General features: G+C 43.4%; 3 protein-coding genes across 6 annotated transcripts in view; 2 read left to right on the top strand and 1 right to left on the bottom strand.

Annotated features, from left to right (window-relative positions):
- Window positions 1-26,371: 26,371 nt before the first annotated feature.
- GOLIM4 (golgi integral membrane protein 4) lies at window positions 26,372-54,564 on the top strand (the record flags this gene model as incomplete). 2 transcript variants are annotated; one of them, XM_082288443.1, is made up of 16 exons in its annotated part: window positions 26,372-26,558; window positions 38,591-38,665; window positions 39,853-39,902; window positions 40,640-40,693; window positions 41,196-41,346; window positions 42,542-42,624; window positions 43,184-43,267; window positions 46,373-46,540; window positions 47,381-47,710; window positions 48,930-49,156; window positions 49,583-49,662; window positions 50,250-50,362; window positions 51,919-52,086; window positions 52,499-52,567; window positions 53,986-54,066; window positions 54,391-54,564. In XM_082288443.1, 16 exons carry the CDS (start codon window positions 26,372-26,374, stop codon window positions 54,550-54,552), a joined length of 2,082 nt encoding a protein of 693 aa, XP_082144569.1. In that variant the 3' UTR covers window positions 54,553-54,564. The 2 variants fall into 2 exon arrangements, with proteins under 2 accessions (XP_082144569.1, XP_082144570.1); XM_082288444.1 differs by lacking the exon at window positions 43,184-43,267.
- Window positions 54,565-98,289: 43,725 nt separating this feature from the next.
- Window positions 98,290-142,505, bottom strand: SERPINI1 (serpin family I member 1). 3 transcript variants are annotated; one of them, XM_082287994.1, is made up of 9 exons: window positions 142,381-142,505; window positions 118,478-118,745; window positions 116,936-117,166; window positions 114,242-114,436; window positions 113,233-113,437; window positions 106,117-106,214; window positions 101,145-101,231; window positions 99,842-99,931; window positions 98,290-98,585 (listed from the first exon to the last, which is right to left on the bottom strand). In XM_082287994.1, exons 2-9 carry the CDS (start codon window positions 118,725-118,727, stop codon window positions 98,509-98,511), a joined length of 1,233 nt encoding a protein of 410 aa, XP_082144120.1. In that variant the 5' UTR covers window positions 118,728-118,745; window positions 142,381-142,505; the 3' UTR covers window positions 98,290-98,508. The 3 variants fall into 3 exon arrangements, with proteins under 3 accessions (XP_082144120.1, XP_082144119.1, XP_082144121.1); XM_082287993.1 differs by lacking the exon at window positions 142,381-142,505 and adding an exon at window positions 136,747-136,880; XM_082287995.1 differs by lacking the exon at window positions 142,381-142,505 and adding an exon at window positions 133,069-133,258.
- A 103-nt stretch (window positions 142,506-142,608) lies between these two features.
- Window positions 142,609-144,179, top strand: part of PDCD10 (programmed cell death 10) — a 12,533-nt gene continuing 10,962 nt past the window's right edge. Inside the window, exon 1 of the mRNA XM_082287996.1 lies at window positions 142,609-142,748. The gene's annotated coding sequence lies outside the window, so the exon portion shown is untranslated. The remainder of the gene's footprint in view (window positions 142,749-144,179) is intronic.

The raw sequence follows: 144,179 nt of genomic DNA on the forward strand, positions 1-144,179 counted from the left end.
GTTCCTATGCTTACAACCTTTTCCATGAAGAAATTTTCCCTAATATCAAATCTAAACCTCCCCTGGCAAAACTTAAGACCTTTTCCTCTTGTCCTGTCACTGGGACACACCTGACCCCCACCTCACTAAAACCTCCTTTCAGGTAGTTTTAGAGGGCAATAAGGTGTCCCCTCACTCCACTCAGTGTCTCCAAACAGGAAAAATGCTCAAACAAAGTATTTCATTTTGACAGAATTAGTAGAAGCCCATTGATATTCAAGTCAGGAGGATATTTCTGTAGGGACCTATTACATCTGATTGGGAAAATAAAATGTTACCCACATCCACAATTACTTCTATAAAGACCACTGATCTCATTCCTGAGCTTTTCTCTTTAGCATTAGTTAACCAAAACTCTGGTAAGAACAGGCTCTTGACAATATAATCCTAAAATAAGTTTTCTGTTGGCAGGCAATAGCAACTGGGAGTACTTTCATCTATTTCTGGATTTGGGATAACGACACTCCAATGAGTGGCTAATCTGGTGTGCTTGTGTACATTCAAATTAAAATCACACATTAGGGGGCAAGTCACATCTTCTCTGACCTACACAGGTGAGAGCCAGCTGTGACTCTAAATTTTATGCAGCTATTCCAGGCTCACCTCAACACAAAGGAAAGAATAAGGGTTTAGAAACTTTAGAGCAATCCATTATTTGGCAGAGCAGTGCATGTACTACCAAGTATTTTCTAGGAGGAACTATTTTATTTGGTTTTAACCAATTTCTTGTTCACAGTGATCTTCTTTTGGCCACCCTGATGCCCACCTGAAAAACCTGCAAGCAGCTGAAAAAGCAGCTCATTCTAAAACTTAGCAGGGTATCTTCATGCTTGTGCAGGCAGAGAAGTCAAATTTGGGGTATTCGTGCTAGGAGTGTTTAAAGGCTCATCAAGTCAGGAGATACAGAGAGCCCTTGGAGACGTGGCCAATCAGAGATAGGCAACACAGTCTGACTATCAAATATTCCTGATCTATCCAGAGGATAGGAAATTTCAAATAGTTATCCTCCAAGAAAATTGAAACAAATAAATGAAAAAAAAACCCCAAAGCCATTAAAATATGTGATAAAAGAGGTTTGCTGCCCCTGATGAATTTTTCAGTTGGTTCATAGCACAGTGCAATGAGTGCCAGGGCAACACTAAAGGGATGAAGTCAATCACACAAAGCAGGCAGTAACAACACTCCAGCAACCTCAGCCTGTAAAACTCCAGCCTCAACCAGCACTGATACTTCAATCATTCTAATTTATCCTCTGGGGTAGGCAGCCCCCTCAAAATTTGGGTTTTAGATGTTCAAGCTGGTAACTCTCATCTACATCACTGAAAATGCAGTCGCAAAATAAATCAAAGAAAAGAAGTGCTCAGAAGTCGGATTCTCCTCAGGGTTTCCCCGTCCCTTTGGAATTGCTCATGGATCTCAGAAGTGAGCTGCCATGTGAGCCTGTGCTTCCTCCTTTGTCTAACACAGCGCCGAGCACATCACTGGTACTTAAAATACTAAAATTCAAAGGAATAAATGCTTTGTTTGTTTGCTTCCAATTAGGAGCTAATGAAATCCCAGGAAGACACTTCCAGGTGATTTGTCACAGAACTGAAACTCAATAGCGTGTTCCTGTGTGTAACTTCCCTCTCTGTCTGTTCTGCTGACACAACTGGACCACACTTCATTCTCCCAAAGACATGAGAGCATTACTTTACTGGTTTTTCTTCCAAATTACCTGCCTGGCTACTGTCACCATTGATCTTTTAAATCCTTGACTGAGTAATCAGTCAGAGAGCTAATTAATGTAGTGGCTTGGAGGGAAGGATGAAATGAAAAAGGAGATTTTTTTTCCTTATTCTTGATGTTTTTATTGCCTTTGAAAGGTGCTTTATCCATAGCATAAAGGAGCATTTGTCTGTGCTTTTTCCTCCTGACAGTTCACCTACCGTAAATCTGTTCCTCAACTATGAACAGAAACCTGGAGAATTTCATGAGAATGGAGATACCAAAATCTAAGAATAAAAGAAATCTAAGATTTTGTATTTGTTTTTCCCCTACTGACACTCACGGACTGCACTGTATATTTGGAGTGAGTAGCAACTGCAAGACCTGACCCAGATTTTCAGATTGTTTTAGAACTAAAACAGATGTTTTAAAATTAAGATACCTTTGTTATATTTGATAGAAAAAGAAGGGGTTTTTTTCTCTCCTTCCTTCCTGCTGGGTCCCCTCCCCAGAATTTATCCAGATTCATTTTTAACCAAAATGGGTCAAACCCGGGTGCCTGAACATACGGTTTAAACACCACCACTCAGTTTGACTTCAGTCTGGGACCAAGGACAGGGAAAAGGGAAATCACAGAATAGTTTGGGTTGGAAGGGCCTAAAGGATCATCCATTTCCACACCTTCCACTATCCCAGGTTGCTCCAAGCCCCATCCAACCTGGCCTTGAGCACTTCCAGAGACAGGGCAGTCACAGCTTCTCTGGGATGCCCCATGCTAAAACATATACTCCAAAAGTACTCATCAGTGTCCATGATTTAAAAGAAAAATAAATATTCAAATGTTAATGACTAAATTCTTCTAGAAGAGTAAATGAACTATTTAAAAGTTAGCAGTACACGGATCCTGTTTTCCTCATCCTAGGTATCTAAAAAGCATAGAGGATCCTTGTCACTGTAATAACTCTGGTAAGTGGAAAGGTACTTAATTTCCTTTATTCTCAAGGAATTCTACATGCCCTGGAACAGCTCTTTTAATCCACAGAGTTAACCCCATACTGCCATGCACATAGAGATGGATATTTACATATTCTGCAGCAGGATTTAAACACTGCTGTCCACAGGGAGCTGATGAACTGAAAATGGTTTAATAAGCTTTCTCTTAAAATTCTTCGGGGAGGCAGATATTAGCATCAGCAGTATTTGTTGCTAAATGCAAATAAAACCGTGGTGCGCGTGGGAATTGCGCTGCCCATGCTCCAGGAAACAGCGAGCGCGGGGCTGCAGCGAGCAAGCGGCAATTAAATACTTCACACATGCCCACGTGCCTCTTTATCCACATCCAGCAACAATTAACGGTGTTGGGATGAAATCCCCGTCTCCTAATTCTGTGATTAACTCATGGAGAAACCCGTTTCCTACAAAGATTTACATGGGAAGTGTCTGAGAAACACAGGTTGCTATAAAGAATTACATAAAAGGAACATGCAGCAGTCCAAAAGGCAGCCCGCCCTCCAAGAAAATCAGCATTGCCTGGGCTGAGTACTGCAAACCGAGCATGTTTTATTAATTCAAGTATCAAGACAATGATAAATTAAGCACCTAGATATACGGGGGAAAAGGCAATGTCAGCAGTTACAGGCTTTTTAGACTTGACCTCCTGATTTGTGCAAAAATCAAAAATATTTCTGAAGTTTACTATAATTAAAGATTAATAGAAATGCCGGTAAAGTTCTGAAAAGTTTATGAAGCTAAACCTTGCCAAACGAACTCAACATTTTTCTTCTATTATTGACTTTTTAGATGCAAACTCTGATCTCTACAGACTTCAGCAAAGCATTTCTTAGATGTGGAAAATTACTTGTTTAACCTCAAGCAGTTCTCTGTGGAGGAAAAGCTAACGGGGATATAATGGTGAGTTGTGTCAAAAGGGGAATTGTGCAGTTATGGGGAGCTCATTAATGAATTTTCAGTGATGAGTCTCAGGGAAAAAATAGCATTATCTTTGCCCATGGCACAAGTGATAGGCACAGCTACATGGAGTTTGCTGTGGGGAAGGCTGATGAGAATGAGAATCTCTTGCTGGAAAAACAAGGTTACTTTGAGGCTGAAGTCTGTGGACAACATGGATGGAATCTAAAGCCATGGAAAGCGGATGACACACTTGGGGACTAAGAATAATTGCTCCTACTGGGGGGTCTTCTGAGCTACCTTGTCCAATTTTGACTCTTCAGGAGCTGGAGATGAGAATTCACCATGATGCAGACATGGAACAGGACTATTAGGATGAACCAAACAGCCAGGAAAAGAGAAGGAATTTGATCTGTTTGGACGAGCAAAACTAAGGTTTGTTTAAACCAGCAGGATGGAGGTAAGGGAGGAGAGAGGGATTGCTACGTGAGTGCTCTCTTAAAGCACACCATGGAAAGGGGGGTGGGACAGGACAAATTTCAGGGACACCCAGGAATGCTGGCACAGTAAAAGAGGCTGGCATGAGAACAAGCCAGCCCAAAGCAGCCACGCAGATGTTTGAGCAGCGAGTGTCAGGGATAGCCTAATGCAAGCAATAGCAGCAAAATAAAGAAGTGACATGGAGGAAATTTGTAAATTCATTAAAAGAATTCTAAAATATGTTTTTATGTGATAACAGGGAACTGGATTTGGTCACCAGGCAGTGCCTTTCAATCCCTTGTTCCTTGCTGCGTTTCAGCTGTTTAATTATGAATCCCATCACCATGACCATAGTGTGCTGCAGCCTCAGGTACACGAACAACACTGATCTTCTTCTGGTAACTCCTGTGCTCAGAATGAGGTTATGCCTCAAGTACCTGTAGGAAATAGCTTTGGAGGTGGCCAATTTAACTAACTTTCAGTGACTACCAACAATTCAGCCTTTTGCTCCTTGAAATGGGAATAATCCTTTTGGTTTGCGTTTGGGTGCAAGAGAATCCTGCACCTTGCTTGGGGATCTTCAGCCTTGTGCTAATCTAAATAATAACCAGAAAAGAGACAACTAGCCCTAACATTTGAGCGTGCCGTGATGTTTTCTCTTAGCAGAGAAATGTATTTGTCTTTTAGATCACAGAAAAACAGCCAGAGGCTGAATAAATGCAAAGAGCAGCTGCAATTTGCAAAGGTAAATTTGCATGCACCCGTGTCATGGTAGCATGGGTTGCTACAGCAGCAGTGCCAAGGCAGTCCAAACCTGCTGGCTGAGCTTGTTTGCAGTGTTCCTGACACTGGGAGATGATCAGTTTTTATAATTTAGTTAGAATTAGAAATTAGCATGTGCCAACTTTCTTTTCAGTGTAGCAGCACCTTCTTTTGTAACCATGTATTTACTGCTCAAGGTTATCACTGCAGGGCTGTCAGAGGCTTCTATCACATCTTTATCACATCAGCAAGTTGCCTCTTAAATTTTCTTTATCCCCAGCAATGATGCATGCAGGCAAAAAGGCTGTGGATTGATCAGTAATTACAAAGTTGATTTTGTGGATCTAAACGACTGCAGAACATTTTGTGCAACAGCATTTCCCCCACGTTGGTACTGAACTCGTGAGAGGAAAATTCGACGGAAACATTTAATTTCATGAAGCTGGTATGGTAGACAACATTCACTTAACATCAATTAGTGTTACAGCTGATAATTTGGGCCAGGACAATACAAAATTGACAGGCAGAGCTTGGAGTGGGCATGATATGGATAAAGGGGATGCCCTGTGGGTAAAAGGGGATGCCTCTGCAGCTGAGGTGCTCCTCCCCTGTCACTTAACTCTGTGTGCGTTGAACTAAGCAGCAGCCCCACAGGACACTGCTCCTGTTATTAGGAATTACATCAATGTACTAAAACTCAGTTTGAAAGCAGTTGGTCTTTGTGTACAATATATTCAGTGAAAATGGGATTTGCTTCCCAAACTGCTGGGATGTATTTTGGCTGTTGCAGCCAAAATCTTTAAACTGAAGGTGTTTCTTGTGTTTTGTCTGTTTAAGTGTTGAGCACAGCAGTGATATCATTCAGATGTACATTATTTACTGATAAACCATTCTGTCCATCTTAAGCCGTGTTTTTACTTACTTAAAGGCCAGTAAATGCAGCATGGGAACCAGAATTTGGTAGCTTAGGAATTAAGTTTACGGGAATTGGGTTTGTTTTCTTGCTCCCAAAGCTCATAGGTGACCTGAAAGGAGTCATGAGAAGAGTTGTAAAGTTGTAAAAATAGATAACTCCGGGCTGTTTAGCCCCTAAAGCAGAGCTGCAATATCTAAACTTGCAGCAGAGGAGAAATGGATCCACAGCATCACCACAAGGAAGCCATGTAAATTATCCCATAGAAAAACATTAGGGACAAAGATGTGTCCTAACTCTCACCTTTCTCTAGCCTTAAATACTGGACTGTGAATAAATTCCTGTCTGTTTGGGCTCTGCAGTCTGGGATTACCCTGATCTTTATGTCGAGTGATCACTGATAATTTAGCAATCTTTAGATGAGAGGTCAAGGCCAAGTTACCACTTTTTCAGCTCAATTCCTTCTTCTGCTCCTGCTCTGAGCACCTCCACCCATCTGCATCCCTGCCTTGGCTTCCTCTTCCTCCCAGCATTTTTCCAGAAGTACCCAATTTCTCATCCCAATTTCTCCTTTGTCAGGTGTCTCCAAAGGTGAAGACTCACAGAAGTACAGGAAACACTGAAGGAAGATATTTTCTTTTGAACTGTTGGGCAAGAACAGAGACCTGTGTCCTCTGGCATAATCCCTGTTGAGGATAAATACTGGCTCCATGACTTCTGGAGAGGTTATCTCAGGCAGCACAGAGGGGTGTCAGCAAGGGGCAGGCAAAGCCCTGCTCTGACAGAGGCAGTTCTGAACACAAGCTGAAACAGATTGTTAAAAGCATCAGGGAAACATCACGATCAAAATCATGGCCATTGTGAGCTTTGGGCTGGCAATTCTCACTGCACTGCCAGGATTAAAGCACTTGTATTTCACCTCCATGTCTTAAGGCATGGGGGGGGGTTGTGCTTTAACATCAAATTTACCTTTAAGTTCTCCCTGCCTTGCCAAGGTGGCCTAAGGACAAATCCATTAATCTGTGTGATGTGCAGGTCTGTTTACATTATGGGAGTTATGTAAGCAGGTAGAGCTCATCAATAATTAAAGGCTTTTTGGGTAAAGTAGAGATATGACCACTTTCTTCTACCTTCTCAGGGTTTCTGTGCAAGCCCCACAATCCTTATGCTTTTTTTCTGAATAATTTTAAGGGGCAGTGTTTTGAGGGATGGCAGCTCCAATCCTTCCGCCTGCAGAGGTTGTGTGAGCCTCTCTCCTTTCTCATAGAAACGAGCTGGAGGAATTACCAATGTAAAACAGGGATTAGAAAGGGAAGGATCAAGCTCCCTGGTTCTGTTTTGATGGCAGTCTGTACAAGGTGTAATAAAATCAATAGTTTCTCTCACTGAAAAGGTTCTTTCTATCTCCAGCAATGACAAGAGGGTAGTGGGCAAAGAGCTCTATTAGCTGTTCTTTAAGAATCAATCACACTTAAAAGCAATAGTCAAAATGACAGCAGCTGCACAATAGATGAATAATTTTTCACACAAACAGCCCGAATTTCAGAGAAGTGACACACTTTTAAAGAGATAGTAGATAGAATAGCTGGTTCTCTGAAAACCAAGAAAATACTAAGCATTTATTACTAAAGACACTGAAACAAAAATGCTCAGCTCTTGAAGGGTAAAAGCCAAAATATCAATTCAAACCACCCGAGCAAGAACACGAGATAATGATCAAAATTCACTTGATTCAATTTTAAATGTCATATCAGGAAGTTCAAAATTCCTGAAGCTGTAGTCAGGAAGAAAATCCCCGTAGCATTGTCACTTCTGCTGTCACAAAAAAGGGCTTTCCCTTGCCCTCAGTATAACAGCCCTCTGAGCCTCAGGATCTGGCGTGAGGCTGTGCCAGGGCAGGTTTGGGTATTAGGAAAAGGTTCTTCCCCCAGAGGATGGTGGGCACTGAAGAGGCTCCCCAGGGAATGGGCACAGCCCCTGGGAACTCCAGGAGCTTCTGGACAATGCTCTCAGGGATGCCCAGGGTGGGATTGTTGGGGTGTCTGTGCAGAGCCAGGAGTTGGACCGGATGATCCCTGTGGGTCCTTTCCAACTCAGGATATTCTGTGATTTTATGATCTGGTGGGGATGTGAGCTGATCCAGCACAGAGCCTTTGTCTCACACCAGATGAGAACCAGCTGTGTTAAATCTCTGTATTATATCTACATCCAGCATCAAGATGTAATTGGCAATTACAAAGTCACATTAAACAATTATGTAGCGAGCTATTTAAATGCATCAGAACTGCATAAAACACAAGGAAAAAAAAATTCTATCAGGTAAAAGCCATATTCATGCATAAATACTGAGAGGGAGATATGGCAGTCAGCTTGTTCTGTTGTATCACATTGGAGTTTCCATATGGCCCCAGTGGTGTGGAAGAGCAAATGGAAGCCAGAGCAAAGAAAGGAGCTGTGCCTGGAGAATTATTCCTTGTTGACTCTGGGTGAGATTCTTGTGGCTCAACAGCAAGCATGAAAGCACCATCAAGGCCAAAATAACTCTGGTTAACATCTCCCTCCTCCTGTCTGGGGTGCAGGGTTTGAGATACTGGAGTGGAGGAACACTGTCACTTAGTTTGAGGCAAAACCAGGCAAGAGCTGTGTGTTGGAGCTGCAGGCAGGATGACTTTGTAATGTGGACAGCAGACTGTACTCTGTCTTTTCATGCTGTCGTGTTTCTTTGTTGATGTCTCTGTTTTAAGATCTTTTTTGCTCCATGCATCACCAATTGCCTTTTGTTTTCTCACAGCAGGAAAAGCTCAGTTAATCCATATGTCATGACAAAAAGTCCAGCCTTCTCTTTGATAGGAACCAAGCGTGACAGCAATCTATTGAAAAGGTGTTTTGGACTATCATTTCTTCCAAGCTAATTTATTGACTGGATGGCTTTCAAAAATAATAGGTCTGTTTCCCAAGGTAATGAGCTGAGATGTGACTCACAAAGTCCATGTGAGCACACAGACAGCCTAATTATGAGAAATAAACTAATAATAAACCATCAGTCTCTAGAAATCACTCTCTGTTGTGATGTACAAGTCTAAACATCAGAGAACATGAATGTTTCCACCTGTTCCTTTTGGCAGTGATTTTGTTTTATTATCCCTAGATATGTAAAATAAATTTCTTACCATTAAGCCCTAGACAGATCAGGATGCTGAGAAAGATCTGCTCTTTGGAGCTGTGGGGTGACACTTTTGCTGAGCAAACTCCAGCTCTAGGATGTGGTTATGAGGGGAAAATGCTATTCAAATGGGTATTTTGTGAGAATCCACAGATTTATAAATCAGAGCTGGCAAAGAATCATCCATGCAGATAAAAGCCCTTTAACACACCCCATTGACCACGTTTTTTCCCCCCGTATATTTCACTTTAAGTACAGATCACAGTGTAACTACATAAAGAATGTATCTCTCCTGTAGCATTTGTGGAACAATTTAAACCATTTTTAACAAATAGTTTCTGCCACTCATTTTCCCATTTCTAAGACAGATGATGGACAGGACACAGCCAAGTTTGCCTGTAGAAAAGGCATATTAAAGAAACGTGGCACGCTTAGGAAACATGAATTATTCTCTCTCAGTGAATCTCCTGCTTCTAACAAACAAAATGCCCACAATCTAATCTTCCAGAATAAGGGACCGTGTCCAACTTGTGCTGAAGCTGTAAGAAGACTGTCACTACCTAGTCCAGCCAGTTTTCAACTCGTGGACCCCCGAGGGAAAATCTCATCCTGCGGAGAGCTTTTCTGACATGTTTACAACACACCAAAAAAATGGGTATTCAAAGAAATTTCACCATGTTCTCCTCTCAGCTGTAAATGCAACAGGGTTTTTTTATGATTACTGACTACCTGTGCTCACTGTGGAGCAATCAGCTGTAAAACCTGGGGAACAGTGGAAAATTCTGGCCCTCTGTGTGTTTATCACTCTTCCAAGGCTGGCACTTTTAAGTCTGACCCTGAATCCTCCTGACCTTCACTGGTGAAACATCTCTGCCTCATGTTACCAAGGAAAGAAATTGCTGCCTTAAAATGCTCCTGACCTTGTCCAGCACATTCCTCGTGCCACAAGTGACTCGCTTTTCACTGCCAATAAAGCAGAGCCCACGTGCTCAGAGATGACAAACCAAAGCTGCAGCAGTTGCATTCCAGGAGCATTTCTGATTTCCCCTAAGAACGCAGAGCTCCCCTCTCGCAGGGTGAGCTCCGGGCTGCTGGGGATGCTCTGCCTTTGGCCCACATTTCCCTGGATTATGATGGGATTTCTCCAAGCACACTCCAGAGTGCTGTACTTACATCAACACTTCCTAATGCTCAGCAAGACTTTTTACAAATCTGGTTTGTTCTGGGGATGGACAAACAGTGAAGATAATCTGGAGCCACAGAGTCATCACTATTTTCTAACCCTGTTTGGTCTTTAGCACAACAGATGTCCAATGAAAAGGAAAACGTATTTCCGATGCTTTTAAGATTGCCAGAATTTTCCCTCCACAAACATCTCCTATAAAAGCTGTTCCTGAGAAAAGCGAGTGACCCAAAGGCCCATTTGGAGCTGCCCTGAAGAATCCCATTTACACAGACCTCCACTTTCCTCTCCTTTTAGGGCCCTGACTGAGGCCTCCAGTTTGAGCAGTTCCCAGTGATTGTGGGACTGTGCAGTGGTAAAAAGTCCATTTAGCAGAGACGAACAGATGCATTTTTCATTGTGAAATAAAACCTGAACCTTAAGGGGTGAAATTCTGAGACATAAATAATCCTATGGTGCCACAGCAACCCTCTTACAGTAAGTTTGAAACCAATTTGCCATAAATATTTTCATGCAAGCCCAAGTACACAAACTCAGCACCAGGTAGGTGTTTCTAACAAGTGCAGGTGAGACAGGTACCTGTTGGTTTCAATTAAGCTTTGTAAAACCCCCCTTGTGCCATGGTGTGCTGGGGAGAAAAATAATGAGGCTACATAAGCCAAAGTGCTTCATTTCCAGGACAGACTTTGGGCTGTGTGAGTGAAATTTGCACTGAAAATAAGCAACTCATCAGCACACCAAGAGCAGCAGGTCAAGGAAAAGCAGGACGGGGGAGAAGGGAATTAAAATGTCTTGTAGTCCCCCGGTTTCCATCAGCTGGGTACAAACACTTTATTCATGTTCCCAGTGAAACTCTGTGGGTTGTTTCAAGGTAATAAACATCCACTGTTAATCATCTCACTTGGCACTTTTGAGTGTTAATCCTGCAGATCTCAAAACACTTTACAAACCTCTGGCAAAGGCTGCCTGAAAGTTCTGGAAAAGTTTTCTTGAATGTTATCAGCAATTCAGAGACAGAAAGAAAAACTTCAATAAAAAAAAAATCACAGCAACTATTTTTCCATTATATTAACATCTAGGGATGTCCCCTGAAATAAAATCAGTTGTGAAAAAATATACAGTGGGAGATTCCATTTTTATAGTTTAAATAAACCACACAGTGGAAGAAGGAAATGATCATGCCTCACTCCCATGGGAGAGAAAAGCAGCTTGGAACACATCCAAAGTGAAGCAGAGATAGGATGCTCAGAGCAGTTATCTTGAGGGCCAAGCCAATGCATCAGATCATGGGAAGCTCAGATGAACGTTATCAAACACAGTTTTATGTTTTGTGACTTAATGAACATCTCTGAACTCTGTGAAGAAATCACCATAAACTGAGGAAGGACTTTTTTTTCCTATTTTCTACTTCCCATTTCTGTTTTGGCTCTGAAATAAAGCTGGTAAATAAAAAAACCCCTTTGAAATAAAATGTGGACAAGTGTCCCCAACTAACTTTTATATTCCTTGAACAGATTCTACTCTCAGTGAAGAGAGCAGAAGAGTGGAAGAAGAGTATCAATGTAGTATTTGCTACTTTCTGGAGGAGGAAATGCTGTTTCTCTCAGTAGCCAAGTTCTTTAGGCCCTATAAAATGTCAGATGTTCCTCAAACACCTGGAATGGCGCAGGAGCAGGAGGTGTATGCAGAGAGGAACAGAAAGCCAGCAGCAGCTCAGGGCAGATACAAACACCTGAGGAGCAGAATCCATCCTGCTGCAGATCTGAAGGAATTCTGTGGCACAAAAAACCGAGGAAGCCAGGGATAGGTGGGTGAGAGCAAAAGGCTTTCACAAAGGTGTCCTGGAATATGAAGGGCGGATGGGTTGAAAGAGCCTCTCACAAAGATTCCCTCACAAAGATCCTTCAGACCAGGAGACTTTTTCGGGAGCCAGCACTTCCATGGATCCTGACGAAACAAATCTGCTGGCTTAGGGAACTCCCTCACCACGATTTTGGGGGTTTTTTTTCAGCGTTTGAATATTTGGAGTTTAGTTCAATCTTCGTAGTCACCTTCTCGGGAATTTGCATTTTATTAAGGCTGAAACCTAAACCAAAGTGGTTTTTACCTTGCCAAGGCATCGTTTGGCCAGACAAAAAGGAGACAAAGGCGGAGCCGAAGCTCTCCGTGCTCAGCCCAGAACTCCCTCTCCGGGCCGGACCCAGCTCTCCCAGTCTGCCCTGCCCTGGGTATGTGGGAAATTCGGGGATGTAGGGAGATGCGGGAATGCCACGAAAAGTGGGAATGCCCAGGAGATGCGGGGATGGTCGGGAGGTGAAGGGAATGGTCGGGAGGTGCGGGGATGCCCGGGAGATGCGGGAATTGCCAGGAGATGTGGGAATTCCCGGAAGGTGCGGGAATGCCCGGAAAAAGAGGGAATGCCCAGAAAGTGCGGGAATGTCCGGGATAAGAGGGAATGCCCAGAAGGTGCGGGAATGCTCGGGAAAAGCGGGAATGCCCAGAAGGTGCGGGAATGCCCGGGAAAAGCGGAATTCCCGGGATGTCCCCCAGCATCAGGGATCTGGTGCCACCTGGCGGCCCCATCCTGGAAGGGCCCCGGGCGCGGGGGATCCCAGCGCAGCCTGGTCCCACCTTTCCACCGCCGCTGGCAACTGGAATCTGTGACAGAAGGGCGCCCGAGAGACTCTGGTACCCCGCAGGAACAACATCCAAGGCCCTGGCCCGGCACTAAGTCCGAAATGTCATTGACTGAACAGCCGCGTAAACCGGAGTTCTCGGGGTTACCCAACACGTGGTGGTGCTGCTGAGGAATATTAGAGCGTGACTAGAAGAGAAATTTAAGTAATTCAGGGTTAAAGATCATCGAGCAAGGAGAGAAGGAAGAGAAGGAAGAATAAATCTCACACTGACTCTGCATGAATGGTAGAGAAGAGAATAACTGGGGAAAAAAAAAAAAAAAAACCCTTGTGTCAGAGAGAAGCACCAGAAGGACTGCAGAAGTTTCTTCTGCAGCAATTAGGGATCATAAAGCCGTGGAATCTTTAAGGTTGGAAAAGACCTCTAAAGTCATTAATTCCAGTGCCAAGCCAGCACCACCACGTTCACCATTAAACCCTGTCCTCAAGTGCCACATCCACACAGCCTTTGAACACTTCCAGGGATGGTGACCCCACCACTGCTCTGGGCAACCTGTTCCACTGCTTGACAGCCCTTTCCATGAAGGAATTTTCCCTAATATCCAATTTAAACCTCCCCCTGAGGCTGTTTCCTCTCATCCTGTCACTTGTTGGAAAGGAGATCAACTCCCACTTGGCTCCAGCCTCTGTGTTTGCTGAGCAGCTCAGGTGCCAGTGCCATCCCTAGACTGTAATGGATAAAAATAATGTAAAACAAACATTGGGACCACACCTGAATAGTTTAAGGAGCACCCACCCCATCCTGACAGTGCCCATACTGGCAGAAAGTAGAACCATGCTGTGCAAATTGAGACCCAGAACATCTCAGCATTTTCCCACCAGGCTGCACTTGCAAGAAATATTTCTGTCACTGCATGTTCTCCTTACAAGGTGTTAAATCTGGCTAACAAATGCACTGCTCCTTTTTAATGTAGACCACAGCTGCACTTCAGCCAGCATTTCTCCCCTCATTAAAAAGTAAAACAATACCTCATCAGCACAAGGTGATTTGCATACAGAGGCTTCCCTGCCATGTCTTGAAACATGAAGTCATATTTCCTTGAAAAAACCCCAAAAAAAGATTATGTACTCACTTCAAAGGGCTTATTATTCAGCTTCTGAGAGGTTACTAAGAACCCCAGAAGGATTTGCTGGATTTGTTTCTGCAAATACTGTCACAAATGTACTCCAGTCGTTTACTTTTGTGATGCTTATTGTCAGGAAAAGATGAAGTTACAGGTCACACAGCCCTCAATCCACATGGAGGTTCCTAAACCAGCTTGGATAAGCTTCTTGCTGATGAATATGAATCAGAAAGCTAAAATGTGGCGAAACATAGGTGGCCTTTGTCCAGAAGGCAGCTGCGTTCTAGGAGGAACTTAAAAAATATGACACACCAGGGAGCTTGGAGTGAGGAATTTTTGCTGTGTTTCCCTCCTTTTACAAAGGTTACTGATGAGCTGGGGATCATCAATCAGCCTATTTGCCTCTTCCTTTTGTGTCTCTCTTCTTTTTGTTTCCCTCATTGTCCTGTTCAGCGGTATCAGCATTTTTGGCCACTGCTGGAGGGGCTCTAGGGAGGGAGAGACCCCAGTTAGAAGCTCTTTACTGCACATTTCACACATGTGCTCATACCCTGTATTTTCTAATCCCTTTTCCAAATTCCATTCAACAACAGAGTCCTGATCTCAGGGATAAATATGGTCTAAAAGTAAAGTCCACATAAACTTCAAGGCAAAAGGAATATATAAGATATTGAACAGAGAAGCAGTATGATCAAAGTAAAACATAAAAAAACCCCCATTTTTTCCAGACTCAATCTTTAGGTGCAAAGGAAAATAACTTAAATTGGCAGGAGCACATTGCTGGTTGGTTGTTTCAGTAAAAGCAGCTCATTATTTGAAGGGAGAAACTCTTCCTCCCGCCTAAAAGAAGTGGAGATTTACAGTATAGTCCCCGTCTGGCTTGGGATGACATCAAGACTTTTCAACATGGTATCCAAAACAGTCAGAAGCCCAGGGTTTGGAATATTTTAATCACAGAACCATAGAAAAGAATCCCAGAATGGTTTGAGTTGGAAGGGACCTTGAAGATCTTCTTGTTCCACCCCCTGCCATGGCAGGGACACCTTTCACCTGTTGCTCCAAGCCCCATCCAACCTGGCCTTGGACACTGCCAGGGATGGGGCAGCCACAGCTGCTCTGGGCACCCTGTGTCCAGAAAGTATGGAGAATCCATGGCTGAATTCTTCTTTTCCCTGATTCAGAGAGGGCTGTAACTTCCACGTGTCACCTCTGAGGAAGGTGTTATCCATGCACTTCTTTCCTGTAGGAGATGGTGTGGAAAGCAGCTCAGATCATAAAGGCCTGACTGGCTGGGATTGAGCACAGGGCCTCCTCCACTCGGCTGTTTTTAAAGGCAGGATCCCAGTCAATGTTTCTTGTAGTCAAGGAGAATTTGAGTTGAAAGGAATTTAAATTGTGTCCCATCAAAGCACTATGGCATGGAAACAGGATAGAAAGTTTGGATGCATGTTCTGGATCTGGTTAATAATGAGAGGATTTGGGGCCCAGGCAATACAAAAAAGATTTCCAGGGATTTCAAGACCTCTTGAGCAAAGTTTCCTGTTATATGGGACTGCTCTACCCAGGCTGAACTGCACAGTTTTGTAGGTGAGAAAAACCCCAAGGATGATCATTAGTCTGTGGCTTTGCGCTCTGCAGTTTTTTATGTTTACATGCAGAAGTTGTGACCAGTGGTAACAGCTTTGGCACCTTAAAGAGTGTTTGTTATTGCCAGAAGTCATCCTGCACTAACTGAAAATGTTGGACATCTGCCACTTACAGGTTTATCACAGAATCCCAGAATGGTTTGGGCTGGAAGAGACCTTGAAGCCCATCCAGTGCCACCCATGCCATGGGCAGGGCCACCTTCCACCATCCCAGGCTGCTCCAAGCCCTGTCCAGCCTGGTCTTGGACACTTCCAGTGATGGGAAGTCCTCAACTGAAACAAGGCTGATATAGAGCATCCTGTTTAAACCAACTCTTGCTCTTCTAGAACAACTCTTTTCCCAAGAAGGGACACTCAGGAGTGTCATCCAGCCTCTGAGAACCCTGAAGGTTTCAGCTGTGTGTTGCATTTCACGTGAATATATCGAATATCGTGATGTATCTGCATGGGCTTGGGAGTGAGCTCTAAAAAGCACATTGCTAAAAGTGTGAAGCTTGTTAAAGTCAGGGGTTTAGCTCTTCCCTTCAAATAAGGGAAGGAACCTGTTTTCATGAAAAATATCCTAGATACTGTAATTCCTATGGGAAAAAAATGGAAATTTATTTTCCATTTTAAAAAACTTAACTTTTCTTCAGACGAGGGAATGTGCCTTTGGTATTTATAGGGAAATATTGGCAAATTTGGTTATAAGTGACAAAGAGGATGGGGAATCCTGGCTGATTGTGAGGCTTCATGTCTTGAGAAAATCATATAAAACCTACTTCTTGAACAAGATTCAAAATTTGCACTGAAACACATGAAGAAAGCTCTAAAAAAACAGTGGATACTGAGTTGAGGGGGGAAAAAAGACAGTAAGCCCACTCTTAAACTTAAAATATCACCAAATACCATCGTGATAAATGCTGTAAAAAATTCAGGGGTTTAGGATGGACACATCAAAGTGGAACAAGAAGTTTACAACATCATCTACCCTATGGTTACTATCCTCTATTAACCAAGCTCCATTTATGTGTCCCAAAGCAGAGACAACCTTCTTTTCTTAAAATACCCTGCAAAAGTGGAAGAGGGAGAGTCTGACTTCAAAAGCTCTCAAACACTGTAACAGTAGATCAAGTTTATTTTAATTAGAAAAAGGTTCAGGCTGCAGAATACAGGTCTGGCTCTGGACCTAAACTGCTCTAACATGCAGCCTGGCTGTCATCTTTCATCTGGGGCCTCTTACTTTTACTGTGGAAATAAAAATGAAAAAAAAAAAATCCTCCACTGTAGCATTGGTACGAGTCCAAATTGACAATAAAGTTGCTCAAGTTTCTTGGGATTTACCCGAACAGGAAGTTTTATCGCTGCACATCGGCGTTAGTCATGCCTCAGGTTATGAGTCAAGTCAAAACAAAGCAATTGCCTCTTAAATTGTGAAGGGAAAAGAAAGTAAAAGTGAAATTTGGAGTATGCTGTAGTCAGTAATCTGATGTTGCCTTTAACAGAACGAGGGTGTCACCCAGAAAAGTGTCTGTAGGAATTCCAGTCTTTGTTTTATACACATAATACACATTAAATAGCAATTCTGCGAGGTGCAGGCCTTAGGTACACAGTGCTTACTTGATTTGATTAGGAATTGAGCTTTTAATCGGTCATTCTTAAGGGTAAGAGGTCAGCAATTATTTTACCTTTAGATTTGGAGATTCATGCCATCTGAAACTGGAGAAAAAAATCAGCTCTTCCTAATAGTGGGTTTCTTCTACTTGTGCTACATGAACTCAAAAGCTTTATTGCTTTGCTGAAGCAGCTTTCTCCATTCTTTGAGTCTCTTTACAGATAAAACAAGTTAATTTTAGGCAACCAGGGAGTTTACCTGAGCCACTGCAGAAAGCTCACCATAATAAAATACTATTTTACCAAAATTTGGCAAATTCACTCTGCCCGTTGCTGGCATTTGAATGTTAAAATAACCAATGATGTATTTTGATTTCCAATTGTTTGGGTTATTTCACCCCTTGGAATACCACGGCTCTACACCAGATGTATTTTAATCTTCTTTACTGCCCCTGCCAAATTTCTGTTTCCCATTTGCTGAGTGCTCTCATCATGAGCAATATGTCTATGTCACTTCCTCCCTATATGTTCAGGCTTTTCCTTGACTCATGCAATCTGGAAGAAGCTAAGCTCAGAGGAAAATACAAGCCCTTTAGGGTTGCTATTTTTAAATACAGGAACTTCCGTGGGGCTCTTTGAAAAGGAGATTCCTTTTGAAGATAATAAACAACATGCAAGAAGAAACATTTACAGCTCCTCTCCAAAGTCTCGTGTCCCAGCCCTGGAGCAGGTCAGCAAAAGTGGCTCTCCAAAAAGCATAAAATATCCAAAGAGAAACCACAGAGAATCAGGTTTCCAGGTGTGCCTGATGCTGTGAGGTTTTGGGATATGTGCTGAAACACGTGGACTGTTCCCATTGATCATGGCTGCCCCTGGATCCCTGGAAGGCCAGGTTAGAGGGGGCTTGGAGCAACCTGGGATAGTGGAAGGTGTCCCTGCCCATGGCAGGGGGTGGCACTGGATGAACTTTAAGGTCCTTTCCAAGCCAAACCATTCTGGGATTCTGGAACTCTGGGATTCTGGGATTCTGGGATCTGCATCACCAGGCTGCTGGTATCTCCTCTCTCTCTCCCCCTCCTTCAAACACACCTTTGATCCCTATGGATGCAAGGCCAGCTGCCCACGAAAAAAATCCTCCTCTTTCCACATTAAGTGTGGAGGAAGGGAGAGCCCCTTTGAGCGCAGAGACAAGAGAGGCAGAGGTGTCCCGGAGGCAGCACAGAGATCAGGAGTTCGTTCCATTCCTTTTTGTTTTCCTGGGACTCTGTGAATTGCCACCCCCTTTTAAATCAAAGGACTGTCAGTCCCTCTGCCTTCTGTCACACACTGCAGTTCTGAGCCCCGCCTGGGGACAAGGTGATCTCACACTTGAAGCAGAATGAGTGGCAAACAGCAAGAATATGTTCAGACTGCACCAGGCTTCTCTGTTATGAAACAGCGAGAGCCATCCAGGTGAGGCAAACACTTTGGGCTCCTGCCACGGTCTAAATGTGTTGCAGCTGAGAATCCCTGTGGCATTCAGTGGTGCCACAGTGCCAGGCAGTGTGCTGGGCTGTGAGGGATCCCTCTGCAGAGAGTGGAATTGGGAGTAAAACCCCTGATGCTGCTCAATGCCCCCATCCCACTCACATTCCTCTTTTACTTCCACTTTTCTGTTGCTTTTGCCTGAACAAATACTTCCAGCAGAAGCTTATCTTTGAAAATCTTGTGGTTTATAGTTTACTATGAAAAGTAATGGCTGGGTTATTTTGTGCTGGCAGTGTGTATTAAGTATTTTTCCATGTTATTAGAGGCCAGTTGATGGCACATTTCCCCTGGCTCACTCTCCTCTACCCAGACACCAATTTGCATGAAATTTCAGGAATGTTGTATCTGAGATTGCTGCCCTCTGGTAAATCTGCTCGAGTTAGACAATGAATTGCAAGGTTTGAAAGTGAACAACACACAAACACGACACCTTTGGCTGATTGCAACATCATTTCCTTAGGAAATTAATTTTTTTTTTTTTAAATCAAACAGAAAAAAAAAAAAGGCATGCACTGAGCCACGGACTGTTCATCATCATGGCCAGAGCACAAGAATGTCTGATAATGTAGGTGAGTAGATTTTGCTCTCAAGGCTCATTATTTACAAGGCAGTAACTCCGTGCAGAGGTTCTTACCAGCAGCTGTAGCACTTCTTTATGCACAATGTAAATGTGCTGTGTAAATGCTTGTAAAACTTTATGAGCTCCATTGCCTCCAAGCACTTCCAGCCCAGGTATGGTTAATAAATCCTGCATGTGCACTGTCTCGAGCCCCTCCCCAACCTTCCAGGGCAATATTCCAGATGCAAAGAGCTCCCCTACATCCACTGAGCAATGTTAGGGGTTTTTTGTTAGCTGACTCTAAAAGACACAGTCCCCTTGTAAGGAGCTGTACCAGAGATTTAATTAACTTTACTTTTTCCATCCACCACCTGTGGCCTCCATCTCACACACTCCCAGCCTTACTTACTGATGCTGCTGAGCACCCACACCCTCATCAAGGATTTCTTTATTTCTCTAGATTTTTTTTAGGGTGAAAAGCAGCAACCTGGCTCTCCTCGCTCTTCTGGAGAATCCCCACTAGGTGGCACCGATATCCAACATTCCCTCTCCACCCTGCGTGTGAATTCCCCTTGCTTTCTTGCTTTGCTCCAGGTCTTCTCTCCTATTTTTTTTTTTTTTTTCAGCATTTCCAAACCCTGAGCTCATCGGTTTTAATAACTACAAAAACAAACAGCTCCCGGGATCTTTTTTCCTGTCCTTACGGTGCTGGATGGATCCAAGCCAAAAGCCAAGTTGTGTTTTTTCACAGACAAAAAAGATCAGTTTTCAGCGTGGTTTCTACAGCTGGTTCAGGAGTCTGACTGGTGTAACTATTAATTTTTTCTTTTAGGACCATCATCATTCGAGTCCTTAGTGGTTCTTTACTTTGTCATCCTCACTTACATATTTAATAAACCTGACCTCTGCAGGGACACCCTGATGCCAGACAGACCAAGGAGCTGGGAAACAGGGAAAGCTGTGAGGAAAACTGATGTGGAAGTGACTGAGAGCCGCCGCCAGCCATTCATCTTCCAGTCAATAAGAGAATGTGGAGAGAATCCTACACAAAATCCTTTGTAGGGAACTCAGATAAAACCAGAATCAGGCAAAACGTGACTCAAATGAGGCTTCGGTAGCAAATAAAACACAATAATTCTCTCAACACAGGAAGTAGTCAAGAGTAATTGCTCATTAATAGGACTGAAGTAATTTCGGATATCTTTCAGAAGAGATTGAAGGTTTTTCAGCAGGTCTTTCTCAAATTCAGCCCTTTTCTCCACTCCTCTGGGCTCTTGTATGTTCCCAAACAAATACATAGAATTCCTTTGGACTGGAACTAATTTTAGTTTGTAATGTAACAGCAAAGCCCTTCCAAGACTAACAATTAGGAAACAATTTAGGAAAAAAGCCTGCACACATTTTCCTGGTGAATAGGAAGAAGCTAGAAGTCAATAACTCCAATTAAATTAAAACTGCTATTTAGGGATAACCCTGTAACTGACTGGAAAAACAGCTGCTGTTTCTGAGTCTGCCAGGCCATGATAATATCATTAACAGAGACTGCAGTCCCATGAAGATGAAAATGAATGTGGATATGGCTGTTGAAGTCCTGAGTTCATTTTAAGCTAATTTAAAATTCTTTATTTACATTTCTTCAGATTTTAAACATAAATTCCTGAGTGGTTGTTTTCTCTCCTCAGATTAACTTTACAAAGCAAGAGTTTCCAAACTCCATTTGAAGTCTCAATTTCAGATCCTTTAAAATTCACAAGGATATCCCAGATATAAACATCAATGAATGTTCATTATTTCATCACTCACTATCTTACAGTGCAATGATAACATAAACAATTATGAAGATGGGATTTCTGCAAGGCCAGACAGTTTTACAGCTGTGGGATTTCAGATCCTGGCTTTTATTCAGGTGCTGGAAAAACAAAGACTGTGAAAAAAATGTGGATAAGTGTGACAAGACTGGAAAAAGCAGGGGATTGAACAATTCAAAATTCACTGACCTATTTACTCCTGCATCTGCCACAGCCTCCAGTCTGGACAGCCCAATGGGAAATGCACCAGGAAAATGTAATCACTGGAGATTATCCTATGTATGAGAGAAAAACAATGTCTGCAGTCAGCCTTCCCAAGTTCAACAATTTCCTCTGACTCATAAAATGCAGAATGCAACTGCTGTCCTTTGAAACAGCAGCGTGGGGAAGCCCCCTTCCCTCTCAGGTAGGACAGAGAATTCCCAAGCACTCCAGGCACGGAGAAGCCACCAGGCTCCAGTGTCCTTACCCCTGCATGGTGCTCCCCCAGGAGTCAGGGGTTTTTCCTCCCATTGAGGACTTTTCCCTCCCATTCCCACCGGGCTGCAGGCACAGCCCCAGGGCTTTGACGTGCAGTTGTTCATCCTACAAAACTCCTTCCTCTGCATGGGGCAGCCCGAGTCGCTGTTTGATTTCACCCACTGGTTCAGAGGGATTTGTAGCACCAAAAATCCCACAGAAGCAAAACACAAACAGCTCCCTGTGTCAATGCACAAAATGTGCTGTTAGATCAGTGCCCGAAGGCTCAAATATCCTGCCCCTTACTTGTAGGAGTATCCAGATTATCATTAGCACTCAATCATTATTATTTTTCTTTTTTGTTCCTCAGGAACAGGGGTTTCCAATTGTTTAAAGTCAATTCACCGTTTAAAAGATATGGGATCCTACTCTTTATTTTAAGTGTTTACTATTGTTTTTATGGAAGCTGTCATGTTAAGAACAATGGAGCATGTAATGGCATGAGGAGGGGTTTTTTCTCTGGGGATTGCAGCAAAAGGCTGATCAAATGTCAGTGTTTCTTAGAAGTTGTTCTGCCTTGACAGGCAACAAATGGCTCCAGCACAGGATACACTGAAGTTCAGCTGTGGTGACTGCATGGCAGTGACATAAAGTCACGTATGGGAATTCCAAGTGCATCCTGTGTGTGTCACGTGTACAGGGAATTTGTAACTCTGGGGCAAAAAGAGCTCCATTACTTCTTAGCCCTGCTACAACAGCTGTGCATTTGAATGCATCTACTTACCTGCATGAATTATTCACAAAGGATAATGGTTTTGAGCCACTAGAACGACAAGGCTGGTTAAGTCAGGAAGCATCAGAAACAAGATAAAGTCACAGTGTAGCCTTCTCTGTCATCTCCACCAGGAACCACATTTCTTACCTCAGCGGGGAATTGTTTAAATTACTCTTTGTACCCCCACACAATTTTCTCACCAGTGTTTTATCCCCATTCCTACCATGAATGCCGAGGGATTTACATAAAGGTATCTTTATATGCATCCATGAAGTAGAAGTCAATCATCACCTCCAATTCCACATCCAGAACTGGGGTACAAGAACATAAATGTCAAAGGTCTGACAACTTGGAGTGTTCAGTTTGGGATGCCTTATGTTTGATTATTGTTTTTCCCCAGAATATTAAATAACATAGAACTTTCTATATTAAAACAGCCCTCCTGGTCCTCACCTCCAATGTGGATATCAACAAACAGAGTTCAACTGATTACTCAAGCTGGACACTCAGACATGGGCCAGCTATAAAAATCCTGACTTCTCCCAGTGTCAAAACTATGACCTCAGGCAGGGGTAAATTCAATTTTCCCAGGAGTGTTCACCTCTTCGAGTCCAATCTTTTTATTTATGCAGTTCCTGATCACTAATAGATGACACTGCATGTTAAAATAATCTTTGTATGTCTTAGTAAGCTTTAGCCACTGGACAGAAAGGTCATTCTTGGCTAAACATCTGCAGCTGGAATGTACTTTGTAGCTGGAGATCTAATAACAGATGCTTTGCCAGAACATTCCTTAGCTTCTGGCAACCAAAGGAATGGGCTGTGACTTGTGTGGGACAACCTTCACTGTGCATTTCCATTGCTTGGGATCCCTGATCCATTGATTGGGAAGATTAAAATAAAATAAAAATAAATAAAAGATCTGCTGCCTGATTAGCTGCTGTGCTCATTACAGCATTCTGGAAAAACTCAAAGCTCTTCAATGATCAATTTTATAAGATATTGGTATCCCTAGTTCTGTAATAATTGTGGCATCGAGTTTAGTAAAACTGACAGTGAAAAAAAGGAGAGAAAATACAAGAAAATTATATGATGAGGAGGAAAATAAACAAAGGAAACAAGCAACCCAAAAAGTGTTGTTCTGTGGTGTCCAAATTAAAGAGGGATGCACTTCCCACATCTTGTGGTTCATGATGAGAACCTGTGTCCCTAGGAAATGGAATTTTTCTAACATCTCCCCCCTGATCAGGTTCTCACTTATCCAGCTGAGTTTGAGTGCCCATCGCCTTTCCTCACGTACAGGAACTTACAGGGTTATAATTCATACATTTCTCAAAACTTAGAGGAATTTCATTTTGCTTTTTTGGTTAAATTTGATGGAATTGGCCAACGCTTTGGCCAACGCCTGGTGCTGAGCAGCACAAACTGACAGGCAGCTGGGTTGCACAAGCCTCCTGTGCTCGGGAAATGAAACCAGAGCTGATAAATGGCTGGGTGTAAATTCCTGCCATGAATTCCCTCTGCAGCCTCTGAGCTCCCCATGCCTCGGAAACCACTCATCCCTCATCTCTTTTGATTACACCAGTAACGTATCCAGAGATTAGCCCAAGTAATGTTTCTCTCCTAGCAACTAATTTAATGCTTTTTAATATATTACAGCCTCTTTTAGGTCCAAACCTTTCTATTTTGGGACTTCCAATTCAAATTTGCCTAATAGCTTCGCATAATAGTCCCTTGCTCCCAATAAATTCCTCATTTCAACTTTAATTGGTTTGTTCATGGAGAATCACAATTTACACGACCTGAAGAGATCTATCACTAGCAGCTACTGCATATAAGCAATATTTGATTAAACAAAATGAGATAGTAATTTGCTTTTTTTTTTTTCCTTAGCATTTGTTAATGATATTGCCAATTTCTACAAGCAGTTAGAGTATATTTACACCATAATCAATTAAATGTATTTGGAATAGATATTAAATAACACTGTGGGTTCAATGTCCTTTTAAGTTTACATTTTATCATTTTAAACATTTTTAGATGTCAGCCAATTGTTCTCCACTGCAAAGTAATCAAAACTAAAGACAGACTGGTTTTATGAGAGGTGATGTAAGCAACAAGTGGAAACACGAAAAATTAAATCATTTGAAGAGCTGTATAAATCTATAAACTTATACTGATGTATAAATCACCCCAGTGATTTGAAAGTCTCAGTCCAAAAAAAGAGAATTATCTCACTTTACTCAGCAGAGCTCCGCCTGAAGACCCAGAAATGGAAAAAGCACAGGACGGCTCTGAAGGAGCTTGGGAGAGGGAGGGGAGCTGGAGCTTGGGTGATACTAAGAAACTTTCTGGGAATATTTTTTGTGAAAGAAATGGATACTTGAACCAGCATGAAAATACCTCAACTTGAAACACTCCTGGTTGGAACAAAAGATTTTAAATGTAACTTTGAATACCTCAGGAAGCTCCGTAAAGATGAGGGAAAAGGTCTCGATTTTTTTTTTTTTTTTTTTTTTTTTTTAATCATCACTGTTTCAAAGCAATTACAGCTCCTTCCTGGGTGTCTAACTCATAATTTCAAACACTTTGGTCCTCAAACCCAGAGCAAGGGATTCTATTAAATGAAAATATATCAAACAGCTATTTGAAATACACCTAGAAATCATATTAGCATGTGGTACTGACTGCTATTAATTACTGGAATATGCAGAATATTTGAATAAGAATTTCTTAAGCTTCTTTGATGCTGTTTTTCTATTAAGGCCAGAATAATGCCTATGAAAAACATAGATTTATGAGCTAGATATATTTAGAAAAAAAAAAAAAACACTTTGGCATATGAATTTGATTTTTTGTTTATTCTTCTAGTTTAGCTTGACTCTTGGTTGGGTTTTGTTTGTCCTGTAATAAAATGCACCAGGAGAGGGAACTGTATTCAGGCTAATTCTGAATTTATGCTGATGAAGTATACGTGACCTGTCTCACTTTTTTCAGCACCAGAGGGATTTGGGAGCACAGAATTCGGATGCCACATTTTTGGGTGCCTGAATTGAGATGCACCAGCAGCCTGGGCTGGGCTCTGGGAGAAGAAAAGGCCAAGGATGGTGAAGGCTATGACATTCAACACCCAAAACAAAGTGCAGCCAACAACCTCTGAAAACATTAAGCAATCTGATGAGCAGGGCTGGATGGGATATTGGGAAGGAATTCCCCCCGGGAGGGTGGGCAGGCCCTGGCACAGGGTGCCCAGAGCAGCTGGGGCTGCCCCTGGATCCCTGGCAGTGTCCAAGGCCAGGCTGGACATTGGGGCTGGGAGCAGCCTGGGACAGTGGGAGGTGTCCCTGCCCATGGCAGGGGTGGCACTGGGTCATCTTTAAGGCCCCTTCCAACCCAAACCATCCTGTGATTCCATGAACACCTCAGGTGCTTGGCTACAAGAAGCTCCTTGGAGCTTTGCCTTCCCGGTACCCCTGAGCCCCAGACGGTCCCGGCGGTGCCACACGGGCCCCGCTGTCACAGCCCCGCTGTCACAGCCCGCGTTCATCACCACACCAGCCCCGTTCCCGAGGCGCCCCCGCCCCGGGGCTGAGGGGATGAGGCTGGCGGCGGGAGGGGCGGGCGGGGAAGCGCGGCCCGCCCCGGACGGACGCGGCGGGCACCCAATGCGCTCCAGAGGGAGGGCAGAGCCCCGCGGCCCGACCCAATGAGGCCGCGCCCGGAGCGGGACTTCCTTCGGGGATCCCGCGGCGGGGGAGCCGCGGCCAAGCGGGGACACGTCAGTGCGGGGCCAGGACTTGCCTTTGTTCCCCGCAGCCCCGGCCCGCAGCCCCCCCCGGCCGCAGCGACACGGAGCATCCCCAGCATGAGCCCCGCTGCTGCCCGCACCGGGGAGACCGCCCCGGGCGCCGCGGCCGTGCCCAGGGGCTGAACCGCTGGGCCGGCCCCGCCTCCGCCGCCCCTCCTTCCCTTCCTCTCCTCCTCCTCCTTCTCCTCCTCCTCCTCCTCCTCCCGGGGCCTCCGATGCCGCCGCCTCCCGCCCGCTGCTGAGCCGTGACGGGCGGGGGCCCTCGGGACCCCGCCGGGGACATGGGCAACGGGATGTGCTCCCGGAAACAGAAGCGGATTTTCCAGACGCTGCTGCTGCTGACCGTGGTGTTCGGGTTCCTGTACGGGGCGATGCTCTACTACGAGCTGCAGGGCCAGCTGAGGAAGGCTGAGGCCACGGCGCTCAAGTACCAGCAGCATCAGGAGTCCCTCTCGGCTCAGTTACAAGGTACTCCCTCGGCAGGAGCCTCTGCTGCCCTTCCCCAGGGCTTGCAGAACACCCTCCTCCTCCTCCTCCTCCGGCTCTCTCAAAGTTTTGCTCCTTCTCCCCCTTCTTTTCCTGCAGCCTGTGGGGTTGTAGGGTCTCCCCGCGTTGGGATCCCAGCCCCGCCGAGGTCAGGGTGAGGTTTTGTCGTGGATTCCTAGAGAGCTCTCATTCCCACTCGCTCCCACACAGCCTGCAGTGACTCTTATTCCCAAAGGACTGCACATCACTTGGCAGCTCCTGGCATAAAAGGGAAAGGCAGGCGTGCTGCCTGCTGCCCATCTAACAGTACAGACCGTGTCCAGGCTGGGATTTTTGTGGGCTTCTCTGTTGTCTTTGCAGGGTTTTAAACTGAACATCCATCTGCAGTTCCTGGGCAGCATAAACCTTAAATAGCTCCAGGATGGAGGAGAGGAGTATTCTAATAAAGTGTTTTTAAAGGGTAATTTAAAAGTAAAGTTCAAGCAAGTTACACGGGTAAGGCTATTCTATTACTTTTGGAATAACTTTGAATTTCTTGGCTTAAAGGTGCCACATAAATACAGATCCTTGTGTATCTTGGTTTAAGGATGCAGATGTGGGTGTCCTGTAGTTGAAGATGAAAAGGTGTCTATGTCTGACATGTGCATGCCCAGAAATCAGAAGCAAAGCAGCAGGGATGTACCTGAAACATCAATGGTCTGGGAAGTGAAAGACCTCAGCACCTCTCTAATTGTCAAGTGCAAGGTTATCAGGTCAGCACAGATAAAGCCCAGAGCCAGCTTTCAAGTTTTCTTTCTCAAAATAGCATAGAAGAATCAGAGGGATCTGCTGTAGCAACACTAAACTTCAGGATGATCCTCAGCCATCCTTTTCCCTGTGGAAGCATCCATCAAAGCATGCCTGGCAGCACACAGTTTGTGTGCAGAGAGCACAGACTTGGGCTTATGCTGTAAGATTCTTACCGTGATTTGTTCCTTCAGTGTGTTTAGTCACCAGCTGACACCATCGTTACCTAGTATTTCAGTTTCAGGCCATTTCCAGGTAATACCGTGGAGCTTTTTGCCAGAAACCTTCATTTTAGTCCCGAAAAAGGTGTAAATGTTTGGCTGGGAAGTGGGTGTGTGGCCGATGGCTAAAGGGCTACTCTTGCTAGGCTGTGCATTTGCCAACAGGGGACACAGGAACATCTTGTTCTCAAGTTAAAATTTGACAAGTTGGCTTTTTCTGTCACTCCAGCTCTGCCAAAGAGGAGCATGCAACAACCTTTATCCTTACACAGAGGAGAGATTCTCTGGATCAGATATGTGAGGTCTGGACTTCTGGTTTGAACTTTCCATGCTTGAAACATTATTTTGAGTAGCCATCATCTGTCCAAGCATGTTCATGGGAGCAGCAGGCAATTGTGGGAGCTGCATTTTGTGTAATTCTCTTGCTTGTGTCAGTGTGTCAATGGGAAATGTGAAATATGGACCAGGATCTGATAACATTAATAGATTTGATGATCCATGCAATAAACTCACATGGTTCTGGGATCCATGCCAGCGTATCAAGCCCGTTAAGCAGGAGGATTTATCTATGCCAAGTACAGTAGCAGTAAACCCTGTTTAAAAAAAATAATCACTGCCAATTAAGTCACAGAATAGAAGGAAAAATGTAACAATAAAAATGGTTCTTTAAATTTTGCTGTGTTCTGGAAGTAGCTGTTAGTCCTAAGAGAGGGTGAGAGCCCAGAGAAATACAAAATGCAGCAGCAGCCACTAGCTGCCTAATATCCCACTGAAGGAAAGGGAAGTTATGTTCCTGAGGACTCCAGAGGATTTGGGAAATAAACTTTTCTTCCCTGTCTCTCTGCAGTGGCCCTGTATAATCACCTGGATTTTTGCAGTAGGAGTTTGTTAGTGAGGAGAACACAGGGAATTCAGAGCCTGTGCCCATGCCCAGCTCAGCTGGAGAGACACAAGCACAGTGCTGACTGTGATATCCACCACCAAACCCATTCCTGAACCTTTCCTATTTAACTCTTTGTTATGGAACAACAGGAAGGAATTCTCTTTAAGCAGAGACTTGGACACAACATAAAATGCTGACAGAAAATCCCATTTGCAGGTGCAGTATCTGACTGCACTTTGAACTTTGGATTTTAAATGACCTGGATTTTAAATAAACAATATTCCTGTTGCCCAATGAAAACAAACCTCTAAGAATATCTGAGCTACATCTCTTGGCTGTCCAGAGATTATTCTTTGAGCTTACTGTTTTATGAGAACAATAAAATTAAGGTATTGCATTGGTAAAGTGATGCAACTTATCTTTTCCATGCACCATAACCAGTTTGTCTATAGATCCTGGACTAGAGATAACTTTGGGGCCTGAAATATGATGGAAGCACTCTGAAATCTTTTAAAAAGAAGCCAGTTGAAGGGCAAAGTTAAAGGAAAGGAGGGTGCTGTATCAACAGGGGTTGGTTTCTTGGTGTTCACAGCTCTCCTAGGTGATTAAATAAGACTTTAAAGCTGTGCAGAAAAGGATACCTTGGACTTCTATTTCCTGAACAACCATTTAATCAGGAGGCTTTTTAAATGTAAACTAAAAAAATAAAAGGCAGCTTCTAAAAGTGGTGTCTTTGAGGATCCTGAGGCTGTATTGTGGCTGTGCCCCTGGAAGTCTGACTGGATTGAATCTCTTGGATGACACTGAAATATCACCTGTTGTCTGACTTTTTGTTGCGTTTTGCTGTGACTGCTGGAGCCTACAAAGGCAGTTGCTTTCCTGATTGCACAGAGAGGAGCTTGTGAGTGCCCCTGTCAGGGCTTGTGAGTGAAACTTGAGTCCATTTGTGAAATGCCTGAGGTTCATGGACACTCCTGAGTTTATGGACATGGTTGTAGTGTAGGACCCGAGTGCCTTTGGTCTGCCCAAAATCTGAACCAAGATCCTCAGCTGTAGCTCAGAGTGCAGCTCCCATCACTTCCTACTGTCCCCCCTACTGTTTTTCACATTTTTATGGGTTTTTTTTAATCTATGTAGCTAATAACAACCTTCTTTTTGGTACTTGCCAGTTCTTCATGCCCGAATGAGCTGTTCTTTCTGTTTTTCCTTGAAAAGCCAGCGTTCTTAGATTTTTATCTTTTTCATTGCCTTGTTTTGCTCAAACACAGCAACACATGAAGGAGGCTCAATCTCCTGGGAGTACGTAGGAAAATACCAGGGCAGAATGCACAGATCACTGGGAAATGGTGCAGGAAGAGTCTCAGAATCATTAACAAACACACCTGATATGAAGAGAGCTGCACGTGGTTCCGTTTCGGGGAGTTCTGCTCTCTCTGGTGTTCACAGTTCCAGCCACTTCACTGGGAAGTGTTTGTGCCTCTTGGAACAAGCCCAGGGTACAAAGGGAAGGGTGGCAGACCTGGGGAACACAGTAACTGGGTTAGAAAGGCTGGGATCTTAAACTTGCCCCCTTTAGAGGATCAGATTGCAGAAGATTTTGTAAAGAACATCAAACTTTGGCATTTTTCTCTATCAAAGTTCTGCTGGGCGTGGAGAAAGTAGGGCTGCTTTTGTAATCCACAAAGGGAATACCAGGGGCAAAATTTAGAGATGACACAAAATTGTTTGACTGCTGAGAAAACCTAAAGTCATTGTTATCTATAAGGTCTTTCATAGAGAAGCTGATCTTCCCAGTAAGCTGATTATTTTTAAATCTCATTCTTTGAGCACTATATACATTTGAAATATAGAGATAATCTTACTTAGCATTTCTTAAAATGATAAAACCAAAACTTGGTGCTCTTTGCTCCTTTAAAAATGTGTCAGACTAAGTCTTGAATCGTTGGCCATACAGGAACAGGCTTCAGTTGCTAGAACAGAACCACACTGAGAGCTGCAGGTGAGCCTGATTGTACCTGTGACTGCTGCAGGATTGAAAGTATCTACAGATGTCTTTTTAGCCCTTGCAGCTTCTGTCGTCTCATCCTCTGGGTGTTAAGTAACCCCTCGTGTACTACTTTAATCTGTTTAATCTGTTTTCATCCCTAATCCTAATAACAGCCTACAGTTAGTGCCTTTTACTATCTTCATTTTTCCTGCTCTTCCTCTGAGAGTCTTAAGGTGTCTGATGGCTTTGTGCAATCTCTGTGCAGCCTGAGACTGTCCTGTGATCTTGGGAGCCAGCCCAGCAGGGACTATGGATTTAAAAGAGTTTTCCCTCCTCTGGACAAGGTGTGGATTTCCTCAGAGGTTTCTGATCCAGTGCTAGAAAGCACTGGCTGTAAAGCAAATGTGGATTCCTCTGGACCTGTTGTGCTAATTCTCCTAAATCAAGACTCCCTGTGGGGTGACCTGCTAGGGGTTGGTCAGATCTGAGGTAGCTTTATGTGTGTGGAATTGCACAGTGCACCACAGTACTGGATCACAGTTCTCTGCCACCTTAGTGGTTCATATCTACCCTGAAAACTGCACAGGTGCCAAAGCTGCTCCGACATCATACAGATGTGGGTGTACTTCACTGTCACATCCCTCTTTTATAGTGCCTTAAACTTGTACCTTGAGTTGGCAGAGCTGGGAAGAGCCAACACTAATTTGATGGCTTATTTTTCACATGCATCAGACAAGTAGAGCTGCATCTACTGCCGCTCCTGTGTGGTTGGTTGTTCTTCCTAAAACCAGAATCCTGAATTCCTGTCATTCCTATGACTTTCAGGCTGCACATAACACTGCAGCACTTCTTTTGATGGTGTTTTGTTGCTGCCTGAGAGATCCATGGTAGCACTGTAGGAGGAAAGGTTGGTTCTGTGTGTACTTCCTCTGAAATGGCAAGGACAGCATCCCAAATTCTCCTACCTGGCTTCCTGAAAGGGAAAGCTTTGGTTTGTAACCTCCTCTGAGCACCTGGCTGCTGTACCTCCCTTCACATTTTCAATGGATATTTAATGTTCTGAATACTTGAAACACATGAAATGCTTGAAATTGTGCAGAATTTTAGTATGGAAGAGGTATGTGGTGTAAGGTATATTCATATATGCTTTTGCATGTACATATATGTATGTATATAACTAGATAGATATGTGTTTGTTTTGCAGCTCACCATCAAGATTTGGGGTTATCTGGAATTATCCAGCTTTTACTCATAACCCAAGTACACAGAAAAGGTGCTGGAGCACTGTTCAGATCAGTTAACTCAGGGAAGTTTGTTTCCAGGTCCATAGCAGAATTTCCATGTCCAGCAGCTGAATTCTGACTTGAAAGATAAATTGAGCACGTGCCCATATTTCTATTTTTTCATTCCTGTAATCCATGCCCAAGTGCCCTTTCCTTGTGGACGTAACAGTTCCAGGATAAATTTCTACCAGTGCAGCAGCATTTCCTCTGCACCCCAGCTGGTCCCTGGCTGAGGATCACAGAGCAGTCTGGGGGAATATTGAGCAGAATGAGGCACTACAGTGGGTTTGTTCCCTGGGTTTTGGTGTTCCCCCTCCCTGGTTTAACACAAGACCTGGTGACCAACATGATGCAAAACAGATCCCAATATTTGTTACTGATGTTGATTTAAGTCTCCTAAAGCTTGTCAGTGATGGAGTTGAGTGGACACTTCTGAGCTGGGGCAGGAGGAGGGAGGTAGGATGGGTTGATGGTGGTGAGTTTGCATTCTGGCTTCTTGGACAGTCATCTCCTGTCACATACTCCTGCCTGCCTGAATTCCTAAGCCATTAAAACGACGTTCCAAGCACATTGCCTCACTGGGCTGACTTTTGCTTGTCAGCCTGCAAGTTTGGGTGGGGCAATTTATGAGTAAGGCTTCCACCCTGTGTGAGATTTGAGTGCCCATTATAGCATCTCTGATGTGCTGGTGAGAATATTGCCAGCAATTTGTGGCTAACAGAATTCACTTTCCTCTTTTTGGAATGGGATCCTTGCAGGGAAAAAGTCATTTAATGTGCCCTGCTGAAAGTCAGGTGCTGCTTTGAGGTTTGATGGTAATGAAAGCTAAATAAATCAGATTACTGAAAAAAAAGAGCTATACAGAACAAGTAATTAAAGCTGAATCCTTTGCTGGGTGATTTTTCTTGGGATTCTTTTTCAGGATTCAGGGGCATGAATTTCTAGTCTTGTTGGAGCCTGAGGTGAGCACTTGAGGAATCCAACCTGTTTGGATGCTCTCCTTGTTTAAGGAGGGGTCTTGTGAGCTGGATGCAGTTCTGATCTTTTTCTGGCCATGTAGCAGAACCCAAACTTTTTGAGATTTTCTGCTATGCATCATTAATTAAGAAATAAAAGAAACTGCAATTGCTCCACCTCGTCCTCTATGTTTTCCTCCTCCCCTAAGGTATCTGAAATTAGCCTGCTATCTTATTTTCCTGAGGTGACTCAGATCCCAGAATTTGGCAGTCATTTCCAGGGCTTAATTACAGAGATGATGAGAGAGAAGTATGGTCTGCCTGAGCTCCCAGAGGGCAGAGCAAGGAGCCTGCTCCTATCCACACTGACATGCTCAACCAAGCCATTTTCAGTCAAAAAATCAATCACTAACTCAAACTCTTGATTTCTGGATGTAGTTTGTGCATGTATAGATTGGGGTTTTTTCTTCAAGGTCTATTTTTTACTAATTCCTGAATACAGATATTCATGTAGATCCTGACACCATGTCGATACAATCACTAGACCTGCATAAAATTGAAAAAAAGTCTAAAATCATTTTTGAGAGAAAGAACAGGCCCTTGTTTCCTAGAGCTGAGGGTTGAGGAGACCCAGAGATTCAGAGATGATGTGAGAAGAAAACTGTTGTCTCTGCGGCTTTTATCAAAGCTTGTGTATTTTTCTGCTAATTTACGTCTCAAATCACGACACCATTTTTCTTTGAACTATTTGCATTTATCATCACTCCAAGAAAAAAAAACCTTTATCATCTACTGGTGTATAGAAAACAGCAATGCAAGGTGGGATGCTGATCCCACCCGCAGTACCAAGGGTTGGAAGAAACCTTTTGTTGAGTGCACTGGAAATCTTTTCTGAAAAACATGCTCTCCTTCCTGATAAAAGTCAGGTCTGAAGCCTATCTGTAAGGGATTAAATATTTAATCGCATTTAATACCCATTCTCAACCTTATTTTTAGCAGCAGCTATTACAGTTTACTGTTTGAACATGATAAATCCTTCTTCTGTCCCAACTTATCTTAAATCTGTTGTTTCCTAGAGGTGTTATTGACTTCTAAGAAAGGCTCTATGGGAGGCAGGGTGGAGTAAAAGGATTCTATTAAATATGGATGCTTGCTCCAGTTTAGAAATTAATTTTCCTGTCATCCTTACGATTGAATAGAGGCCACAATGATCTCTTAGAAATACAAGTGTGTGTTTCTGAGGTAGAGTGCATTAATGTGCCAAATTCTCCAGCATTTCCCATTTTTCAGAACTGCAGTGAAGGCAAAACTGGAACCACTTACTGGAGCTTTTTGGTTAGAACTTCTTACTGGAACACTGAGTCAGAGGAACACATGTATTTTAATTGATAGCTCATTTTTGGTGCAGGATCTCTGAAAGCGGATGTTATGCTTTCTCTTAAAAAAAAAAAATCCCCTGAATGTGAAGATCCAGATATTAAATACAAACTTTTCAAATTATTAATACTCTGAGCAAATTAAATGATACGGGAATTCAGTCAAAGCAGAGGTCATTCTTAAGCACAACTGCCTATGCATGGTGTGGTTTTCCAGGGGGAATTTGACATGACTGGCTGTAATTAGACAAAGCCATTATTTGATCATGTGAGTAAATTGCAAAGTGTAGGAGTTTGTTTGGAAGTAAAAGTAATTCTCATAGTGCACACAGTGCCAGCTGTGGTTTGCAGAGAGCAGAATGAGAGCAGTCCATCCCTGCCTGCATGTTCCGTAATGAAGCCTCACACACAAATCAGTTTCACGTTACCGTGGTTTCTATTTCTGTCCTTTTTGTGGAAATTCACACCAGGAAACTTCAGGGACATAAATTATTGAATAGCTGCAATATTTTGTTCAATATATGGTAAATATTGTGGCTTGGAGCACCCTGGGATGGTGGAAGGTGTCCCTGCCCATGGCAGAAAAAGATGAGCTTTAAGGTGCCTTCCAACCCAAACCATTCTATGATAAATAGATGGTTTCTGTAATGTTGTTTCCTTGCTCTGTACTTAAAACACAGATTTCCTAGTCTTTATTGTGGGAATACTTCAATTTTTTCTAAGATATTTGCAGTGTCACTTGAATATCCATTTACTGCTAATCCCTCAGTTGAATCTGAAATAGATGAAGCTCACACTGTGATGCTGTGGCCAGCATGGCTTGTACTGTGGTGGGGAATCCTGCTGCTTGTCCAGCAGCTACCCACAGTTTGATAATCTCTTTCTGATAAGATTATCAGTAGTGAAATCAGCGGATCTCCTTGTTTGAAAGCAGATTCACTGATTTAAATACTGGGCTGGAAGCTTGGGGAGCAGCTCTTGCTATATTATTAACATCTCCTCACAGCATGAAATGTGTCAGAGGAGGCATGAAATGTCACCTGAGATCAAAATTTTAATTATTTTCATTGGATTAGAGAATTTTTCCTACATCCCCTATTGAAGGGATTCCGCTTTGGCTCATGGAAATGCTTTACTCTCAGCAGAAAAGCTTTTTCCGTGGGTTCACAATTGAAATGGTTCTATTTGCAGGGACAAGAATGGGGAATGAACTGTTTTTATAGCAAGTCTGTGTTCTGCAGGCCTTGGCAGTGTCACTAGAGAAGTGCCAGTGTGGTTTACCCCACGCTGCTGGTTCAGCTCAACTCTGCCACAGTGTGAGGGAAAACAACACTGATAGTTGCCAAGACTACTGAAATCTGCTGGTTTTAAGTGAAAGATGTTACTGTAAGCTTGGAGAATGACTTCAGAATTGTGTTACAAACAATCATGTTGAAATTAGTAAAATTTCTTCTATCATGTATTTTTGAATCCCAGTGTAATCTTAATTTTCCAGTACGTAAGGTAATGGGAGCTGGGTCATTTTAGACTCTGAGATCGTCTTTCTGATCAAATGATTAATGTAGCACGGTCACAAAATTGCTGATAATGTAAACTAGGCAGTGCTTTCTTTTAAATGTACAGTAATGGCTTATTTGCTTAATTATGGCTCTATTGCTTAGAGGTACAGAGCAAAGATGAGAGAAGGAACCTTGACTGTTAAACAATCTCAATTTCATCACCTCCCTGACTCCTGTGTTGCAATTAACGTTCAGCACTGGTCTGAGTGGTGTAATCTGGGAACATGCACGGCATCCCACACCTCCCTTCTCCCTCAATTCCTTCTCTTTATGGGGAAAATCTTAAGGACTTGATTTTATTGGGATGAGTTCCAAGACTGTTCAGTGTTTCCTTGTTGAAGGTGAAAGGTCTTTATTGATCTGTGAGGTTACCAGTTCAGTTTCTGGGCTCTGTGAGTTTGTGGTTCTTTGTTCATTTGTGTAGGTTACATTCTGTAGGTAATTTCAAGAATTAAACTGATACCTGCAGTAAATCCAGCTTTGGAATAGGGCCTGTTAGCTATTAGATTAGATGACAGTATTTGTCCCCATTTTTTTTACCATTCTATTAAATATAATGGTGAAGTAAAGTTCAATTATTTGTGCAAAGATCCGTACAAAATTAAAAGCTTACCCTAGGAAGAATTATTTGTGCATCCCAGCCGTGGGATTTTGTCAGATTCCTTATGTAGGTTCCACCCCCTCCTGGGGTGGACTTTTCTCGAAAACCTGTTTTTCAGTGTATTTATTTCATTCAGATTCTTGCTCAGACATCTTATATCCAGGCTGGCAGCGAAGTAGGAGAAATCCCTGCTGTAGTAACAAGCCCTTTGTAGTCTGGGCTCTTCCTAAAGTTCCTAACTGGTGGAAATAATTCAAATTTATGGGAGATTAACTCCTGTATGTACTTATAAAATCTGACCTGCAAGCTACTCCCCAAAGGAGCGAGTGAGAAAACATGGAAGCTGTGCTTTGTTAATAATTATTCTTGATCAACACCTTCAGTACATTGCACCTGATGGATTTTTATCAGAGAGAAATGTGCTGAGCCTACCAGTAACTGAACTCAAAGGGCAGAGGTGGAGGAGGAGGTTTTTCTTGTCCTTTTTAGCCACCTGAGGGGCTGTTTTAGGACTTCTCCAGCTTTGTCCCAGTATTTCAAGGGTTGGCACACAGCAGGTAGAGGAGAGGATGCACTGCCTGAGTTCAGACTCTGCAAGTGCAGGGTGAAACCCCGAGCTCAGCAGGGATTCTCTGAGCTCTGAGAGGTCCCTGAACCCCAAATCCTGCCTTCTCCTGGCCCTTTGCTGCTGCCCCTGCGATGGGTTTGCTGTGCAGGGTTTGCCCCCACACACACGCTTGTTAAAGCACCGGGAGGAGCCGTGGAAGGTGCACTTGCAGACAGAGCAGTGGAATGGAAAACGCTCCCTCCAAATCCATTTGTGGTTTCGCGTGTTTGCCAAAAAGCCTGTTCCACCCCGATTGCATGGGAGGGGAAGCCCATTATGGATTTTCATTGCTCTCCTGAGCTGCTGTGCTACAACCACTGTTCCTTTTGCACAATAATTCAGCGTTCAACACCTTCAGGGGCTGAATAAAACCATCACTGTAGTACTGCCTTTTTTTTTTTTTTCTTCCCCTTCTCCAAGCCTGGTGGTGACTTTGTGAATATTCATTGCCTGCTTGTTTTCCTACAGAGGGTGTTGATACTTTGGCTCATCTTGACTGATGCCCTTGACTTTTGAAGATAAATAGCAAAGTGGAGATAGGTGCCAGGGATTGATTAGCAATCCAGCTTCTGAGTCAAAACATAAACACTGGTAGATAAGGCTGCAGAATGCACCTTGGTGGAATAAAGAAATGTTTTAAGATGCAAGAGGAGTTTTCTGTGGCTGCCAAGATACAGATCTTTATTGGACGCTTCTTGTTGAAGGCTTATGCTCACCAATGGTTTATTCTCAGAAAAATGAGTTTCCTAGTTTTGATGGAAAAATCACTCATTGTTTTAATACAAATTAATAACTCATTAAAAGAATGCAAACTGTAATTTGGCAGTGAAAGGCATTTGTGTTAAACTGAGCTTAAACACATGTAATTGTACTATTAAACACATATAATTGTATATTTCCATGAGTTTTAATCAATATCTTTGCTGCAAACTTGGCTGTTTCAGATAATGAGAGGTGAGGAAAGGGTAAATAGGGTCTGATGTGCCACCTCCCAAACTCCATGTCCAAAGCACAGGCTGAATGAAATCCTGCTTTACTGGCAGCCAAATGGGGAACTTTGTGCCAGAGGATGTTGGATGTCCTGAACACACCTGGATACAACAAACAGTCATAAATGTAACCCCCATTTTGGGATGGTGTCTGCAAAGGAATCATGGGCAGCTTGGACAGTCTTTGGGAGTCATTCTTTCTGGGAGACAGTGCAAAGGAATGCTGTATTCCCAGTTCTTGGAAGAATTCAGGGTGGCTCCCGGGTTCCCCATGCCTCAGCCCAGGCAGCCTGTCCAGTGCCCTGCTGCACCTCTGCCCTTGGGCATCTCTCTTCCCTCTTTGTGACGCTTCGTGTGCTGCCAGGAATTCCTCTGGCAGCAGAGCTGTCCTGTCTTATTCCCTTGTCTCTGTGCAAACAAGGCAGGGGAGGAGAGAAACGTGGAAAATGTCCCTGCATTCCTGAGAAGGGAAGAGGGTTTGGTAGCTCCACCACAGCTGGCTGCCTCCATAAACAAATCCCTCGCCTGCTTATCCCATTCCATGTTTAGCAATGCAGATAACCCAGGATTTGGGATCGATAAAGCCTGCAAAAAGGAAAAAAGTTACTGTCACAGGGGATACAAACTGCCCTTTGTCCCATGACCTCATTCCACTTGGATTTTCCTGGTGTATTCCGTGCCAGCACTCACTGGGTGTGTTGGGGTGGGTGGTGGGGTTTGTGCCTGTTACTTTTTAAAGGGATTTGTACAAAATTTCTCTTCTCAGTTGTGTATGAGCACCGGTCAAGATTAGAAAAGTCATTACAAAAGGAAAGGCTGGAACATAAGAAAGCGAAGGAAGGTAAAAATGTGCTTTTCACTTTGACATTTAACTTGATTATAGTAGAAAGTAATTTCAAATGGTTTTTCTTCAATTTTAAATGAGCTGGATAATATATTAGCAATATATTAGGATCCACTTGGCAGAGTTGTGCTGGTCTTTTGCTAGTTCTTTTTTATTTAATCTTTTTTAATCAGATCTTTTAAAAAGCAATCATCTTTTAAATACTATTTACAGATGACTGCAACATGAAGTAATATACCCAGAGACTATGTTTGCATCCATGTGCATAAAAAACCCAACACTGTGGGGTATGGGCATGTGTAAATGTTGTCCTGGCATGCCAAAAATTCAAAACTTGTACCAAAACCGTGGGATCTTTTCCTGCATTCCATCAACGGGAAATTAAACTTGGAATCAGTACCTTTACGTGTTCTTTGGGGTGAGCACATGCTTACATGCCTTTTCCTGATTAAGACTAAATTCTAGGCGTGTGTGAGGGGCAAACACAAATTGTACTTCTTAGACCTCTGCCCTCTGTGGAAGTTCAGCAGGATCCCATCCTCTGAGTTTCCTCAGTCTCTAAATTCACTGCAAATTTTAGAGTAGAGCCTCTATTCTTCCTAAAACTGAGGACTCAGCTGCTGAATTAAAAATATCACTGTAGCAAAGCTGACGAGGAATAAACGATTCTCACCGTGCAGGTCTCAGTGGGTTTCTGGTGCCATCTAGTGTAGAATGGTCCTGCTGCTACCCGAGGGTGAGACACCTTTTCAAACCCTGAGAAGAGAGAGGATCGAGGAGCAAATGAGGAAATGTTTTATTATTTCCAAGAATACACGATTTATAAATATCCTTTTCCTTTTGAATGATGCTCTTGGGCCTCTGCTGGAAGAGTTAATGTAACAGATTTAATTACCCATCTGTAGTCTTGAGCCTGAACTCTGCATCTCTCACTGTAATATGAAACTTTAAAGTGAAGATATATTATGAAATTTCTAAAAGAAAATATTTTGTCAAAAATTGTGCATTTTGTCAAATTCTCTATAGGTTGTTTTTCTATTTTTTTAAGATCCTTTTGAAAATTGTTTCTGCATAAATGTTCAGCTCTTAAAGAGAATTTATGTACCCAACAGCCAAGTTATTCAAGCACAGATTCTCATCCTCCTGGTGTTTTTTTCATCAGTACTTTTCCTTTTATGTTGCAGATTTTCTTGTTTATAAACTAGAAGCACAGGAAACACTAAATAAAGGAAGGGTAAGTCATCATTCCTAGCACAAGTTTTTAATAGCTGATGCTATTTGAGTTGCAAGGAAAAGGAAATGCTTTGCAATTATGACTGTTCAAAGGAAGAGATCTTGCAAAATACTAATTGAAAGAGCTCTCACTTATCCCAGTTCTACTCTGCATTCATAAGTGCTCTCCAATTCCTAATTATTTGAGCTATAGTGGGAGATACTAATATCTCTCCAGAAAATTAATTCAGAAAATAATCCCCTGTTTATATTACGGTAGTTCAAACGTAATGTTGTTATATTTAAGGGGAAAGGGGAATAAGAAGGTGTTAGAAATCTTTTTGTAGCTTAGCCCCCAGGGAAAAGAACAGTGACAGCTTTCTAACACATGGGCTTTGAACTGGAAAGTATAAAAACATCAAGAAACTTTGTTTTATGTACCAAGTGCCAGAAGGAAAGCTCTATCTGGCAGAGGATCCAGAGACCTGTAGAGAACTCTTCATAAAGCAAGTAAATTAGGATTTTATGGCTATTTCATGTTGAAACTGGGGAGCAGTTTGGGAGCTGAGTAACAGGAGTTAAAATAGGTTGTTGCTGCAGTAGGTGCAGAGTGTAGGAGCTTGCTCTGCTCCAAAGCCAGGGGAGAGATGGATTTGTTTCCTGGGGAGCTGCATCCCTTGGCTGGTGACTCCCAAAAGCTGCATGTGCAGAGCTCAGGGGGATGCCAGGGGGTTTAACACGAGTGCTTTTGTTTTGCAGCAAGACTCAAACAGCAGATACAGCGCCCTGAGTGTGCAGCACCAGATGCTGAAGGTGGGTGACTGGGACAGCAGCGCACCTGAGGAACTGCTCGTGCTGGGGAGACACGGCCTGGCTGGGCTCTGCTATCACTGCAGAGTGTCAGGGTGTGGGCAGTGCCTTCCTCTTACTTTTGAAAGGTGGTTTCCTGCAGTTTTTCCTTGTCAGGCTTTCCAGTGGGTAATTAAATCTTACCAGATGCAATTACTTGTAGGGAACACTGACTTATCAGCCCTCGCGTCGTTTGACACGTAGGGGTTTTCTTAGACACATTCAGCAGCTCCCAGGGGGACAGTGCAGCTCTGGGGTGAGGTGACACAGCCCTGGAACAGGAGCCTGCTCATCACAGAGATCATTCTGTGTTTGAAAGGAGCTGCAATGTGCATGCTTTGAATAATAACCTTCCTGTTATGAATGCTTCCTATTCATCTGCACTTATTAAACAAATTGCCAAAGACAATATTAGCCAGATCTGCAGATACAGAGCTGTTCCAGTGTCCCAACTTGGTATTTGCAGAGTCAACACGAAGAACTAAAGAAACAGCACGCTGACCTTGAGGAAGATCACCGAAAACAAGGAGAAGAGTTCAGCAGGACATTCAGTGATCACAAGGAGCGATACCTGCAGCTGCAGCAGGAAAAGGAGCAGGAGATCTCCAAGCTGAAGGGTAAATGTAACCTGTGTCTGGCTGCCCACATTAAATTGGGTGTTTGCCATTGTGTTCTGTGTGGTGTGAGAGAGGCATTTTCTCTGTTCTCACTCACAGGTCATTTGTGCATCTTCTGCCTCCTGGCAAGTTACATTTTATTGATGATTTTCTGTGGCCTCTCTCTGAAATCTGTTCAATGTGCTCTGTGTTTCTGTCTGGGTTACAGAAATAGCAAAAAACCGAGCATTTAAAAGCCTGTCAAGCATCAGAGGTTGTTGAGCCAGTTTTTAATTTTTAATTCTAAGACTTGTATAAACCTGAAAAAAAAGGTTTGCCTCTTCTTTTTTGTAACTGAAAGGCAATCTAAGAATATTTGCCACTGCTAGCAGAGATGTAATTGTGCCTCTTTATGAAGTGACTTTATTTACATTTTATACCTCCTTTTTCCTTGCATGTACCAGCTCCTCTGGAGCATGTTGCACCTGCACACTTGGATGCTGAATTCAGTTTTTACTCTTGGCATCCAGTTTCCTGTTCGAGATTCTGGGCAATTTTCAGGCCTCTTCCATCCTCATTACACAATTCCATTGAACAAAAGGATGGGGCTGTGTCCATCAGAGCCTTCTTTGCCTCGTGTCCCTAACACAGGGGTTGGTTCTGGAGCTGTTTGCAGCTTTGTCTGCAGAGGGTTCTGCAGGCAGGGGTTGTTTGCTGGCTCCACGTCAACATCATGTAAAAAGTGGGAATAGACCCAGAAGCTTTTGGAGCGTGCTGGCCATCTGGGCATCCCTTCCAAAGGAGTAGCTGGGACCTATGACAGAAAATTCTCACTTGCCAGATGTGATGTGGGGAAAGAGAGGAGGGTGCCTTCCTCTCTGCCTTCTCAGGATTCAGATTTCCATAGGGAATTCTGCCATCTGCAGCACCCAGCGGGAGCAGTGATGCAGAATTCCAGGTGCAGACTGGGTGCACCGATAGAAAATTTCACCAAATGTTAAAATTTTCTGCTTGAAAATGGAAGGAAAGCTTTTTAATAGGGCTGGGGAGAGAGGTAAGAAAAACAAGCCATACAATTATTCTGCTTAATTTTTACTGCAGCAGTCGTGTGGGATTTTATGTAGATTGTGTTATAGTCTTAATTTTGGTGCCTAGCCTGGTGTTATAAATCCAGCCAGCTTTAAACTTTGTATTTCTTTTCATTTCTTTTCAACAGAATCCCTGTATAACTTACAGGAGGAGAACAGGCAGCTGAGGAAAGCTCACCAAGACATTCACACCCAGCTACAGGATGTCAAGGTAGGCTTTGCACTGGGGAGAACTTTCAAGATCATTAGGAAATATTTTTTCCCCAAGTTTTCCCAAGCCCGAAGCAGGCTGTGCTGAAGACTTGTAGTTTCTGTTATGTGAGCAAAAGGAGAGGAATAGGCTGAATTGGATTTGTTTTCGGCCACCTGCATTTTAAGTACATGCCCATTAAAAAAAAAAAAAAATTGGTACAGATTACAATTGGGAATTTGGTTTTAGAAGTTCAGAATTGAGTTTTGGCAAAACTCAATGCCTAATTTTTTCGGCTCTGTTTTTTTTTTTTAAATGTTCATCAACATCTACCCCTACTTCTAATTTTATTTTAGTTACACAAACCCTGGCCTCCAAACTACCTTCCCTGGTGTGCTCGCTTCCTCTGTCTGTTTAATACGCATTCCATGTGAGATAAATAAGTGCTGCCATTCCAGCTCAGGATTTTCTTTTCAAAATAAATTGAATTATCGTCCTAGTTCAAACCTCCCCCAGGCTCCCTAACTGATCTTTAGAATGAACTTTGTGTGAAACGTGTGATGTTCTTCTTTTTGTGTAGCAACAGCATAAGAACTTACTGTCCCAGCACAACGAGCTTGTGGTGACATTGGAAGACCACAAGAGTGCACTAGCTGCTGCTCAGGTCAGAAGGAAAGCAGCTCCTGCGGGCTCTCAGCTTCCCAAATCCGTGTCTCCTGGCCCGGCTGGCTGCAGGGTGCTGCATGTGCCTTTGGCATGGGGATCCCAGCGGGAGCACTGCCCTCGCAGCGAGTGCATGGCACGAGGGGCTGCTCCTCAGAGGCTGAACAGCTCCCAGGGTGGCCAGGGAGCAGAGCAGGCTGTGGGCCAGCCCAGCAGTGCATGTGTTCCTGAGGAAAGGGTCTCTCTGCTTCCCTGAGAGCTGTCAGTGCCTTTCTCTCTCTGTCCTCTCTGATGGAACTGCTGTTAGTGAGCATAACACACTCTGACCTTCACATTTATCTATTACTCAGACCTGGATGCTGCTGTAAAATCTCTTCTTGTGTGTGGCTGGAGAGGTTGTGAGGCTTTCATGGAATTCCAGAGTGCTTTGGCTTGGAAGGGACCTTAAAGCCCATCCAGTGCCACCCCTGCCATGGGCAGGGACACCTCCCACTGTCCCAGGTTGCTCCAAGCTCCATCCATGCTGGCCTTGGACACTTCAGGGATCCAGGGGCAGCCACAGCTGCTCTGGGCAATACACATCAGTGCAGCAGCAGCAGAATATAGATGGAGATGTGTATGGAGGAGTGAAAACTCCAGATGGAACTCAAGTTAGTTTTTAAAAAAACGGCAGCATTAAGTTTCTTAAATGTCACTTTCAAGTGAACTATCCACAGCACAAACTGTTGCAGGCTCAATCAGCTGTGCTGGTACAAGCTGTGGAGGCCACAGGGAATCTCAAAGTGGGAGTAATGCTGGAGCAGAGGAAGACTTTTGGTGAAAGATCAGAGGAAAAGGCAATGAGGCAGCATGAAGTTATTTTTATTCCTGACTGATTTTCTTCATTTAGGCATTTTCACAGTCCACAAAATCATTAGCAGCATTAAAAGCATTGAATTTTTTTTTTCCCAGTTCTGCTTGTTGTGCCTGTCAAAAAAATAGGGAAAGATCAGGATGATCCCTCATAGACTGAATATCTGAAGACTCATAATCTGCAGTACTAAACCACACTGGCAGCTAATTTTGAGCTCTTCCACCCCTGGCCAAGTTTGCTGTGTAGTATGTGCTGATAAGATCTGAAATTCCACAAGGCCACATGGAAGGGCTGATTTAAGGTTCACTAAATCCAAAGGGAAGCTCCACACACTCCTGGCTTTGATTCAGGTCTTTAATTAGAGAACCTGTGTCACACAAAGCCTCTCTGTCTGCATCAGGGTGTGACATTTGTCCCGTGGAGACCCTCCAGAGAAGGGTCTTGCACATGCCTTAAGAACAGAAGGTATTTCACACTTTTGTGTAGTGCCTCCTGCAAACCAGCTGCAGAAAGTCCCCAAGGGATTCTTTCACAGCTCCATAAATGATCCCTCTATTTCTGGGTGTATTCTAGACATTGAATACCAGCAGTCAATACTGCACTAACCTGAGTCTTTAAAGCATTTTAGTCGTTGTGCTTTGCCACAGCCAGGCAGATTAATTCTGTATTTTAATAAACCCTGTTTTCTGCCAGTATCAGCACCTTTTAAGCTGTGGCCTTGAAGCAGAATGTTCAGTTTAGTGACTCAGCAGTAGAACAGTGTGTTGGAATTTTGATCTGGATGGGCACTGTTTAAATATCATGGAATGGTTTGGCTTGGAAGGGACCTTAAAGCTCATCTCATTCCACTCCCTGCCATGGGCCAGGGACACCTCCCACTATCCCAGGTTACTCAGAACCCCATCCAAACTGGCCTTGGACACTGCCAGGGATGGGGAGCTCACAATTTCTCTGGGCAGCCTGTGCCAGGGCCTCCCCACCCTTTTAGTAAAGAATTTATTCTTAATATCAAATCTAAACCTTCCGTCCTTCAGCTTAAGGCCATTCCCCCTTGTCCTGTCACTCCATGCTCTTGTGGAAAGTCCCTCTCCAACCTTCTTGTAAATCCCCCTTTAAGCACTGGAAGGGGCTCTGATGTCTCCCTGGAGCCTTCCCTTCTCCAGGTGAACCCCCCCAGCTCTCCCAGCCTGGCTCCAGAGCAGAGGGGCTTCACCCTTGGACCTCTCCATGGCCTCCTCTGGACTCATTCCAACATATCCCAGTGTGTCCATCTCTCACCAAATGGAGACAAAAATGTCAGAGACCTGAGTACTAGCCTTATGTTCAGTAAATACTCCTTTTGCCCTGAAGTTTGTCCTCTCCAGCAGTTAATTGGGGGGCAGAAGCATCCCTCTGGAAAGACAGGAGTGCTCACTGTGCACTCTGCTTTCCCTTTAGGCCATTCTGTTTTCAGGGATGCCGCAGGCTCGTGGAGGTTCTTAAACACACCCATCCACCTGTCCACTGGAGCAGCCCAGAAACCCTCTCGTGGGGCACCTTTCATACCCCCTGCCCATCCCAAAAAGTCCACTTTAATTGGAAATCTTCCTGCTGCAGAGCCAGGGATTGGGGTACCAACGCTACTGGATTTTCTGCAAAGCTTCTTGATCCTGATCTTGTACAAAGTTAAACAGCAAATCAAATGACAACATTTTACTGTTGCATTTCAGGAAGACTTTAGAAATTTACATTTTCCTTCTATTTTTCTTTTTTTCCCTTCTTTTTTTCCCCTTGCTCTTCACCACTGTGACTTTCTTTGCCTCAGTTCCGTATGGTGGCTGTTGTCTTGTCTAACACCTGTCTAAATGTTGAGGACTTGGCATTTTCACAACATGTAGATGTACTTTAAAACTTCTGTTTCTGAAAGAGCTGCACTTCTTCCCACCAGCAAAGGAGAAGTTGTGCTCTCGACTTCCCTTGCTTTAGTCTGCCAGGAAAGCTGCATCATCCCCTTCTGACACTTCTCCTGCTTGGCATGAATAAAACAACTCCTCTTCTTTGTCCCACAGAGATGTTTTTAATACACTTTGTATGCATGTGCACTTTGAAAAGATCCCGATGGATCAGTGGAGAAAAAAAAAAAAATTATATTTTAAAAGCTCCCTTCTCCTCCCTGGAATATCAAGTTTTCTGCCACGTGTCCTGCCAGCAACTTCAGTCCAAGGTGATTAAGAAATGAATTTGGACACACTGTAATTAACCTGTTGGCTTTAGACTCAGGTGGAGGAATACAAACAGCTGAAGGACACGCTCAAAAAAATCCCAAGTTTCCAACAGCCGGAGAAGTTGGAAGGAGGGAATGAGCAGCCCGAGGCACGGGGCCCATCCCCACACAGCCACCTCCCGGAGCACCACGGAGCTGGGGCCGAGCAGCAGCAGGAGGTAAAAGGCTACAGACACCCCAGACATGGTTCTTACTCAGCTGAAGGTGCTGAATGTCTCACGAGTGTGTGTTTGGCTGTGCACCTTTGTCAGTTCTGGAGGAAAGTGGTGAGGAATGGTTTAATTGTTGAGTAGTAGGAAGATCTATTCATAATTAACTTTTTTTCACATGACTAAGCCAGTTTTAAGTGTCTTTATGTCAGCTGTTTTAAGAAGTTGCCCAAAATCTAAGTTTTTTGAATAAGAAATCTAAAATTTTAGCTATCTCAAGTATTCCAGAAAGCTTTAACAAATTCTGAAGAAATTTTTATAAGGTTCCAGTGGCACATTGAAGTCAGTGTATTTAAAATTGGCACACTAATGTTCAAGGAGAAAATGTGTAATCTAGGAGTTAAGAAAAACCAGTTGTGATTTTGTTTTACAAGAATTCTTGGCCAGCAGAACCTACAGGAAATAAAAATCACAGAATCATTTAGGTTGGAAAAGAACTTTAAGATCTTCGAGTCCAGCTGTGAACCAGTTCTGCCAAAGCCAGCACTAAACTGTGTCTCTAAAAATACAAGATTTGCTTTGTAGAATTGTAAGAGTTTTTGTTCCTCTTCAGACAAAACGAGGCTTAACTTACTCTGTGATGCAATTATACAACACCCTGTGTAGCTGTGCAGAGTCACAGACCAGGTAATGGCACTGTTTGGCAGGAGTAGCTCATTCCAAAGCAGGCATTTGGCCCTCCTGACAACAGCTCCAGGCTGGAATAAAGGATCCAAGCCTGTCCTTGGCTCTCTTGAAACTGAAATCCATAATGTGTTGTACACACATAATCCTGTGTCTGTTTTGCAGAATGAGAAGCCAAGGGAGAGAGAAGAAATAAATACCCAGGAACAGGACAGGGCTGAGCCTTTCCACGTGCAGGGAAGGGCTCCTGAGGGCCACAATGCCAAGGAGCTGAACATCCAGGAGCAGCAGGAAGCTGGAGAGGATGAGGAGCAGCGGGCAGAGCAGATGGAAGAAGAACGCAAAAAGGAGCTCGAAGAGGAAGAAATGGAGCAGGCAGGGCAGCCTGAGCACCTGGAGGAGGAGCAGGACCAAGCCCCAGAAGAGCATGAATGGAAAAAGCAGGAACAAAAGGAAGAAGAAACCAACATGTTGGGTGATCACTTGCAGTCAGAGGTAGAGAGCTCTTTTCTAACTGATTAAATCTGCAGTTTAAATGGAGGCTTCTCTTATCATTGCTGGCCTTGTATTGCACTCACCTATTTCTAGGCAAAATCCATCTTTTATAGAGAGTTTGGGATTCAGAGCACTCACTGGTTTTAAGATAAAATTACTGCCATATTTATAGAAAATTTGGGATTCAAAGCACTTGGATGGAATAGGATTCAGGCTCAACTTGAGCACACTTGTACTGCAGTGCTGGCCAGATCTTAATGAACATTAATTCTGCTGATAAAAAGCAACAGATGGGGGGGAAAAAAAAAAAAGAAGAGCAGCAGACTGAATCCTGTCTCCCACTTTAAACCTGAGGCCCGTGGTAGCTGATGAAGAACTCAGCAGGTGAGAGGGAGGCTGGGATGGAGAACTGTCCTGCTTTGGTAATTTGATGCATCTCAGCAAATTGCAGAGTGTTTCCTTGTCAGAGATACCTGCCTTCTGCAAACACACTGCCAGCTCAGTGCTCACTGTCACTTGACAGGGAGTTTTAACTGCCAGACAAACATGACTGAAATAGCCAGGGGAAATCACAGTGCAGCTCTAAATAAAACCAGCAAATCCTGCATTTACATTCTAGATTGGATCTGCAGTGGAAAATGTATTTCACTGGTCTCACTTTAGGCTTTGTAAACACTTTCTGTCCTGGAAGATTAATTGTGTAACTCTGGTGGGATGAGAAGCTGTTGCTGAAGAGGTGGAGAGGTGCAGAGGGTCAGAACAGCAGCAATGGGTTAAGCTGTGAAACTGGAGTTAGTTTAAGTTATTGCTGAGTATAAAAAGATGTGCAGTGTCTCACTTAAGGCTAAAAGCAACTCCCACTGAGATTACCAGTTCAATCAATGGAAACCTTTGCTGTCTTATCAGCCATCAAACCTCCTTTTACTGTGTAATATGTTGGGAGGTTTTATTATTATTTATAGGAAAATCATGGCTTTCCTCAGCCTACAATCTCCTCTTTCTTCCCCATGTCCTCCACAAACACCTCAACACTTCCAGTCTGTGTTCAAAAAAACATTTAAATTTTAAGCAGGGACAAGAAAACTTAAAAATAACTTCACTGTAATTTTGCCTATTGCATGGAGCACCTGCATTTTTTTCCCTCGGGACAGGTTTCTCTGTGCTTGTTTGTGATCACTGAAAGGATGATTAATGTGTGACTAACACATTTCTGTGACAGGTAACGCCAACAAAGAGACAGAAAGCAGCTTATGAGCAGCAGCTGGAGCAGCAGCACCTTGGAGCCCAGAGAGCAGAGGAGGCCAAGCAGCTCCAGCAGCACCAGGAATCCCTGCACCAGCAGAGGCTGCGAGGGCAGCTCCTGAGGCAGCAGCAGCTCCAGGAGAGAGAGCTCCAGCTGCAGAGACAGGCAGAGCAAGGGGAGAAACTCTACAAAAACCGCCTCAGGTTAAATTCTCCTTCCCGAGTTTGTCGTGCTCTTGCTTTTATGTTGTCAGCTCTGTTCTGCTCCCTTGTTCCTGAGGGCAGATTTCCAGGGGGTCCTACTGGCTAATTCCTTGAAGAGCTGGAAGTTTGTTCCCTGAAATTCAGAGTCCTGACTTCACTCTTTGCCTGACCTGTATCCATCAGGACTGCAGACTCCACACACAGACACACAAGCACAAAGTCAGTGTAGCAGCACAGGAAAGGCTCTGTTCTGTCAAGCGTATTTCAGGAAAGGTGATGCGAGAAAATACCAGATAATAGAGCATGAAACTGGGGCCTGCTCTGGCAGATGCTGAGAGAGGCAGAGCTGCAGGTGGGGGGTTTGTTTACTGGAGCAGAAAACACACTTCTGAAACTGCAATGATGTTTGGTGTTTAATGTTCTCAGCCAACAGGCTCGTTATGATAACATGGACCAGGACATTGTACAAGGGGAGGAAGAGCAAGGGATTCAGGAAGAGGAAGGAGGTAAGAGAGAAGTTCTGTCTCTGCCATGCTCAGGCTCCCTGTGTACTGCCTTGCATGGGAGACTTCAATATTCATTTCATATCCAGATTGGATTCAAGTGAAACATAAACTCGCAATTTAAAACCAGAAGCTCAAATAACCGTGGTTGAACTGACTGACTGAAATAGAGGAATTACCAAAGATCATATCCACATTCCTGAAAGGAAGAGTGTCCTTTTGACTGAGCTGTTATTACAGGGCTCTGTGGATCTTGGTTATGTTGCTGGCTCTGTGTATGGGTCTGTTTGATCTCTTTAAATTACAGAATCATGGAATGGTTTGGGTTGGAAGGGACTCATCTCATTCTGCACCCCTACCATGGACAGGGCCTACCTTCCACTAGCCCTGGCTGTTCAATGCCCCATCCAGCCTGGCCTGATCTTTGAATTTCTGTTTCCTATTAGGAGTAAATCAATTCTGTGAGCATGATCTGTTTAGGTAGAGGCTGCCCACTGCTAAAAGCACGTGTGGAACCTTGACTATAGGAGACTCTTAAAAGGATAACTCTAAACTGCTGTCATACAATAATCACCTAAAAAATTCCTCAGCTTATGAACATGACAACCAGCACCAGGATGAAGGTGAAGATGATGATCAGAATAATGCAAATGAACAGCAAGAAGCACAACATCAGGCAGAAAATCAGCAGGCTGATGAATCAGTGAGTATGAATTAAGATGCTAAGGGTTGCAGTGTTACTGAAGTGAGAATCCACAGGTCTTGTCTGACATAATTGCACCTTAGAGAAATGAGATAAGCAGAGGTCTGCTAGAAAGACAGGCTTGACAGTTGGAAACAACATCTAAAATCTATTTAAAGGTGTCTTTACTCATTTGGGAAGAAATAAAAGGAAAAAGCTTCCGTGTTGGAAGCAAGGTGCCTATTTCTGCATTCCTTTTGATGCCTCTTCCTGGTCTTAAAATCAAGAGTCAGACACAGTTAGAAGGGAAAAGGGATTTTACTTTGGTATTTATTTTAAGGATCTTTAGGTGCACACGTCCAGGTGGAATGCACCTCCATGCACACAGTAATGCACACCCCAAAAGATCTGGTATATCATCACAGGTGTCACTAATCAGCAGATCTATCAAAAGTTCCTCAATGAGAGGCTCAAGTGAGCCCCCCCTCCCCAAGGAGCCTTCCCCTGGCTGGCTCTATCTTAGTTTACAGAATGTGTTCTGGAGAGGACCTTGGGCTCTGGGGCATACTAACCACTCCCTATGAAGCTTCTAAAATGTTGAGTCTCCCATCTGAACAGACAAGTCCAAGAATGGAGGCAAAAAGCACTGAGAATACAGAAGTTGTAAAAAAGTTATAACAAGGGTATAAAAGAAAAGGCAAAAAATCTTCATGGCATCACTTTGATCTGTGCTTTCAGTGGAATAAAGGATTTGGTCTGAGCTGGGACTTACAGGTACATTTGACTTCAAAAAATACCAGCAGTGGCCAGGAAAAATGAGAGGGGATGGCATTTTTCATGCTGTCGTTAATTAAAGGCCAACTCAAGAGTCACTGTAACCAGCTGGAGTCAGTGCAGAGGTGTGAGGTTTTGAAGGAGGAAGTAGGTCAGCACTGAACTGAGCCCTCATATCGACTGCACAGAGATCTGGGGCAGGAGAATCACCCTGAGCCTTCCCCCAAAGTCCAGCTTACCTGGTGCTGTGAACATCAGGTGCATCTTCCTTACTCCCCTCCCCTTCAGCAAATTAAGGTGCACTGTGAGTATTCTAAGTGATCTTTGACTTGTTGGCTATAAAGATATAAAACTGCTTTTACTGAATGATAAGCAGACAGAAAATGCTCCTTTTCTGCATGGCAAAGATGAAAAGTGAGTGTTCTCTTTTCTTGTAGACACAGCCAAGGTCAATAGAGCAGGACAGGCTGATACTGAAGGATCCCATTTGGAGATGTGAGCATTAAAGTCTTATCTTTGTTCACATGGCCTTATCAGGCACTGTCAGGTAGTCACTAAACATGAGTTGTTCAGCAGCCTCTGACAGAAGTGCTCAGATTCACTGTGGTTTTAGCAGACAGGTGCCTGCACCTCTGTCCCTGCTCACTGCTGAGGTACCTCAGTGACCCCTCATCCTGCAGAGATTCCAGCTGGTGCCAGTGGGGATGGGGCTGGCTCTGACAGCTCATGCTGCTGTTCCTTCAAGGGAAGTGCAGCTGGACCATGAGCTAAAAGTATTTAACACTCACTTCTGTAAATTACAGAAGGCAGCCATGGAAGATGTGAATCCTGCTGATGACCCCAATAATCAGGGAGAAGATGAATTTGAAGAAGCTGGGCAAGAGAGAGAAGAAAACCTCCCTGATGAAAATGAAAAGCACAAGGAAATGGGTCAGAAACAAGGACATCCAGGAATGGAAGAGCACTTGGTGGTGGGTAAAGGCAAAGGAGGCACCTCTAGGGCCCCTTCAAGAGGTTAAAGCTGCACATTTCAACTGTGTTGGAGCTGTAAACTCCTCCAGGCAGAGGGAGTCTGTATTTTTATGGTATTGGTCTTTAATGGTGTGAATATTCCATTGTCTTCCTGCTTAGTATGGAAAATCTTGCTTTATTCTGTGAAGTGATTTTTCTCATATTCATCCTGCTATTCTTTAATTGAGGGCAATTTTAAATCACAGAGCTGGGCTCTCACTACTGCTAATGAATGCACTCAAACTTCTCCTGCCATTATTGTTACTTCAGCTTTACAGAGAGTTTTAGTTCCAGAACAAGAAGCTTTAATCTTCAGCCCTCTGGTTATTAGGCAAGCTCATAGAACTGAATTTTTATGTGATCTTTGTGCAGATGGCAGGAAATCCTGACCAGCAGGAGGATAATGTGGATGAGCAATACCAGGAAGAGGGAGAAGAGGAGGTAAGAACACAGACCTAGGGCAGGTGTAGGCTCAGGTAGCAGAGCACAGCTCCATTAACACTCAACCTTGGTATCTTTTAGAACTGCAGGATGAACCCAAATCACTTTGTCTGACTTTAACAAACCTGAGAAGTCTTTGCCATTACTCTTCTGTCCCCTTCTGGATACACTCTGGGTTACTCATGCTCCTGTGCTGCAATCCATTAGTCTTCCATGCCACACAGCATTAATTGTGCAATAATTGAAAAGATTAAGCCTTTCACAACACAAGGAAAATTTCCTGGAAACCTCAAGGTCACAGAAAACCTCATTAATCTCTAATCACACACTGCAGTTCTGAGCAAACTGCTTCCTTGGCCACTTACTTACTCTTTAGCTGTGACTTTGATTTATCTGTGCTCCTCCTGAGCAATCCGAGCTGCAATTCGTGGGGTTGCTCAGGAAGCTGACAGAACACTGAGCTGGAGGAGAGAGGGAGGGAAGGGACTTTCTCCTTCATGTCATGCTCATCGTGCAGGCACCAGCCTGATCCACCCCACAGCCCCTCAGTAGTACCTGATCAATCCCTTTGTTTCTGCTTCCCACAAAATCCCTTTCAATAAAAACCCTGGAACTGGCTGCTGTTGCTCCCTCATGGGGAGCACTTTGGATTAGCTGGGATGCACTTAGCATTCACCAGTGCAAAACAGTGCTGCTTCCATCCAACCAGGCCACTGGGAACTGGGCAGAGCTGGCCTTTGGCAGCTGCTCTTTGGCTTCCAGGAAACAATTTATCCACATCTCATAAAGGATGTGCCCACTGTGCTTACTGGAAGTAGGAAAGAGGCAGCAGGGATTGAGTGAGCAATTAAGAGAGACGTGAGATGCTGTAATGGGGATCAGTTTCTTTAGTAGGTTGACTCAAATATTACCCAGTGCTGTTCAGATCTTTCCCAAAGTGATCCTGGTGTGATGGATGCCTCTGGCCCAGCTCACAGGGCACTGTTAGAAGCAGATAAGCACAGCAGCACTTTCCAAAAGGAAATCAAGTTTACTTCAAAACATTTCTCTTTCAAATTTGCATCTAACATGGGAATAGGGGCATGGAATTGAGGGATAGTGCTGACAGAACAGGAAGGAATGAGAGATCCAAAAGCTGAACATCAGGGACACAGATTCAGCATGACCTGCTCTCTCCAAGGAAGCACTGAAGACATTGTGAGCATTGTATTTAAAAGTTAGATGCTCAGAAGTGACTTTCCTGATTGTTGGGTGGTTATGGTTCTTTTTATCCTCCTTTAACCTCTCCATGCTCTCTTCTCCCCTCTTTAGAATCTTCATTCTGTAAAAAACATCACTGTGAAAATGTGCCCTGTTATGCCACAGGCCACTCTTTAAAAGGCAATTAAACCACACAGAACATCTCTTGTGCCTTGTAGGTGCAGGAAGATCTGACTGAAGAGAAGAAGCGAGAGCTGGAGCACAATGCTGAGGAGCCCTATGGGGAAAACGAGGAAAATGTGAGTCTTGTGCAAGCCCAGGGCTCAGGACAGGATCAAACCCTGAGCACAACTGATCCTGGCACAGGGATGTGACATAGTAATGGTTCTAGATTGCTTTGGATCATAGACCTCAACATTTCATGCTGTCCCAGCTTCCTTTTGCTCACTCTTCCATCTCCATGTCAGTTCTTGCTCCCTGGAGGCCTTGGAAAATCTTTTTTTTCTGTGTCTGCCCATCAGCTCTCACAACTCCAGCTGAAAATCATTTCATTGCCCTAAAACAAGCTGTAAGGGAACTGGCACTGAATCTGTGTGTAAGTTTGTTTTGTTTTCCCCAATCAGGCAGATGAAAAGAATAACAGAGGGACAGACCAAGAGCAAGAAATGCAAGAAGACAACAACCAGAAAGAAATTCATGAAGAAAATTATGAGGAGGAAGAGGAGGAGGAGGAGGAGGAAGGCAGAGCTGTTGCAGCAAAAACTCGCAGACGAGGGGAGATGTAGTCCCCCCTTCATTTTTCCTTTGCCAGTACACAAATTCCTGTTGTAGTTTTTGGTGGTTTTTTTTACAAACCAACTTTTTTTAGGGTATTTAATTTCCAAAAAAAACCAACCAAAACTTGTGTTTTCCACTTTTTACTTTTCTATTAGATGCTCTCCTGTGTTTATATGAATCCAGTATTTTGATACTCTAGATTAGGATTTCTTTTCTATCCAGGCTGTACATAAACAGACATCCTCTAGGTTGAATTTTTTCTAACTCTGGGCACGGCTTAGAGAGGCCATTTTGGATCCACTTTCACCTTGTCCAGGTCTGACAGAATGTTTGGTGTCCTGTCAGGTACACTCAACACTGAAGGAATATTCCTAGTGCCTAAGTCCAGTTGACTTCAGTCACTCCAGTTTGTTGTCTTCCATGGATTTATTCTGACCAAGGGCTGGCTATTCCTTGTAACCTCAAAGACAAGCACGGGCCGAGCTCCTTGCAGGACCAGGCCTTTTCTAGGTGCAGAACAGTTATAAAATATGCAAATTTTACAAGCCTTCAGAATGCAGCCAAGTTACCAGCTGTTAATTTTGGCAGCTGTTTAGGTACGGTTCAATTATGCATTTATTTTAACGAGCATTCCCAGGTACTTCAGTTACAGCAGTACCTGGCTGCTCATGCAAATGGGGCTGTGCTGAGAGGAGCTGGGAGCTAAAAACCAATTTAGACTTGGAGCTCCATTATGCCAAATCAAAACATTACAGCTGTCACAGGGATGGAGATTTACAGCAGCAGCAATTTCCTTGTCCTGGTTAATACATAGAATATTTGACCAGAACCACAATGATGTTGCCTCAGTGCCATGTTTCCTGGAGGGTGTGGTAGCTGAGCTGACACAGTTGGTGCAGGATGTTCAACTAAGGCCTTTACCTTCTTTTCCTTATTTATTAAAAAATACCTGCTGGAAGGATTTCTGTGTGCCCCAGGGTGAGACTCAGACTCGAGCCAGAGCCCACAGAAGTTGTTTAGCCCAGCAAACATCTCCAGCACTGCATGCTGAAACCTGAGGGGGGGGTGGGGGGAATGACACAAAAATTGTGCCTTGGTGTGGGCTACTCTGAACATAATCCCAGTGCATGAATTATACAATATTTGTATTGGTACAGACACTAGTTATTTAATATATGGTAAAGGAGAATGGGAATCTGGATTTCCCAGGCTATGCCCCATTGCTGGAAATGAGGCACAGGGGAGCTCCCCATCAAAGGCTGTGTTAATATATAAAGGGAGAGGGAGTGGGGGTTTTTCCCTTTTTGTTTTTTTATAATGATGCATAGCAATGTTTTTAGTTCAATTTTTTATATGAATGTAATTTAATTCATTTTTCTACTAACTTGATTATATTATGTTTTATAGTTGGTTCCCATTCTTTGCAATTTTCCTAATTGTCCCAGATCCAGTGCTTACGTTTCATAGGAAGATTTTTGTCAGTGAGTATTTTGGGTTTTCTAGTTACCATAAATCAGATTTACCTTATGTATAAAAAAAAAAAAAGTTTACATGAGACTGTAAAATGTATAATATGTACATAATCTTCAGAATACAATTATTTTGGTAAATTGGCCTGTATTTTTAATGTCATGGTTGCAGTATTTAATTATTTGAGGCATAATAAAACTTGACTGCAGTCAATAAACCAGAATGTGGTTACTGATCTTTCACAAGCGTGAGGGTTTGTGTTGGTTTTCCTAATGATGTGTTTGGATTCCATTTGAATACAGGAAGCAGGGATGGACAGGGGATGGGATGGAGCCGTGGCAGCATTTGCAGGGACATGGAATATTTTTGTTAATGGATATTCCCACTTCTGTGCCTGACAAGGGTCACTTAGTGCCACACCCAGGGGACCATGGGGTTGAGTTGAGCTGGTCCTCATTGCCCTACGATCCCTGGAATTCAGGGAATGCCAAATGCTTGGCTTTAATGAATTAATGAATTTAATAAATTTCTGTGACCTAAGAACCAAGTGGGGATGGGCCACAGCTCCAGCCCTGGAGCACAGGATGATCAGCACAGGGAACTGCTGTTTCCCAGCTCACAGAGTGTGATCCCAGCGTGGTGCTCTGGTTTAGGACTAACGAGAGTGGAAGTTGGAATTCAAAGGGAGAAGTTCCATCACTTTGGGATTCAGCAGTGCCGTCAGCATCCTGTGACCAGGGCTGGCAGGCACTCATCAAAATACTGGAGGCAGCTCAGGCAGCAGGGGGAGAGCACTGGGAAAACTCTGCTTGTGGAGAGAAGGTTCATGCTACAGCCAGCTCGGGAGAGGAGACTCGTGGTGCCTTGCCTCAGAACACACACATGGAAACACCCAGCAAGGCAGGAGCCCTCAGCCCCCACTGAAACACAAAAAACTCAGACCAGAACTAGTGTGTTTAGTCATTAATTAGTAATTGCAGCAATTAATTTAAAGGCTGCGATAGATTTTTGATCACATCTTTGAAAAGCCTCTCTGGTTCAGCCCCAGCTCGGGCACCACCAGAGAATCCTGCCTACCAGAAGCTGAAAGGTCACTCAAGAGGATGGTAAGAGGTGCTCTAGCCATGAACAGGTGAAGAAATAACACAGTGCAAAAAATAAAATCCAGTGGGATTCATTCCATGGATCAGGGAATGCTGCAGAGCCCGCCTCGGTGGGGCTGCTCTGTGGGGTGTTGCCATTAAAGGCAAACAGGGAAGGACCACAGCCCATAAATCCGTTTGTCACCGAAGCACAAACTCGGGGCTGACACGTTGGATGCACTTCTGCTCAGGTTTCCACGGGAAGGAGCCGCAGGGCACTCCCTGCTAAAAAACGACCTTCCCTCAGCTTTGCGAGTCTGAGCACGTAAAGTCAGTGTTTACAGAGCTCGTGGAGCTGCTCACTCTGCTGCATCGGGAATAAATGCACAGACACAGCATCTGCAGGCTGAGGGCAGTGAGAAACCAAAGCTGTGCGGCCAGAGCAGGAGAAAAAGTTGCCCCTTGGTACATGTGACACAGCAGCAGCCCACAGACAGAGTTCCCTTCTTGCTGCTTCAAATGCAGCATTATTCATCATCATCACGACTGAAGAGAATAAAAAAGCCAAATAATTTTGCCGTATCTGCTAATAAAGTTTGGGGTTTTTTTTCCTTAGAAGTTCACATGATAGGGATCTATCAGCTCTGTTATGGTCAGGGACTCAGCTGATGAGAGGAACAACAGCTTTACTTGTTCCTGTGTGCTGCAACACGCCACAGAAAATCCACAGGCATTCTGGCATCAATAACTTATCCTTCCTTGAAACACCATCATTGGACTTTAATGCATATTTTGTTCTCAAACCATTTTAAGGAAGTGCTAAACCCCACTGCAGTGAGAGGTGCAGAGAGAAGCCAGCACAGGGATTTGGACAAGGGTTTTGAGAGGAAACCTCCAGACTGAACCCAAATTTAGCCCCAGAGTCAGGCTGAACTTTCTGATCACCATCACCAGTATAAAACTGGATCTTCTGCATGTTTTCAACCACACAGTAAATGGTTTTGTCAGGTCAAAACCCCATTTTTCCACAGAGTTTTGACCTGGGGTGATCTCTCACTGTTTTAGTCTCCATCCCTCATGTGTACAAGCCTTGCCTCGCCCCCCCCCCCGCTGCCAGCTGTGTTTCCTCAGCTCCACATCTGCATTTCCACCGACCAAATTTCTGCTCCATCAAAGTTTCAGACTTGGCAAAACTATCAGGACAATTTTTCCATCATAAATGCTCCGTCTGTCAGCCACATACGTGACCACAGCACCTTGAAATGCCTGGAACACCCTCCTGGTGCCTTCAGAGCTGCAGAAGCAGCCCCTCCAGGGAATGCCCATCCCAGAGCTGACAGCCTGGAAAAGCTGCCATAGGATCAGAGAGCTGCCTTTAGTGCAGTTCTGAGGGTAGCTATGAGCTGAAGTAGATAAAAAGGTGAGCTTTGATGAAAGGTTAAATCTCCCAGGGACTTTTATCCACGGTCTTGTACCAAAAGAACAAAAAATAGTCATAGATGGCATTTTGGAAGAGGAAGCATCCTTAATTAATGAACAGATGCTGCTGCTGGGTGCTCAGCAGAACAAAGTCGTCAGCTTTATGGAATTATGGATTATGGAGTTAACTCCCAGACTGTGTGGGATCCATTATCCCACTGGTGTCAGAGAGAAGGGCAAGGCCTGCAGGGTCTTCCTGACCTGTGGAAAAGCCAAGCTCAATCTTTCCCAGCAGAGGATGCAGAGGACCCCTGGAAAGCTGCAGCTGTGGTGAGGGGCCCAGGTCACCCCTGTGCAGGACACTCCTGGCTGCAGGAGCCCAGAGCTGTTTGTGTACAGCAGGCATTCCAGTGGAATTCCTGCATTTCAGGGAGCAATTTGTTGGGACAGGTGAGAAATGTGACAGCTCCCATGCATGAAGCTGGGATGGTTTCATATATATATACACACATATATATATATATGACATGGGTACAAATTGGAAGAAGAGAAATTCAGGCTGGTTATTAAAAGAAATTCTTTACCATGAGGGTAGTTAGAAACTGCAACAGGTTTCCCAGGGGGGTTGTGGACTCCCCATCCCCAGCAGTGTCCAAGGCCAGGTTGGATAAGACCTTGAGCAACCTGGGGTAGTGGGAGATGTCCCTGCCCATGGCAGGGGTGGGATGAGCTTTAAGGTCTCTTCCAACCCAAACCATCCTGGAATTCTCCATCCATGAATACACAGATATACACGAATCTGTATTAGAGGAAGTAATTTGTGCAGAATTCTACTTACCTGAGCCTTGGGCAAAAGCCTCTTGTGGATGAGCTCACTTTGGAGTTTCCAGACTCTCCTGCAACCCAAGACAGACCTTTATGAATATCTGCATCCCACTGACCTCTTTCCCTGATGAGCACAAGCATTATGTGGCACAGAAAAGCCAACTGCACTCCTTGGGCCGCCAAATGCTCTAGAAAACAAAAGCAAATTGGAAATGGAAATGGTTCCCCTCCCTGTTTTATGCCATGCCAGATGGCCACGTTAATGGATTGCTTTGCTAGTAAAATTAAGGGATGTGGTGCAATAATGAAAAATGTTGAGATGCTTCCAACCTCAAAATCAATATTTTGATGAGTTTTAAAATAAATTTGTTGAAAATAATGCTGTGATTTGAAGAAAGTCTTTGTAGAAGTGTTATAATTCACAGTGACAGATCGGCAAAGCCCCAATCCACGTTGTTCCTGAAGAGGCATTGAGATTTATTCTAGAAAGAATTTAAAATAAGAATATTGGAAAAATTTTCAGCAGTTTCAAAACTGAGAAATTACTCTGGTGTTTTTCTACAGGGGTTCAGGAGCCCAACCAGGAGATCTCCAAAGCCTAAAAACCTGAGTTCCTGGGGGTTATTTGAGGGCTCTGTTGCAAAGCAAGGGGTCTCAGTGCAAGGATGAGGAAAGAACAGGCCATAACTTTTATCCTGCTTCAGTTTCCACATTTATTTGGACTGTTCTGTAATTAGCAGCTCACCAGGTTATTCTGCATGGTGGTTCCACACTGTCACACATCCCCCTCAAGGCTTCTCCTTGCAGCAAACATGGTTAAATTTGCAATTTACCTCTGTGCCTGCTGCATTCTCCACCCAAAGCTTCCTGTCAGATTGCCTCAAAGAAACCTCTGCTCTACTGCTGCCTAAATGCAACACAAAGGCCAGTTCCAGCCTTTCTTACCCTGTTTTATTCCCCCTATTCAGCATTCCTGCCCTCAGCAGTTGTTCTGGCTTTCCAGTGCTCCGTGTGGATCCCTGTGGATGTGTGCACTGACACCTCAGGTCTTCCCCTTACCACTACAAACTGCTTTACTGAGCCTCTTGGACTGAAGCCTTTGCAGGGAACATCTCCATTAAATTAACCTCAGCTCCAAACCTGAGCTGCCCCTGTTCTGAGGGACCATCAGCATTACAGGAATTACAATCAGTGTCATGAGGAGAGAAGGAAGGGGGCATTTCCATCTTGCTGGGTAGCAAAGGTTTCACAGCTCCAGCTATTAAACCTTCCAGTGTGGAAAAAGAAGAGAAGATTATTTGACATTCCTCTGTATCTCAGGAAACTGCTAAAGATTCATGAATATTTCAAAGAGCCCTGGCTTTCCAGAAAGGTGCCTTAAATCTCTTTGGTGTGCAACAGCTGTGATGTTTTTCATTCCAGGTACAGCATCACAGCTTAAGCTCTAGCTTGGGTTGCTGGTAGTTTAAGCAGCTGAGGACAAAAAATTAAATAAAAATCAATATTTTTTCCCTTAGAGGGTAATCCCACAACTGCTAATTCTGTTGGTCATTAACCTGGTCTGTGATTTGCTCATCCTGCATCACCTCTTCCTGTTCCCAGGCAGCTGGGCTTTGCTAAAGGTGCCTCCTCTGGAAAGCAGCATTCACATCAAGTAGAAGTACAGAGTCAGCTTCCAGTTTTGTTGCCTTGCCTCCATAAAGCTGCGTTTTTCCTTCTGACAGTGTTTTCTTGGGGTAATTGTGCTCAGAGCCAAAGGGGCTGCCACTGGGGCAGATTCCAGGGGACCTGCAGAAGTTCCCTGCCTGTTTGTGCTGGCTGATCCCTCAGCCACCCATTGACCCCCTCTGCTGTGGGCAGTGGGGTTTGGAGCATCCTCCCTGCCTCCAAAGCCCACAGATTTCATCCCAGGCAAGGAGAACACAGAAAAACAAGAAATCGAGGCTTCGGGCCTCACAGGAAGGGCTTGGTTTGTTTGGTTCCTTCTGGATAGGGAGGGAAAGGCCACCCTCATTTTGTGTTATCAGTCTCACACTCAATAACTGAGCTGCCAGCGAGCAAGGCACATCCATCTTCTGCAGGGCAGGACATCCATCCCACTGTCAGGGTGGAAAATGGAAACTTTTGAGTGAATTTTCCCCATTCCTCACAAGATTTGGGCCTATTTGGGAATAGGCACGGCACCGATGCAAGCGGATTGCTGGATCATGCCTTTGTATGCAGACCATTTAAATGTGCTCAAAAAGCAGCAGCTCGCTCCCTTCCTGGCTCTCCCCAACAGGCAGCAGACACTGACAGGCCAAGAAATGCAATACCTAATAAGAGGATTAAGTAGAGAGGAATTCTGTTTAATATTGCATCAGCAATGCAGATCCCTCCCCTGCCCGTTCCAGCTCCCTCACAGGATACAATGTCCACGCTTGTAAGGGAAGCTTATTGACATCTGATCAGTCAATAAATCTGTTCTTGTTTTTTAATGACCCCGAGAGCTGTTTCCACACGCTCACATCATCTTACCAACAATTTACCCTCATAAATTAATTATTTCCTTGAGGGCCTTTTAAACCCTACCACCTGTTTTAGCTCCTTTGCAACAATTCTCATCTAATTGTAAATCAAGGCTCGGTGCAGAGCAGGATTAAACCTCACCAGCCCAAACAGAGCTGGGCAGAACCAGTAACAGAGAGGCAGAGACACAGGGCTCCTCCTGGGCACAAAAACTCCAACACAAACTGGAGCAAAAACATTCTCAAAGGATCCAGGAGTCAGGACAGCAGGCTGAGCAGAAGGATGGAGCATCTCTGCTATGAGGAAAGGCTGGGAGAACTGGGGTTGTTCAGCCTGGAAAAGAGTTTGGGCTGACCTAATTGTGACCTGAAGGGTGCTACGAGAAGGATGGAGAGAGACTATTTAGGAGGGACTGGATTGACAGGACAAAGGGAATGACAGAGAGCAGGGTTAGATGGGATATTGGAAGGAAATCTCCCCTGTGAGGGTGCTGAGGCCCTGGCACAGGGTCCCAGAGAAGCTGCAGCTGCCCCTGGATCCCTGGCAGTGCCCAAGGCCAGGCTGGATGGGGCTTGGAGCAGCCTGGGACAGTGGAAGGTGTCCCTGCCATGGCAGGGGAAAGGTTGGAACCAGATGATCTTTAAGATCCCTTCTAACCCAAACTATTCTGTGATTCTACAACTTAGAGTAAGTGGGTTTGAGTCCCTTGTTGCTAAATCCTGCACATGACATTTGCAATAATTTTCCCTTCTGGCTGTGTAAACAGGGAGGACAGATCTCTGTTATCATACAAGGACTTGATCAATAAGAATGTATTAAAGATTCATACATAGGTGTATTAAAGCATCCACGCCATGCTAATGTCTCCCATTTAAATACTATAAAAAGCTCAGTGGGCTCTTGGCTGAGCCATTAAGTGAACGATAGGCAAATTGGAAATGTCCAGGAAAAAAGGAGCAGAATTACACTCTGCTATGAAACACCAGGCAGCTCCCATAAAAATCAATAGCACTGCATAGCAATAAATTGCTGGGGAGATGAGCTTTATTTCATGGCTCATAAGTGAACATGAATCTCTAACAACCTGTCAGCCCTGACAGCTGTGCCTCTGCAAGGAACTGGATTTTTGGGAGCTGCCTCCATCCCCTGGACCTGCTCCTGTGGGCAGCACTGCTTTCCCAGCACAGCCACTCCTCCAACAGGGAGAATCAGCCAGAAGGGATATGCCCACAAGGTGTTCAGGGCACTCTGAGGTGACAGAAAGCCTCTCAATCCTCACAGGGCTCATCCCACTGAGATCCACAGTGCTGCTGGAGTGGCTGACTGTGCAAACACTGCTCTAAAACGTTGGGTTTGTTGCTGTGTGTTCTGCTCTCTAAGCACCTTCTGCTTCAGACAGACAAGTTATTCCCTAATAACACTGTGGCTGTACCTTAAAGAAGGAGGGACAGAGAGAGGAAGCAGCCTGCCTGAACACTGACACAAAAGCCTGTGACAAGGCTACAGAAGGAAACAGGAGAAGGGTTTCCACATGCCTTGAAATTTTGTCCTGATCCAGGCCTGACCAGAGCAGGAAGCTGCAGTGTTTGCTAGCTGGGTTTCTGGCAGGGAAATTGCTCACACATGGCAGTCATCAAATCAGATTGGCAGCAACTGTGGTGCTACAAAACTCATCAGGGGAGGAAAGGACACAGATTTCAGAGGTGGACTTTGGTGACTGTGCTGAGTGTGAGGGCACTGCAGGTTAAAAAGCAGGATGTCCTGCAAACAGGAGCAGCTTTGCTCCTCCCTGAGCTCACTGGCAGAACCTTTCCCCAGCCTTGTATGTCAGAAACACAGCAAGTGCCAATGAGTGACCTCCTTTTGGATTTCCATACACAGAACTTGCTTTGATGCTGGCTGGGCACTTGGGGAGCACAGCACCAGCTCCAGAGTCAACAACAGGAGCCAGCAGGGGATCTGCACAAATCAGCACTCTGTGGCCATACCCAGAGATGAAGGTCTATGGGAACAACAGCTAAAAATCAAATAAGTGACAAAAATCCCTGAGGTTATGAAAAAAAAGCAAACTCAGATGTAACCACTGCCCCTTTCTTCATCACATACCTTTTTATCTGACAGTGAAAAGCAGGAACTGCCAAAACACAGCCTAAAAAAACTTTATTTTCCCTCAAGCCAGGCTCTTCCCCTTATCCTCTCCCCAGACTCTGCACTTGCCTTCAGATCCCCCTTCGGGCTGCCAATTTCCTCACACAACACACGCCAGGCAGGCACTTCCAGCTCTCTCAACCTCATCTTTCAACTATTTTCCTTTTCCATAGTGTTTTTGTTCCCCTGATGATTTTTTATTATTCTCCAAAAGGTGCTGGAATCTGTTTTCCCAACGAATCCAGCACAATAAATTATCAGGAATTAAATTAGCTATCAAAGGGCTAATAGACTTGTTCCTCCAGGGGCTAAATTAGTTATATCAAACTTTATCTGGATAGGAGGAAGGTTTAAAAGTGTATTCTTCCAACAGGTTTTAGTCCTCATTATACACTCTGAAGCCTAACAACAGCAGCCACTCAAGGGACCACAAGAATCAGCTGCTCAGCACAGATGGCCTTGAACTAAAGGTCAAAGAAAAGAGCATGAAAACTGTGGAAATACTTTAAAACCATTCCTGCAGACAGTGGTTGCTGGCTGGAGTTACCTTTGTGGAGAGGTTTCACTGCCTTTGAAATGCTTCCTCAGTGTTCCTCGTGCAATTTCATTGTACAAGAATTTTGTTGCTGCTGTTGTTTGGCTTTGCTTTGTGTTTCAAGCAGGATTTCTGGTATCTCTCTAGCAAAATATATTTGCTTCATTGTGAAAGGATTAGGAGCTGAGACACTGTGTAATGTTAAAGCAGCATAGACTCTCCATCATACAAGGAAAACTTAACAACAAAACCCTCAAAAACTGATGATGAGAACTATTTTCCTCTGTATATAACAGCCTGATCCCCACTGGCAGCTGAGGGGATGAAAAAGCTGTGCTGGACATTATTCCATCTGGGAAAAGTGCTGGGTAAATACCTGTTGCATCAAGCCCCCTTCTGTTTGTGACCTGGTACCTGAGCAAAGCAGAGTCTGGCACTCCTGGGACATTACAGCTGCTCCCAATGCCAGCCCTGCACTCACCCCAGGCATTTCCAGCACAGCCCTTAGGCCAGAGGGGACATGCAAACAGATCCTTGGTGTAACAGGCACTGATCCACAAACACTGGTGACATCCAGCAGTTTCTGGGGAAACCTGGGCACCTTTGGGGTGCAGCATCTCCCCTTCCCTGGGCGAGGCTGGTCCAGGTGGCCTCCAGAAGGATCCATTCCAACCTGAACTGTCCCAGGAGGTGATGTCCATCCTTTCTGTCCATGGGTCAGCACTGAATTACCCCAGCCTGAGCACCACAATAAATGCCAGCAACAAGATCCACCTGGGAGAGGAGCTCAGCCCCAGCTGCCTTTGGCAGCAAGAGGTGATGCCTGATTACAGGACAGGCAGCACCTGGGGCCTCTCGGTAACAGCCCCCCAAACCAGGGAGTGAAAGTATTGATAGGGCTTCATCTGAAGGTGAAATTAAAGGTGGAAAATGTGAATTTCATAATTCTTAGGAAGAAATGGTTAAACAGTGCTCAGCAGAAACAGCCTGTGAGAGAGTGGGGTGCTCTTGATGCCATGATGATTTTTTGCCTTTTCTTTTGTACCCTTGTTATAACTTTTTTACAACTTCTGTATTCTCAGTGCTTTTTGCCTCCATTCTTGGACTTGTTTGTTCAGCTGGGAGACTCAACATTTTAGAAGCTTCGTAGCCAGGGATCAGTGTGCCCCAGAGCCCAAGGTCCTCTCCAGAACACATTCTGTAAACTAAGATAGAACCAGCCAGGGGAAGGCTCCTTGGGGAGGGGGGGCTCACTTGAGCCTCTCATTGGGGAATCTTTGATAGATCTGCTGATTAGTGACACCTATAATGTTACACCAGATCTTTTGGGGTGTGCATTGCTGTGTGCATTTTGGTGCATTCCACCTGGACCTGTGCACCTAAAGATCCTTAAAATAAATACCAAAGTAAAATCCCTTTTTCCCTTCTAACCGTGTCTGACTCTTGATTTTAAGACCAGGAAGAGGCATCATTCTGAGTGTGCCCAGCCCCACAGAGGGTTTTGGGAGCTGAATCTCTCTCCTCAGAAACAGCACACTGTAACTCTAAAAGAGATCTTTAACATCAACATCTAGGCAATTCTAAGGGGCTCCATAATAAGGGGATGTTACCCTTTTAGAAATCCTATGAAATGGAATTCTTTGAGGCCTGCAGGAAGCGCTGGAGAATAATTTGCACAACCCAAAAAATTAGCACAAAGAGGAAAAAAGGCACTTTAAAGCCAAGACCTAGTGCCAGCTCCCTCAGGTGGGCTCTTTCAGGCATGCTGGGTACAACTTTCAGCAAAAACTCAACAACCAAGAGACCCAGAATGGCTTAAGGAAGAAAGAGTGGCAAATTGCAGCTGGTTATTATTGTCAAAAAGTTCAGTGTTTTTCTGTGAAATCTGTGTTTCTTTTGGCTGTGGTTCATTCCACTGAATAAAACCCGTTTTTTCTCTAAGTCATTTGAACTTTTGGCAGCTGCACTTCAGTTCATTGGCCAGGGTTTTGTGGCTGCTCTGCTCTCCCCAGTTCTCATTGTTGGATAGTTCATGTCATATTATCTCACCTGAGACAATATGAATGGCTGTGACAGTTCCCAGTGCTCAGACAGACATCTATCAAATAGATAAGCCCCTAATTCTGTGAATATCTTCTCTCCCAGTCAATGGGTTTTGTTCTAACAGGATTATACAGCGAAATGAAGGAAAGGAGACTCTAGGAAGCAGCTAAAAGTAGTACTGAGGGAGTTGCAAAGCCCTGTGGTTCAGAGTGAGCCTTGTCCCAGCCGGTGACAGCAGCCTTGCCCTTCACCTCTGTGAAAGGACAAGAGCTGAGGATATCTGGGAAGTGATTCCTCCTGTCTGGAATTGCACCTTGGCTCTCCTGCAAGCAGCACAGAGGCCATGCAGCCCCACTGAAATTAAAAGACTCCAAGTAAATGAGGACAACAATTTGTTTTAAAGAAAGAGATGAATTACAACTTAATTAAAACAACATAAGGAGGCTGGAGGAGGAATTCAGATGAGTCCTAAGGGAGCTCCACAGGCCTTGCAGAAAGAAGCCATTCAGATACCATACATCAAGAGCACAGGAATTCCATTAGTTATTCCCGGGAGGCACGACTCTCCTCAGGTACAGGCTTCACAAAGACACCTTCTCCCCACAGCACACAGAATTCACTCACTCCACAGTCAGTTTGTGTTAGAAACAAAAAGGGATGGAGATTGGATGGGAACTCAGCAGAAACAGCTCCTGGGAGATTTCAAGTGGCAGCAGACAGAACAAGATGTGCCACTTACACAAAGGCACCCCTGACCCCCAGCCCAGCACCAGGGGGAAAATCCAGCACAGTGTCCATGCTGGAAGCAGACAGAGCTCCTGGAAAGTGAATAAAAGCAAGGAGAGTGTGAACCTTCAGCAGTATAGAGAGTCTTTAAAGAACTTGGTTAGCAGCTGCTTTTCAACAGCAAAGTCACATTCAGTAATTAACAACCCGAAGATTACAGCCTACAAAAACTGAGTAATGATCTGCTTACCTTGTTCTGCATCTCTCCTACGAGGAAAGGCTGAGAGAATTGTGTTTGTGCAGGCTGGAAAAGAAAAGGCTTTGGGGTGACCTAACTGGGGCCTTCTAGTACCTGAAGGGAGCTGCAAGGAAGATGGAGAGGGACTTTGGGCAAAGCCCTGGGGTGACAGGACAAGGAGGGCTGGATTCCAACTAAAAGAGAGCAGGTTTGGGTTAGGTGTTAGGAGGAAGTGAAGGTGGTGAGGCTGCCAGAGAAGCTGTGGACTCCCCATCCCTGAAAATGTTCCAGGCCAGGTTGGATGCAGTGACCTGGGACAGTGGAAGGTGTCCCTGCCCATGGCTGTGGGGTGGAACTGGATGAGCTTTAAGGTCTGTCCCAACCCAGGCCATTCTATGATTCCATGATTCCCTGTCCCCAGATAGTGCTGTGCAGGACTTTGCAGAGCCACACAATTGTGCTGGAACCTGAACAAACCTGGATACGTTTCTTCAGGTAAACTGCTCCCTCCAGGCCCTGCCCGAACTCACGAGTGCTGCATCCAGCACCAAAACTGCTTCAGACATCCAGGCATGGCACTGAATCAGAATGTGAAGACCTAGAACTTACAGGCAGATTTAGGGCAGGTTTAATTACGGCTTCTTCAGTAACTGTCAGACATCTGTGATGTAAATAAACCTAGCTAGAATAAATGGGATTATATCTGCAGGGAATGTAATCCTGGATTTATTCTGGCACATTCAAGCTGACAAGTATTAGGCACCAAATATAATAATTAGGCACTGTGATACTGTGAGGATTTTGGTTCAGAGTGCTTGAGTGTGACACTGTCACGGTAAAAACTTGGGACATTTTAGTCTCATCTTTGTGGTATGGGACATGATGAGCACTTTGAGCACTCCCCTCTGTAGAATTAACATTATATTCCCTTTTCTCCTCAGGCATCTACTCTTTGGAGCTTCAGCTCTGATTCTATTGTTGTATTTACTGCAATGCTTAAAGGAAGATAATAAAATAAAACAAAATAGCAGAGGACAGCAAACTGCAGATACTTTGAGTGGGAGCCAGTGGTAAAACGTTGAATTGAGTGTACCAGAAATGCAGCAGGGTTGAGCAACCTGTTCTTTGTCTTTTAGATTCCAAACGTCCTCCAGGCTGAACACATTGCTGTAGAATGTGCCCTGCTTTAGGCATCTGTCCTCACACAGAATTCTGCTTTTGAAAGATAATCAGGGATAGCTTGGACAGACAGGATGATGTTTGACTGATTTGTTTAATCCCACAGAACTTCCTGCTCCACCAGCAATTTCCTTTTGTCTACACAACACCAGACATCCCAAACGCTGTGGTGGCTCTGGAGGTGGCATTGGAAGGAGCAGGGCAGGACCAGGGAATGGACAAGGAGAGAACAGCTCGGTCTGGAGGCAATGATGGATTTGCAGCACCCAGAGACAGCCTGGGATGGAGTTTGAGGCTCTTGGGAAGCATCAGCCCAGCGTGGGGAAGGGCTCTGCAGCCACAGGAGGGTGACGGAGCTGACACAGGAAAAGCAGTGAGACAAAAGCTGGGAGAGCACAGCTCAAAGGTGTGTGATGCTGAGAAAAGGTGAGAGCCAAGAACTGACTGAGGAAGGGCTGGGAGCCCTGAGAACAGATCCAGACACCTGTTTGAGTTTCCCTGAGCTCAGAAAAAATGGAAAGTTGTACGTTTTATACAGAAAATTAAAAGTGCCTCACAGAAACTCTGGCTTCATTGTCCACACCTTTTAATAGGAGCATCCTTAAACTGGTTCAGTGCTTGGGGTGTAAAGAGTGATTATAGCAATCTACTAGATAAAAAACAGACTTTGTGTAGAGTAGGAATGGGAAATATGTTATCACATAAGAAAAATAAAATAATCAGTCTGAAAAAGAACCAGAAAAACTCACCCCAAACCTGGCTAGGATTTCAGTCCCCAAGGCTGACTGGACCATTTCCTGTAGCTTGACTAATCATGAACCTTCTGGTCATTCCCAATTTATTACTGTTCAAGCTTCTCTCAACCCTGTTTAGGTTAGTACATTTATTTTTAAGGCTGTTTTTATCCAAAGCCTTTGTTGTTGATGGCCTTCTTTCCTTACCTTCAGGGCTTTCAATTGCATAATATAGTGTGTACCTGGTAATTCCAAAACAAATCTGCCTGGAATGATAGATTACAAATGGAAAATGAGTGATCTGGGATATCCTAATAGCTTATTTCCACCATGTTTCCTGCCATGTTCCCCTGCATGTCCCATACATGCATCCAAATAGATCAAAGTGTCAGTCAGCATTTTCAATAAGTTAATTTTTCCTTTTTCCTGTTGATAGCAAGGAAATACTCAAAAATGCTGAAAATGCTTTATTGAACAGCAAAAATTAAGTGGTGATGATTGCAAGCTGCCTTACACAGACCAGGAGGTATTTGGTTTTAAACAGCCAGGAAGGAAATGGTAAAAAAAAAATTAATATAGTCTGATATATTCAGACTGTAGGTTCTCTGGGGGAAGGGGAGAGAGTTTTGCTTCTCCAAGGTTAACAGCCCCTCACAGTGCCCTTTTTGGTGACCTGATCCCTGGTTTGTGAGTGCTTTCCCTCCCTCCATCCTTGCAGCAGAATGAAGATGTGCTCCTGGAGGCTGTGCTGGTGAGCCCGGCATGGGCAGGAATTGGGTCCTCACTTGTGTGGGGTCAGGGAAAAAGCCAACACCAAATCACCACAGTCCTGGCATTGCCAACACTCAGCTGGCGTGGACAGGAGCCAGGGCAGGCAAAGGAAAGGAGGAATGCCCTTCCTGGCCATGGGAATGTGCCAGGTGGCCCCTGGAGGGACAGCGGGGCTGTGGCTGCCCGGGCACGGCCACGGGGCAGCTCCCGCCAGGACTGACCACACCCACGGCACATTCCAAAGGGTGCGCCAGGCAAATTTCTTATGGATACAACAACCGGAGAGCTGACAAGGACCTCAAGAAGTCCCTTGTGATGTCCTTAAAACCACTCAGTGCTCCAGCACTGCCAGGCTGAACTCAAGGGATTCACTGGCAAGTTGTTTAGTCCATATCAGTGTGGAAATTTGGGGGTGAATATTTGCATGAACACTTTTGATGATGGATTACAGGCTGAGCTGATCAGCTCTGCTTTGCCTCTGGTGCACTCTCCCAGGCTCTGAAGCCCAGTGGAAGGCACTAAAAGAAGACACTTCTGCAAGGGAATGCCCTGCTTCCCTCTTCACTGTACTCACATCCAGTCAGGGCTGCAGTGAACAGTCCCAGGGAAGGATATTGGCTCAAAGGCTTTATTTCTTGAGTGATTTAAAGACTTTGGATCAGTAGGAACACAGGGTGTTTGTCCTTCATGTTCTACAAGTTGAGGTGTATATGAGCAGATGATCTTTGAAATGCTCATCAGTTCCTGATGGTTTCTTCTCTGGTACAACTTTGCTTCCATGACCCATGAACTGTAATAATTACAGAGCTTTTAAACCCTGCTCTGGAATTCCTGGGATCATAATAAATGATTTAATGAAAAATCTTGTTTTCTTTCTGTTCATTTAATTAATCTGGGTTTTGATTTCATATTGCTCAAATTTTTCTATTCAAACTTTTCTATTCTGTATTGAGAGATTTAGACATAATGAGAAGTGAAGAGGCAGCTAAATGAGACAGTGTTGGGCTCATGAAATGTCAGGTTCAAAGGAATCTTTGTAAGTAATTGGAAATTGATTTCATGGCACTTTGGTACCAAGCTCACCGGTGGCAGCTGTTATTTCAGAATGGATGGAAGAAATTCTTCCCTGGGAGGGTGGGCAGGCCCTGGCACAGGGTTCCCAGAGCAGCTGTGGCTGCCCCTGGATCCCTGGCAGTGCCCAAGGCCAGGTTGGATGGAGCTTGGAGTAACCCATTGCAAGAGACTGAATAAGATGGGCTTTTCTGTCCCTTCCAACCCAAACCATTCTGTGGTTCTGTGATTTCCTTTAGACCACTTTTCAGCAAAATCACTCAAACATCACCAGTACATTCTTGCTTCTGGATGCACTTTAAATAAAATCATCAAGGCTCCCCTGTATTACCTCATATTTCCCTGGGAACCCAGAGCCAGAGCATTAAAATAATGAAATGAAAAATTATGAGAGCAGAACCAACTTCCTGTTGGGAAAGAATAAATCAGCATCTGTGCCTTTCTGTCGTGACTGAGCCAGCACTGAGGTCTAAACAGCAGAGCCCCTGGACCTGTTCCCAGGAGAGACTCGAGCAGCTCCTAATTGCACGTGCAAGAAGTGGGTGGTAAATTTACCAGGAGCTGGTAACTGAAACATCTACCCACAGGACTGGAGCAATTTCCCATCTCAGCCTCACTTTCTGATGCTGAATTCTGGGAAGAGAGCCTGGTCCTCGAGTGCTTTGTGTAGTGATCTGAGCACTGCTGATTTGAACGCTCCTTAGGGTCTGGTACTTTGGGAAAAGCCTGTTTCCCTTTCCCATTTCCAGTCACACAGCCCCACAGCAGTGTCCAGCTGCTCTCTGCTCTTGGGCTTGGCCAGGTAAGGGTCAGTAAGGTGGTCAGTGAGGGTAAGGTGGTCAGTGAGGTGTACACAAGGTGGTCAGTGAGGGTAGGCTGGTCAGTGAGGGTGGTCCTTCAGGCTCTGTTTCCCCTCTGCTCTAGCTCCCTGCCTTATTTCCAAGAACATGGTGTTTGCTCACACACATCCTCAGCTGAGAGGAATGTATTTAATGCTTTGTGTTTACCCTTCCATCCCCAGACACAACAATGGTTTTTGATAATGATTACTGTGTTAAACTATCTCCAGATTAATTTCTAGGCCTGAAATAGGCCACTAGCCTCACTCCATGGAAAGCTTTCATGTTTTCTGTTCTTATCCCCTCCATAGCAAAGATTCCTGTTCTCTGGACCAGTTTTTCACATATAGCACATGATGTTCTGTTTCCCTGTTTCAGAGCCCTGGTTGCCTTGTTGTTTCTGTGTAAACCACATCATGTCTCTCTGAACCTGTAAAAGCTCGTTGCTGTGTGTTGTTGAATTTCCCTCCTGATTCTGGGGTGTGTTTATGAAGGGGTTTGGCACAGTGTGCTCTGTTCCCAGTGCTGGGGTGGATTCCACTGGCCAGGTCTGCTTATCAAGCCCTGTGAGCATGTAAATACTGCTCTGCTTCTCTGAATTTCAACAATATTTCCTGAGAGTGACCATCAAGCTGACATATCTTTGCAGTGCTCCATTGCCTTTTCCTGTCACAGCTGCAGAAAATCCTCTGAGCTAGACCCTGCAATACCTTCAGAATCTTATGATTTAGTTCATGCAATATTTTGATCACCAGTTTTGACTGCTAAGCTGTGGGAGAGGTAAGGAGAGCCCTAAGGGAGAGCCTGGAAACTTTCCAAGCTGGTGATTTCTCTTGCCTGGATGCAGTACAGATGTTAGAGCTGCTGTGTGACCTTTCTGCTGCTAAGTCATGGCACTGCAGAGCCCTGCAGGGCTGAGCTCTCATTCCTCCTCCCTGCAACTGAACCAAGCTGCCCCTGCAGCCAACACACAGCAGAGAATTTATTGATGTCTCTGGAATCAGGCAATACTCTTAATTGTCTTCGTTCCCAGGACTCTGTCATTCTTCCCCTGCACCATTGGTGGCACAGCTATTTGTGTGCTGGTTGGGAAAAAAACCCCTAAAATTGAAGAGCAAATCAATCAAAGCCAGGGACAGATACCTCTCAAAGATAATTGCATCCAGATATCCTGGGAGCCCTTACAAATCCCTTTTTGGCTTCCACAGGTCTTTCCCTCCTGTGGCTTTGCTTTGAGGATCCTCTATTAAGCAACAGGACATCCCTAAACAATGCCAGCAGTGAGTCAAAAGACTCCTTTCCTTTTCACAATTTACCTCCCCAGTGCTCTCTGGCCACACCAAACTCCACAGCAAGACCTTCTTTAATTATTATTTTTTTGTTTCTAAGGGTCAGAATGATTGGGGTGGCTCAGATTTTCCCATGTACAAAGTTCATTAAAGAGCACTTGGACCTGGGTGGGTTCTTTTATTCAGTTGTGGGATTTGTTTTCCTTTTCTTTGGGTGTTCATCCCTGTGTCATTTCCCACAGTGAACTTGGGGTCTGAACTTGGATGTGTTTTAATTAAATGCAGTAGGAGTCAGTAATTGTGAGGTGTTGTCTACACTGAGTTCCTAGTTGAGAAAATCACACAATATTTTTAATACACCAAGCCCATGATATTCAGCATACCATTGTGTCTTATTTCCATATCCATATCCATAGTTACTTGAAGTCTGTGCTATCACAAATGCACTCCAAAATGTTATATTTCTGTTTCAATATCTCTTTGGCCAGAAAAATGAAAAAAAAAGGACTTCCATAAGCAGGATTTATTATGTCTTTTAAGCAAGGTGGTTGTAGCACAGTTGTGATCCTACACAAATACAGTGCTAGAGTATAGTACATATCCTGTAAAAAAAACTGACATCAGGGGGGGAACAGTCCTCTGGCAGTTTTGGGATACCATCCAGTATTTTCAGGTTTGGCAAATTGGAGAATACACTTAAAGAGAGACAAAAGAAAAAATTGAGATTAAATAATCTTGGGAAATGTTGAGAAAACAGACACTGATAAAAATGAAACAGTAGATTCAAACATATCTAAAATACATTTGGGTTGTTGGAAATCTTGATTTGTCATTTGTTGCAGAATTTATCTGATAAAGAGCTAATTAAAACTCTCAGATTCACTCTGTTGCACCACTTTTATATTCTCAGACTCAATAAAGCACTTAAAGAATCTGTCTTCCAACCCTGAGAATGAACATAATACCAGAATAATACCAAATAATACCAATATTTAATTGCCCTAAGAACTGGCAGATTGAGAGCAGAAGCACAATTAGGAATTGTTAAAAGGTGTTTTTCTGCTTTTGTTCTCCTGGACCCTTTGATATGCACATAAAATGTGAAATCCATCCTTTAAAATGTACTTCACTTCCATGCTGATATTTGCCTCCAGGCCTTTGGAAAGCACCAGCACCACCACACTGCCAAGGGGATGCCCACTGGACTAAAGGGAAAACATACTGGAAACTCAGAAAGTTGCATTAAACACTTTTTGTAAACTTCTCCTTTCTTTTTTCCCCCTTCCCAGGAAGCGATGGGAAGAGATGTATCCCATCTCAGACACACCCTGCAAGGTTCATCTTTAAAATATCAACACTGGGCTGTGTTTGTAGGGGGGAAAACCATGCAACCATGCAGATTTTCTAAGAGTGAGACTTAAAATAGATTATATTCTCCTGCATTTGCTAGGATTGTAATGCCTTGGATTTGAATTTCCATTTCCAGTGTCTGAGGCTGCTCTGTTAAGTCTCCACCACGCCCCAAAGCCTGCAACACAATCTTCACTGAGGGGCTGTTCGAGGCAGAGCAGCTTCCACAGCCCTGCCACAGGGACAGGAGGGAATCCAGAAAAATCAAACGAAGGGAACCTAATTTTCTCCTACTTTTGCTCCCATCTTTCAAGACATCCTCCTGATTCTGCCTCTGACATGTAATGCAATTTAGGCTCCTTGCAGAATCCACCAGGGATACAATGAGACTGAAGAGAGTTTGAGTAATAGGTAGTTTCTATTAATAAAAGGGAATCTAATTTATCTGCCCTGCTCACTGTCTCTAAACTTGATCCATGGACTTAGTTCAGTTCCAGGACTGCCAGTCATGCCATTAAAAAGCATCATAGGCACTTTCTGAATATTTTGGGACTTTTATCACATAATGGCTCACTAATCCATGTTCCTGAAGCATTTCAGGTAGTTGAAACCATGGGAAAACGAAAAGCTTCTTTAGAAAGCTGGTTGGATTTGAGATCTTATTCCTTTTAAACTCTCTGACAAACACATTTTTGTGTTCATCGCTTTTGTTAGCCCTGAGAAGGTCAGACTTACAGCTGTCTGTATCTTTCTTGGAACTCACAGGGATTCCTCTTGAGTACGAGGGATTCAAGTGGAGTGGATCTGAAGTCTGATATCCCACTTAGGGTCGCGATGTTATTTTCAGCAAGAGATAAGTGCTGAATCTGAGGGATCTTTGGCAGCTGTTTGAAGGATGTAAAGTGGTTTTTATTTACATTTAGCTCCCTGCATCTGTAAAGTACAAAGTGTATGGCATCACTATCACATCTGGGACAGAATCCCAACAACAGGGGTGGGTTTTATATGCTAGTTTTACATTTGTGCTGGTTTTGCCTAATCATGGACTGCCAGATCAGATCCCTGCACTTCATATTCCCAACTTCATGGTGTACAATAGATGCATCATTATTCCTGTCCTCAGTATAACAACTCTCCATACACCTAAACACACAACAGCAGAGTAGCAACAGATGGATTATAAAATGTATTTATAGTTGTCATGGTCATGCTTGGCCTCTCTGCTTGGGTCATGTTCCACCATATCTTCACAGAATTTCCTTCTGTGCTCAACAACTTCCCCTTTTGGCACAGATCTCCCTGAACTTGACAAGACTCATTAATTATCCCCCAGGAATAAAGGGCACATCATCTGATCTCCTCACTGGATATTTGCAGCCCAGGGATGACATGAACTCAGAATAGCAATAAACTGATGGATTCCCAATCCAATCCCCCCCAAAAGAGCAGATTTGGCAGTTCTCAAGAGCCTGCTCCAGCTGTCACTTAAGTCAAATTTTGATTTCTATCATATTAGATAAAAATAGAAACAGGACAATTTGTCTACCTTGGCAACCTTATGGCACTTAGGTCTGTCAAAGAATTGTCCACCAACCAAAGCTTTTCCACCCGAATTAATCTTCTGAGGATTCTTTTGAAGTTTTCCACCTGGTAAAGATCACCGAGGTCCTGGAATGAAAGGTTCAACTCCTGGAAAGGAAAAAATAAAAGAAAGCACTTTTTTCCCCCTTTTGCTTTGTAATAACTATATAATTAAATATAGAATTAGTCAGAGGTAGTTAAAATGAGAATATATTTTATGCTGCTGCTCTTGTAACGGTGGTACCAAGTGCCAAATTCATTTCAGAATGATGGACTCCATAATTCTTTGAAAGTAAAGAAGAAAGAAACCATCTCTCAAGCATGAATTTTAGTGTCCAGCCCCTCCTTCCTCTGTGAGAGGGGTTACCAGTGTGTGTGGGGAGAGGGAGCAGGACCAAGTGATCGTGGTTTATGGGTTTGGCTTCTAAACTCATCTGGCACCAAAGTGCTGTGCAGCAGCCAGATATAAATATTCATAGAGTCCTCACAGAATGGTCTGAGTTGGCAGGGAATTTAAAATTCATCCAGTTCCACCCCCTGCCTTAGCCAGGGACACCTTCCTTAGACCAGGTTTAAACCTATTAAATGCAGTGAGCAGCCAGCACATCATTATTTGGCTTCTTTACAACTCCAGTACAAAATGTTAATGAGAAAGTTTTACAGCACAGTTTTCCCAGTTCTCTTGCAGTCTCTTTTCCCTTTTCTCTGTGTCAGTTACTTGTTTTCTTTTTTTCAAAGTATGCTCTTCTTTTCTGAAAAACAGCTCTTCTTCTGAGGGCCCTGGTCAGAGAGAAAGAGTTACAGTTAAGGATGTGATACAGAACTGGCACTTAGTCACTTGCTGGGAGAATATATATATATATTGCGGGGAAGATTCTGTAATTAAGAAATAGATATAATATTATAGGTGTGTAAGTTTCCAGGCTTCTGAGATATAAATTACTGTGAAGATTTTTCTACCATTTCCAGGCCTGTAATTCAGCCAGCAATCTACAGTCGTGATGATTTTGTGCATGGTTGGTAAATGACAGATCTGCTACAGCTCAGAATGAAAACTATTTCTGAAGGGTTGTCCATAAGGATCTGGGTTCTAAAATCCTTCTTATTCCTTCCCATGCTGTGAGTTAGCCTTTGATTGGCCTGAGAAAGGAAAATGTTTGCAGCTTCCAGAGCAGCAACAACAACTTCAACTGGGACCAACAGCCCCACTCAAACCTCATTTGTAGTAAGGCAGACACACACTGGAGACTTAAAGTCTTAATGAAATGTTCAGAGCTATGGACATCTTCAAATTCCTAATTAAAGCAAGGGCAGGCTGGAAATTTTCCACTGTTTACTCCCAAACATGCAAATACTGGATTTAAAAACCCATCTTTCATACTCTATTCTTGAGTGTGTCAATAGATAGAAATTGAGACAATTCAGTCTTAAAACACAGTGTTTGCAGGACAGAGTTTCCCTCTTGCTTTCTTGTTTGGCTCTTTGGCATATGGCTACTGCATCCTGAACATTCAAATGTTAATGAACTTTTGAGAGAAGTAATCAGCACCACATTAATACTAAAATTCTTCAATTTGCAGTTCTGGCAGTTGTTTCTCATTTTTGAAATTACAAAGGATCATTTCATAATGATGAAATAAAAAAGCAAGCATGGACACTGTGGGATGAAATCCTGCCCTTTTTCAAATGAATGGCAAACTCCATGATTTAAGCTCATAACTTTTAAGGATGCACTGTTTGACTAAATAGAGTTAGGGCTGAAATGTCAAAGTGTCTTTTTGGTCTTTACCTTCCCTCACTCGGGGGCAGTGGAGCTGATTTCCCTGAACACTGTGTCCTTCTATGTCACACCAGCCAAGATACTTGAAGGAGTCAGAAGGAAGCTTAAAAAAAAAAAAAGCAAAATAAAGATATAAAAGAATCAGTAAAAGTTCCTGAGGTTTTTGACATTGTATTTTCTCTTATTTCTGGCCTTATTACAGCAGAAATCCCTCCAGTCAGAGCCATATCCAGGAGCTGGTAAATGCTGTGGGAATTCACAGAGTTTGCCACAGCTTATCCTGGTTTATTCCAATAAATTGGCTCAAATATTGGAGAGAGCCTTTTCAGGGCTCATTACCCACCTGCCCATGGCATCAGTTTGGTGCACAGAGCTCAAAGGCTGAGGCAAACCCCCTGCCACAGCTGACCCCATAGAATAGAATCTTGTTTATATTCTGTTGCAGTTTTGGAAGATAAAAGGAGGTGGACAAAAACCACTTCAAAGCTGAGGAAGAGGTTTCTGCCTTAGCTCCTCTTTGTCAATGTCTCTTTTCTACAAACCTGCAATCAAACTGGAAAATCCAGCACTTACTGGGGAAGGTAGCCTGGAATCCCAGTTCTGCCCGAGGATTCCTCTGTTTTGGGATAAACCCGAAGGAATATTGTGTGCATCACTAAGGATGGAGCAGCAGGTGGAATAGGACTTGAACTTTTGATTGCTTGTAGTCAGACCTGAGGAACTAGAGAGGAGATGTTAAGCCAGTGTAGATTCTGTCCAGAGAAATGCAAATTTTATTGGTTTTGTTTAATAATTACAGAAAATAATTGCAGAAAGTACAGAACAGGTCAGGGTAGGACTTGCCAGCAGGCAACAGCCACATCCTGAGGCCAAATCATGGGCAATCCCCTCACCTCTCACCTGAGCAGCATTTCTTTGCACACAGGAGGCTTTCACAGATATGTCCAAACATCAGAAAGAGGAATTTACTGGCAGTTTGTTAGAAAAACTGAGTCTTGGAGAAAATTGAGAGCTGAACTTGTTCAGCAGCCTGATGTGTTCCCTTCTACCCAGGAGAGCCCTGCTTCTAGGGATCCAGGTTGGGTGAAAAGATACCTCAGTCACTTATTTTATTCCATTGTACATGAGTTTTAATTAATTATTTTACTAATATTAGTATATTTATTTTAATCTCTTGAATAGGTTCCAGGGGAATCTCAGGTATTTGCCAGAGAAAAGCTGAACTTTGTTTAATAGAGTGCTCAAATCATAGAATCATTAGTGCTGGAAAAGACCTCCAAGGTTATCAAGTCCAACCTTCAGCTTGAAGTTGTGTGTTTGTGTGCTTTGCTTGCCTAGGAACACTTCCAAAAGCACATTTTCTATACCCCAAATGGTGCAATTGCTCTAATTGTGCTTCAGAGGGACTCAAGAACTTGCAGACTGGCAGCTGCAATTTAGGAATTTACCACGGAATACTTGAAAACAATGATTTAATTTAGTCAGGGTGTGCACCCAGCACTGTAATTTGCTGTTTGCTGTACAGGCTCAGGGAGCTCTTGCCAGGGAGTCTCAGCTGTCAGTCAGCATCATAAAACAACTGGAGTCAGGAGCAGAAATACAGAATAAAAATGCAGCTTTAAAATGGTTTGGAGAGGAAGGCAAAGAAGCTCTCATAGTGAGAGTAGCAGACAGGCTAAATAGAACATTGGTTAAAACGTACAATTAGAGATTATTGGCAAACCCTCCTGAGGAGATGTGTCCTGCTGACCTCACTGCAACTGTGCAAGAACAGCTCTGAGGAACAGCTCTCCTCCCTTCGTGCCTCGTGGCAGGGTTTTAATGGGACCAAACCAGCCCCCATGAACTGCTGGTGACTTCGAGGAAGCTGTGTGAGCTCAGCATTTTGGAAAACAACAGCTATTTACTGAGACACTTTTGAGGTCACCCCAAGGCAAACAAACCCTTGTGGGGTGTGTGTTACAGAGCAGCAGGAGTTCACACACAGCAACCCCGTGAAAAGAGAATTTACATTGGGTCAATGGTAAAAAAATGCCAGAAAAATGAAAGAGTGCTGGGAATTCTTGTTTAGTCCTATCTTGGATATGAAATATGTAGAAATTGTTTTGTGTTTAAGAAAAGGTCTGTTATTCTTCTCAGTTTGGAAGTGATCTTTTAAGATGTATTCAAATGACTATTTTTAACTGCAAGACTTTTCAAAACCTACCTTCCTCTCAGCTAGCTACTACCTCCTCTGCTGAGACAGGAATATACACTCCCAGTCCCTGGAAATGTGGGATAAAACATTTTAGCTGAACCATTTAACATGATATCTATCCTGATCTCCCAGCAGAAAACCCCCTCACAGAATTCTGTATCGCTGATGGCAAATAAAACACAGAGTTCCAGAAAAAAAAGTGAGATGGATACAACTTCCCCAATCAGGCGGGTAGTGAGATTTCCATGGGAAAGAGTGACAGAAAGAAACATCTTTCACCTCAAAACTGCCTGAATTTAATAAGCACCAGCTGGATCCCCACATTATGTCACAGAAGGCTTTTTTGGCGGGGGGGCAAGTACCACACAGCTTTTCTCTCCCTTGCTTTGTTTGCCTTCCTACTTTGCTGCAAAATTGATGCAAAAGGACTGGCAATGAACAAGGCAGGATGCAATTCCAAGCAATTACAGATCGCACAATACATGAAAGGAACAAAATTTCCTGCCTTGATTGTGAGGCCCTTCGGCTGGATATGAATCTCCAATGACACCTCTGGGAGCAGCACACTAGATTATGTCAAGCATTAAGGGGAAAAAAATTAGATTCATGATGTCTGTCCAGGCTGAGTCATTTCCTCTCACTTTGCCTGCAGTGAGAAATTGGTGGTTATCATAAATCATAGACCTAAATTCTTAGGAGAGAAGAATTAATTTCACTAATGGAAACCCTCTGTGGAAATTGCATTCTTCCATTCCCCCTCTTTTTGGGGGGTGTGGGGGAGTATTTATGATGTCTTTTAAGCAGAGGTACCTGACTGTATTTTAAGAATTCTATTATAGAGTTTGGAAAGGAAACTTCAAAAGGTAATGGGGGGAAAAAACCTGGTGTGACCAGCTTCTAACTGCTGAGGCTGGCCCTCAGTCCAGTTCCTGTCATGGCTACGGCTTTGCCACTGACACCAAATCCAGGTACAACATTTTTTTAATCTCAATAATTAAAGAAAACCCCACAAAATTGTACCAAACAATTCTTTGCAGGCACCTTGAAGTCTGGAGTGCTCCATGTGAACTGACAAGAGGGAGCACAGACTGTGGGGTGACTGGAAGCACTCATAGCTAACCCTTTGTATTTTATGTATTCTCCTCAGTGGAAGTCCCAGTGAGGAATTCAGTGTCTGAAATGTTTTGCAAACTGTCAGGAATGAGAACAGAACAGCTCCTGCATTTTTCAGAACATGACTGAGGAGACATCAGGCCATACCTTGGAAAATCATGCACTGCTGAGCTCCCTGATCAAAGTCCCACCTTACCAAGATGTCAGTATCAGCTGTGTGGCTGTGAAAAGCTTCTCCTCTCCCTGACACCTTGGCCACATTTCCATGGAGCCCAGAATGCTCCAAGTTTCCTGACTGCAGTGCAAGTACATTTGAGTCCAGCTGCCTTTAAGTGCAGGATACATTAAAAGCCCACAAAAGACTTTGAAGAGCTAAAGCTGAGCTACTTTTGAAATGACACCAGTGAAAGACACTGAGTGAAAAACTGAGTGAAAAATCCCTCCTGGGTACATTTTAGATATTTGGCTGTTAAAAAAGGATTGTCAGCCAAAGGACTCCTTTCTCCTGATAAAACAGCAGCCTCGACAAACAAACATCTGAGACTCTCCAGCACAGGTTCAGCTCTGCTGCACAGAAAATGGGAAGCTCAGTTAAAGAGGAGCAAAGATAAAGGAGGTTTTAAGCAAACTCTTGCATTTCGGATTTGAAAGGCTTTTTGTCCCAGCCTTTCAAGCAGTTTTGGGGTTTGGTCTAGCTTCCCACAGCCTTATCCCCGGCTGCTCTTCAGGAATCAGCATCCTCGAGCAGGCTTAGTTTTCTCTGCTTTTCCTGTAGATCTGAAATGCCCTGGATAAAAGGTTTGGGAACAAGTAGTAGGGATATTTATACTAACTCTTCACATATCCAGAGTCAGAATTCCTGTGGTGCTTGCTACATCCCACCAAATCACAGCCCATATCTGATGGGAAGGCCCCTGCTCCCAGGTGGTTGATCTCAGTGGTAAGATTCTGATTTAGCAGCAAAGTTTGTTCAGTCCTGCTACTATGGAAGTGAAAACTTGGACCATTCTAAAGGAACCAAACCAAGTGTGTGTTAAGATCATCTTTAAGAAATAGAAAAAAAAATCCAAATTAAAGAAACTAAGAAAAGAGCAATAAATCCTCCCAAAGCAAAGAGTTCTTATCACTAGGTCAGAGCTGCTGATTTTGCACAGGCTCTGAGAGAGATGGTTCTGGATCTGCCCAAACCACTTGCACAAATAAGTATCTGCTCCCAGGTTCCAAACATCCAGTTATTTCCATTGTCCCAGTCAATGGCAAATGCCAAAGCCATCCACATAAATGAACTGCAGGGTTAACTTCCTGACACAATTTGTGGAAGTATTTAAGGATGGCAAACTCAGAACTCGGGCTGTGCTTCATTTCAAAAGCACACAATTTACTGCTCCAGAGCAGCTTTGCTTGTATGCAAACATTTATTATGAGAACTCTCTGAACTTAGGATAGTAGAAGATATGGACATAGTGTTTGCATGCTCTATTACCTTTCAATTATTTTTATAGGAGTTTTATGAGACATTATGCAACATTTTGAAGCGGTTCTTTTGAGCATAATTTAGTGACAAACACACCTGTAAGTTACAGCTACAAAGCATCCTTGCTGATAGCTGTAGCATCAATTATCTTGCTTTATGCTTCATAAAATTGCCCCCCCAAAGACATAATTAACTTAATTAGGTCCTATCACCATAATGATACATTCCTAGCATATTAACTAACATTTTCCTCATGGATCCAACTTGTAACAATACAAAGCCCACATCTCACTCCATCTGCCTTTCACATCTTTTCATAACAAACTCAACATTTTTGTTGGGACAGCTTTTTTCTTTCAGCGATCAGGCAATGAGACCAAGAAAAACAACCCCGTTTGAATTCCTGTTTTCTCTGCACAACAATCTCCATTAGCAATACAGGCTGGTACATTTTAAAAAGACACTCAATCCTGTAACTCTATCTTCGTGGTCAAAGCATGTCAAGCCAGCTGTGCAATGACTACAGGTTCGTGTCTCCTTGCACCCTCCTACCTTTCAGACATGTCTCGCTGCTGCATAAAATCCTCACATCTTGAACAAGGCTATTTGTCTACAGGCAGAGCTTATCTTCCCATCTCTGCCCCGGCACAGGGAGGGAGTTCTCCGGCCTCTGGAGAGGGGGGAACCTGCCGGGATCCTGGCGGGGCTGGATGGATTCACTGTCTCCAAGGAAACACTGTCACCTCGCAACGCAGTCACGTTAGGAGCTATTGTTACCAATCTCTTAAGCACATCAAACAAATTCCTGGGCTGATCGAGCTGGTATCAGTGAACTGTTTTTCCAGAAGGTGCCTAAAGATAGGTTGGTGATACCTGTAGCAAGATATGTGATCATCCAGCTGAATCTCTGGTCTGCTTGCTCCAGCGACTTCACTTTCACCAATTGCTTTCACAGTTTTGTCCACTTGAAGTTCATACTTTCATTGCCTAAAAGATCTCCTGCTTCATTAATGGCTTGTTAAATGCCTTATTAATTTATCCAAGAACTGTGGATGAAAAGAAAATACTTAAAGAGGCTCATACTTTATGTAGTGTTCAGGAAAGTTCTTTACGAGCACCTCTTCACTCTGTTGGCTGTGCTTGCCTCATTTGAACGTGCTCAGCCATTTTAGGAAAACCTTCCAGGCTTCCCTCTTCGAGTTTGCAGCTGAAAATGCAAACAGGAGATCCTTCTCTTGGTGGGAACCAACAGGTCAGGTTTGTGTCTGTTTTTATATTTTTCTTAAAACATTAAAGCTGCAGGTTCTGAGAATCAGCCCAGTGAATTATTCTCTTCGAAACGAGTTTGAGTGATTTTTGTTTGGTTCACCCAGACAAAGTGCAGATGCTGGCAGGGTTCCAGGATGGAATTGCAGCAGCCCAGTATGGTTATGGGCCCTGGTTAGTCCCTGCTGAAGTTCACAGATGGCTTTTAAACTCCACCAGTAGCGACGGGACCCAGGTTTTAGTGGAAAGTTATAATGGAGCTGTAAATCGTGCCCTATTGATCTGCAACTCCCACACCACAGACACAGCTCCTTCCTCACTTGAGCTCCTGGGCTCTGTACTGAAAAAAGAGGGGATAAATAGATTAAAAGCAATGTGGAAAAAGTACACAGTCCCCTCTGCCTGGGGATATTCAATTGGAAATGTCATATAGTCAAAACCTCTGTGGTTTAGAATTCTACCTTTCAGCTTATCCTCCTTTTCCTTCACATTTTTCTTTTCTCTTCTTTTTGGTCATTACAAAGGCTGATCATTATAAGATCTTTCTCTACAGAAAGGTCTGTGCTTTCCCCAATGGTGGCTGAAAGCTCCAAAACCTTCTCTTAGAAATTCTGCTGGCAAATTTCCCTGTGCCAGTAAAGTCGAGGGGAATAATGGTAATTAGAGAATTTCAGCTCTATGCAAAGGCATTTTGTGGTTCCAAATGTTGAATTGACAGATCGTTATGTGAAATTTAACAAAGTAGACATTCCACACAGGTTTCATTAAAACTTTATGTGCTAAAACTGAGTTTATTACGGGGTGGGCGAGGACGGGGTATTAAGAGATTCATCAGGTCACTTGAGCGTATCATTTCTCTGTCTGCTAAGAATAAAGAAATTAATATCTAAATCAAACAAGATTGTAATTCGGGGCCTTTCTACTTACCATTTTTCCTCTGTCTATAAAATGAAAGGTATTGGTCCCCATCACAGCCTAATGGGCTTCAGATCTTTTATGGCAAATGCATTCCTCATAAAGCCCATGAAAAATTATCTCTGTGCTATTTCAGAGGAACGATGTATTTTACATGGTGTCAGCCTTTCCATTATAAACACTATTTTTCAGATCTTTACAACCTGCCCATAAAAATGTGCTTCTGACAAGAAACTCAGCAGCTTGTCCCAGCTCTCCAAGAAAGAAATTGTTTTTCCCACTTTATCCAGTTTTGACCAGTAATTTTTTCTTTGAATTGGGTAAATACAGGGTGGGCATCAGTCTCAGCCATGGGTCTCTCACATCTGCATTCGACCCACTGGACACTTCCCTGCATGTCCACGAAATTTGTAGGAACTGAGCAGAATCTGGCTCATCCTGAGGTCTGATTAATGACAGAAATAATCTCAATTATTCTCACTGCTGTAGGCCACAGAGGCCCTGTTGTTCTGGGCACCAGAGAAAGGCAGGAAAACAAAGTTTGCTCCAGAGAGTTTGTGCTTTAATTGAACAGAGCAGACAGACAAAGACTAGGAAGAGAGGAAATAATATTATCCCTCCTCCTTTTATACAGCAATAACTGAAATGCTCAGACCATGAAATCCTGGCAGTGCAGTAGCAGAAATTCTGTTCCTGTGCCCGGGGTCAGCATTCACACAGGATTCCCAGCCACTGACTTCGTTAAGACCAGACTGGATGAACAGTGTGGCTTTAAAGTCTGCATTTACTGCCTGAGTTTCTGAGCTGACATTTTGTTAATCATTGTTAAAGAATACTTAAAAGACATTACTCTATTATAACATTTTTCTGATTCAGGGATAAATCAGTTTCTTGATGTAATTTTATGTTCTTTATGAAAATCCTTTTTTTTTGGTGTTAACTCTATACATACTGGTGATGTCAAACCATTAGGTTGATGTCACCAGTAAAACCAGACCTAAAAACGTGACAACACTTCAGCACCAGCAAAAAGTTAACTTCTATATTGATCTTACCTGGTTTGGACATATCCAGGGATCCAGGGCATTCATGTTGGATGAGTCAGTTAGAAAGAGAGAATTTCTTGGGACATTTCAGTGGTCTGATGTGCATGGCCCTAGAAAAGGAACACACTTTTAATGCACAAATGCTCAGCTGAGCCCCAGCAGATAAGCAGGCACACTCACTCAGACTAACTGGTTATTTTGCTGAGTTACCCAGGCAACACATTTCTTTTTGTCCTGCCCATTCAGGATTGCAGGAGAGTATTTGACTCCCATTGGTAGGACTTGGAGAGCATTCCCAGGGAAAAGCCAAGGACAACAGAATAAAGCCTTGGGCAGGAGGAGAGCAGAGTGAGTGAAACATTTCATCGGGGTCACCAGACAAAAAGGAATCAACAACCAGCTGCATAAATAATTGAAGTGAAAACTATAGATGGCTGCTTCTCTAAGGTGTTACAAACCCATGGGTTCCAAGAGGGTTGGAGGGGCTGTAACCAAGCAACAAGGACTGAAATTTGGTTCTCTCTTCTGAAAAAACAGTGGGCTTGCAAGTCATAATGACAATGTCTGGCAAGGAGATTGAGCCTTTCCTTGATTTAATAGTTTTTGGATGAAGCTATAAGAAAAGATCTTTATGGAATGAAGAATGGCATTTTTATTTGGTTTAGGAGAGGCCTATTCCAGTATAAAATCTGTATTTTCTAACAAATTTCTGGATGAACTAGACTTTTTCTGACACTGAGGAAAGACCAAAAATAAGTAACATTTCAAGATTTTTTCCTCTCAAAACTTTCTTTTCAAAAGAAATAATGGACATAACTCACTGTCTCTTCATTTGCCTGTATGAAAGGGAAAACATAATTGTATCCCAAGTGGAGTTGATGGCACACAACACTCCTGATTGATGATTTCTCCCATTATATCCCTCGCTGAGATGAGGTATATTTTCCCTTTTACCTTAAAACATGGCTTTTATATTGAATGAAGTCATTGCATCCCTAACCCACAGATGCACATAAAATCATGATTAACCTTGTAGCCCTCAGGAGTAAAGCCATGGAATTCAGCTGGAGCAGAACCAAACTGGGGTGTGAATGTGGAAAAACCCCAAAGGCACCTGCCAGGTACCTGCCAGATCCCTCCCAAGAGGCTGAACCTTCACACAGCTCATGGTTTGGAGCTCACTGAAGCTGAGGGACAAACTGCCACCCGTTTTAATGAGCTTCCTCTCACTCTCCACTTCTCCAACTGCCATTCCTGTCTAATACTCAAAATCTAAAACATCTTACCCGAAGCTGCCAAAACAAACAAATCAGGCATTTGATGGAACCACCCAGAGATGAAACCTCCAGTGTGAGGTCAGTCTCGTTTCCTCCATCCACATCTTTATCACGAATCTCATGTTTCATCTTTTCACGAGTTAGTTGTTAATAATTCCCAATAGAATACGAGAGTCATTAAGTACTTCCTAATTTATCAAACGTAAGTCTCATCAGGTAATTTTAATCATATGAAAATCTTTCTAAATTAATTTTGATAGACAATTTCCTGTTGCAGCCTAGTAAGCCTTTTCCCCTGTGTCATTGGAAGCTGCATCTCTGGTTATTCTCCTCTCTAACTTCCATCTTTTTTTTTGGATTTAATTATGAAGCTGCTGCCAGCTGCTAAAGATTTATGTTTCCTCTTTTTTTTTTTTTTTTTTTTTGAATTGATCACCTGAAATATATTGAAGAAATTCGTTCATTTCATCCATCAAACCCCTGCCTTCCTGAAAATCAAATCTTGCAAATCCGGGAATACTTGGGAGTCACCAGAGCATTTCTTTATTAAAGTGGCTTTGCCAGGTTGTCAAATATGAGATATTTGAGACAAATAGACATAATCTCTTTAAGCATGGGATGGGAAAATAATTGGATTGCTGGGCCAAGGTGGTAAAAACAACCCAGCTCTACACGAGCTAAGAAAGGAGGGAAAGGACAGGAAAACATGGAAAAACAATGCAGCTGAATGACAAACATAACTCAGTTGTTTAAAATTCAGAGCTGCCTGTCCCCGTTCCAATCAAAGAAGGAACTGAGAACTCTGAACGTGTATTTACAGGCAGAACTTGTTCCTGACATCTCCGATTCTTTTGTCCCTATTCTTTCCCCGAGTCTTATTGCCAAAAAAAATTAAGTTCAAATGAATGCCTTGTTATTCACTGTCTGCAAAGATAATAAAGATGTTCTCTAGCTGAAAGCAGAAAGCAGGGCCTCCTGTGATCATGGGGAAAGGAAGAGAGGAGCATTATGAGAAGAATCAACTGTTTTTATTAAAGGTGTTGTGTTTGTGCAGCTTTTGTCAGAAAATCCAAATAATTTGCTCCCATTTGCTTTCATTTTGAGAAAATGGCAGCCTTGTGTTGCATAAAAAAAGAATGAGCCTTGCTTCTCTCCAGCGCTGCTTTTATAGGCAGGAGACAGACACACTGTAGCTGTCCTCAACTCCTGCATGTAAAGTTAGGAGCTGGCACGGCCTGCCAGAAGAACTTAAATGTAATGAAAATGTGTTCCTGCTCTAAGTCAGAGACTGCATTTTCTGTATCACATCGTTGTGTCCTGAGGGCTACACGCTGTTCTCCTGCCAGCACTGCTGGGGGTACTGAGCCATTCCTGGCACGGATTTTCCATCGCTTTGTCCCGCAGCTGAGGAGTTGTACTTGCTAAGCAGGGGATTTCTCAGCAACAAGCACTTCACATTCACAAGGCACAGCTATAAATATTTATTTTAAATCAGGTCTACTGACTTCAGTGCAGAAGGGATTCTGAACTCGGCTGTATTCAAAAGACAAGAAGACCTTAAAGCATCTGAATGATTTACCTTGCCCTTACTCTCCACACCACTGGCTTTCCACACAAGTCCTGGCACTGCAGGACACCAAAGCTGCTGCTGGGACTTCCCAGAGCCCAGTTTGTAATCCCTGATAAGGGCAGGGCTCCATCCATATGCATCAGTCTTTGCTGCCAAGGCTGGGTTTCAGTCAGGGCCCAGGGAAGGCAAACCACGGGCTGAAAGTGGAATGACTTCATCCAGTGCCTCGCTCTGCTTTAGCTCTTTTCAGCCAAAATCCCCTCTGTGTTTTTCAGAGCTCATTCCTCACCTCACGTTCTAGTTTAACAGAGATGAGGTGATAGGACAAGCAGCTTTTTAAGGGAAAATAAAAAGGATTAAACCCCATACACTTCACATCCATCCCAATCTTTGGACTTCAAAGAGGCTCTAAGCCCAGTGCTGGCCTAAAGGGACTATGAAGGTGATGTTGAACTACTTTATGGCACAATACTCTCCAGTCACAGGCCTGCCTGGTCACTGAACCAGTCTCAACCATTAACTACACCATCTTTCAGCTGCTTCACTTTGCTGCCAGCTCCATGCTGTATTCCCAGTTGAGAAATTAGAGTTTTCTTTTTGCCTCGCACTGGGGGAAGAAGAGAACCCTGTTTTCATTTATTAAACGACTGAGTGACCAGGTGTTCTTGTCTTGATTAAGGCAGTTTAATATTTCTGCTGATACCTGTGCTTTAAAGTCTCCTTTCAGCCCTCATATTTTTGGCAGCTGAGTTGTGAAAGATCAGCAGCTGAGCTTCAGTCGTGTTCCTCCTCATTTTTCATGCTGCCTTCACTGTTTTGGAGAGCTGCTGAATGCAAAATGAAGCTGCAAGAGCGTGTTTGCTCTACAGCCAGCAAGGCATGAAGCCCTTTTTTCTCCAGCTGTGGAGTACAGCCAGAGCATTGCTAACAGTGTCGCTGGGGATGTGACTCAAAGGGTGACATTTCGTACTCCCTTGTGTGACACCAGATGATTAATGCTCCCAGCAAAACATGGGCTGGTTTAAATAAACAAAATTAAATATATATCTGTGATTATAGGAATCGTGTTACATCTCTGAGAGAGCATCAGCTGCTGCTCCCAAACGCTGCAGATCTGTCAGCTTGTTTTGGAATGCTCTGGTTGCTCGCTGGATTTTCCTGCCACATAAACCCATTGGCACTTTGGCCCAACCAGGCCAGTGGGTGATCTGGCCAGCAGTTTGGGGCACAGCGTGTTCTGCACATCAGCCTTCATCTTGTTTTACAGTCAGCAATTTACAGCATCATGTTGTTCCCATTTGCAGCATTAGAGAGACATCATGGGAGCGTAGGAGGGCAGGGACCTTAGCCCAGAGCCAAACCGATGGGATTCTCCCATTCCTGCCACCAGGGCATCCGACCAACTGTCCCTGCTGGCCACTCGCCATGAGGGTCACCCTCTGTGTTTCGTGCTGTTTCCTGTGGAATGAGGCACTTGGGATGCAGCCAAAGGGGCAGAGCAGAGCCCAGTTCTGAGCCCTGGCACTGCCTCAGCCGCACCTTGGAGTAAAACCCCACATCCACCTCCCCTTCCCTCTGCAGTGCCTGCCACGGGAAGGAAAGGCGGGCAGGAAAACCCCTGGATTGTAGCAAATTCCAGTCAGGGATTGCAGGGGCTGGGGGAGGACAGAAGGGGAACCATCCTCACAGCAGAGGCTGAGCCACCCCCACCCAGATGTGAGCAGCTGGGAAAAGAGCATTCCCCTTCGCCCCATTGAAGCAAAATTTTAACCTGCAAGGTGCTGGTTAAATTCTGAGATTGAGAACTGGAATAAATGTTGATTTTATCTGCTCTGCCAGCTGTGTTGGGTAGGAATGAGTCTTAACTGCTGTGTCTGTGCAGGTTTAGATAGTGTTACAGCAGCTGAAGTCACCATTGCCATGACACACAAAAGCACAAGGCTGTCACAGATACCCCTTGGTTTATCAGATGGTGTCTTCAGATGTCTGTGCTGAATGTGAACACACTTGCAAAATTAATACTCCCCAAGCTCTAGTAAAAAAAAAAGCTTTGTACAGAAACCCTAAAAAATAAGCCAGGCTTTGCAGCACTGAGGGAGATAGAAATGTAAAACAACCTTTCCACTTGAAAACCTTTCTCTATGGAGTCATCAGGATGCATTTCCTGGGAAAACAGCAAAGACTTTGATCTGCCTTGCTCCTGAATGCTGATCAGATTATCATGCTTACCATGAAGGGTGGAAAACAGGCTGCCAGCTGGTTAATGGCCCTTCTGAAAAACAGCCTTCTATGTTGCTTTTTGGAAGTCACTTGTCATGGAACGATCAAAACATAATCTCTGTACTCTTGTCATCCATAGGAGGAAGCGTATTTTAAGCAAGTGTTATCAAGGCTAAGAGAGCCTGAATTAACTTCTTCAAGATACTTAGTGCGCTGCCAATACATCTACTAGAAAGTTGTTCTATCCAGAAAATACAAAGTAATAGCAAAGCAGCCCATCAGGAGAGCTCTGCCAGCTCCTCCCGTGGGGGTCGTGGCTCCTCTTCAGGGCCCTCGGTGGCCAGTGGCTGGGGAGCTTTGCCACTGCCCACGGTGTTAAACACTGATAGCCCTTTATTTCCCCAGGGCCTCCATCTGTCTGCTCCTGTTAACTTTGTGGATTCCCTGTGCAATGGTTGCAGGGAGAGGAATATGCTGCCATCAGTTTCAAGAGGCCAGAATTCATCATTTAACTTGGGGCGCTGAAAGAGAGGAACTCAGTCAAGGCACTGACTGAGAAAGGGAGGGGGAAAACAACCCTTTTATTCCCTTACAGGCATCCTGCACCAAGGAAAAGCCCTCCAGCCTCTAAACAAAGAGGCATAAAGTGGCTTCATTATTTTGTACTGCATTATCCCATGGTTTCATGCAGTAATAGCTTAGGTTTTGCTTACTTTTAATAGCAAAATAATAGCAGGATTTGTGGTTCCCATAATACATCCACATTTAATGAGTGCATGTGTACACAGACACAATGCAATTTTCTAAATTCTACATCTTGCATGCTCACAGTCTTCACCTTTTTTTTCGGTAGAAATACTGTGATTAGAAGCCCATTTCATATTTTTAGGTAAGTGGCCTAAAGCAATTTCTGCAAATTGGACAAAAGTTGAGTTTTTCTAATCACAAAAAATCCCAGGTACGTCAGTTCCCACCCAGTTCTTTGAACTCAGGCTTCAGGGCAATCTTTTTATGATGGACCACAAAGGGATTTGGAACAGGCTGCAGGTGACAATGTAGCTTTTCCTGATGATGCTCTTTGCTCTGAGTGCTTTGGACACTACAAGATTGTCTGCTTGATTTAAGCACTTAAGGTTATGGAACTAGACATTGCCTAACTTCTGTTTGGAGCTAACTGCATTTCTCCCTCAGGATGATGTGCCTGGATGTGCTCATCAGAGCTGGTGACATGCCTACCTTCTGTAAGGCTGGCACAAGGCTGTTCTACTCATGGTTCCAAACTCTCTGTCCCACATGTGTTAAGATTCAAAAGCTCAGTAATTAAGACATCACCAGCTCATAACAATTTTATCAATAGGTGTATACACATTAAATGTGGAATGACACTGGAAAATAAATGAATTAAAATCACTTCTATCAGCCTGTTTCACCTTGCTCCCCAAGACACTGCAGCAGTAAGACTGGCTCTGAAGTACTGGGATGATTCACAAATGATTTCTGATCAAAAAATCTGAAGTGAACTTATAAACTGGAGCACACTGTCTCTGATTTTCTTTTTGTATAGACCAAGGAGAAAATTCTGTGAAGGAAAAATTAGGGGGGACAGATGTAAACCGGGCAGCAGCAGCAGAACTGGCCTCTTCTACCTCTCTGGATTTTGCTGAGGGCTTTAATAGAATCACAGAATCACAGAATGGTTTGGGTTGGAAGAGACCTTGAAGCTTAACTCGTTCCAAGTGCCCTGCCAAAAGCAGCTCAGCTGATGAAGACATATCCTGGGTTTGGAGTTGGCAGGAGAGCTTTACACGGTCCTGCTCCTGGAAAATGACAGACTGTCACTACACTCTGGTGATTCCAAGCTGCAGCCTGACCCAAGGAGAACATTTCCCAGCAGAACCAAAGAATTTTGAGACCAGTATTTGTCTTGTAATAAACTTCAGAAATGTTATTACTCCTGTGTCAAGCTATGCTGACTTTTTGGCTGTTGCCTTTAGAAACATGCACTTACAAATACACTGACAGTGACAAAAGCCTCAAATAAACAGGCTTTTTGTGTTACCCTGTTGGTGACCAGTGAGATTTAGCATTGCCCAGAGCATGATCCTTACAGGTCTCAGGGCAAGAGGGACTTCCTGATATCTTTTATTTCTTATGATGTTTTAACATATTTCATTCACTCTGCTTAGGCCCCGCAAGGATTCCAGGTTGGGCTTAAAGCATGACTTTTACCAAATACCTGTAAATAAAGAACTATGACTGGGTTCAAACTCTTTTGGTAGCATTAAAATACTTGAAGGAATGGTTGAAGCTCATCTTTTTCCACAGGCAATTCCAATCCCTTAATGAGAACATTACAGTCATGATTTAGACACAATCCAGATTTCCTCTGTATCTTTTTCGTTCCTTACTTAAAAGCACTTCTACACAAACACAGAATTGTTTTTCTGTAGGAATTTTCCCTCAGTTTGTCCAAAAAGATCACTCTTCCACAGGGAGGATGTGTGTTTATGAGAGACAGTAAAACAACTTGTTATCAGAAAAGCCTGGGTCATATCTCAGACATCATTCCTATTGTGATTCAGTGTGGCTGAAAAGATAAAAACCCAGGGAATGGGCTCAATTCCTGAGCCACGGGAACAATTCCAATTCTTTCCTCAGCTCCCAGTAGACCTAGAATTTTACAATCAATATCTGTATCTGGGCTTGCACATTTATCTTTTCCACCTTTCTTCATTCCCTGCCTGCCAGAGTGACCGAATGAGCCTGATCTCCTTCACCAGCCTCCCAGCCCTGACTATTGCACTGTGCTATTGTCTATAAACTGCAATTTCAGGGGCATTTTAATCCCTTACTTCTGCCTGTCTTTTCATTCAGTTTGCCTAATGCCTTGAGCAACTGGCCCATGACTTGGGCTTCTAATTAGTGCTGTAAAATGCAAAAATCTTCCTGTGGATGCTGTTGGGAGGCAGTGCTGTATAAAGAGAATGTCATCTGAGAAGCCCTTGTGGAGGGGGGTGACAGCTACAGTGTTAATGAGTTTCAAAGTACCAACGATGTGCATTGAGGATGGTTTCTCACGTGGAACTTTGTTTCACAGCCCTAAGCCAGCTCAGCTGGAAGCCCCAAGAAGCTGCTGAAGCAGTTTCCAGAGCTCCCAGTGAGCAGCTGGAGCCTTCCTTCTGTCTGGACCCCTGAAACTGCAGCAGCTTGATCCAAACCCCTTGGGAACTCCAGACAGTTTTCCAAGCTAAATTAACCCACAGTTCCTCCCCAGCTGTGCCAGGAGATGCAGAGCAGCCCACGAGGGAAGTCAACTCACTTTTAGCTGGTATTATCTGAGTTACTAAGGCTTTCCTCCCACCCTAAGGTTTGGGGGTGGCTCATCCAACTCTTTCTAATCCATGTGTTCCTATTTCCCACTGCAGGGACAAAAGCAAGGATTGCCCAATAAAAGGGACAGAAACAACTCACGAATGAGCTTGTAAAACCACTTTTGGAGTAGGCCTTGTGGTCATTTTAAGAAAATCCTTGTAGGAAAAATAGTGCCTCCTTCCCAGGCAGGGAGAACCCCTGACAGCGGTGGCACCTCACTGTGCCAGGGGAGAACACTCTGGGAATCTGCTCATGCAGAAATTCCAGTGACTTCGTAAGGCAGAGAGGGAGGGGGGAAATCTAAAAGGCAATCGAAAGAGAACAGCAAAATAGGGGCAGCACACCAGCAACTCAACCCCAGTTATTTCTCTCTTGTAGAAAAGAAATTGTGTGTCCTGCTGCAGCAGTGGCTCTCTGAAATAAGCCCGGTACAGCTCCGGGGCTTTCCACGGAGACAGGTTAAAGAAAACCAACCCATTTCTGTTATTTCACCCGGCACCAAGCACACGAGGCATCATGCAGGACAAAGATTCCCCTGGGAGCAATGAACTTCCTCCAGCAATCCCTTAGCAAGAATCAGAGTGACGTTTGCAACACACAGCAGGTGTCTGGGGGTTTGTTCCCCCCATCTGTGACTACGAATCCCAGCAACCCGGGGCTAACTATGCTCCCAACTCAGCCTCTCTCATTAACTGCGCTCAGCTCTACCTGTACTTGAGCCCTGTTCAGGATATTCAGCTTTGCAACACTCCCACAGGATTCCTGTCAAAAGGAAAGCCCTTCTCAGCTCCTTAGGATAGAGTGACATCTTGTGGTTTCTTCTTTTGTCCAGCAGTGACAAATAAAAATTAGCCAAAAGAGCCTTGACTAAGTTTGGGTTTGTTTGTCTCTGGTGTAACACCAAGATCTTACTTCTTTGAGGAATCTCATGTCCTTGATTCCCAGACACTGATACAAAAGTTTACTCTGCCACTATCAAGGCTTCTGGAAGGAGAGTGAAAATTCGTGTTTGAACCAGCAACAAACCCATTCTAATTGATACGTGACGAATTTTGGTTGAATACAGACTCTACAAAACCTCTCAGGTGCTCAAGGTCACGTCCAAGTGGGATCCTGGCAGTCAAATAAATCAATCTTCAGCAGCAGCACCACGACTGAAGGGATTCTTAGGGAAAACCTTTCCAACTGCAGCTCTGGAAAGCGTTCCCACCTGGACTCCACGACGTGTGCAAGGAAGAGAAGATGATCCCATCAGGCAACTGCAGCTCAGGCTTCAACTCCAGCTGCATTCCAGCAGGACCTCAGCAGTGTCACACCATGGGTCACTTAATCAGCACAATTAGAGAAGTTTCAGTGTTTTATTTTCTGATAGAGCCTCCAACACAAAACAGCTTGAAATTTAAGACTACACACCTAAGCTCATAAATGAGCTACAACTGACAAATTCCCCTTACCAAAAAGAAAAAAAAGATGCCTAAAAAAAGACAAAATTTTGCTAGTTTTGTAGTGAAAAACAGTAGCATCTTTGAAAGGAACATTATACAAAATGTGGAGTAAAAACCATAATGGAACAGTATTCATATACCTATTAACTGGCAACAATACTTAAGATATTACTACTGAAAACTATGGAAATAAATCAATTCATGTTGCTGTACACCAGGGCATTCTCAATTTTCAAGAAACAGAAAAAGGCTATTTTGCATTTGTGAGGCCTGGGAGAGCAGCAAGTGAAATCACAAGTGTTTGCATTTCTGTTCCTGCTGGTTCTCCTATGTGCCCACTCAGGCAATTCTGGGAATTTGGAATTTGAGATTTTGCATAATTCCATTGTACCTTTGCTCAACCCAGCTGTTGGGGAATTCTGTGCACTTGCCTGATATCCTCTATTAACACTTCTGCCTGCCAGCTGTCCTTCCAAAATTCAAAGCTTTAGCTCAAATCTGTCTCTTCACCCCTTCCCTTAGTAAGGAGCATCTACACTGCAAGAAACTGATGCAAAAGAAAAGACAAAATTGATCAGGAAGAACGTTTGATGGACCGAAAATAAGCACAGCTGAGGGTTTCTCATGTCTTTCCCAGTTAAGAGTGAACACCACAAAAATCAGCCTGAAAAGAAAATGTTAAAAATGTTTAAAAGCCTAAAAATCAGGCTCCCCTAAGATTAAACCCACAGGAGATCCTCAGCATGTGGTCACTTTTACAGTGATGAGGGGATGTCTATAGATTTTATTTATCTTAATGTGAAGAACCAGCCCTTGTGTAACCCACATCAAAGCTCATTTTACCTGCAGTGAGGCACTTCTTGTCTTGGTAAAATTAGCCCCTGTTCCTTTTGAGCAGTGCTCCCTTTTTCCCTCCCAAGCATAACATTTTTAGCTACATAGAGCTGAAATTACCATTTTCATCTAAATTTGAATACAAAAGCTGTGTTACCAAGTCCAGCCTATAATATAGAAAGGTAATAAGCACCAGAACCACACTTAGGGACCCCATTTGTGAAATAATTCAAGGAGGCAGGGCTAGAAATGTTCAAAAGCCCTTTCTCCAAGGGAGCATTCCCAGCCTCCACAGAGAGCATCCCTCACGTCCCAGTTTGACCTGCAGGAGTTGCACCAGCAGTAGAAAAAGAGTGAACAATGTGTCAGATTTTGGAAGTTCTCCCTACGTGAATAACTTTGGGAGCAGCATCTCTGCTGTTCTGAAGTGAGTGAGTGCCAGGGAAGCCTGTAACTGTACTTCAGCCAAAATGCATCTGTTCCCATAGAATTCCACAGATAAAACTCCTATTGACTGAGAAAAACCCATTAATTATCCAAAGGTTTGTATTTATGATCTGCTTCAAAGGAGCTTCTCCCTCCTTTTCTCCTATCCTCTCACCTTTTAATAACCTTTGTTCTTTTTGTATTTTGCACAATGGAGGAGGAAATAATTATATGTCTCTCTGCTGACAACAGGTGCTGCTCCTCCTCTTCCAAATGGAAGCAGCAAGTAATTCCCCTGCTAATATTTACTTGTGCTCCATGCCATTTCTCCTCTCTGTAAGTCTGTTCTCAAGAAGTTAGGAAATGGAAAGGATTATGTTGTTCCTTTAGACATTTATTTATGAATAGAACATTTTTAGACACTTAAAATTAAGCTGGGGTAGGTTTTTTTGAGAAAGAACATTCTAGAGCCCTGAAATGAGATACTGAAGAGTAGAATTGCTGTGGGGGAGAAAAAATATGTCCACACAAATGCCATTACTACTGAACTCTTTTACTTCAGTCACACACAGAGCTTTCTACACTGACAGGTCTCAAATATTCATGCGATCAGATTTTATTGGCATCAACACTTAGGGGAGGTCAGTGGCAGAGTCACATGCAGGAGCATCCAGAAAAGCAGCACTTGAGAATCACGTGGGAGAGTTCACACAAAGTCTACCACACTCAGAGAATCAAATCCACTCGGTTTGTTCCATTTTCTCTGACCAAGCAGTGCATCACAGGCCGTGTCCTGCTCTGCCAGGGACAGGATGAGATCACAGTGTCCACATGTGCTTCCTCAGCTCTAGAAATGCCCACCAAGCTTTGCCATTTGCATTATTCAGAGCTGCACACATTCTGCTCCTGTCTCATTGATCAAGTCAGTCTTTGGACTGTAAAAAAATTACAAATAATGGATTTGCAGTTTTCTGCTTTACAACTCACTAGAACAAGAAACAGTTGTTGACATGTACACAACTTTATTTTAAGGACACAGCAATCACAATGACAGAAACAGAACCATTACTTTAATACTGTAAGCTTTCCTCTGGGAACTGACTTGCACACAGTTAGATCCGAAAGCATTTTGAAACAGTATCTTGGGGGAAAACACAGCAAACCTTAAATATATTAACTTCAAACTTTATGTGCTTATCTCCTTTTGGTAGCTGGTGGCAGTTAAAGCTTCTCAAAGTCATGGCCACTTGAATTCATTGCCTCAGGGTGCATTACCCTTCCCATGAATAACACGGTACCTGTGGAGAAAGTAGGAAAGGAGGAAGGCAGGGAAAGATGTCAGAACCAGGAGGAGAAGCTGAGGTTCTAAAATGATGAATACCAGCAATAACCTCTAGAGCAGTGCTGTATGATTTTTATAGGATCAAACATCCTGGAGCTTGGTACCAGGACATGGCTTAAGAGCCCTGTTGGAAGACAGCAACCAAACCTGAGCCCTTGGGCTTGTCTGGAGAAGAAGGACAACCAACAGGATTTTTTCAAAAGGTTTCCAGCCTCAGATTTCCAGATTAGTAACAAGCTGTGAGGTTTTAACTACAGTTGTTGGCAACTCCTCTTTCTACATGCAACAAGGCCTGTGCAATGTTAGGAAGTGCCCCAAAGTGACCAAGTTCTACTCTGTCCTGATTTGAACTTTTCTTTTCGGGGAGATTTTTGGATACTGAGTAGCAATAAAGGAGACATACCCTCCCCCAGACATATTTTCTGCCCAGTGTGTCTACAACAGTAAGAATACTCAATTTATCATGGTTAAAAAACCCCTAAGACTTGGTATCCTGCCTTGCTGGCCTAGTTCCAGCTGGGATGAAGTTTACTCTCTTCTCAGTAGCTTGTTCAGTGCTCTGCTTTGAGTGAAGTCCCACAAGTGACTCTACCTAACCAGATTAAGCATCACTGCCACTAAATGTTTTAGGAAACACTGATCCTGTGGTGGGATCACAAACACAGACCCATAAAAAGCTCTGTGGGTGCACAGCAATGCTTTATCACCCAGTCACATCCACATCATTACAGCAAATTACAAATATGAGACTAAGGAATTACTTAATCCTTGCCCCTTTTGCTGGTGAGTGCTGCTCTCATCCCTCACCTGCCACCGAGCACTTGGAGAGCACAACAGAGTTATTCACAACTGTAATGGCCCTCCATTATGCAAATCATTTGCTACTGGGAACATATTTCACTGGTCTGACTGCAGCCAAGCTCTCAGGGAATGCAATGATTATGGATGCTCAGGGCAGTAACACTGTTCTCACAACAAAAATGGGGAATTTTTCTTTTCTGTGAATGTTTTTCAGGGTTACGTCAGATTTTGGTGTTTTATTTGGAGAAAGATTCAGGGACATAGAAAAGGTGAGTCTTTCCAACACTGGGTACTTTAAAACAAACTAAGGAAAATTTATAATACAAGCCCAGTCCATTGGTCAAAACCTGCAATTTTCCTTTGACCACTTGTGTGGTGTGAAACACTCAGAGAAGTCTGCAATATTCTCACCTGTTCTTCTGTTTCTGACCAAAAAGAAGAAGGGATGGTCCACTATAACTTGGGGATAGAGCACTGCCATTCTGCTGATGGCAATCATTCCTAGAGGAAAGAGAACACAGGCAACTCATTAAACAGCTCTGCCCATTCTCCTGCTCTCAGCAGAGACATTTGTGTGGCCACTGAAGTCCCACACTCAACCCCAAAAAATAGCAGGAAAATATTAATTGAAAAGGAAAGAGACCTGCAGAGTAATTACCTATTCTGGCTTTAAGAATTATTAACAATGCAGAGTGCTGCAATATGCCAGGCTGAGGGAGCAGCATATAAATTTTAAGGTCCAGAACCTTCAGAGGAGTTCTGACTCCTGCTCACTCACACAGGGAGGGTGCACTGCATTAACCAGCACTGCTGGCCTGTTTTACACAGCTCCCAGCCTGCAGTGGAGAGGGAAAGGGAACCCTTAATAACTGTGGAATATGCAAAAATGAAATGGGCTGATCCCGCAGCTTTTGGCTGGAGTTTTTAAATAATGCAGAGGCTGAAGGTAAAATTAACTGTGAGTCAGGCAGAATTTGCCCCTTTGTTATTTTTATTTGGAGATGCATGGATTTCTCCAGGATATTATTACTAATTCCCAGTGTTTCATTTACTTCTGAATTTTCACTCCACTGTTCACGAAGACTGGAGCATGCCAGTAATCTCTGCCCATGTTAATGGAACAATTCAATCCAGACCTGGCAAGTAATTCCTCCTTTCCTCAAAGACTGGCAGAGGCAATTGGAAATCACCTAATGACATATATTGGCAACAAATGTAACTTATTTTCATGTGACAATCATGTAAACCAAGCACCTGCCCCCAGCAGTAACAGGGGACAGCTCTGGTTGTAAATTCAACACTTCCCATCTTGTGTCTCCAAATATGAGCTTATTAAAATGCAGCTGCAACAACCCTCATCTCTTCCTAACTCTCCTGGATCAAATGCCTCTGACCATCTCAATTAGCATTTGAAAAATGATGAATGTTCAAGTTCCATAAAGGAAACATAAATTGCAGTCTGTACTCTCCTGACAGAAAGAAAATAAAGAACAGGTTTTTCAGAGGATGCTCAAAATTCTTTGTAAAACATGTTACAAAAATGCCAACACTTCTCATTTTCAGAATTCTCTTCTGCAAGCAGCACACTTGCTATGCTCTGTCTCCATGCTACTTGCTATTTAGCTTTCCTGGCTGTACAGCAAATCAGTTGTAAAAAATTAATTAGCACAGAATAACCAGACATTTGATTTAATTCTGCTTTTCAGTCAGGTACCTGAGGCAGCAGCAGCTTCTGATCCTTCCTCATTAACTTCTAGAAATGCCTTGTGAAATGCCTTTGCAAGGTAAAGCTCCTTGTTATCTGCAGAGGGAAAGGGAACATATTTCAAGTGGCTCAACAATAAGATGGAAGCATTTAAAAAACCCACCCCAAACACTGCCAAACCCAACACTATTATACAGCAGGTAGGGAAGGAGAAGAGCTTTCTTGCATTAAAACACCTTCTGCCAATACCTTTTAACAGCCCCATTTGCCTCACTCCAATTTGTAGTGCTCTCCTGCACCATGGCTATTAAAATAGCTCAGGACTGCCCAGAGCACCAGTATAGCAGAGAGGATAAAAGAGAGGGACACAAGATTTTTAAATACAATTAGTGGGGAAAAAAGATTATGACATTATAGGCAAATACTTAGACATAAAAAAAAAATTTCATTTCTGCACTAGGTACAACACAGACTTCCTCCAGGAACATGAGGTCTTTTCTTTCTTCTTCTATTGTATTTACAAGAAGCTGAAGATAAATATTTATTGCAAAAACCACCACAGAGTTATTTTTTTTCAATCTTGTTTGTTTTCCATCCTTCTTTGTCAGTATTTTAATTTCAGTCCGAGCCTGCTCCTGCTGAAGTCAGTGCATGTTTCACTGCTTTTTGTCAGATGCTGAAGGATCAGCTCTACTGGAATACTCAGTAGTTGTAATGCCAAAGAAAGCAAAGCCACGAGGAGCAGCAGTTGAAAAAGTCTTTCCCCAGCAGATCTCATTTGCTGCTCTGTACACTCAGCACTGAATTAAACCTCCCAGTTCAGCTGCTCCACTTCAATCACACCAGCAAAAGCCCCAAATCATCCCCTCTGGGGCTGTGTGTAATAAAACATAGATGAGGCTGTTAAAACTTGTACCAGTTCTAGACTTCAGTCCCCAGCCTTCAGTAAAGCTGGCATCAAGTTTCCACCCTGTTCCTTTAACACTTGGGACATGTAGCACCTACTTGTCTTTAACATTAAGCAAAAATCTTAAAGCCAAATACATTTTTATGTTCAATGACAAGGAAATGCCCACTTAGCCTAATCACGTATTTCAATAAATTCTTTATTACTCCAGCACTGAAGCCCAATCCTGTGCCCTGTAACATTCACAGAAATATTCCACATTTTTGCTCCCAATGCTTTATTTTGTACAGTTTGGTGGTGCTTATGGAACCCCATGGTATGTTTCTGATAAGAAATAGCACCTCAGAAGTTTGGTCTCCACCTGATGAGACGAGAGCCCCTAATTCTGACAGCACAAACACTGCTAACATTTGCCATCAGCTGTAGAAGTTTGTCTACTTGTGAATGCTTTCAGGATCTGAGTAATAAAACCAACTTTTAAAGTTGACAGGAACACAAGAAGTGCCACTGCAGACGAGACCAGTACACCCAGTCAGTCCAGCCCACTGCACCAGCTTGGAATTGTTGCTTCAGAAGAAGATTCAAAAAGCCCTACAGATGAAAACTGCAGCACAACTGACAAGAGAAAAACATCCTCTCACCCAGCACATGCCTTTTACCCTAACCCAAGTCTCTATACACAGAGTGCCTTTATTCAACATAGCATGAGAGTCCTGATTGCTCTGGAGCAATTTCATTTTTCTCAGTCCTGCCAATCTCAAAGAACACACAGCAAAGATCCCTGTGGTTAAGTTTTACATGAGAGAAGCACATTCTATTTGTTTTCCATTTGTTGCCTTTCACTTCATTGGATATCTTTGTCCTTGGATGATGAAAAGAGCAATTCCACATCCCAAATTACCTTCTCTAGATTCTTCTCTTTATACTGCTACTATCACATCCTTCTCATTCATCTCTCCCTGCAGTGAATGAATCTATTTTCAAATGAAAGCATAATGTTGTCCCTGAGAGTCCAGGCAGCCTTTTCCTTGATCCAGGGTTTGACTCTCACATCCCTGGCTGCAATGCTCCCATACCACACCCATCTCCTCAGGACAATCCAATTCCCTTGTGGCTTTCACAGGGGACAAGGTGGGGCTCACCTGAGCTTCTCCCATCACATTATTTCTCTCTAGGAGCTTCTCTGAATGTGGATTTCCCTAAGAACCATCCTGATTAACATCTCAGGGAAGTTCCCTGGGGATTTGGTGCCAAAGTTCCAGCTTTGTGCAGGAGCCAGGGCTGACCCATGGGGGAGGGAGCTGGAGCTGCCCCCTAATGAACACGACTCCGCTGGCATCACACTCCATTTGTCACTACTCTCCATATGTCTGCAAACTCCCACTCAGCTGCCAACTGGCTGCTCTGCAAGTCTCATTTTTAAAAAAAAAAATATCATGTGGGTTTATTGGCTCTTCTTGCTTAGGCTGTCCCAGAAAAATTACATGGACGTCAGTCAAAACTTCCAAGAGCTATTTACTGAACTGATGCTCTTCTAACTACTCTGTATTGTGAAGGTAAGTCACTGAGATCACCTCATTGCTCACTGTCACGCAGGTCACCTTGCTGCTTTTAAGACTCTATAAACCAGCCAGAAATATTATAATCATCTGAAGGAGAAAGGGGACTTTTAGTATTGAAATTAGTTCAGTGCTAAGTCTTGAGTGGTGGTAAAACACTCAAGCAGCAAATTTATGTGCTGTGTAAGTGATAAAATCCCAAGTAGCAGAAGTTGTTCCGAGATTATTTTGGACACCTGATGGAATCAGATGCAAGTGAATACTGTCAAAGTCCTTTCTGAAAGTGAGAGTCAGCTGACAGCCAAACAGGAATGTCCTCCTACTCACCTGTGGTAATTGTCAAAAAACTTAATTTCTGCAAGGGAGTAACATTTGAAAAGTGCACCTGGATTAACACTCTCTCTTTGGTTGCTCAGAATCCAGACATTCCAGAAGGTAAAGCTGGTCCTTCTGGTTCCATTTTTCAGATTGAAGGGAAAAAGCAAAAAATTCTGAATATTGAAAAATAATCCTGCAATTTGGTTTGCATCCACTAAAGCCACACAGAATTTTGCTGAGCTCACCAATCTGCCTGGATCTGATGACAGGATTAGGGCTGCTGTTGGAATTGCAGGCAACTTTCCCTGACAGCAATGCCAAAGCAACAGGACAGGAGGAGGAGAGGATTTTTAAATGCAACCAAATCTCTCAAAAATCTCTTCAGATTTAATTTTATTTATATTTACCTAAATTAAGTGTCCAGTTAAAGATTCTGTTGAAATATCTGCATTTAAGGCTTCATGAAATGCCAGATTTTCCAGGGGGCTGACCCTGACGTGCACATAGACTTCCAACTTTCACTTCCTTGCCACCTGATACCCAATCCAGGTGTCTGTAAAAGTCAGCTTTAAACAATTTCTCTTCATGACTTATTTTTCCTTCCTCCATCTGGATTTTACATTATGAAAAATTAGAAACAGGAAACATATTTTGTATTTTAATTACTTAAAACTTCATTTCCACAGCATCAACAGTGGGGTTCTCATTAAGGATCTTACTTCAAAACCATTTTTTAATTCTTAATTTACAAATAACCTTTCCATGCCCAGGTGGAACAGCCTCTTTTCAGTAAAAAGCAGAGAGGTTACAGAAAACTCATGAATTTTCTCCATACACTGCTCTATACTTAAATAACAAGTAAATCTTTAAATGGCAGAGGAGTTAATTCAGTCATGCAGAATGTGGTATTTTGATTTTGTACAGTACAGTTGTCAGAAATATAAAACTTTAAACAAATCAGTAGTCACAGGGATTAAGACACAAGCACGTGATTCTTCCTGCCTCTTGATAAATACGTGTCCCTGAAACATAAATGAATTTTACATGCAACTAAATAAAAGCCAGGTGCTGCCTTTGTGGTTTCCTGTGCATTTCCCATTCTCCTTTGTGCTTTTTCTCAAGTAAATAATCTCCTATAAATAGACCAGATTTTAGTGGGAAGCTGACTCTTCTCTGAGGTGGCAGAGAAATTGAGGGTGCTTTTCTTCACAAAAATGCTGTTTCTTTGAAAAAGGGTTTTTCATTTATTTCAACTCTTTTCATATTGGCTAAAGCTAGCTTTCCCCTAGTTTCACTGGAAAAGTGGAAGTGGAAAACCAGTGGAATAAGCTATGTGATACACTATAAAGAGTGTTTCAAACTTAGCAAAAATTAAAGGATCATCACAAACATTCCTCTGTAAATGTGGGAGGAAGGTTTGATTACCTTCTTTATTACCAGTGTTCTGACTAAGGCACTAAGTGCTTGTCCTGGGGACAGACAATGAAGAACAGGAATTTCCCACCAGCTAAGGACCTACCTGCATGGCTGGGGAGTCACACATGGACCTAAAATACCCCCAAAACTACACAGGTAGCAGTGTGCTACTTCAATACAGAGAAGCTGTGGCTGCCCCATCCCTGGAAGTGTCCAAGGCCAGGCTGGATGGTGCTTGGAGCAACCTGGGATAGTGGAAGTGTCCCTGCTCATGGTTAGGATGAGATGGTCTTTAAGGTCTCTTCTAATCCAAACTATTCTGTGACTCTGTGAACAGCTTTAGGAGGTATTAAAAGCATAAACATCTCATTTCCACCTCATTTTTTAAAGTTATTGGCTATTTCGACTTCTGAAAATTAAGTGTTGACAACATATTGCAACAGGCAGGGGGCATTTGTGACTAAACTGCCTTTATCTCCAACCTCTTCTTCCCTGTGCTGCTTCCAGGGAGCTGGGGAGAGGAACTAATTGTGCAACAGCTTAATGCTCCTAGTGCTGGGAACAAGCAGCACGGGAGACACAGGATGAGCCCTTGGGGTGTGACTCCCATCTGGCAGCCAGGCACTGCAGCCATGCACTGCTCCAATGTGCATCTGCCTCTTGCAGGGGATCACACTTTGTCTCCATTCCTAATGAGAGCCACTTCTGAAACACTCAGAGTGAACTTTCCCAGGTGAAAAATGTATTTCCTCATCTACCTGGAGAGACAAGAAGTTCTTACCAGACATGGCAGTGAGGTCAGCACTGCTGCTGAACAGCTCTGTAATTCCCAGACCTCTCCAGACATCCTTCAGATCAATTTCCTGTTCTACTGTGAACCTGGAGAATGGAAGAGAAAATTACAAAAAGCCAGATGTAAGCACTACTTACTGTTATTAGAAGATTAAATTTTCTAGGTAAAAACACCAAGATAAATAATGCAAAGTAGGAGCTCCAGTGCTAGTGACACCTTCCAAAAAAATGCTTATAAACAAATGAGTTTACTCACAGCTGGATTTTTGCTAATACAGAAGCAATCAAAAATATGCTAATGGTATGTGCAGCCCCTGCCCATAAAACTGCAGTGCAAAATTATGCAGCAGCTAATGGAAATGCTTACTTTTTACACAAGAGGTTTTCTCTAAAACCTGAATTTAATTGTACAGATACTAGAACAGAATATCAAATGAGGCAAACGACAGCAGAACTTCCCAGAGAGCTGCTGGCAAAGGAGGAGTAAGAAAGATACTCCATTTTTACTTTGATAGTATAAGCAAAGGCCAGCAGCTTTGAAGATGAAGCATTTCTGATTCAGCTTCTAATTAGTGTGGTGGCACAATTGTATTTGGGTTGTGATTGTGAGTAAAGGGCAGGGAAAACAAAGAGTTGTTAGTGTAAATGCACCAACAAGTATAACCTGGCAAAAGCCTTGTTCTAGGCTGGGTTAGTGTGTTGGAAGGACAAACTGAGATCTACCCTGTGGGCAAAATTTTGGGCAAAAGCTTGTTCTGTTTACAGACTGATTTTCAAACGTTGTAAAAGCTATGCCTGGTGTCAGTAAAACAAAAAAAGACCTTTATGTGTGGCCAGAAAGAGACTGGGCAGCTGGAGAAAACACAGAAATATGGCAGAAAAGTAGTAGTAATGGCAGCCCCAAGCAGAAAATACCAGATGTCTACAGACAAACACATGAGAGTGACTAGAAATGCTTGTTGGGGTGAGTTATGGGTGCTCTGGGGAATGACCAAATGAATTATTAGTGATTTACAATATGCTGACAGGGCTGGCTGTAACTGCCCAACACAAAACAGGGTCTGTAGGATGCTGTTGTGGTTTCTCCAGCCATTGAGTCAGACACAGACACACCTCAGTGCTTGGTGATGGGGCAAGTAAGTGCCAGAACCAAATAAAATGTGCTTCTGTGCAATCTCCTTTTTTAGGATTAAACTTCCCCAACTCCATGGAAGAACAACATGTTCTTTCCAGGTGAAAGTCCAGAGCTCTGGGCAGGGCACAGGTGATGAAGAGCTGAGATGTCCAACACCTTGGCATGCAGCAGCCTTGGCAGCTCGAAAAAGAGTCATCTGGACATCAAAAAGAATCATCTGGACATCAAAATAGAAGTGGATAAGAGTCAAGTGGATCTTCCTCACTTACACAAACCTGAAAAAAATCCAGTACAAAATCTACTTTCATAATGAACTTATAAATGCCACTAGAAGCCAAAAATCTGTGGTGGAATGGATATTATCCAGAATTATCATTATCCAGAGAAGAATTTTAGGACTGAAAATAGGATCTGGAGATAGATCAGGACTGATAAATCACTGGTGGCATCAGCAGTGTTCATGCACCCGGTCCAGAACAATTCCAGGGCGTGCATGGAATAAAAACATGGGAACTGATTCTTGTGATTTTATTGCCTTGGAAGTTCTCAAAACAATCAGAAGAGACCAACAAGGATATAAGTACCAGAGGAAGCTTCTGATGATATTTGGCATATTCTGCATCAGTTACTGTGGTAACAAATCTGCAAGTTGCTCATTCAATCAAGTTTCCCTGACCTTTAGGCTCCAAAACTAAAACCGGTTTTACTCTCACAACACCCTTGTAAAATACGTTCAGATCTGTTGTAGAGACTTTGGTAAAAACCCTAAAAAGGATGAATTGAGACTCGATTCCCAATGCTAGAGTTCCTACAGTCCAGGACAGAGGTCCTGCCTGTGCACATTGAGTGAGTTTAGAGAGAATAAACTCAGAAATATGCCTATGTTATATTTACATTAAAACGTTTTGAAAACCACTTCCAACTGTACCTACTTTACAGAGAAGACACATGAATGTTAAAATGCATTTTATAAAAATTTCAGTGCTGTCTGCTTCCCTTTTTGGCTTTTATTCCACCCCAATATTAAATGCATCAAGCTTTCAACACAATTTAGGTGGGAGCTAGCACTGTCACATTAGTAAGGAATATCAGGATAAGAAAGTAGCAAGTAAAGTCTGCATGGAAAGCTAACTTTGAGGTAAAAGTAAGAAAAATAACTGCAAAGAAGCATCTCTTTCCAAGTGCAGAGTATAAGACACAATGGAAATCAGGTGGGTTTAAGTTTCAGGACCATTAGACAGCAAACACACATCTGCTCGTTGATGCAAAGTGACCCAGAAAGCAACTGTGGCACAGGATGCTCCTGCATACTGATCAAGGGGGAGGCTTGGGAGAGGTTTAGGGAAAAAATAAACTTGGAAAGCCTCACTGAACATGGCTTTGAGGAAAGGGAAAGCAAACTGCTTGGTTATAATGCCAAAGAATGCCTGTGGGAAGGACTGGAGATAGAGGCTCCATCCCTGCCCGGAACCTCTGGAAAAGCAAATCCTGAGCAGGTGGATGAGTGAAGGGCTGTCCAGTATCTCCAGATATCTGTCCAGTATCTGCTTTTTATGACCAACAAAAGTGACCAAAAATAGCCCATCAGCTGTATAAATATCAAACAATCCCTTTATGAAAATAAAACTCATTACTTCCCTTCTCTCCTCCTTGACTTCTGTCCTGTGGTAAAACCCCACTCCCAACAGCATCTCCCTCCTTTCTCACATGCTCTGAAAAGCAGTGAGAGTTACAGATCAATTATTAATGAGATTGCCAATGTTTTAGCCGACATCAGAACCAGCCTTTTCTCAAAAGTAACAGGGCAGCTTCACACTTGGAAATTTAATTTCAGGCTCTGCAGTTTGACATAAACATTCAGCAGGAGTTACCCCTCAGCCAGATTTGGATTTCTGTGCACTCCTTACAGACAGTGATGATGGTATTCAAAATCAAAGCTGACAACCTAGAACACAGAGCTGACATTCCATCTCATTTCCCAGACATCTGCTGCACCTCCAGACTTTGGGAATGTTGAGCTACACCACACTACCCCTGACACTTGGTTATTTGCACTGCTTGTTGCATATAATGAACCAGATGGTTGTATTTGATTTCCCCCACAATCTTTTAGGTGCTCCTGATGCTAAAAATACTCTGAAAAACTGATTTAAATACTTCAGTATCAAAAAATCATGGAATAGTAAAGCTCTCAACTGAGAACTTTAAAAACCACAAAGGGAAGTCTGAGAAACAGACACTGAAGAGAAGATTAGATTGAGAAACCAGCAGTTCTCTGGGGATTTTAGTAGAGAACCAGGACATTTTAATGAAATTGAAAACTTGCATTAGAATAAAGTGATGCATTTATGTCACTGACATTCTGTAGTTAAGCATTAACATTCCACATCAGGCCATCCTTCTTCTATTTTAGAGCCTTCTAAGATAGAAAAAAAAAGATGTGTTCATCTTGTATGGTGTCATGCAACTCTTAAAACACTGAATTTTCTGTGATTTTTCGATGCTCAGGATCTGCAGAGCCAAGGAGGATGAGGGTACAGGGTCTACTCATCCAGGAGAAGGGAACTAGAGCCTGGAGTGATTCATCCCAAACACCATCATTTCAAAAATTCCTCAGGGTTCTGAGTGAACCAAAGCAAGAAAATTCCAGGTTTTCAGAGTGGTTCTAATAGATGAAATCCCACAGAAAGAAAGGCAAAGAGAGGAATGGCTGCATTGCTTGGCATCAATATTCCTGCCTGGACAACAGGCCCTGGGGACTGCAGCACTGTTTGTACCCAGCCTCCAGTGCCAAGCTGCCAGCTGCTATCAATTCCAGCATTCTGGTTGGAATTTCAGCCAGGTTGTCCCGAGGTGCTAGAACCAGCCCACAGGATTTCATACTCAAAACAAACAAGCAAGAGAGCAAAAAAAAAAACCCCACTAACAGCAAAACTAACCAAAACCCCCAGTCAGCTGCTGTGGGCAGGGGAAGTAAAGCAGGTTGTGGGTCTTTCTCTGGTAAGATCCTTCTTTCCAGGGCTAAACCTGCAGGAGTTGGGTGGGAATGTATTCCAGTGGGACAGTTTTGTGCCTCTTTTGTGGTTGTGTCTCAAGGACAATCAGCACTGGCCCATTCCTCATCAAAAAGGGAGTTAAGACAGCAGGTTAAAAAGTAAAACCAGAATGCTCAAGGGTTTTCTTTCATTTGGGTTTGGATTTCTGTTGGGTTTTCTGGGGTGTTTTTGAGTGGTTTTGGTATTTGTTGTTTTTTCTTTCAAAGAAAACAATCTTCAGCTAACACCACTTACCATTTCAACACTGTCTAAAGATTTTTAAGATATTTTAAATGCACAAAAAAGCAAGAAGATTGTTATAGAGATCTGGGCACACTGGAACAATCCTTAAGAGGAGATCTGCAAACTATAGCACCACTGTTAGGTACCAGTTCCTCCCATGCTCTTCAAGTAATTTATGTTGGAGAGACAGCTTTGTAAATTAGATTCATGGTCTGTTTCACTCCTATGCAAAAAGTGGATTAAAATGTTGATCATTTTAGTCTGGGTTAAGCTGAAAACAATGATTTGGAAATGAAAACGAGGAAGTATAATTTAACAATTCTGTACAAATCTCTCCTTTGCTATTAAGAGGAATAATACACAATTTCATTTGCACACAGATAATGCAGACAGAAATTGCAAAGTTGTGATTAACTCTGCTTCGGCAAGTCATTCAGTCCCATTACAAACGTATAAGTTTAAAAAATGTTCACTTTATAATTGGATAGCATCTTTCAAGATATAAAAATTTAATTTTATTCCACTGCTGCTTTCAATTTCTCAGTGGACAGAGCCTGGAGGCCACATTTCATAACATGCTCTTCTGAGTCACAGCATCAAATATTTATAAACTGTTTATTTAGAGCATTGACAAAATCCTGTAGATCACCTCTGAATCCCTAATGGAAACCCAACACCTTGGGAGCATGCAATTCATCTCTGGATTTTTTTGCCAGGAGACTGCAGTATTCCTATAAAGAATTCCAAGCTCAGGATAGTTATCTTTTATAATCTGAAAATACTGAAGGTGACTGGCACCTGTTTCTACCTGGTTTGCCTCAGTATTGCCTTAATTTGCAGGTGTTTATCACGTTCTTTGAGGTTCCGGATAAGAACCGAGCAGCCTGAGGGCAGAATAAATAAGGACATTTTATGATCACACAAACCCCAGGCTTCAAATTCCCATCTGAGAACCTGGCTCCAGAGAACCCTGGAGTCTCTGCACACAAAACCCCAAATCACCAATATAAACTGAATCCAAGTCAGAAACATAATTAATGCATTTTCAATGCCATTCATGTGTTCAGATACCCAAGACACAAATATGGAAGCTGGCTTTCACAGATTCTCTCCATAATCAATGGAGAGAGACTTCTGTTGTGGATCTCCCACTCTAGAAATTCTTGGAGAGAAGATGCCCAGCTTCAGCACCTGGAGTTCAGGCTGCTGCTGCAGGTATAAAAGGAAAGCTTAAGGATGGAAGAATGCCCATCTTTCACTTCTCACTAATGTCTAGGTAAGGTTTTCCCAAGCCTGCAGGAAAAGCAGCCTCAGAGAAAACTCCCCTCCCATGTGTCTTAGTGGACTCACTGAGCCCCCTGGGACCTGAAGCTCCAGGAGAAAAACAAGAAACAAATCCCAGGAACAGTGTACAGTAGGTTCAGTTTGTATGAAACCTGCAATGCAGCTCTTTGCTGCTCTTCCTGCTCCTTCAAAGGAACTGGGACTTCATGTAAGAGAGAAACTATCTATGGGGGGTGAAAAACAGCGCCAAAATGCTGCTGGTCCTTCAGCACTCTGCCTTTAAGCTCTACAGAGAAGTGGATTCCATTTCAATTTGGGATCAGGGCACACTGACAGCACCAGTCCATCTCAGCCTAATTTATCCTGGCTAGCCTTGTTTGCTCAGCTGCAGTCAGCTGCTGGTCTTTGCTTTGGAACAGGAGCTGATGGACTGCAGGGAGTCTTAACCTGTGAAATAGAACAAGCTCAGATCTCCAAGTCACCTGAAAACAAAGAACTGTTTTGATGATTAAAGGATTCACTTGAATTTATTTTTTCTGCAGCCATGTATCCACTGCACAGTGCTACAAAAAACAGAACAAGTAGAAGTGATCCGTTTCAGAGATGGGCCCTATTGTTACATAAACACTTCCATGAAATCATCATGAATCACTCGAAGGACAGTGTGATCCAGCTGTACATTATTAGTGACATTTAGTAGTAAACAACTCTGCTGCCAAGCCAGGCAGAGCACAGGCATGAGAAACATCTGAACGTGGATGAAGCAGGATTCCAGGAAAGATCCTAAGTGCTGTATGTGGGCAAATCTGCACCGAGTGCACAACCTGTGTCTGCAAATGGACTGACAACAGTTGCAGCCCTTCTGGCAGTGGTCTTGTCATTCTATTGCTGCTCTCAGGAGAAAAAGCAGCACTTACTACAGCTGGGAAAAAAAACCAACCCAAAATTGCCTGGAATTACCCCTCACCACTCAACCATTTGTATCTACACAGACATACACCACTAGAACTTCTTAAAATAGCGGCACATAGAAACCTCATTAGCACCTAAATGAAACATTTGGTAGTTCAGACTTCCAATATTTCTGTGGCTCCTGTCTGAACGGAACTTATCCATAATGAGTTCTGCAATACTCTGAGCACCATTCCGAGTGGATGTGTACTCCTGACAAGGAAACTTTCCTTCCCAGAGTGCTCTCCTCCAAAAGGGATGCAAAAGCAGTGCTGGTGGGATGCTGAAATAACCATCACTCTGCACTGCATCCCCCCAGGCCTTGCTGTCAAAGCCACCCTCCTGTGGGAGCTGCATCACTCCAGGCTTGAGCAGGTTGTTCAAGCTTTCCCCACTCTGCTCCTCCATCAATTCAGATGCAATTCACCCTTCCAGAGACACGGGAACACGACCTCACCTTGGCAAATACACTTCCACTTTTTGCTTCTTCACTGAATTAGCCCATTCATTAATCAAGGAGGCCTTGACCAGTGGTTCCAGGGTGGCCAGTGGAACTTCCTGCCTGGACAGGACGATCATCATGCTGATCTCATCCCCCTCATAGGGTATTTCCAGGACCTGGTAGATCCCTCCTGCTTCGTTGGAGCCATCACTGAACTCTCCTAGAGGAGGAAAACAACAAAAACCCCGCTGGAAGTGTTTTCTTTTGTCTTTAGTGTAAAATAGGCCTAATTCTAGGCAGCATTTACTAGATACTGGAGTTAAAAATTACCCTCTTTATTCTATATAAAATTTATATTGGTTTCTTCATCACAGAATTTGAGGCTTACATTTGGTTTCTTAAAGAATACAAGCTCAAGCTATCACACAGTTTGTAGATAATCACAGTTCTGTGACATAACTTTCACTGGTAGGACAGAGAAGAACATAAAATTTAAGGCTGCTGAGACTTTCAGGGAAATGGGGAGAAGTTTTTTATTCAGGAGAGAGAATTTTTCAGTGATGAGACTGAGCAAAATGCTGCCAGTGCCAGACCTTTAGAACCTACTTGGAGCTCAAACTCCAACTAAAAATGATCATTAGTTCTGCTGTTCAAAGAACCTCTATTTTACCAGTCCAACAGTAATGAGCAAACATTATTCATTTGAATGTTTAGCACAGCACAAGAAAATTATTTTTGTGATAAGCACAACTAGCTCAAGAATTGTGAAGAGCTTAAATGGATAAACATTCTGAAAGCCATCCTGTGGCACCAAGCAGGTCATTATAAATGCTGCTACCAGTTAGAATACACACATTAGGAAAAAACACGAAGCTCCGAGTCCCTTCTTTGGGCAAACAGCACATTAAAAATTCACAATTAAAACTAAAGGTGGAAGAAGAGACAACAGTACAAATGGATATTACTGCAACAAACCCATTAAGTGAAGATTTAGTAGCTTTAAATTGCTACAGGTCTAACTCACCGTAGTAGAACTCTCCCTGTTGGTACATCATTGGAATCTGCACTTCACTTTCATCATCTTTAGTGAAAGAAAAAGTTCTGGTATTTTCAGGTCTGAACTGTGACTTCCAGTTGCCTTTAAAGTAGATTGCATTGATGAGAGCCAAATGAGTTAGAGCACCAAAGTCTCTTGAAGACACAAAATCTTTGATCATACCTAAAAAGAAACCCAGCTGTCAGTCTGCATGTCAATGTGAGCATTAAATCCAAACTTAAGGCAGCCAGAAAAATGCAAGAAAATAAAAAGCAGTGTTAACATGTAATTTCCAATTCAGATGTTTCATTAAATCTCCAATTAAAGTACCAGTGTTTTGTAAACCTAAATCACAGTGTAGGTGTGTAAACCCTTCCATCAAGTACATGTTAGGCAACTGTTTCTTGATCACTACTAAATATACCCTACAAGGAAGCCATGTGGAAAAAGGGTCACAAATGGAATGTTTACCCTGCTGCTATGAAACAGTTCAGCACTTTCATCTTAAGGTTAGAGTTTGTACAAACTTTGGCTCCAATCCAAAGAAGTGCTTAGCTGGGTGCTTGATTTAAAGGGTCTAAGTGCACCCATTGCAGCTTCACCTGGGAGAGCTCTGAAGGAGCTTCAGTGATGTTCTGTTGAATTCAAAGCCAGGACTAAGCATCAAAAATCCACATAAATTCCCAGCATTTGTTGCAGTGACATTAGCTCTTGAAAAGCAAAAGAGGAAAACCATCTAGCATCTGCTCTATTCATGGGAGGTATGGCAGCTGAGCATGGCAGCTGCTTTGCTCCTGCTCCTAAAGAAGTCATTTACATCAGAATGCAGTCTGGTACCTGCTGTAGCTCATCTCAAATGCCTTGCATTTCACCAAAATCATTTCCAGTTTGGTAAACTGGGTGCACTGACCAGATCTGTCACTGTTCTTCAAGAACAGCCTCCTTCAGATAGCTTTCTAGCTCACTTCTACTTTTAGCTGACATTGCAATGCAAAGTGTTAAAATAAACACATTCCTTGGTCTGATTATTACTCCTGAATCCATGGTTTAAAAAACAAATTAATTCTGCTTTCTGGAGCATGTGATCCTGACTAACTGGTGTTAAATTTGTGTATCACAGGGCTGGATTTCTTCCGGGTTGCTGTTTGTACTTCATTTTATCTTGAATGTTCTAAGGAGGGAGGTGTGACCAATACTCACTTGGAGTTGGAAAAAAACAAAAGGCAAACATTAAGAAGGAAAACATTTCCAGATTTCTATTTGGTACTCATGTTTCTTTATGTTTTTTCAGCCACATCTTGTTAACACACTAATGAAATGTTAAGAATTTTCCTGCCCAGAGAAACCTTTGATGGTTCTGTTTTCTGCTCCAAGCCTCCCATCATGCTAAACTTGCTGGAACTGGAAACCTGCCTGTCCTGTGGCCCCTTTCCTAAGGGGGAAATCAGCCTTCTCCTCCAGCAGAGCTGGCAGGCAGAGAGGAGGAGATGGAGTGGGCAGGGACCAGCTCAGGGACTGGAACTATCCCAGCCTGACACACAGAGCTGCCCAGCTGCCCTGGTGGGCCCTGCTTTTCCTTCTCTCCCAGAGAGACACCACGTCCATGGAAACACTCTGCAATCTGCAGCATCACTTACATCCAGTTATTTCTGCAGCCTGAGAGAAAGGGCAGTTTGTTAGGAACATAATGGCTGCTGTGTTCCCTGGGAAAAAACCAGACCATTTTCCAAATGGAATAAAAGCATGACAGGAGGTGCTTTTCCACTTTGGAGCCATACGTTTCCATAAAGCACTATGGATTCTTAAGTGCTCAGACTACATGGGGATGTGTAAATTCCCTGCAGGTGATCCCAATCCCTTCAAATTCCCAACAGTACAACTGTGCCAGAGCCAGACCCCACTGAATTACTCTCAAAATATCAACCTTCAGAGTGGGCCAGATGAACAGGAATGAGATCATGCTTTGATCCCTACAACAGGAGACTCCCAGACATTGGGACTCTGCATGTATCCAGGAAATGCCACCTCTCTGGGAGCTGCCAAGCCAAGCCAGCATCCTGCAGCTCTCAATGTGCATATTTACAGCAGTAATTTTGTGCTTAACTCCCCTGCTGCAAATTTGTGTTGTGAAACTGTTGACAGCGTTTCTAAAATCAACTACCCTCTCCACATGCTATCTCATTTCCTCACATTGCAAAGTATTACATTACAAAGGCTGATTCTGTGGTTCAAAATTATCTTTTTATTCCCTACTATTCTGTTTCACAGTACCTTGTGAGTAAGAGTTCCTCAGAGGAGGAGTGATACTCCACACACCCAAAGCATGAGCCAACAACCCCTCTGCAGACCACTTTTCTGCCATTACCAATAATACTTACCAATTTCAAAAATAATTTAAAATACCATTAAAACTGTCTCAATCAATAAATGCTACAGATGGTAAGACCAGAGAAAAAAAATACTCAAATAGATGCCACATGATTAACAATGACTAATATTACTTATGACAGATGAGTCCTACACAGGAAAAAATAGAAATACTAGAATTCTTTTCCTGGGAGGAGAAACTTCAGTCTCAGACTGAACAGATAAAAGCCAAAGCACCAACCCAACTGCACTGCACAAGTTTGGAAACAGAAACACTTCCTGCAGGAAGTGTACAAAAGGATCACATGGACTTACTATTTGTGTGATTCTCCACCCATTTATTGATCTGAGTAGCAACAGCTGCACTTTGGCTGAAATCTACATTCTCTACTTCAGCTTTAAAGTATTTTTTCACCAGCTGCAGGAATTTGTCACTGACATGAAACCCATTCTGCACATAGAGGGAGTTGGCAATGTCCAGCACGTAGTGACTTTCTTCAGCAGTTGCCATGTCAGAAAGGTCCTTCAGGAAGGCAAACTCTTCACCTGAGGAAAGAAAAAACAGCTTCAGAGGTTCAGAAAAGGAAGTTATTCCATGGCTTTTCTGCTGAAAATTCACAAAGATGTTTTATGCGAAGGAAAGTAATCTTATTAAAATAAACTTGTTTCTAAACCTACACACACCTTCAGATCTGAAGGAATAATCTCCAAGAACATATTACTTTGAGCCTGTTTTTTCTACCAGCTATAATTAGTCTAATTAATGAGACATTTGAGTCCCACCAGAGGCAAAGCTATCAATGGAAATCCTTTCTACAGTGAAAGAGCAATTAAAAAAAATTATTCTTATAGGTCCCATTTCTAAGTCTTGCAACCACAAATTCTGAACAGAACTTTTGTTCCATCCTAAATGTCAGTTAAAGAAAAATGAACTTCAAATTTTGAAACTAAGGGCTTCCTGCAGCCTTTTCTATGCCAAAAGCAGGTCTAGAATTTCCCAGGATCCTTCATGGGGCAGTACAGAATCCTTGGTGGGCAATGACAAATCCTGAACAGGATTAAAGCAGTCTGCTTTAAGATAGGAGCCTTGTACTGCTGCATCATTTGCCTGAAGCTGAAATTTTTAATTTAAAAACCAACAAAATAAACCTTAAAAACTGATTGCAATGATGTATTCCAAGCAGAAATCATGGGAACACTTTCACTGAATGCCACTCTCATGCAAGAATAGCGAACAGTCGAGAACAAATCAACTGCACAACTCCCTCAATTTCAGCTAAGGGATAATTGATTAATGTTTTAGAGACAAAATGTAGAACTCAATTGGTACTGCAGTCTCCACAGAGAGGCATCATCTCTGCAGTGGTTCTGATAAACACAGTTTGATGTCTGTGTTCAGAAATTCCTCCCCAGCATCCTTTCACTGAAGACTCCAAAGTCCAGCACACTGCATGAGTAAGAAATGTCATTCAGGTTTCAAACCAGTTACTTGGATATCAACAGAAGCAATTTTGCTGAAACTACTGCTTTCCTTTCCAGGTTTCACTATAATCACTAAAAAGCATGCTCCTAAAATATCTTCTATTTCTAGAGGCCACGGCAACTTTATTTTGCAGCAGAAACCAGGATGAGCAGTGTGAGCTGCAACTGTTGAAGATTCAGGTAGCCCAGGCAGGGTTTTATGTCAGCATCTCTCAGCTCATGCAGAACCCACATGTTTAAGCCTGCCCAGGCCATCAAGGATACCAAGAGATCCAGTGATTAATAACCCATGGACATGAGCAGGCCACTCCCACTCTTGCTCCTGTTTCTCTAAGACAAAAAGCCCCACAATAAGACAAGATGAAAAGGCCTCACCATTTTTTAAGCTGTCAAACCCCAAGGAATGTCGGATTTCTTTCAAGGTGGTTCCATGGGCTCCCAGCTCCACCATTCCCATGGCCATGGCAATGCTCAGAGGAGAGAACAGGATGTTCTCATCCTCCCTCGTGGCTCGCAGCTGGTTGTAAATGTTCACAGAGAGCTCAGCAATGGTTTCATCAGGAAAATTGGTCTTGAAGGCTTCGCTTTGCAAAGCGAGGAAAGACAGCAGTCCAAGGAAATACATGTCTTGAGATTTTAAGATCTGCATGATAAATTTTAGACAAAATAAGATGGCTTGAATAATATAAAATTCAACTTGAGAGAAAGAAGAATAGACAACTTTTTAATCTTAAATCTGTGGGGGAAGAAAATCCCTAGAGTTCAATGCACAATGCAGTTATGTGGAGGAGACAATTAAAACAGAAGTAATGATCTATTTTCACACAAAAATAACCTCCTCTATTACGTAACTATGTGTTTGTGAAATCTTCCAGCCCCAGACCATCAAAACACTCACGGCTTCTACAGAAAAAGACCCCAAAGACAGCAACCCCTTTCCTACTTCCCTTTGGAATTGTGGCTGTTTAGCAATGCTGACCTGGAATTGGTTTGTGTTTCTGCACTTTCCCACCAAGAAGACCCATAAATCTGCATTTTTCATTCATGTGACCTTCTAGTAAGATGCAACTTCTTTATCTAAGACACTGTAAGCCCCCAACAGGTAAAACTCTTTCAAGCACTGTGTGAGAGCTTGAGGACACCCATGACAAAGTTACTGTTCCGTGATGTTGCTCAGTTGCAAAACACATGGCAAGCAGCCAAAAATTCTTTGAAAGGAGGGAAGGAAAAAAAAAAAAATCAATCATGGCTTAGTTACCAAGTAAACCCCTCTTTGTTAGTAAATAACAGTGAAAACTTGGGTAGCTCTGCTAGCTGGGAGTCAACCCCCGCTCAGAGAGCCTCAGAGGACAAGGGTACTGTACAGTGAGAAAGATCCAACAGCGGGAACAAGAAAGGAAACTAAATTTAAAAAAAGGGCTAGCACTGATGCTTCTGACTAATCCATCCTCCAGGCTTTGCTAAAATGCTCTGGGGTAAGCAACAGTTCTCACTCTACCCCACTTTAGCTCATCACACAACTACTGATAGTAGAATTCCAGCTCCTGGAGCGGTGAATGCGTAACTTCATCCTTCCATTTTTAGTCTCCTTTAAACTCCGTGCTACCTTGGCATGCGACCCACTACTGCTGCATGTCTCGGGTGAGAAATAGCAACCACCAGAGCTCCCATTTCAATTCCTTCCCTCTGCCACACAACAGAGCAAATCCTCCTGAAGCAGGGGGTTGGACAGGACAAGGCTCAGAGCTTTATCCACAAGTGTTTACAACTTGTGCCAGGCTGCAGGGCTCGTCAGCACAGCACAGATTTGTGTGAATGCTGCTGCTCCACTGAATCAATTTGCATGCAGCCAGCCCAAGTGCCTCTCCTTATGCTTCCCAGCAATCCTGGGGCTGCATTACCAGAGGTTTTATAGACATGACACAAAGTAAGCTTTATACAGCATTTATATTCTGCATTTCATCTTCAAAGGCCTATGTAGCATTATCTAATTCACTCGCACAGCACTGAATGATCCATAATTTAAGTGTTATTACTCGCATTTTATAGCTCAGAAAATGCAAAGAACAACAGGGTACACACACGTGCCTTGGCAGCCACTGGTGCCAGCGCTAGTTGAGATTCCTCCTGTCCCTCAGCCTCCATCAGCCTTTTGTTTAGTCCTGAACTGAGAAAATTAAAGAGATGAACCAGTGCAGCAATCCCACATGGTTCAGGGGAAAAGGAGAGCCTTGCCTCTCCCCTGCCCCTCATCTCCTTTCCCATGATTCTTTCCACACATGGAAGAAATATTCCCCTTTTTTAAATTCCCAATAAACTCTCACCTATGGTGGCATCACTTCACTTCTCTGGGCTACCTGATCAATCTTCCTCTGATTCTTAGTAGGAGAGCAAAAATGTCCACTGAAGGCTCTTATTCTATTTAGGAACAGCACAGATAAGCCATACAAGCCTAAAACAGCAGCTTTAATCCTTCTGCCTGCATGTTCCAGCCACTGACACAACCACCCAGCACTTCACTGCTGCCCAGTGCAAAACACCAGGCTGACCACCACTGTTTATTTCCGAAACACGGAGACATTTTTTATAACCCCAAACATTATCCACACACCACAAACTTCCCCAACAACTGCTTTTCTTAATAGCGGTTCATTTTTTTAATCTGTCCATTTATAAATTATTGACTTAAGGATATTAAGGTTTCTGTTACAGAAAATAACTGGATTTCTCTGTGATCATGGGCATTGTAGATTTCTTTATTTAAAAGCCCTGGAGCATGCCTCTGCCAATGTTACATAAGACTTCAGTCAGCACGTCACCATGACAGACTGAGCCCAGGTACTATTCTCTTATCCTAAAAGCTGCACCAAGGCAAGAAAAGCTTAATAAACCTCCATCACACAGGTCTACAGTGGCACCAAAAACAGTACTCAGAAAATAGATAAGCAGGAGCTCATCCTTCTTTTGTTGAGGATGAGCCCAAATTTGGGAGCTCTCCCACCCTAATCTATACAAACAAGTTGTGCAGTGGATGCAATTATACAGAGAGCTAAAGCTTTCCACTCCTGGATCAAGAACAGCTTGAGCTCACTTTGAGACCCGATGTGGTTAAAACAGCTGTAAAATAATTTTCAGTTTTAAAAATGGGAACTTCCCCAGCCTTGCAGTTGCTGAGGCAGCTGTTCAGCACTCCATCACTGATCTCTGTCCTGTGTACTACTGCCAGACAGGCTTAAATAACTGCAGAGGGGAAGGAGGGGGAAATTTATACATCTTAATTAAGTGCTTAACATGCAGGTCAGACTGTCTGAATGCTAATAAAATATTTGTTATTAGACAATGCTGGAACCCCAACATTATATACAAATCAAAATCATATTTCTTTGTGACGACTCACCAAAAACTCCTCATATGAAATAATTAAGTTGCATTACTTTTCATTATTTAGCTGGACAGAAAATAGAGTAAGCACATAGATGGAGACAAATAAAATTTATACTGAAATGCTCTTAACAAGACAAAGTACCAAACTGATGCTTTTAAATACGTGCCAAATCCCACTGATGGCAACACAAGAGGCTGAACTGTGTAGAATAGAAGTCCCCAGTAGATATGAATTAAAACCAAACGACTTAGATTTCCTCCCCTGCCCTTCCACATTATTTTAGTCTAGAGAGGTTTTCTAATAAAGTTCACAGTGAAGTTCCCTATCACATGTCAAGGGAAAAGGAAAACAGACAGGGAAGTAGGAATGAACACAGGGATACAGGCAGAGGATTTACCAGCTCATTTGCTGGCAGTGCTCTCTAAAGATATTCATGAAAATACAAAAATAAATGACTGAGTCCAATGCAAGGGAAAATGCTTCAAAGCAAACTAAAGATCTGTGGGTGCTGGTCAGTGGGGAGGGGCTGTAAAACACCACAGACACCTGATCAATCCTTGCCAGCCAGTGTGAAAATGGTCTCAATCTCATCCATCTAATGGGAAATGTCCATGGTAAATTCCTCAGTTCAATTCCTCTCACACTTCTGGTTCATGCACACACTGCTCTGCTGACAACTGGGAATCCAGCTCTTAATTATCATTCCAGCCAGAGCAGCTCCTGTTTCTCTGATCCTGCCTCACTTCAGGCTGGATTACTTTGGGTTTGTGCCTCCTCACGCAGGAGGGCTGGATCCAACCAAGAGCTGTGACTGATTCTGGTGCAGCATGTTCCCAGCATCTCTCTCCACTCAGAGCCCAGGACACCCTGGTTTGTCACTGCAGCAGCAGCGAGAGCATCTTTAATTGCCTGGACCCTACTCACAAACACACTTTAAGGGCAGGAAATGAAGCTGAACATTATGTAATGCACATTCAGAACTTAAAACAGTCCCTGGGAGTATCATCAAACTTTTTACTCAGTCTTTTCTGTCTTCCTCAGCCATCCCCAGTACAGTCTGTCACTGCTGCTTTGCGTCAATGCAATCTGGTTAAATAATACTGCAGAAGTGGAAAAGGAGTCAACGTCCCCACTGAACAATGTATAAAAATCAAGAATCATCAGTTTCAAATGTTACTGTGTGCCTTTTGCTTTTGTTGGCTAAATATAAGAATAAAAAAAGCTGTCAAAAATACTTTCACTCCTCAGCCATACAGTTCTTAAGGCTAAAGGTATGAATTTCTCATTTGAAGGTATGTCAGATAGATTCTGAGCTTTGTTTGATTTCATCAATTGATGCATGAAGACCTCTCTCCTGCCAGGCAATCAAGGAATCAGTGCAAACATAAAACTCTCCTTGCCACAGCCTCTTCTTGAAAAACAGTTGTGTATCACAAATCCTCACTTGCTAGGGAGGTCTGTCAGAGTATCAGTTTTGCTCTAGCTTGCAACTGTTCTCAGGGGAAAAAAAGCAGCCATAGAACACTAAACCCAACAAGATTCCAGATACACGTCCCTCAGGGGGTACTGGCATTGAGGGCAGCATACCTGGTTCAATTCCCAGGAAACTTTTTTATTCAGCATTTCAGAAAACATCTGGAAAGATATTATCAGCCCCAAAATTCAGCCCAGCACATTTCCCCAAGTGGCCACAACCAGCTCAGTGTTCCTGCTTGCCTGCTGTGGGGCCAGCCCAGATGTGCTCCTGTGCATGGGCACAGGAACACCCATTCTTGTGATGTCTGAAGAAAAACATTCATCTGATAAATACAGGACTGCTTATCCAGCTCTTGCCTTTCCCCAGCAGAAGGCTGAGATGACTAAGAGGAAGCAGAACAAATTCGCCCCCTCACACCCACAAACTCTGAACTATTCGGTTCCAGTAAAATGCAAAAGGGGCAGGCGCTCTCTATAAGCCAAGATATTTTGAGATAGCCTATCAACAAACTCCAACTGAGTTCACAGACATGAGTTACCATGAATTTTGAAACAGCGAGACCTGGACTCAGCGTAGGAAGGTGCCAAAAATTCAATTAAGGGTTGAATTCTAGTACCTTGTACTTGTCAGACAGGTTGAAAAAATGGGTTATAATTTCCTTTTCTTTTACACCTTTACCGAGGGTTTTATAAAGAAACTAATTTATGGCTTTAAAAACCTACAAAATAAAGCTGTGATACATTGCCTTAGGTCCTCAGCACACAGAGACCAAACTAAGATTAGTTACCTTCAAGATTACTCTTGGCTACCTGCAAGCTAAACACCAAAGGTGTGGGAAGCACAAATGAGAAAAACTGCTGATTCCAGAGCAGTGTGTTAAAAAAAAAAAAAGCCCTGGGAGGAAAGCAAGTGTGGTAACAGGACTGATTACATTGTCTCCTGTAAAGAACAGCTGCAGGAACAGACAGAAGTCTGGCAGAACAATTTGATAAAGCAACAGACAAATTTGCTCAGGGAACAAGACCTGCTGGTCAGAGGAAAAATCCACTGTGGATCCAGGTAGGAACTGTGGGATTCTCTCTCCCCCAAACCCAACCAGAACTGTATCACGCCTGTGGCAGATGAATCATGGAAGGATGTAAATTTGGTGAAATTCAGCCACTACGGCTTTGTCAGTTGGTAAACACGACAATTGCTGCAGGCACTTTTACTCTCTGAATGATTTCTTGTTGGCAATCACATCAACCAATAAATATCAGAGTGAGAGGCACCACCTAACTGGTAATAACAGTTTAGAAAATGAACACAGCTTAGAAAATGATCCCAACTTCCCCTCCACAAAGAACCCCCTGAGCCCCAGCTGAGCACAAGGGATGCAGGAGCAGTCACAGTGAGATCCTCAGCTGTTCCCCAGGACCAGGAATGGTTGTCATGGCTACCCTGAAGGATGTGCAGAGGAGGCTCCCAGTGATGTCCAGGATTTGCTCCTGGCTAGCTCAGGCTTGCCTCAGGCCCTACAACAACAGGGGAATGTGGCTGCTACCACAAACCTCAAGCTTCTTACAAACCCACTCTCTCCACTGTAGAGCAACACGAGAATCACCTTTTCAGTCCCTTCTGCTTTGTCCAACCTGGATAGATTTTTGCTTGAAGACTGGGCAAAAATTGCACCTCCAGCAGGCACTACTGGAGCAGAAGCATTCTCACCTCCAGAACGTTGTGGTTTTACCTCAGGAAAACCTCACAGAAGTAACATGACGCTTCCTCCCATCAGCTGCTCACTGTGTTCATCTCCCTTTTCCTCCCTGGCACTCAGCCCCTCTCTTCCTCCAGCACAAGGACTGCAAAACAAAGCTCAAACCTGAGCTGGCTTCACCTGAGAAATAATTGCTTTTCCACAGCCAGGGAAACAGGCAGGTGTCCAGGGGACAGCAGCACAAGGGTATCAAACACCCTGCTGGGAACCCACAGCCAGCAGTGCTCACCCAATGCACTGGGACACGCTCACGTGGGGCTGCCACACAGAGCCTGCCTGGAGGTGACAGCAGGCAAATCAAATACCAATTCTCACAGCAACAGACACACAATTCAGGAGGTGTTATTGCTCATAACCAGCAGAATACAGCCAAGGAAATGCCAGAATAACTAGATGTCCATAACATGCTTTAAGCTACAGCTATCAAGGACAGCGTATGCAGCACATGAAGCATCTACAAAGCACTCTGGGTATAAGGAGTGCAGTCCCTGAAGTGGTGACAGTCCTGGGAAATTCTACATTCCTCTTGATGGCAGGCAGGCACATCACTGCTGGCTAAGACGTGTTACATTTAGCCACCAAGGCAGCTCCTTCGTATTAGGGGATGTACTTAACATTTTCTGTGCTGCAAAAAATGTTTATCCCTAAAAAATGTTTACCCTTACCTTGTCAAGCAGAGATTCTACAGACACATCTGGAACCACTGAGCTTGTTGGAAACTGTTTGTCTCGGTGCAACGACATCTATATCTCAATCTGCACAAACATTTATTAGTAAGTTAAAGGATTTTATCACCATCTGTCAATTATGGTGTCATTGCCTTCTGGAGCAGGAAACCTTGAGGCTAATTTCATTAGAGAGCAGCCCAATAAGGATATAGGAAAGAGTGGGGCATTTAAACCTCCAGTACAGAGTGACTAAGACAAAGAAGAGTCATTCTACAGGAAGTGTTTGGACCACACTAAAACCTTGCTCTCCAACACATAGCCATGTCATGCCCTTCAGGATTCTTTATGTCTGTTTTTAAATGACTCCATGGCACCATGAGCTTTGAGAAAACCTGAAAAGTAAATGGTAAACTGAAAAATTTCATATTGACAATTTTTTTCCACTGAATCCCAAATGTTTTTAAACTTTCATGGAGCTTGGCACTGAGTCACTAACCTGCTGAGGCAATTATGCAAGCCAAAGTTGTCTTAATTGCGCTTCCTCAAGCATATTCCCTCAGCTCCAATTAAAAAATAAAAAGAGATGCTGAGAAGCCATGTCCAAAATACTTAAATTTGAATAGCCTAAAGTGAACATCTAAATACATGTCTAGACAATTTAAAAAGGTGGTCTTGTTTCCAAATCTACTGCTATAAGGCCTGCAATTGGGAGGACTCATATGCAATTCTCTGTTTATTCTGTCTAGGAGAAACAAATTTTTAGAAATAGTTTGGCAGAATGCCTTATTTTTGACAGCTCCAGTGTGCCCCACAAAGTAAGAGCTATAAATAAGAAAACACAAAACCTACAAGCTCTGTGAAGGAGAAAATTTGAAGCATTATGGAACTTGGGGATTCTAAAGGTTCAGAACTGGGGGTGTGCCTGTGGCTCATCTGAAAAAGTCAACAAAGCCTGAGTGGGGAGAGCTTCAAGGCTTGAGATTGAAATACTATATAGGATCTGTTGTCAGCACACCAAAAGCAGGGGGTCTACCTGTCAAGTTCCATAGAAGCATCTTAACTAGGCACAGACTGGTTTTGGTGGTTTTTTAACATCCATTTCTGTTGCACTGAAGGCTGTCAGTCCTGCAGAGCTCCCTGAACGAGGCCTCTCTCACATACATCGGTCTGGTGGTGAAGATGGTGACCTGATCTGCTGTGGAAGGAGGGACAATGCCCACACACAGGAGGGGAAGTTCGGTCTGAGAGGCTCTCAAGAACCAATTCTGACACGTTCTACCTCTGCAATGATTTTTCTTTTGAGTGAAAAGGCCAGTGCAGTACTCCACAGGGTGCAACCATCGAGGGAAGATGCCCCAAATGCGACAGCAGCATTCCTTTTCCTCCCTCAGACTTCCTTAGGGCTATCTGGGAAAGGAAGGGTGAGAGCTAATTCTGTAGTAGTCTCTTTCTATCAGAAGCAGCAGGGATAGAACACTGCAATCAGTTATTTTAGACACAAGAACAACTTCTTGCCTGCTCTTGCACGTACCACAAATTTCCTTACTTACAGTAAGTCCCATTTCTGTTATTTTCCTGTGAAATTCAGCTGATCATCAAGCTCCCAGTAGCAAGCTCCCACTATAATTTAATTAAAAGGGCAATATCTAAGTTTCACCATATGCAACTGCCAGATGCAATCACTGCAGTTGGAGTCTAAAGGCGAGACTCCTGCATGTACTGGAGCGTAGTTTTATAAGCGATGAAAGCTGTCACTTATGTCACAGATATTGCTGTAATGCATGATGATATTACAGTTTCAGCAGAACCAAAATATATTAATAATACATTCTGTGGAAGCATTTACAGCAAGTGAGTTTGGAATACAGTGTTTCCAGCATTTTTCTTGCAACTCCCTATTTATACAAAAAGTCACTTCAGATATATTACATTAGGCTATGTACTTTGCCTGGCATTATACAAGCTCTCACAGCCAATTTTAAACCTTCCAAAGTAGGAGGACTGAAAGACATAACTAATTAGGGCAAAACAAAAACAGAATAGGAACCCTTCACTACTTGGGGTCGTAGGAATAGGGAATGCTACATGAGAAGCACCTAGAAATTGTGCATCTCTGGAGGATGCTTTGCTGAATGCCTTTTAAAAGCCCATCAACCAACTCAGGAAAGTTTTCAAATGTCCTTTAAGAAACACAATGAAGAATGATAATCTTTAAATCATCCCAGAATAACTAAATAGAAAAAGTATATGGTGTGAAACACCATTTCAAAAGATCAAAGTAGAAGTTAATTCTTCCATACCTTGTTCAGCTCCCTTCACAAGGACTTCAGAAGAAAAGAGATCACGCTATGGTATAGCTGTGTCAAGATGATGAAGAAAGTTAATTAAAATGTATCAGGATTTCAGAAGAGGAGTCTGTCACTGCATGAACTGAAAGCAAGCGTGACGTACAAACCAGCTTGTTTTCCTACAAAATAATATTGGCTTCAGCCTTGCAATCAACACTGGGCTCCATTTACATTTAGGTAACGTCCCTCTTGCCAGGAGACTTATTATTCACTTCTGTTAACACTTCTGAGATCAGAATTACTTTCTTACAGTACAGTAGTAAGACAGATTGCTTTAGGAAAAAAAAAACCCCAAAACAATTAACCCCAGCATTCCAAGTAGATGTTATACCCTGATTAATTACCAGCAGCAATTCGTCATTACCAGGACAGCCGTTTATAACGCACGGACACCGTTCCTCCAACGCTTCTCTGCTCCATGGTCCCTTTCTCCATGGAAGACTCAGGACTGCAGCAGCCACTGCTGAGCTTCCAGCCAGCCACAATCACTCCTGGGAGCAGCTGCACACCTCAGAGCCTGTTCTGACAGCAGCAACAGCTCTGTGCTGAGCCCTCCTGGCAGCCCCGGCACCCGCGCCCAGGACACGGCCACCAGCTGATAGAGCTGTCCTGGCACAGCCAGGAGCCAGGCAGGGCCTAGGAAAGCCCGGGTTTAAAAACCAGCTGAAAGAGCTGTTCTGGCAAGTGCACCCAGCCCAACCAGCAGAGCCAAGGCTAAGGCACAAAATGACAATGAGAAAAGGCTCTAGAGCGGGTCTAGCACGAAGTCTGCAGAGACAAAAGGGTGAGAAAGAAGAGTCACTCAGAGGGTTTCAGTTCTGAACCAGCAAAATGGAGTCACTGAGCAAGAACATTTCAGCAAAATCAGTAACTGAGAGAAAAATTTAGCATTAAGCCTCTCCACTTCAAATATTTCTCTAACATAGCAGAATAACATCTGTTACAAAGTACAGAGTTTTTTTCTAAAAACTACAGAATAATCTCAATGCCAAATTCAGCCACTAGCAGGATTTTTTCACTCTATATTTTACACAGTGCAAAACTCCCAACAAGGCATTCCATAAGAATTTCTTTTTGATCTGAAGGATGCTGATCACTGACCTTCCCAAAGGAGTGAGAAGCATGGGAATTCCATGCGGAGAAGAAAATTAAACTCCTCTTTCCTCCTACCCTAAGGCCAATTCCAATTCTTGCCTCTCAGCCCTCAGCATCACTGCTATTTGCTTTGCTGGTATTTTTCATATATTCTCAAATATTTTCGTTTGTCTCTCTTATCCCCATGACTTCTACAACTCCACAACTCTGGTTTTACATTGCTTCCACTTGAGAGCAGCCCTGCAAATACCTAAAAAACGCAAGCAACCAGGACATCTGCCTCATCACAGAGAAGACTCCAGACACCAATACAGACAAGTCAGATCTAGACAGGAAGAATAAACCACCTAGTATGGCACAATGGACAGAATAGCCACTAAAATCCTCATGCTTTTATCTCCACATCAATCATTCATGTCCGTCCTCCCTCTTGTTTCTTCACAAGCATCCATGAACTTACCAACTTAAGGAAAAAACACAAAAAGCCAACAAATGGGACAGTAGCAGCCTCATGCTGTTCACACTGGGAGAGCTGGCAGGGCATGAAAACAAGAAGTAAGCTTGGTGCCCTGCATGTGTTTCTGAATTGTTCAGAGAGAATATCTGGAACAACAGCAGCTTTAAGGGATAAACGGGAAAGTTAGAAACAGAAAGGCAGGGAGGAAAAACTACTCCCTGCAGTGCAGGCATCTTATCCACAACAGAAGATACACAATGACCAAAGAAATACAGTTTTTTCAGTCAGAGGCAAAAAACAAGCCTTATTTACCACGGGGAGGGGGGGTGGGGGGAATAAAATACTTGCATTTTTGTTCCCATAGTTTTGTTTATCCTGGCCTCGGAGGCTTGTGGCTATTGAAACATCACTCTTGGCTCACCACGGACAAAACAGCTCCATTCAGAGTCCAGCATTCAAGCTGTGCCTGGAAGGTGGAATCTGGCTTTGGAGCTCACTTCTGTGCTCACTGTTCAAGCCTCATTGGTTTGTGTTTATGGGAACTGACGTTGTTCCAAGTACCCACTCCAGGATGAGCCATTTAAACACCACATGGAGGGAGCTGAATTTGTCTTAATCTTGCTTATTCTCCCACACAGAGGAGTTTGCATCACGTTAGACTTGATTGTAAATGCTGCAACAATTCCCATGAACAAGAGCAATCACAAAGCACTGGAGGAACAGACCACTTGTGCTGTGCTCTGCTGGCTCACATCTACACAACCTCCCTCAGGCTCCAGGAATACACTCATGCTGTGTTGTACAGAGGATGTTTGGGGTTTTTTTTTTTGGTTGGGTGGTTTGGTTTTGGTTTTTGCTTTCTTGTAAGATACTTATCATTTGAAAACTCCAATAACTTAAAGAAAGGAATCAAATAATTTCCAACACCCAGAATGAAAATTGAAGGTTGCAACCTCCCTGTCTCCCTTCCCCAAACCAAACTGCCTGTTTTCCAGCAAGGTGTTTTGATAAGGATTTCTTATGGCAAGTTAATATTAATTCTGCCTTTTTTTAGAGAGACTGTGACAGTGCTCCCAGTTTTTGTTTGACAAGCTATGATTCATGTGCGTCCAATATTTTACATTGGTGGGTAACATACACACTTATTTAAAATTAGGTTAATCTTTTTAATTAGCGTGGCTTTCAAAACTAAGTAGGCCAACCTGAACTCTTGTGCCTGTATATAAGATCCCACTTTTCAAGCTTTCCACAGGTTATCTGATTGTTATGTCTAAATTAAGCTGTCAAAAAGGCAAGGTGGACAGCTGCACCTCAAAGCAATGAATTCAGGCCCAGTTTGTGCCAAGCAGTTCCATCAATATAGTCACAGAAGAAAAAATATTTTAATTTTCAGTCAATCTGTCTCAGCAGCAAACTCATTAGGCAACAAGCAGGCAGAACACCTTGCCTCACACAGACCTCCTGGAGCTGGTGCAGCTGGATGAGAAGCAGTGCCCAAATCACACACATTTTTTTAGTTAGTCACCACAGGACAGTTCTGCCACTGGATCCAAATACACCCCCAGGTGTAAATGGGCAACAGCTCGTCTCTCACTGCATCAAGACTCTGCTAATCCTTCAGGCAGCACACAGGGATCAGCTGTGCATCTTGAGGACTGTGCAGCATGGCCACCTCTGTCTCGTGATCACAGAGTTTATCACTGGGACTCACGGAACACTAAAATTATTGCTGGCCCTCTTCAGAGTATGAAATCATCCACCTAAAGTTATTTTTACGTTTACTACTTCTTTGTTCAACTCATCCATGGCAGAATATACAGAATTATACTACCTTGAAGTGAAGAACAACACTGAGATTTGTTGTTTGAAGCAGTTAAGTGCCTGTGTAGAGGTGATAGCAGCTCCACTGCATCAAGTGTCCAATCCCATGGGACATTCAGTGGTGTGAATTTCTGCACTTAAAGAGCAAACAGCAACCAGCTGAGACATCAGTGCTTGTTTCCATAAAAATATAGGGAAGCCAATAGCAGAAAACATCCAGCCTTCACCAGAAGATATCTCTTTTCCAACTCTCAAAGCCCACAGTAACCATGGCTACTAATAATGGACTCAAAGTTCACTACACTTTTTCCCCAAAGCTACATTAAAAACCTTGACTTTAAACACTCCAGTCTTCACCACACAGAGTTGTAATATTTGTGTGCTTACTGTGGCTCCTAAATACAATATTAGTGATGTCAGACATGGCCATGCACTTGCCCAGGCAAGACTCTAGCCCATGTTTCTATATAGCGAGAAATTAATAGCACTTATTTTTCCATGATTCACAAGTTTTCAGGACTTGTTATGATGTACTAGGAGGGGCAATGAAAGGCGTAGTAAAATAATGGATTAAGAAAACTCTCAGTACAGCAAGACTTGAAAACACACTTATCACAGCTGTAATTACAAGCCTGAACAGACACAGCTGATCCCTAACCTCGAACGCTTTCACACTCCCATTCAGCGAGTTTGCATTAAGGAAAAAAATCTTTACTGGGGCTTTATTAAACAAACATTTCCTTGTTCTCATTTTAAAGGTCCTATTCACTTAACCTGTCTCATATAGAAAGACTCAAACCATGACATTACAAAATTAGAGCTTAACTACCTCAAAGTCTCCAGGTCGTTCAGATTTCCAGAGGTCTTTTTGCTGAATTGTTTCAGGGAGGGAACTGTGACCATATTTACCTCCTATTTGACATTGGCAACTCCCCACTCGCTCCCTCTGGGAACTGCTGAGATTACTTTATCCAGGAATCCAGACTAGAAATTTTCCCCTGTACTGTCCTGACCCAACTGTGGATATTGCTGTGTATTTATTTGGTTTATGATACTGTCAAAGAGGTCAAGGTGGTCACAGTGGGAAAAAAAAGCTTACATTTGGCAGGCATTCAAGCAGTGTCTTTCAAAAACCAGGAGTATTCCCTATGCCTAAGTAATTTTCCCCTAGGACCCAGTGTGACACAGCCTGGCTGTGAATTCTTTAGGGCGGGTGTTTCTTTTTTAATTGGACCAACAATGATGCCAGTTGAGGTAGCCAAGTATGAAATTAATATGGATTTAAAAGCTCAAACTTAGCCAGTTTGGGGATGTTTGATAACAATCATGGAGAGAGAAGAAAAAAGGCATTACAATACTGCTCTGATTGTGTACACACAGTGGATGGGACAAGCTGAGTTTCAAACTGTAGTAAGAAAACATCAGGCTAGACTTAAACAATAGAATTTTGCTGGCAAACACAAGAAAGCTCTGGAAAAGGTTGCTTGGGGAGATCTGCACCCATATCCACTACATCCCATGGCTTTGGTTCAATGATTTTGAATTCTTTGCCAAAGCAGGCCAGTAAGGTTCAAACCTCTGTTCTGTGTCAGTCATGGAAATACAGAAGTCATCCCTGTTTTATGGCTGGCATAGAAACCTCCTCAGGACCCCAGTTCTGTTCACTGTGCAGCTCCGATTTTATTTAAAAACCTGAAAAATCAGAATTGTTTTCCCTTGGCTCAAGCTAACAGGACAAAAATAATTCGAGCTACTCAGAAAATGTTGTGTTTAACTGCTTGATCTGTAAGTGGAAAAAAGCTAATTACACAACCCATTTATTAGGCATTTAATGTCCCAGGGCCAAGTCACTCTATGTCCACAGAAAACATTAATAAACATGGCTTATCTCACTTTATGAAAGTTGTGATTACTGTTTTTCAATAACTGCAGCTATCAGCAGCATTTCACCTCTCCTACCTTATGAAACTGAACCCAAACAGCAAAGCCTATTTGAATTCAGCTCAAATGCGAATTTACTGGGAACATGTTCTCTTTTTGCTCCTGTGTACAATGTCAAAATTCAGGGCTGGATTTCTCAAAGTGCAGCACATCAGGGCTCAGCTGGGAACAAACAGGAGCATCTGAGCACATGAGATCAAATAAGCTTCTAGTTTGATGCCTAAATGGGAAATAAATATTTGAGGGTAAAAAAAAAGAACACAAAATAAGCATGCCTGCTCATTTTCAGAATTGTTACATCTTATAGCTATCTGTAGAAATGATCCACCTTGCATTTCAGCTACAGAACACACAAGAAATATTAAGGAAGTTTCCTCTATGGAATAAAAGTCATCATAGTACTATGTATTTATAGTGCAAATCCCATTAACATCAATCAAAAGGCCTTATAATATTTGGCATATATGACATTATTATATAATATATATATGCTTTAAGTCATATATGGGTTATTGATATCCCACTTCTGAAATGCCACCAAGCTGTTGGCTCCCATTCAATACCAACCAACCCCCTCTCCCTCGTTCTGAAGGCAGACAAAATAATTGTAAATTGGTAGCAAACCCTTGTATTTTAATTATGAGTGAAAGTGAAGAGATTCCCAGAAAGGAAACAAAGTCAGTAACTTTTCATGCCACACAGACAGGATGGTTACAATATAATGTAACATATAGACGAGCTTTATGAATTGTGTAATAAATTATCTTCAAATCTACATATTCCAACAAAATATACATCTTCCATTTATATATATATATTCCAACAATATAAAAGGCTCTCTCAGGTCCTTTTCCTAAAACTGCCAAAACTTAAAGTGGCTCATCCAGTGTATGCACACAAGATTAGCTCAAGGTTAAGTCTTATGATTTTAATAGTTTTTCAGATGAAAAATATTCAGATTTTTACTCAAACCCAAGAAAGAATCCCATTTCCACAGAAACCGTTAAACTCAGGTGAATCCATTCCAGAATCCACGCTACTCAGGCCTAGAAATATTCCAAAGCAAACAAAAGAAAAGGAACTAACAAGAAAAAAAATAAGTGATTTCCCTAAGCATTTCCATAGCTTGCATAAAGACAGCAATTACCATAGCTTGTCTTCTAAATTAATGATTCACAGTGATGGATTATTCATGCAAGTCGGCCAGCTGAACATTATACTTTGACTCTGGGGAGAAAGTATAGCATGTCTTAATTAACTAGATTTTATATATGCCAAAAGATACCCAGGAAAACTTTATTTCTCTAGTCAACCAGGTAAAATTTGAGCAAACAGAACTAATGGTAATTGAAATATGCAGAAACTTCCGTAGTCTCAGAATCCATATTTAAAGTGAACTAGCAAGAGCACATTGCCTCAAGTGAGCTCTGTAAAATAGATCCAAATTGCCATTTTGTTGAATGAACTGACTTCAGATCCGCTCCATTTAAGCGTGAAAAAGATGGAAATTTCACATTAATATGCTGCTTCCTGCCTCTGCACAACCTTGCAAGGCTTCAGTGATGGCACAGTTTCTTGTTTCAAAAGGCTATCAAGTATTTTCTTGACTGAAACTCAACACTGAAATTTTCTGAGTGAATTATAGGTTATTATTGCAAATATTTTCCAAATGAATGCTGTGCTCTAATGGCCTCCTTGAAAATACATAATATTTATGTGTTGTGCAAGTCTATTGATGCTATTTGTTACTTTGATCAGGATGGTGCAAAATACAATTCCAACAATATCTGGGATTTGCACTTATTAGCTTTCAAAGTGTTTCTCAATCATTGCATTGAAGATTTACAAAATAAAAATGGGAAGGCCATGATAAATGTTGCAATTTATCCTTCAAGTAGGTAATAGGAACGATCTAGTGTCTCTAGAAATCTATACCAAGCTGCTCTGAGACAGCAAGGATCACCATGCCTGATGAATTACATGCCCAGCTAGTTGCTTACATGGCTTATAACCACTGAGGTTGTTAAAAGCATTAATCACAGTCAAATAGACCTTTACCTTCAACAAACCAACCCCAGATGCTTCACAGCCACTCAGATTTTAGGAGTAGGAAGAGTCTGATTTCACTTTATACTGGAGAAGCGTAGGTTAAGTAAAGATTAAGTGACTTGTCCACTACCAAAAGATCTAAAAACAAGGAAGTTTTTTACCTTCTTCCCTTAAAGCCAGCCAATCCATTGGTGTTACCTTCTCTGAGCTCCTGGGATGATCCTAGAGCCTTTGAAAGCAAAAATTTAATTTTGTCCTTGCTCTCTCAGTGCTTCAGCAATATTTCCAGGCATTCTTCCAAAGCCCTACACTTCCTAAGGAATTAAGTAATAACTCCAAGATAGGATAGTTACATAGATAAGGATTAGGAAAGGATGGTGAGAATCAATTTAATTAGTCTCTACCAATCCTGAAATGACAAATAGTGGGAACACATTATCATACCTCTATATCCGTAGGGCTTTCATTACAGGTAACGAAGATCCTTATGAGACCCAGCTCCTTGTAACAATTCTTAGATGCAGATTTGAATTTATGCTGCTTTTTTCCCATTCCACATATAAGATGTCCTCGTGTTCTTCTTGAGAAATATACCTCCATCACTTCGAGAACTTTTTTTCATTGTGACTGAGCGAAAGCTTGTCCCCTTGCAGCTACAGGGTATTTTCCTGTCACTTCATATATGGGGACCTGCTATCCCTTATGTCAAATCCACAAGTGCACAGTGTTTTAATATCGTATGCACATTTTCCTCCCTCACATTTTTATATGATAAACTACTAATGGCATTTTTTGCTTCATGCATATCATCCCTTCAAAATAGATCTACTTACAGTCAATTTGATTCTTACTCACTGTCATGGGTATTTTACATGCCCTGCTGCTCCATATCCCCTGTAATTAAATATTCCTGCTTGCTTTTTTTCTGATATTTGTTTTCCTTGGTATCTTCCCATACATCTAATATGCTGCTTTCTTTAGTATTTTAACAGAGGCATGGTAGGAAGAGCAGATGGAAGCTGTCAGCTACAGAGGATGCCAAGTAGCTTCTGAGCAAGTGGAGACTCCAAAAGCTCTAAAATCCCCACGGGGTTTGGTGACACCCGGACATTCCCTGTGCCTCAGAGAGCTGGGGGAGACTAATCTAAGGCACTGTCCTGCAGCCAACTTAGAGCAAGCAGAGCTGGTGCCTGCAGTGACCACACAGGTGACAGCAACCTGGGGAGCTGCAGCCAGGCATGCACAGCACAGGGCACCAGGAAGAACGTGAATAATTGCAGCTACAAAGCACCACAAACACAGTTCTGCATCCTTGCAGCCGCATTTTCAGGTGGCAGAAGTCAGGAGCCTTGGAGGTTAAAAAGAAGCAGAGATTTGTGAGCACACACTGCAGGAGCACAGAGCACTGTGGGCACAGCAGAGGAAAGTAGAGCATGGAAAGGGAGACCCTTAAAGGGAGGTGGATAAAGCAGGCCAGCGGATCAAGAGGGAAAGCCAATTCAGATGCAGAGGAATGACCCGAGGCAAAGGCAAAACAGCCCTCCCAGACTTTCACTATTACCAGCTGGGGACAATACATAATCCCTATCTGTCACACTTAAGTCAACATTACTGCAGGATGGAAATGAGATCACAGCGACCACAGACCAGAGCAGCGCTCGGCATCTCCCAGGTTTACATTCCAGCTGCAGGATGGCTGCTCTTCCTAACACTTGGCTCACTTCTCCTCAGATTCTCAGACACTGCTGTCCTCTTCTTCCCAGCTCCTCAGACCGCAGATCTCCACCAACAGCTCCCTTGGATAGAGAGAACCAGGAGAGCAGATGTGTGGATGAATCCCGTGACTGGACTAACCACAACCAGAGTCCCTCAGCACAGAAAAAAGAAGCTGCTCCATAGCACATGCAGTCATGAAACAAGATCTGGTTTGTCACACTAGACCAAGGAGGTGTAGCAGGCACATTAAGCATTAATCTAAAACTCTTCTGTCATCTTCAACTCAAACATCAGCTTTGTCAAGTGATATCTGAACCCTTAATTTAGAAGTGTGGAGTCAGTTTTGGTCTCGCAATTTTTTTTCATCAAAACCCCACCTTCTGCCTGTAATGCTACTGTGAATAAACAATGTTACTTCAATAAAGAGGTTTTTATGCACCATATGCAATTGCACATGCTTTTAAAGATAAAATAGAATTACTACAGTGTTTTAAAAGTCCATATCCAGTTTAATAAGAGACTAGTTTATTCCTCTTTAGTACTTGTAAGAGTCATTAGACATCTTTCAACTCCCACTAATTACTTTGTTTTTGGCAGACATTACTGTTTCCTCCTCCTGCTTTTTTGAATAAATCTGAAATTAACAAGTCAATAAACTGACATATTTACAGTAAAAATAACTCGGCTCCCCTGTCTTCTTCCTCCCACTTCTCATATCTCTTAGCAGATGAAAAGGTCATCATTCACCTACAGGCTTTACACACGCTCGTGGGGACTTGGGCACCTTCCCTTTGCATCAGCCTCATCTCAAGTTGAAGACCTGATATTACAGTAAGCTGTTCTTGTCGTCTTAGGTTTTGATTAATTGCTTTAAATAGTTTAGAAACTGGAGCAAGTGCTTCTTTTGAGAAAAAGATATCTGGGAGAGAAAACATGAGTTGCTTCAGTGAACTCCAACTGCTGTGTGAAGTACACAGTCATTAATTGCTCCAGGAGCTGCTTTAATTTAAACGTGGAAAGAAAAGCATCCGAAAAGGGCAGTTTTAGAGCACCAATTAAAAAATGATGTCTTAAATCTTTAGACCTTTCCAACTCCAACTTACATAACTGAGATGTATGGGGAAAACTAGGGCAGCAAACATCACCTCAGCCATGGAGGCAGTCCCCACACCCTGGCACTTTGCTGCTCTGCCAGGGAAGGAGGCAATCTCCAGTGGCTGAGTGATGCTGAGGAGATCCGACAGGCTGTCTTTGGCAAAGTACCCACGCTCTTAACACTACCTTGACATGCCAAGGGCAGTTAAAAAAAATCACAGTGAAAAGTAGATGTCCAAGTCCTCCAGCTCACTCCAAACTTCCACAGGAGAATCAAGGCTGGAATGGCACTGCTGCTCAGACAGCACCAAATGCAAAATGCAACTGGCGAGCGGTGTTTGGGCATTTTGTCTTACTGCAAAGGTAGTTAAAGCACTTGCTTTCTGTGCTGAGCAAAATTCTCAGAACTGCAAAAGCAAAACAAAGCCTTTAGTGTGTTGTGCAGAAAGGTTAAAAAGGAAATGACAGTTCTCTTTTCTGAGATGAGGAAATCCCCCCAAACCTACTGTGCACACAGAAACATGCCCGACAAAAATAGAGGAAAACAGAAAAGCACGGGAACTGCAGCTCTTCCACGGTCTGGGGAGATCACTGCTGGCTAACGAGTGCTTGGTTTGTACATCTGAGACATCCCCCTGCACATATGGCACAGCTTCAGTTTTGATTCTGACAGAATAGATCTTTCTAGAAGCAGCAGATTGTCCATTAGGCCCATCGAGCCATCACAGGGTTAGAACTGTCGGACACACACACAGCAGACTAGAAACAGAGAGCATTATTAAGCAATTATTTCTTTAGATATAATGATGAAAGACTTTGGGGCTGATGAAGTACATTAAAGTACATAAATTAGTGCAAAGACAGCCAGCCTACAAATTGGAAGTTAGTTGGTTAAAACTAAATACAACCACATTGTTTTAACTGTCTTCTTCTAGACAGTAAATTGTCATTATTGATTCTTCCTGAAAGAAGAGTTTCAAGGTCTGCAAAAATACTTCTCAAGAATTATCATAATATTTAAACACTGAACTAAAGCAAAAATCCTTTACAACACGCGAGGTCAAATCTCATTAACCCAAAAGCCATACACACATTTAACTCATTAGCTTGTATGAATAAGAAATTTCCTCTTTTCCCATCTCACAGCTACAGCTGCTCTGCAATGACTCCAAAAGCCCAAAAAGGACATGGATAACTCACGCAGCTTTTATCACATTAGCCACGGTCTGCAGTTCTCATAATCATTAGCTTTGAAGTGTATTAAACAAACCAGAACACGACCTTAAAGCTGATATTTTAATCACACCACATAAGAACTATTCTTTATCACCGATACTTCATTAAGGCCACCAAAAGAGATGCTGTTGAGAACTGCCCAAGCCACAACAGGCAAAGAACTATTCCCATATTGCTTTATTGCTACAGACCTTCTCCAAAATAACTCTTCTAGTGACTGCAGTAAGGTATTTACACCATAAAAAAATACATTCTTAATGGGATCAATGCACCCTTACATCCCTGTCATTTTGTACTGCTTTAAATGCCAAGTACAGAGGGAAAATAAGTACCAAAAACTTCACCGATATTACTGAACTATAGGATTAATTTTTCTCTCTTGAAGTGGCTACAGCTTTATGTCCAAGACTATTTAACAAAGAGCTTTACAGAAAACGTGTCCTTCTGTCAATTCAATAATTCAAGATTCAGAAAGTATTTCCTTTCCTCCTGCAGGAATACATGGAATGTTATTTCCCCCACCTCTAAGTTCTGCTAATGTTAGTCATCCAGTTCACAAGACCATGCTGGAGAGACACGAATTAAACCCAAACTTTTTTAAGAGACTTCCAAATTTAGCTACTCTGTTTTTTCATCCATACAAAGTATGTATATATTCCTAAAGACACATTTATCACTAATTACAGCGACTATACAGACATCTTTCCCTACCATCTGCCCATTATACTGTATCAGAGATATGCAAGTGTATATAAAATAGAGGAAACCAAACATTAACTTTAAAAAACATGCTTACATACCAATTTTTAATGTTATTTTGAACACACAGCTTAATTCAGATAAGGACAGCCTGAAGACTGAGTATAGGACAGATGTACCCTATATTAATTCAGCCTCTGCTTTACACAGACAGAATAATGTATTGCCCACACAGAACACAAATTGCTTGACATTATTTTGAAAGGTATTCAGGCATGCCAAAAATGTGTCTTCCCTGATGATGAGCAACCCAAAAAACAAATTTGAAATTTTGAGAAATAAAACACTAGTTGAAAAAGCCTTTAAAGACTGGGGAGTAGCCAGACCCTGCTGTGAAGAATTCTACCAGCGCTAACCCATTTTCACTGCTACATTTTATGATATGCAAGTTCATAAATTGAACTAAGTTACACATAAATACAACATTTACATCAACAGAATAAATTTCAAGAGAGTTATTACAACAATAGTGCTCCTAGAACTACTCACCCCTGAATATGAAAGCAGACAACTGACACGTTCATGAATAACTTTCATCTACATTTCATGTGAGCAAATTGCTGACAACAGTAGATGAGGAGACAAACTCAAAGCAAATTTTAAAATCCCAACTCAAACTAGACTAGAGGATGTGAAAATACAGGATAGACAGTCTCATGAGGTCAAATTTTGGAACTCATGACTGCATTTATCAGGAAACTTCACATTGCCACAAGCCTTCACATTGTATTACATCTTAGGCTGCCCTGTGTAATTCTGTAGACAACCCACACCTTAAAACAAAAGCCATCAACCATTCCTGCCCCCTCCCATCTCTCAACAATTATTCCTCGTCACACTCAACCAAAGCAGAGTAATTCTAAAAAAATACAATGGATGTAAAATAACAAAGCATGAATCTGGTCCAAGCTTCATGGCTTAAGAGAAAAAAACACCCCAAAAAACAACAACAACAACAACAAAAAAAATCCAACCAAGACCTGACAGAATCTGGAAAAGTATCACAAGATTGATGGAAGAGGATAACAATCTAAAGTTTTAGCAGCTCTGTGACTGCAGCTTTGTAGCGTTATTTAAAACATACTAATTACACTGAAAGGACAAAATACCATTAAAGAGACATTTGGCTCAATCTATGATACAACGTTTTGGTAAACACCTCTCACCTACACAGAATGGCATCATTTTCCATTAGACAAAATCACCAGATCACACCAAAAACGAGAGAAGAATTGAAGAATCTGAGCTTGAGAGTGATTAACAGCACAAAACTCATACACATTATGCAGGTTTTAAGTAGCCCTTTAATAGCAGGGTACGTGGAGTATTGATATATAGGAGATCATCCATTGAGCTGATTAAAACAAAACAGGGTGGTGTGGGAAGGAGAAAATTCACGTGGTAAAAAGTGTAACAATCCAGGTGCCTTTTTCCCTATTTTTCCCCAGCCCGTGCCCTTGCTCACCTCTAAGGAGGAGACGGAGCTGGGTAACACACACGGACACCTGCACAGCGTCCGTCTGCTCCCACAGGCATCAAACTCTTCCCACCTTGCCACCAGCGCTGCAAGAAGTTACAGCCAATGCCTCACAAGTTTAATGCCTCACAAGTTTAATGCCTTAGCTGTTCATTGCCACGCTGACATTGGGGAATGCGTGTGCCTTACCATTAGGTAACAGCGACCAGCGCTTAAAAAAAGTGAGCGCTAACAGCGATACATCAGAAACGCAAATCCGAATCTAAAAGCTGAGTTGATGCTTTAATATTAATATTAAATTTTAACCACCGAGCTCTTTCTGCAGCGTAATTTACAACTTCAAACCTTAAAGCTTGCTAGGAGCAGAATTACCTCGACAAATAATGCCCAAGTTTCGTTCTTTTGATGGCCAGCGCTCGGGGCGCACAGCCGGTCTGCAGCGCGCGGAGCGAGCCGCCAGGACGGGTCTGCCACAGGCGGGAGCCTCCCAGGCGGGCTCTGGAACCCCAGCCGCGGGCTGGGAGCGGCCGGAACAGCTACGGGGACCCGCAGGACACCGCGGGCAGGTTCTGGGGCACGGCACCGCGACACTTTCGCCCGAGCACAACTCCGGCTGAAGCGCTCCCGCCGGGGCGCGGACGCCTCAGCTCCGCGGAGCCGGAGAGAGCGCGTCCCTCCCCTGGCCGCCCGCAGGAGCCGAGACAGCACCTGACAGGGTTCTGGGCTTGCCTGCCGCTCCCCGCCGGTGATCGCACGTCGGAGAAGCAGCTCTGATACCGAACGCCTCCTCTCCCGCCGCAGCGGGCACAGCCCGTCCCCCCCCTCCCTCTCACTCAGGCGCTGAGTGAACGCCGGCGACCCCCGCACGGGCAGCGGCTCCTCCGCACCGCCACTACTCCGGCACGGAGCCGCGGGGAGCTTCGCTCGGTGTAAGAAATAAGCCGGCGCCGCCCGGTTTACTTGGCCACACAGCCCCGTGAAGAGACGGGCGCACTCACCAGCACTGCCGCCGCCCCGCCCGCTGCCCGGCGGTGCTACCAGCGCTCCGCGATCCGCCGCGGCTGTGCCGTGCTGGGCTGTGCCCGGCTCTTCTGAGCCCCGCTCCGCCCGAGCACTGTCCCCGCCCCGCCAAGCGCTCCCGCCCCCGCCCCGCTCGGCATTGTGGGGCTTGTGGTCGCGGAGGGTGGACTACGAGCCCCAGGGCCCCGCGCGCGGTTCCGGACAACGCCTGGTGTGTGGTAACACCGCGGATCTTCTTCCTCCTCCTTCTCCTCCTCCTCCTCCTCCTGCTCCTCGCGGGCGCTTCCGGCGCGGCGGCGGCGGCGAAGCCCCTCGGGAGCAGCGGGGGCTCGGCGGGCCGGGGCAGGTGAGGTGCCGAGCCCTGCCCTGCCCGGCTCTCCGCGGGCTGGACGCGGGGCCCGCCGCGCCCTTCGGGGCTGCGAGAGGGGCGGACGAGCCGCCCCCGGCACCGCGGCCGGGCTGAGGAAGCGGCTGGGGGCGGCCTCGCCGTGCGGGGAAGGTGCGCGGGGTGTCCCTTCCCCTCCCGGCCGGGCGGTGACCTCTTTCCTCCGGCCCCGAGGCGCCGCCGAGGGCTTGTCCTTCTCCCCGCCCTTCCCGCGGCCGCGGGGGTTGGGGCCTGGCCCCGCTCCGGGGTTCCCGGCCTGGTGCTGGTTCCCTCGGCCCGGGCCCGGCAGGCGCAGGCCCGGATGTGTTTTATTTTTGTGTGTATTATTTTTAGCTTGTCCTCTCGGAGCGGAGCGCTGTCAGGTGGCTGCGGCGGGCAGGGAGAAAGGGCACCTCGACTCCTTCCCCCTTCCTGCGCCAGGGGAGGTGTAGGGTGGACATTAGGGAGAAATTATTCACAGAAGGGATGATAAGACATCGGAATGGGCTGCCCTGGGAGGTGGTGGAGTCACCGTTCCTGGAGGTGTTTAAGGAAAGGCTGGACGTGGCATTCGGTGCCATGGTCTGGTTGACATGGTTGTGTTTGTCCAAAGGTTGGACTCGCTGATCTTGGAAGTCTTTTCCAACCTAATTGATTCCTTCTCCGTAGGGTCCCCCGGGCTGTGCCCCCCTTAGGGACTGAGCAGTCAGGGGAGGTGTTCAGGGCTGGGGTGTCCCATTAAGTTGCTCACTGGACTGGTGAGTTGGGTTGGTTCCTTTCCTGTAGCTCACACATACTGGGTGGCTGAAACCTTGTGATGTTCCTGTTACCAGAGGAACTAATTCTCCTCTGCTATTTGTTTACACGTTGGAATGTATTTTTGTACGTTTGGAGCTGTGTCATACCTGTTAGTGTTTGATAAAGTAATGGCTTCACTTTCAATTCCCAAAGAGGCGAAAAAGAAACGGGGACATGTTGTTGTGGTTATATATTCCACCATTCACAGCCTGTTTCATTTATGCTGTATAACAGTTTTAGCATTGCTGACTGGTGGAACTGGAGCACAGGCTGTAGGGTCTCATGTGAGACACAAACTGGGTGTATTAGGACAGATTAAATCACTTCCATTTTGAAGTCCAGCAAAAGAACACAGACTAATTATAAGCCTGACTTCAGGCTAGGCTTGGTTTTTGTTTTTTAAGTTGATATGGTTCTAAAAATAGACATCTTGGATTTATCACAGGTCTGTGTCATTTCTGAATTAGTCATAGAACTGCTCTTACAGTAATCAAATGCATAAACAGTTCTGCTTTGTCAGAGTGAATTTCACTGCAGATGACTGTTACACGTGTGTGGAGATGTTTGAAAACTGTATTTCTGTTCTAGTGAGAAGCATTTGAAGACACTGTGAAA

The sequence above is a fragment of the Coloeus monedula genome, assembly GCF_965178545.1.
Source record: "Coloeus monedula genome assembly, chromosome: 10".
In the NCBI taxonomy this organism is placed as follows: Eukaryota; Metazoa; Chordata; class Aves; order Passeriformes; family Corvidae; genus Coloeus; species Coloeus monedula.

What these genes read in the sequence shown, in the direction of transcription:
- SERPINI1 (XM_082287993.1), bottom strand. An exon ending in GTGGAAGTGTATTTGCCAAG is followed by an intron (nt 106,215 to 113,232) that starts GTGAGGTCGTGT and finishes TCCATTCTCCAG; the next exon opens with GTTCACAGTAGAACAGGAAA. An exon ending in TGACCTCACTGCCATGTCTG is followed by an intron (nt 101,232 to 106,116) that starts GTAAGAACTTCT and finishes TTCCCTCTGCAG; the next exon opens with ATAACAAGGAGCTTTACCTT.